The 127,914-nt window shown below is 40.5% G+C and overlaps 1 protein-coding gene across 5 annotated transcripts; it reads left to right on the plus strand.

Moving 5' to 3' along the window:
• The first annotated feature begins 24,948 nt into the window (after nt 1-24,948).
• On the plus strand, nt 24,949-99,973 carry SMAD1 (SMAD family member 1). Of its 5 annotated transcripts, none has more exons than XM_087866482.1 (7): nt 24,949-24,967; nt 55,263-55,844; nt 83,275-83,532; nt 86,193-86,309; nt 89,279-89,500; nt 94,682-94,938; nt 98,610-99,973. In XM_087866482.1, exons 2-7 carry the CDS (start codon nt 55,445-55,447, stop codon nt 98,751-98,753), a joined length of 1,398 nt encoding a protein of 465 aa, XP_087722608.1. In that variant the 5' UTR covers nt 24,949-24,967; nt 55,263-55,444; the 3' UTR covers nt 98,754-99,973. The 5 variants fall into 5 exon arrangements, with proteins under 5 accessions (XP_087722608.1, XP_045654848.1, XP_045654850.1 ...); XM_045798892.2 differs by lacking the exon at nt 24,949-24,967 and adding an exon at nt 24,995-25,260; XM_045798894.2 differs by lacking the exon at nt 24,949-24,967 and adding an exon at nt 25,778-26,437.
• The last annotated feature ends 27,941 nt before the right edge of the window (nt 99,974-127,914 follow it).

A 127,914-nucleotide genomic window follows, 5' to 3' on the forward strand; every position in this document is an offset into this window, starting at 1 on the left:
GTCCAAAGAGAGCAGATTTAAAATCACATAAATGTTTTTGAGGGTTTTTTTTCCCTGAAAATATGATCCTATTGGGTCTTCTTGTTATTGTTACTTTTATTGTTCTTGGTGTGGGCTCACTTGTTCTATTGATGCTGCAACTAATTTTTAAGAGCATACACTTTGTTTCCTCCTTTTTTAGTGAATTTGAGATTAATGTCAAATAAATAGTAGTCTGTAGACTTTGAAAAAAAGAATAGGGATTGAAAATTAATGTATTAAATAACCAACTAATAAGTTATAAACAAAAGTATAATCCTGCAGGATAGAAAGAATAAAGATAAGAGCAGAACTTAACAAATCAGAAAGCCAGTTACAAAAGAGAAAAGCAATAAAACCAAAGTTGGTTCTTGAAAATACTTGTCGAAAAGTCAATCTCTTTCTTGTAAGACTGATCAAGGAAGAGAGAGGGAACGCAAGCGATCAATTCTAGAATTGAAAAGGGAAGTGTAACCTCTATTGTATCCGTGCGTGTAACATCAGAGTTCTATGGACAAACTTACGTCAATATAAACTTGAAAATAAAGACAGAATGCACGAATTCTTAGAAAAATATATCCCGAAACTGACTCAAGAGAAATCTGTATCTATTGTATATATGTAATAGGCAAATTTTACCAACCTTTTTGATATGTATAATTCCCGTCTCATATAAACTTAAACAGAAATGTAAAAAGAGGAAAAACTCAGAAATGCATTTTCTGAGGCATTTTAACTTTGATTCTAAAACTAGAAAAGAATGGTACAGGAAAGAAAATGTAGGCCTATCTGATTTAGGAACATAATGCAAAAATGTTAAATAAAAGCAAACTGAAAGCATGTACAGAAAAACAAAATACACCGTAACTAAGTTGTGTTTATCCCAAAAATGTAAGAGTGGTTTCGTATTAGAAAATCTATATATGTCAGTTATCACGTAAATATATTAAAGGATAAAAATCACGGGGTCATGGCAACAGATGTAGAATTAAAGTCATATAAATGTGTCAACCAGTTTTAATAAAAAAATCCCTATCGAATTTAAAAAATCCCTATCAAATTAGAAACAGAAGAGAATTTTCTCATCCTGATGAAGGATAACTACCAAACACTTATATAAACGATCATTTTAGATGGGGAACATGGAAAATGCTCCCTTTCAAATCAGGAACTACGCCAAAAGTTCCGCAGCTGTTGAACATTGTGCGAGATGCCCTACGCCAGTGTAATAAGTCTAGGGAACTAGATAAGAGATACAAGGGATGGGGAGGAAGGTGGAAAAAAACAGCCATTTTTAACAGGTGATATACATAAATAAAAAACCGAGCGACACTATACACAAGTTATTGCAATTTGTCAGGGTGGTTGATCAAGAGGTCAACACACAAAAATTGGTTGCTTTTATGTGTATCAGCCACAAAGAGCAAATAGACTCTAAAATTTTCATTTGCAATGGCAATGACAACAAAAAGGGACTGAGTAAGAAATCTCACCAAAAAATGCGCCAGACCCTTATGGATGAACTATAAAGTGCTGTTGAAAGACATTAAAATACTGAATAAATTAAAAAGATCCTATTTTCATGAATAGGAACACTCGATACTCTAAATAGGTCAGTAGTCCCCAAGCTGATAGACAGTTTTAATGCAGCACCATTAGAATCCCCACGTGGCTTTTGGTGGAACTTGGCAAAATGATTCTAAAATGCGTATGTGCTGGGAATCACCAATACTCCTGATGAAAAGAAATAAGGTGGGTGTACTTGCTCATCAGCTATTAAAATAACTTGAAACTCCAAAAATTAAGACAGTATCATCTTGGTGCAAGAAGAGACAAGTTAAAAAAAAAAAAAAAGAAGAGACAAGTTGGCAAGTGGAAAGGGGCAGAGGGCTCAGAAGGAAGGAAACTTACGAGTCGTGTGGTGGAGGCTGTACTGGGGCTCGGTGGGGAAAATGTCAGCCCCTCAGTAAGCACATCAGCAGAAGGGGTTATCTTCCACTGGGTCCGTCTGCTAGGCCTGCCCTAACAAATACCACACACTAGGTGGCTTAAGCTACAGAGATTTATCTTCTGCACAGTTCTGGAATTTCAGGACCCAGGTGTTGGCAGAGTGGGTTTCTGTTTTGTTTTGAAAGGTTATTTATTTATTTGAGAGAGAGAGAGAAAGCACAAGCAGGGGAAGAGGGAAGGAGCAAAGGGAGAGGGAGAAGCAGACTCCCTGCTGAGCAGGGAGCCCGATGCGGGGCTCCATCCCAGGACCCTGGGATCACGATCTGAGCTGAAGGCAGACACTTAACCAACTGAGCCACCCAGGTGCCCCGGCAGAGTGGGTTTCTGATGAGACCACCCTCCTTGGCTTGCGGATGGTGCCTTCTCCCTGGGTTCTCACATGGCCTTTCCTCCATGTATGCAGGCTTTCATGTGTCTCTTCTTCTTCTAATAAGGACATTAATCCTACTGGATGAGGGCCCCACCTTAGGACTTCATTTAACGTTAATTACCTTCTTCAAGGCTCTATCTCCAAATACAGTCACATTGGGAGGTTAGGGCTTTAATATATGAATTTGAAGGGAACTGAAGGCAGTCCAGAACACTCACTATATACCATTATTTAAAAAAAAATCTATTCCAGATTGATCAAAGACTTAAATGCAAAGGACAAAACTTTAAAACTTACTAAAAGTGAACATAAGACACAGAGCAAAAGTCTTCAGACATTGGACATCAAGAAACACAGGACAGCAATGACTGAGAGAATGGAACAAAATACTAGAAAGATTGCTACAAAAAGAGGAAAGACCCACTAGAAATTTGCAGAGGTTTCCCTTGAATCTTCAGCTGATTATTGATTCGCTCATGCATGTGCTGAGAGCCAGGAAAAGAATCACCAAAAAGGAACAGTTGGAATAGTCCCCAGAGATCACACAATCTAATGCAGCCGGAGTGGAAAAACCTCACACTGCCCAGAGCAACAGAGTACTCGGAAAGGTATTGCTTCAGGACGGAGGCCAGATTAGCCCTAGACTACAGGCTGCTCCGGTCCCACAGAAATAAGCTTAAAAGCAAGCTGTGAAAAAACCAAACTGTTTCCAAGTAGCTTAGTTGCATCCCAGAACAAAGTTCAAGAATACTTAAAGGAATAAAGACATCCACCATGCACAATATGAAATTCACAATGTCTGGCATGCAGTTGAAATTTCCAGGCACTCAAGGAAGAAAAACAGTATGTCAAAGAAGAAGGAAAATATGATCTATGATGAAGAGAAAAATCAATTAACAAAAACAGACCCAATGAAATGAATTATAGAATTAGTGGATAAGGATGTTAAGATAGCTATCATAAATACACTCCGTATGTTCCAGAAGATAGAGGAAAACATGAGCATGTTAAGAAAAGACATGAAGGAGGTTTTTTTAAAAGACCAAATAAAACTATGAGAGATGAAAAACGCAGTATCTAAGATGAAAAAAACAGAGCTGGGATTAACAGAGTGGACGCTGTTTTAAGAAAAGACTGGTTAAGTTGAAGATATTTGAAGACATAGCAATAGAAACTATCCAAAATGAAACAAAGACAGAAAAGGAAGGAAAAAAGAAGAGAGAGAGAGAGAGAAGGACAGAACATTATGGGTGTGTGACAATGTGTAATTGGAGTCCCTACAGGAGAGGAGAGACAGAAAAGGCAACATAAAAAGGAAGAAATAATGGCTGAAATTTTGGCAGATTTCATGAAATATATTGGAAATTTATTCCAAATTTAATTACAACTACCAGTAATTCAGGACACTCACTAAATATGCATCAGTGGATGAATGGAGAAAATGCAGCATACACACACACACACACACACACACACACACACACACCCGAATATTATTCAGCCGTAAAAAAGAAGGAAACCAGGCCATTTGTGACAACTTGGATGAACCTTAAGGGCGTCGTGCTAAGTGAAATAAGTCAGACAGAGAAAGACAATTACTGTATGATCTCACTTTTATATGAATCTGAACAACAAAACTCGCAAATAAAACCCAAGCTCATAGATACATTGAGCAGATTGGTGGTTGCCAGGGGTTGGCAGAGGGCAGAAGGCACAAAAAGTGCATCAAGAAGTATAAACTTCCAGGGGCGCCTGGTGACTCAGTGGGTTAAGCGTCTGCCTTCGGCTCAGGTTATGATCCCAGGGCCCTGGGATCAAGCCCCAGATTGGCTCCCTGCCCAGCGGGGAGTCTGCTTCTCTCTCTCCCTCTGCCCCTCCCCACTGGCGCTCTCTCTCTCTCAAAAAAATAAAAAATTTTTTAAAAAAAGAAATATAAACTTCCAGTTACAAAATAAATAAGTCCTGGGGATGGAATGAACAGCATGGTGACTATAGTTAATAATACCATATTGTGTATTTGGAAGTTGCTAAGAGACTAAACCTTAAAAGTTCTCCTCAAAAGAAAGAAAATTATAACTATGTGTGCTGGTGCATAGTAACCACACTTACTGTGTGATCATTTTGCAATATATATATATAAGTATTAAATCATATTATATATCTGAAACTAATATAATGTCTCATGTCAAGTATATCTCAATTAAAAAAAAAAAGAAATTCAACAGAGTTTCCACGAGGTTCTTTCTTGAAATCTTTACAGTCATTAGAAACCGCAAACACAGAGAACCTGATTTTTTATGTGCTCACGATAAGACAGCAGCTTGTAGTTGAGAGCGAAAGAGAGAGACATATACAAAATATTGGAAGTGGCAGGTGTTTCCTACTTTCTCAGAATAGACCTAAGGTAACTTGATTCCAAACGACTGATGATTTTAGAACTGGAACGAGTCCCACAGTTCATCTTATCTATTTCCTCTGTTTATAAATGCATGAACTGAGAACCACGAAGTCAGCCAAGTTAAATGACTTGTCCAAGGTGACATAAAATATTAGTTACAGAATTGTCACGAGCACGTCAGTTCCTTGATTCTTCATGTAGAGTGCTTTCCGGTAAATCAGACGAAAGATCCCTTGGGTTTTTTTTTTACTAAAACCCTGTACCCTGGCGAATCATGCAATACTCCCAACAAACAAATTGTTTAATCAAAATACTTATTTCAGAGACTAGCCACGGAAATGTGGCTGTGTTCAGGGGATAAAGAATAGTCTGGTTTAATGGGAATACGAGGGTTGGTTGAGGAGCAGTGAGAGAGAAGCACAAAACAGTGTTTCTCAGTGCACAATCTGGGGACCTGGGACCCTCTCAAACGGTCTGTGAGGTCAAAGCTATTTCCCCATTCTTTTCACTCTCCTAAGTATACAATGGAATTTTCCAGAGGCTACATGACCTGCGATATCACAACAGATTGGCTGCAGAAGCAGAGAGAATCCAGCTGGCTTCTATTAAGTCAGACCTTTGAGAGATTTGCCAAAATGTGAAACAATGCCACTCTCTGATTTTTTCTTTTAAAAAACTAGTTATTTTTCATAAAATGGGATTTATGTTAACCTGTAATGAGCTTCTTATTGTCATTTAAAAATATATAAATATTTTTAAAATTTCATCAGCCTTAATTTCTAATACAGTAAATAGTGATAGATATAGCCCATATAAATGCAAGCTCTTCGGCGTCCTGGATAATTTTTAAGAATGAAAAGAAATCCTAAAACAAAAATGTTTCAGAATCACTGTCATGGAGGATTTCTGAAAGTACTTGAAGAATTTCTTTCCCTCACATGTAGTGGCTTGTCACGGAGGAGGTCTGAGCAAGGAAGCACAAGATTAGAGTCAGGTTTTGGGAAAGACTTAGCCTGGCAACTGGTGGGAAGATAGCGAAGGGGGGAATAAAGATGAAGCGATCAGAAGCTTAGGCAAGGGCAACTGAGAAGCAGTGAGATAGTAGGACCAGAAAGGAGAAGCAAAGTAAAAGATTCAGCAGGAGGGGTGCCTAGGTGGCTCCGTTGGTTGTGTCTGACTCTTGGTTTTGGCTCAGATCAGGATCTTAGGGTCGTGAGAGCAAGCCCAGAGTGGGCTCTGCACTCCACACTGAGGGGAAAGTCTGCCTGAGATTCTTCCTCTGCCCTCCCCCTCCCCTAACCCCTCCCCCTGCTTGCCCTTGTGCATGTGCACGCGCTCTCTCTCTCTCCCTCTCTCTCTCTCCAATAAATAAATCTTAAAAAAAAAAAAAAGATTCAGCAGTAGAATTTGTGAGAGAGGCAATTGAGGGGACTCAAAGGGCAGGGAAGAGAAAATGACCAATATGTTCCCTAGTTGACTAGAGAGTGGTCATAGGTACCATTAAGTGGGAAAGAGGACTTTTTTAAAGCTGGTATGACTTTACGCTCTCACATGCTAACTTCAAGTAAAATTGCATAAGGCCACTGGAGCTGATAAGAAAAAAGTAATTTGAAACTTTCAAAAACAGTGTCAGCAGGTTGTTGGGAACACCCGATTTTAGAAGGAAAGACCAAATGATGATGGAAAGGAGGCATCAAGTGTAGACTACTCGTCTGAGATCACCACAAAAAGCACTTTATAGCGGAGTGGTTAGGGACCTGTGGTCTGGAGCCGGAACGCTTGGGTGTGAGTCTTGGCTCTATCTCTTTCACGCTGCGTAGTCTTAGGCAAATTTCTTAACCTTATATGGGGCTAACTATAGTATTTGCCACGTAAAATTTCATGAGGATTGACGACGGCGACGCACGTTCGGTATGTAACAGGGAGCCAGGTATATTGTTGGCACTTAATGAACATTATTGTTATTATGACTCATCAAGTTACGTTTCTATCTATTATATCATAAAGTATAAATGTAGTAACCTTGGGCCGCTGAGAATTCAATTACCATTTACAGTCTACTCCCAAATATGTATGCTAATGGTAACATAACATGAGTATACAAATTCATCATTAATAAACGTTTATTGAAAACACAATGCCTGCACATGTGCCAGGGAAAGGGGATGAATGGGATATTATCCTTTCTTTGAATGCTAATTTTGGCAAACAAAATACGAAAAACATACTCAGTGATGCAGGTCAGCATATGCCATGTTCTAAATATGTGACCCAGACCAAAGCAGTTCTGGAGTCTGAAGGTTAGGGGAATCACTGGGGACAGAAACAAGTAGGAATGAACAAATTCTCTGGGGGTGAAGGTATTTGGAGAAAGAACAGAAATCCCAGATAAACGCACTGTTAGAGTCAAAAAGAGGACAGGAGTAACTAGTGTCTAGAAAACGAGATTGGCTGGAGTGGGAAAAGAAGAATGGGTAACAGTGTCAAAGACAGAAGTCTAGCAACACCTGGACTGGGTGAGGTCAGGGTCACAGTGTTGGTGTGTCAGGAAACAATTTCCTCAAAAACAAGAGCAAAACACAAAAAGCTTATAAGTTTAGAAACCTTTTCTGGAGGTGTTTATAAACTTTCAAGAGCAGTTTCTTCTGAAAAGTGCGACTTACGGAGGTTTTATTTTTATATTTATTTGGCTGTATAATTGGAAAGTTTTCAATTTTCAAGATCATGAGCCTGTATTTCTTCTATAACTAAAAATATTCATAATTTTTAACAATCTGTGCCATGGTCACAATTTTAAACGATCTGTCCCTGACGGATAGGAAAAAAAAAAAGCAAAGATCTCTCGTCACTCTATATATTTCTACTTTAGAATTTCTTAGTGTGCATAAACTTTTTTATAACTTAAAGAATTTAAGACTTTCAAAATGTTGTCACAAGGAGGAAAAACAAATATTTGGAGTCGTATTCTACGGTGTTCAAAGTTTAGTATTGAGCACGAGGAGACAAAGTCCCTGCCCTTGGAGAGTGAAGAGATAGGACGTAACACAAAATAACTTCTGAGTCCCAAGTCCCAACCTATGTGTTGGGGATAAAGAAGAGTCCAGTTTAATGGGAATATGAGGTTTGGTTGAGGAGCAGTGAGAGAGTGGGGCTTAGCAGTGGTGCTCAATGTGCGATCTGGGGCCCTGGGACCCTCTCGATAGCTATAGTCCTAGAAGCAGACGGTCTTTAGGAAAAGTTAGTGTTGTAATGAGGTGCCCCTTCTGCTGCAGGGCCAGGAACAGTCCCCTGGGGGATATTGCTTCATCGGAACGAATGATTTACAAGACGCTCCAAGTTATGAGCATTGAAGGCAAACAGGCAATCCTGGCCTGTGAAAGTTTGGGTGTAAAAGGCGCGTGTTTTTGTTGTTCAGCACCATCTGTCTTTCCTTTTTATGTGCAACAGGGAGATCTCTTGCTGGGCTGCGCGGCCGTGGTCCCACAGAGGGGAAAGATGCCGCGGCAGACCCAACAAGGCTTCTTGGGGAAGACCTTTCCAGTGTGATGGGCGGCTGAGCCTGGGTTCCCCAGCCACGGCCCACCTGGCGCTGGGCTAAGCAAGCATTAGGGGGAGAAAGCTGAGCGTGCCAGTGTGATCTAAAAGAGACGGGGCCCCAGAGCTGGGGCGGGGCCACTGCTGGGTGATGGGAAGAAAAGAGCTGAATCAGTAGGCATATCGTAGCCACCATGAACAAGTTTCCTGACATCGGAATGTGCAGGACTCACCTGTGACCTCGTGTGGCAGAGACCCAAGCCCCAGCATTAGCAAACGGGTCACACTTCCTGGTTTCCTCCTTCCTGGCTTTTTGCAGCAGGACCCATCTCCTTTGAACTGAGTTAGTCCTTCGTGTTCCCGCCCAAGCAAGGTGGTGGGGGGGAGGCCTTGGGAAACCAATGAACTTCCTGTCCCGAAGGGCAGGTGGGGGCTCCAGCAATAAATTGAATAAATACAAGTGAGGCAGTTGTGTTTGAACTCCAAGCTAGTAAAAAGGATTATTCCAGACACACTACTTGACATGGATTTCTGCAAAATGAGTCATTTCCCTCCTGGTCTTTCTTAAAATTTCTTAAACATATTCCCGCAACACCTGCGGTTAAGCCCAATGTTTCTGGGAATATAAGAAGCAAAGCATGCCACCCGTCTACGAGAAAAATGGACCCACAGGGTAATGGTGAGACCTTTGAGAACAGGAAATCTGCCTGTGCTAGTCTGGTGCTTTATGCCTCTTCCTACATACCAAGCTATTTGAAGCTACCTCCCAGGACATTTGCAGGATCCGCTAGGATGACCGCTCCATGCAACCAGGAGTTCTGTATTGCTATTGACCAGCAAGAGGGCCTGGGAGACGCTCAGCAAATATTCACTGAACAAACAAATGAACGAGTAAGCTGACCCCCATGAAAATATCCACACGCTACAACATAGGGTTGAAGACTGACGAGGGTTAATTTTCGTCCGTTGAAAACACTACTAGGAAGGGAGACATCTTCTGGGAGAGGATTGGAGAGAGGAAGGAACACATTACTAGAAATACACGGGGGAGAAAGCTTGTGTGACGGAGGGCTTCAGCCTAGGTTCCTTTAAGCCAAATTGAGCCAAAGCACATTTGCTTGCTGAACGGTGTCCCTACCTAGAGGAAACAGCTTCAGGGAAGGGGAAGTAAATCTCGATTTTCTGGGCCTGATGCCAGATATTCTAGCACATTAAAGATGACAGTCAAAGGGGACAACACCTTAAGACCTAGTCCAAATTGTGTATTTCCCTCCCTCTGGGGGTTAGCCGTCGTTGAGACATGTGTGTCTGGGAAATAATAGAGGATGTGAAGAAAGAAGTTTCTTTCTCTATAATTTGAGGGGCCACACTGTGAGGGAGGCTTGAGGTCTAAGGCAGACTGCGATGTCCATACTAAGTGAGAAGAACTGAGAAGATGATAAGACATACCTTATCCAAGAATTCTTGTGGCTGAGCACATATTCATAATAGTTGATTTCCCCAAAGAGTAACTAAAAGGGTCAGGGTAGCCTCTACTTCCCGGGAAAGAAGAATATTTGATCTTTGATGAAAATTTGGTTACACTGTCAGAAAACTCTATTGCTGCAATTTTTCTGCGACTTCGTACAATATTTTTTTTCTTTATGCTAATATTGAGAATGACCTAGTAAATCAACTGTATCTTGCTGCTTTTGGTGTGGGAAGAGTTTTTGAAAGGTAAAATCTTGCAAAGACACAGGATCTCTCTGGCCTGAAAAGTTTATACCTCGTTCAAATCTGCAAAATCGGGAATGTCAAAGCATAGGAGTTTGAGACTGGAAGAATGACAGGCTTCAGAAATGTAGAGCAGGGAAAACAAACACATTTAGGGCTTGTGCAGGCCTGGATGCTCACTACTATGAAAGTAGAGGTAAAACTTAGCAGGCAATAACATTTTATCAATTATACACAATTCCTTGCCAGGGAAAGGACGATTTAAATGTGTGAAAGCAATTTTGCTGAAAGACTAAACTGGTAGTGAGATTGTGCTACACAATTAGCATTATTGACATTTAAAAAAAACCTATGCAGAATAAAGGCAAGTAAATTATAACATGCATTTGTCATGCTTTTCAGTTTTGATTCAGTGTACTGCTCTATTAATAAACGTTTCGCTGTAAACAATGTAATGATCACTTAACAACAGAGACCGAAATAGAACCCACGCTTTGAGTCTTCTATCTGAACTGAAATGAACATCGGGGAAATTAACTCATTTACATGTAGTGAGCACCTCTTATGTGGCAGATCCTACGCTAGGTGTTTTGAACACATTGCTGCATAACACCCAGGCACTTGCCCTCAGGCAGTTCATAATCTAGTGAGGAGGTACACACACAACGATAATTCATGGGGTGCCTGGGGGGCTCAGTCGGTTAAGCAGCTGACTCTTGATTTCGCTCAGGTCATGATCTCAGGGTCCTGGGATGGAGCTCCATGTAGGGCTCCACACTAAGTGTGAGGCTGCCTGGGATTCTCTCTCCTTCTCCCTCTGCCCCTCCCCCCCCACTCCCCCATGCTGTCTCTCTCACTCTCTCTCTTTGTCAAAATAAATAAATAAAATCTTCCAAAAAAAAAAAAAAGAATTAAAAGATAATTCACAAAAATAGGTAACATAGAACTCTTACCAAGTACCAGGCAGCACTATAGACAATTCTCACAATCTTAGGATCTAGGGCCTATTAATCCGTTTTATAGAAGAAGACCGTGAGTTTCTTGCCCAAATTCATGCTACTTATCTGGCTCCAGAGCCCTGGACATGTTCTTCTGCTTACATGTGGTCTATACAATGATGGCCATAGATGCAGTATTATAAACACAGACAATAGGGCTTTTGACCTGGTTGGAGTTAACGATGAGGGAAATCTTAGAGGAAGTCAGGCCAGAATTAAGCCCAAAAAGATGAGGGTGTGTTCAGTGATGGTTGAGATGAGGCAGACTGGAGCCAATCATGGAGAGCCCTGTGTACCTCTCCGTGGAGCTTGGACTTTTTCCTGTATTCAGCACAATTCTTCTGAAAGGTTTTAAATGGGAAACAGCATGGCCAGACTTGCATTTAAGCAAATCTCTCTGATGGTTTTGTAGGGCAGTGGATTTTGAATGTTAGCATGTACGTCAGGATCACCCTAAAGGCCTTTAAAACAGATTTCTGGGCCCCACTCCCTGAGTTTCTCACTCAGTAGGCTTGGTCTGATGCATGAGGATTCGCATTCTTAGCGAGTTCCAGGCAATCTTCTGTGGCTACTGGGACCACATTTTGAGAACCATTGTTGTATAGGACGTTCCAGAAGGAGCCTAGGCTGGAGACTACTTAGGAGGCTATACCACTAATTTAGGAAAGAGAAAAGGAATATCTAAAGTAAAATCTAGAACTAAAATACAAACTCTGTGAGAGTGGGGATTTTGTCTGTTTATTTAATTTTATATTTCCAACACCTGGATTAGTGCCTAGCATGTGACAGTGCTTAATAAACACTCCCTGAATAAACAAACAACAGTAATAGACTCAGGAAATACTCAGGAGAGAAAATCAACACTACCTGATGATACGGGAGATAAGACAGAAAACGCAAGACTGACATCCAGGTTTCTAGTTTGGATGAGTATGAGTGATGCCATTGATGGTGGCAGACGCTCCAGAGTAAAGGGCACATCTGGGGTGAGGGGATGATCAGTTTGAGATATGTTGCACGGAAAAGATGTGCGAGGTTTTCTGGGAGAAGGTAAGCATTAGACAGGCGGATGTGAGAACTGGAAGTTCAGAGAGAGCTCTGGGCCAGAGATACCAGTTTGGAAACCCTCTGGTAACTAGGTAGGAGTAGTCAGAGCCATGAGATTTCTGAATGAAATTGCTCAGGGGGAGTAGATAGTGTCAGAAGAGCAATGAGCTAAAAACGAAATACCAAATCTTAGACACAGGCAAAGAAGGAGCATCCGAAAGGAAGAGGAAGGAAATCGTCAGAGAGGTAGAAGACAACAGATGAGTGCAGTGCTTCGGGGAGAGCCATTTGTTTTGCTCTTTATTATACAAAATTTAAAACACAGAGTAGAAAGAATAGTATAATGGTTTCCCATAGAGCCATCAACATAGTGATCGACTCATGGCCAGTCTTATTTTACTTATGTTTTTTCAATCTTATTCTACTTGTATCTCTACCCACTCCCTCTTGCCAACTAAACTGTATTATTTTTGAAACAAAGTAGGTGTCATATTGGTTCATTAGCAAATATTTCAGTAGACATCTCTAAAAGATAAGAGCTCTTTTGAAAAAATATCATAACGCTATGATTATCTCAACAAAAAAAGTTAACAATTCCATAATATCATTAAAATTTTAGTTAATATCCAAATTTTCCTAATTGTCTCATTATTTGGGGGTTTTACAATTTTTTTTTTTTTGGTTGAAGCAGAAGCCAGAGATCTGCCTAACACAATTAGTTGATATGTCTCTTAGATCTCTTTTAACAGACAGCCCCCCAACCTCAGCCTTCTGTTTTTCTTGGCTAGTTATTTATTGAAGAAACTGGGTCCTGTAGAATTTCCCACATTCTGGACTTTGCTGAATGTTTCCATTGTGTCATTTACTATATTCTTGTATCTACTGTATTTCCTGTATATTGGTAGTTTAGATCTAGAGGCAAGGCTTGACCAATTTATGTTCCATTTTTTGGCAAGAATACCTTCACAGGTGGTACTGTGCACTTCTGGTTATCTTTCTTTTGGTGATCTAGCAGCCATTGATGATTATTATCTAGATCCATTATTTGATTGGAAATTACAATATAGTAGTATTATGATTCCATCATTCTTTTTCAAGCATCCCATTTTCATTTGTTAATGGGATTACTTTTATAAAGAGAAACTTTCCCATATCACCTATTTGGTTACCTGGAGGTATAGTCATATAAAAAAGGCAGAATAAATGCATCATTCTTTCTTTTTATTTACCAGTTTTCAGTATAAGTTGGTTCACTAGCATCTAATGTGATCAAATGAGGGATGTTTTCAAGGTATTAAGTCTTTTATTGAAATACTTTTGTGTATTTCAATCTATTGCAAGTATTTTATTGATAGACAAATTGTCCCGTGTTTGGCTTACAGGAGCTTCTTTAAGTCCATTCTTGAGTTTTCTGAAATAACTCCAGGAGCAGTTGCTAGCTTCCTTGCTTTCTGGTACAGCAGGACGATTCAGTCTATCCTATACATTTCTTACTCCAGATCTGGAATCAGTTATTTCTCAAAAAAGTTCTAGTTTCTTTAATGGAGCATGGTAATCAGAGACCACAATTTGGGAGCTGAAGGTGCTCATTGCTATTACATTGGTAATTATTTCCAGGATTTTTTCTGCAAAAGAGCCAAGCAATATGTATTTTTAGACAAAACGCCTCGTAAGTTCATATTGATCTCCCCAATTCAAAAATAAGATTAAAGCATTTGTAGTTAAGTTATTGGAATTTGTACTTGTATTGCTTTTCTCTTATGCTGAAAGTCTTAGTTTGCAACAATGTTAAAATAATTATTTTTATTACAATTTCAGAATAAAAATACCAAATATTATCACTAATAATATGACTTCTGAAAATAGTTTGATTTTTTTTTTTAGTTTTTTTTGTCCTTAGATTAGATCCCACTAAGTATTTACAGTCAGATTACTGTATTTATTGTCATTTGAAATATTTCCTCTCTTTATGCCACAGACTTGATTCACAGTTAGGCTCATCTGTTCATTTTGATTTTAGTTTTTGATTATTTCTTTTTAAAAATTATCTTTGCTTTATAATTCGGCAAAACATTCCCATGGTTCCAAAATTAAATCTAAAAACATGGTATATTCAGTGAAATCTAGTTTGTATCCTCATTTTCTCCACTTTATTCTCTCCCCTATACATAATTTTTTTTTAAAGTTTTGGTTTATCCTTCCATTTTTGTTTTGTTATAAGCAAATATACATATATATTCATATTCCTCCGTTTTCTTAAAACAGGTGATAACATACCTACATGGATGAAAACTAGACATACTTTTCTCCACCTTACTTTGTTCACTTAACAATATATCCTGGAGATACATTCATGCAGCATATAGAAAATAATCCTAATTCCTTATTACAGTTCCAAAGTACTCAGTATGTTAATTCAACTAGTTCTCTAAGAATGGATATTAGCGTGGCCAACTTTCACAAAGTCAAAGTTTCTGAGAGTGAACAAATGATGAGTAGTGTCCAGTGCATCTGAACCATCCAACAGAACACGGACAAACAGTCGTTGGATTTGGCAACATGAAGGTCAAGGAAATCTTAACCAGGGCTAGGTTGTATATACGCAACTTACCCAGCAGTATGCAGCGGCCCTAGCTTAGGAAGAATAGTTTCGATACCCTGGTACAAAGTGAAATTAGGTTATAGCGGGTCACAGGGTGCATGAGATCTAAGAAAACAGAGACGGCAGGAAGTATAAACTGCTCTCAGGAAGAGTGGATGAGGAGGGGCACTGAAGAGATAGAGAAATACATAGAGAAATATTTGGGAACAAGAGGGGTTATATTTTATTTTAAAGATTTTATTCATTTATTTGACAGAGAGAAAGAGGGAGAGAGAGAGCACAAGCAGGGGGAGCAGCAGGCAGAGGGGGAGGGAGAAGCAGGCTCTCCGCTGAGCAGAGAGCCCAGTGTGGGCTCAAACTCAGGACCCTGGGATCACGACCTTAGCCGAAAGGCAGATGCTTAACTGACTGAGCCACCCAGGCGCCGGAGGGGTTTTATTTTAATGGCTCTTTTTTGTATGTTTATGAATGTTTGTGTAGATGAATTTTTAGGATGGAAGATACTAGAGCACTTTAATCGTTTGGGGGAAGGGGCCATAAAGAGGAAAAGTTAACACAGGAAGAAAAACAAAGGTGTTGCTGGTGGAGAAATTCTATAATTCTTTATTTTTGAAGAGAAGACTCGAGGTTGTTTAGAGTGTGGTTGGAAAATATAAATGTGTGACAAACACATATATGTCCCGAAATTTAGAGGATCTCAAGTCATCATGAAAAGATAACTTTCCCTGGCCCAATCTTTGCCCTCTTGAAGCTTATAGTAAAAGAAGTGTCTATCCTTATTACAGTGTTCTCCCCTCTTTGGTCCATCACCATCACTAACCCCTAGTTCAGGCTGCCATTTTCTCATGTGACCACTGTAGCAGCCTCCTCCCTGGACTACCTGATTTCACTTTTGATTCTTCTGTTGTTACCACTTTTCTACAGAGAAGCCAGGAAAATGTAGCCCAAATCTTGTGTCTTCCCTGCTTAAAACTATTCGATGACTTCCTGTCACACTCCGAATAAAATCCAAAGTCTTTGTGAGGGGCTACAAATGACCTATAACTTCTTCAGTTTCCTTCTCGTTGTCCATGTCTCCAAGTGAAAGAATCCTCTAAGAAACTAGCAGAAACCTAAAAGTGAGGGAATGACCTTTTCGATCCACAGCTGTGCAAGTTAATTGCAGCCTGTGGGCTGTTCCACTATGCTAACGCCTGAGACTTTCCAATTTGGAGGTAAAATATTAGCAAGCCAATTTGGCCACAGATCCATGGCTAAATGTTGCAATACACTTTGTAATTAATAAAGATCATATTTTGAGTTCCATCTGTCTGACTTCTGGGTTTGGTTCTGGTTTGTCTCCATACTCAGGATAGGAAGCAGGTGTTCTTTATTGACCATCCTCCAAAAAAATCCTGGACAGAGCTCAAATGTGGTTTGGTTCAGTTGGATACCCGAGCCTTCTAGATTGATCACTATTGATCAGTGTTTTTATTTTCAAATAAGGATTGTCATCTCAACTGCGACAGTTGGATAACATTAGTATGGCAAATCCTACAAAGAAAGATTTTTGAAAGAAATATCTTTTAAGCAAACAAAAAAACTTAATATCTTCAATTATATAATGGACTTTAAAGGTGACAAAACAACACTAAAGATTCTGTCCTAAAATGTAGCATTCAAAGAAATAAAACCTTAAAGGAAAGTTTAATGCAAAATTTCAAAGGCTTCTTCTTGTCCATTTATCACAATAATAGAAAAAGAAAAATCTAAGATACATTTTGCAACTCTAATTCATAGGTGACTTTGTTTCTGGTGCTTATTTCTAAATAACCTAAATTCTATTTTAGAGGCAAGACCCCCTAAGGTAGGGTCATGTTCACAAGCCCTTGAGATTTTCTACTAGTTTTTGGCTCAGCTCCTGAAATCATTCTTCTTATTGCCTCCCTTCAAACCAAAGGGAAGGCAGTCTTTGTCCCTATCAGTGCTGTGTTTTTAAGTGCCAGTTTGTGTTCAAAAGAAAAGCAAAAAGACCAAGCTGGGGAGTCTCCTCCTTAAGCGTGAAAAACTATTGATTCCTTCTCATAACCAGCAGGAGAAAATGTTCCACTTTACTCTTTTCTCAGGAATACATTTTGGAAGAAGAAATCATTTTAAAGGATTTTTTATACCTCAGTGAAGTTATACCTTAGCTTAGAAAAGCTGCGCTGTCTTCGGCAGGGCCTTGCCTCAAATACAGAGAGGCTGTTTCTACACGTGTTTCTGCACAGCTTACCAGAATAGACTATTTTTTATGCAAAACCTTTTCAAGTTCCTGAATAGACATGTACGATATTTTCATGACATCCCTGACTACCAAAGAACAACTTGTATGTTCTCTGAGGAAATATCAAAACACAACATAAGTGCATATGCCTAACATTTCTATGTAATAAAGAGAGGGCGATTATTAATATACCAAGAACTTCAAATGATTGCCTGCCTAAGTGTTCACAAGTCTTAGCCATTCTAGTCAGAAATAAATGACAAATATAATAAGGGAAAATAAAAAATTTTCTGGGACTCCTGGTCACCTATCCAATATGCACTGGTGTGCTGCTAAATGTTTGACAACCGGCTCTTTCTTTTTTTTTTAAAGGCCTTAATTTGTGGTGTTTGCCAATTTTTGTGGTGTAAAGATTCCCACTGTGACCAATTTCAGGCTACTGTGGTGTTTAGCAACCGGCTTGTAAAAAAACCTGAAAATTTGACCATTGGCTCTCATAAGCCAGTACAAACCACGTGGAGCACCTCATTGCATTCATCCTTCTCCTTCTCCATCACTAGCAGAAATACCATCTGCTGTGGCAGTTTTCTAGGATTCACAACAAAAAAATGACATTTCTCAGCCGTCTTTGCAAATAGAGGGGGCTGTATGACAATATTTACTAATGAGAACTAGGCAGATGTCATGCTAGTGGTGACGGTCTACCGCAGATGGTACTGGTAGTGTGTGTTCCTTAAAGGGGCTCCAGACTCCGTTTACCCCTTTTGTCCTGGTCCTTTGCTTTTTCCAGCCTGGACTGCAGACATGATGACTGGAGCTGCAGCAGCCGTTCAAGAACCAACAACGAGGGAGAGGACAAGGAAATCATGGAGATCCCAGCCCCGACGTGTTTGAGTTGCCTCACCACCCCTGATTTCTGATCTTCTTTTTGCAGGAGATAAAGTAAATTTCTTCATTGGTTTAGCCACTGTCATTTAGCTTTTGTGTTAAAGGCAGCCAAATCTAGTCTTTGAACTTGGGCAGACTTGCCAGTGGAAGCAGGCTTAGTGAAGAGGAATTGCTACCGGAAGCAAAACTATTTGAGATTTTTTTTTTTTTTTTGAAATCAGGTAGTCATTCCAACTTCAAAATGGGCCCGTCCACTATCTATTTTGTCAGTGTGAATCTACCTAAAACACTTGATTTCAGAGGCAGAAATTGTGCCCAGCACACAGTAGGCGCTATGAACATTCGGTAAAAAGAAAACTGACTACCTTTGTTGAACACGTGCAATATACCAGATACCATGCACACTGGAGATATTACACGCTGTGTCGCCTTACTCAAGTCGCTTCACGTCTCGGTGCTTTATTTTCTTCATCTATAAAATGGAGATAACACAATAACTATATCATCGGGTTATTTTTTTTTCCAAGGATAAAGGAGTTAATAACGTATATGTCAGGTGCTCGACACAATGCCTGGAAAATTGTAAATGCTAAATAAGTATTAGCTACTACCGTTATCACTATGGTTCCCCACAAACCCTACTCAGGAGGCGCTGATACCACCCGCGGATGAGGACAGTGACATCTATCTCATAGGGAGGCTCTCAGACTGTCAGATGATGCCTCTCGGGTGTTCACATTGTTCCAGATAAATGCCCAGTAAACTCTGGCTATTATGAATTTGATATATAACAGCAGTGGAATGTGGCCCTTTTCATGAGATTTGTGACAAAATATTGTCAGTGAAGAGAAAAAAACTAGCTTTTTTGTGAGAGGAAAGGCTAGTCATTATTCCTCCTTCTCTACAGTGTACTTGTGGGGCCTCATGATGTGTAGTTAATGGGTCGAGGGTTGAGTGACATGTGACATGCGACACATAGTGACCAAGAGCATGGGCCGGGGCACGAGGAAGGGGTGGAGGAGGCTGTAGCTTTGGTGTGGAGAAGACACTATTCTGGATTAGGAGTTCCCGAATTGGACCTGATTCTGTCGTTTACTGGTTTTAGTTTTTTTTCTTTTAAAGATTATTTATTTATTTATTTGACAGAGATAGAGACAGCCAGCGAGAGAGGGAGCACAAGCAGGGGGAGTGGGAGAGGAAGAAGCAGGCTCCCAGCGGAGGAGCCCGATGTGGGGCTCGATCCCAGAACGCCGGGATCACGCCCTGAGCCGAAGGCAGACGCTTAACGACTGTGATACCCAGGCGCCCCCGTTTACTGGTTTTTTGACCTTGGGCAAATTACAGAACTTCTCTAGACTTTACTTCCTTCGTTTGTTAAAATGAGGGTTTTGAGCTCAATAAACCCACCCATCCCAGCTTTGAGACGTATTTTTGTGTTTGTTTAATAGCTAGGAGATGATGTTGGACCTTAAAGAATAGGCAGCATTTTGAAAACTGGAGACGCTGGGATCATGTGGAAGTATGAACAAAAAAATAATATATTTAAGTGCTTTGGAGGAACACCATTGCAAATTTGCCCGTGTTTGTGTGGAAGAATGAAGGGGACCAGGCCGGAAAATGTGGGTCCAGGTCATACTTCAAGAGACCTTGGGTACCAGGCCTCAGAGTTTGAAGTCTATTGGGAGGCACTGCTGGCCCATTGAACTTTTTGGTCAGGGGAATGACATGGACAAACAACTCCTTGTGGGAGATTATTCAGCAATTAGAATGATAGAAGGGTCCCTGGAGGGATGAAGGAGAGTCTGAGGGCCACCGTAGAGGTCTAGGCATGAGATCCAAGTACCTGGGGGCAATGGGAAAGGAAGGATATGAGAGCGCGTGGAGAAAGATGCAAACATCTTAGGAAAGGAATGAACCCATGGAAAGTTCTCCCCATATGATTTAACTGGCAGGAAGTAGATGTGACAAGTCAGCAGTTTCGTGGGGGGGGAGGGGAGGGGGGCACAAACTTGGGTCTGAACATTTGTTAGGTAAATTTAGAAACAACAGTTTGAACAATAGATAGTAAACTCATAAAATTGGTGTCAGTCTTTGTTAATAATGGTTGAATTCATAGACGTCAGAGAAGCAGAAAATGCTGTCGCTCTATTATATTTTAGGAGCTCAGGAGCATTAATATTCACTGGGAGGATCTGGGGAATAACAACATTGAACTTCTGTGTGGCAGGCAAATGGAGGAAGAAATAGTCTTCCAAGGCCTGTGTCTGGATGCTATAAACACTGTTCTTCTGCCTGACCCCTGCCAGGAAATGGGGTCCCAGAGAACAATTCTGCTAAGCAAAGATTACAGCACACCCCACAAACTTCAGAAACTGTGGGAATTCCTGTAAAATTCTGTCATGATGATAATTACCATAAAATGTTCACACAGAACTTGTAGTGTACAGACCGTTAAGAAACTCTTAGAGGGGCGCCTGGGTGGCTCAGTCGGTTAAGTGTCTGCTCTCAGCTCAGGACATAATCCCAGAGTCCCAGGATAGAGCCCCAAATCAGGCTCCCTGCTCAGCGGGAAGCCTGCTTCTCCCTCTACCCCTCACCCCACTCGTGCTCTCTCTCTCTCACTCTCTCTCTCTCAAATAAATAATAAAATCTTTTTTTAAAAAGATTTTTTTAAAAGATTTTATTTATTTATTTGACAGAGACAGCCAGCGAGAGAGGGAACACAAGCAGGGGGAGTGGGAGAGGAAGAAGCAGGCTCCCAGAGGAAGAGCCTGATGTGGGGCTCAATCCCAGAATGCTGGGATCACGCCCTGAGCCAAAGGCAGACGCTTAACGACTGCGCCACCCAGGCGCCCCTAAAAAGATGTTTTTTTAAAAAAAGAAACACTTAGGAAAAAGGCTAACAACTTTTTTGCAAATTCCTAGCATTTACAATTAGAAATTTTAAATTAGAAGTTTAAATACATTTAAATAAATAAGAAATTAGAAATTCAGACTTGAGAGCAAAGGCAATCATGAGGAAGAACCCTTACTGCGAAGTATGCCCTACTTTAAGAAAAACACCAATTGGAATTTTCACCGCAGTTCAATTAGATATTTATTTCTTCAGCAAATATTTGAGCGTCTCCTGTGATAGGTCTGTGTAAACTTTGGGCATGTAGCGGGAAACAACTAGACATAGTTCCCACCCTCGTATTACTTAGAAGGCAGGTAGGGTCTTCCCACGGATATACAAAACAGCGTGCCTAAACACATTCCTAATCACAAGCAGCCAAAAATTCTCTGGAGGAAAAGGTGTGATGAGAGAATAGAGGGATTTCAACATCAAAAACTCATAATTTGCCTTTTTTCCCCAACTATAGTTATCACTGGAACATTCCTGTTTAATGTGTAGAATACCACACCAGTGATCCTTGGTGGGCTCATTCCAGGGAAATTGATGAATTTAAATCCACTTAAGGAGCTGCTACACAAACCCTACATTACATTTATTTTTCTATTGAGTAGAACCATTCCTGAAAATAAATTTCTGGGTTCATATTTGCATATTTCATATTTGCGGCCAAGTTTAAGGGCTCACCTTGTTATAAATGATTAGTGATTGTTTGTTGTTTTTGTTTTTTAAGCAAGCTAGCTCAATAGCATAATTAGTTTGCCTACAGTTCCTTGATACCTCCTTTTCTCTGAGGAGTTTGTCCTTCTCCCCGCCTTAGCCACTCACTTTCTCTGGTCACGCTGCTAGATCTTGGCATTACCCCAAACTGCCCCAGCTCCATAATTTCAAGCATCCCATTCTCAGACTGTTCCCAGCATGTGGGTGTGGGTCCCAACTTCGGCAATTCTCAGACTCCACTGGAAACTTCAATCCATTAGATCCTATCACCTTTGCTTTGTCCTCTACTTCTTTATGTCCTCACCTCCCTCCTTCCCACAGCCCGCCACAGTCACTCCCCTGCCCACACCCTCTGCTCTCTGACCCTCTTTCTTTGCCTCCGTCACACCCACCTGCAAAACCCCAGTTCTGTCCCCTTAGGCCGACGTGGCTGGAGAAAAATCCACAGCCCTGCTGACTGGTCTTGCTTTAAACTCATGACCACTAACCTCAAATGGGCACTTAATAGCACTGCCTGGCAATCCTACCACCTCTGTGTAGTTTATTTGGTCTCAAAGTCTCCCAGAAGATAACTCTTTCGTATCTGCTTCTCTCTTTTCCCACCTGCATAGTCTCTCCCACCCTTACCATTCCTAGGAAGTGGGGTCCGAGGCTATTTCACTAAGATAAGAGAAGTAGTAGAAGAGAACTTCCTTATGTTCCCGCCTCTGCAGCCACCAGCCCAGGTACGCCTGGGCCCACACGCTGTCTTCCCTCCTGCATCTAGCTCCTCCCTGCGACGGTGCACTGGCCTTCTGGCTATTCTAAGAATGGGTGAAGTAGACTCAGGTTCAGGGGCTTTGCACTTGCTCTTCAGTCTGCTTGGGAGTTTGGAGACCCTCGTCCTAGAGCAGTGGCATGCGCTCTTTCTTCCTCCAAGACCTCTTTACCTACCCCTATAGAAATAGCAACCTCCCCTGTTCCCAATCCCTCCTACTTGGCTCACCACCTAGCATATTTGTGTATTTATTCGTTATTTGTCTTCTTTGATGAGAGCAGGGATTTTTATCTGTGTAGTTTGCCACTATATGCCCTGTAATTAGAACAGTGCTCCACTCATTCGTTCATTCATTCATTCATTCATTCATTCATTCAACAGGTGTTTAATAAGCTCCTACGGGGTGCCAGATACTGCTCTAGGCTCTGAGAGAATAGCAATGAACAGAACAGACCAAAAGTCCTGCTCTTTTGGCTAAGTAGGTAGTTAGGTAGTGATAGGGAACGGGAATTATAAAATACATGTGTTTGGGAGGGATGGGTAAAATTTTAGATAGAGTGGCCAGGGTGGGCCTCATTGAGAGGGGAACATTCGGGTGAAGACCTGAGGCGGTGAGGGAGGGGAGGAGACAGCTAGTGTGGAGGCCCTGAGGTGGGACTCTGCCCAGGTTGCTCCAAGACTCGTGAGGAGGCCTGGCTGACATGAGGAAGTAGGAGACCAGGTGAGAGTGGTAAGGGAAGAGTCAGGAGGGCAGATCAGGTAGGGTTTTGTACACATTGTGAGGACTCTTATTTTGAATGAAATGGGGAGCCAAGGGGAGATTTTTTTCATACAATGATATCAATATAACGCCATATTCAAGCTTTGACAATTGTCCTAATAATGTCCTTTTTGAAAAAAGGATCCAAGTTTTTATGACCATTTAAAGAAATAACTTGCACAAAGGGCAAAATCATATTGCAAAGCATGTGTAGTATTAATAATTATCATTTGCGGCTACTAGGAGTACACTAAGAAAGGTCATGTGTAGGTTAAAATGTGATAATTTTATAATTTTTATAACATAAAAAGTAAGTGTTATCATGTCATTTTATAGCTTCCCCCACAATCCTGGATCCAATCAAGGATCACACACTGCGTTTAGTTGTCATGTCTTTTTTAAACAGCTTTATTGAAATAAAATTTGCATACCATATAATTTACCCATTTAAAGCGTACAATTCAATGGCTTTCAGTATATCCACAGAGTTGTGTAACTACCATACAGACTAATTTTAGAACACCTTTTTTTTACCCCCCAAAGAAACTCTGTAACCTTTAGCTGTCACTTCTCCCCAACTTCCCTACTCCCCCAAACATAGGCAACCACCATTCTACTTTCTGCCTCTATAGACAAGCCTATTCTGGAAATTCGTATAAATGGAAGCATCCAATACGTGGTCTTTGTGTCCAGCTTCTTTCATGTGGCATAGTGTTTTCAAGGTTCATTCATGCAGCACGCGTCAGTATTTCATTCTTTTTAATGACTGAATAATGTTCCATTGTGTGCCTAGCACATTCTATTTACCAGGGAAGGGTTTTGAGCAGAGGAATGACCTGATCTCAGTGGCATTTCACAAGGCTCACTCCAGCTGTTGTTCCAAGGAGCAGAGAATGATGAGTGTGTCAAATGTTGCTTTTAGGGAAAATAAGATGAGGCCCCAGGTTTGACCAGTAAGTGCTCAAATACTTTAACAAAGAAATTAGCTGAAATATTCCGATCTATAGTTTATAATTTGTATTTGATGTGTTTTATGGGATTTGTTGCATTTCCTTTGAATAATTAAACATGGAATGTGGAAATAAATTAAGAAATAAGAATTTAAAATAGAATGTGGACACGTAAAGGTCCCTGAACAATTGGAGAGTACTATTAACTTACTCTGGTCTTTGATATTTTCTTTATATTGATGGTAATGATTCTTTGGGTTCATGAGAAATTTATTCCTTAGAGTAATTATTCCTCTCTAAACATGACTTAACATTATGGTAATTATCCAAGATTTCATGCCAGCTTCCAGAGAGCTAGCCAAGGGAAAAATTAATTCTTACAAAGATATCTTACAAACATATCTTACAAAAAGATATGTTCAATGTCTACGCAGATAGGTTAGATGAGAGCCAGTTTGTTTTTATTTTAGGGGGTTGGTGTCATATAAAAGATTGTAGAAATTGGATCCAAAATTGAGTTCCATTGTGGCATCTGTCATTATTTGGAACAACTAGGTCACCTACTCGAATCATTAGATACTGAACTGGCACGAAACACATATATTGATTCAGGGTTTGGTACAAGCACATGCAATAGTACCAGGCTATCCAGTTCTGGGTACTTGCAACTTCTGGGGCTCTCAGAACATCGGAAAGTTGGTGAAGGCCAATGGAAACTAGACACGAAAAGGAGAGCCTCAGAAAATAATTGTCAAAAAATGCACTCCACGTTTACGGTACGGTTCGGAGGGCGCGGTAGACGGGGGATGAGCAGTTCAGAAAATAACTACTGAACACCGAACTTCATTTGAGGATAATGCACCAAGTCCGCTCCACCGGGAGTAAAGGAAGCAGGGGGAGGAAAGTTGTTTTTTTCTCCTCGGAGTAAACGGGGAGTGGTGCAGGAGGTGAGGGGGAGGTGGCCGGGCCCGCGGCCCCGCGCTCGCGCTACCCGGCCGGGAATTTGGAGAGGATCCCTGGTCGCGCGGCGGCGGCGGCGGCGGCGGCGGCGGCGGCGCGCGAGTGTGCGTGTGAGCGAGCGAGCGTGCGGGCGGGCGGCGAGTGCGCTGGGTATTGGCAGCCGAGGAGTGGAGGCTGGGCGACTCCGACTCCCTGACGCCAGCGCGACCAGATCAATCCAGGCTCCGGGAGCGAGCGGGCGGGCGGGAGGAGGAAGGAGAGGCCGAGCGGCTCAGCCCGGGCCGAGGCGCGGGGAGGGACCCTGCGAGCGCAGCGCCCCGCCGGCCGGACCGGGGCCGCGGGACCCCGCTCGCCCGGCCACTCGTGCGCCCGCGCGGACGGGCGCGCCGCCAACCCGGTAAAACGAAACAGACTCGAACCCAACTTTCTCCTTTGCCGCGTCCCCGCCCTCCCTCGGCTCCCAGTGCTTTCCAGCACCGCCGCCGCCCCTCGTGGGGCAAGCGCGGGCCCGCGGGGCTGCCGCGGTTGTGCGGGGCCGGAGACGCGGGCCGCGGCGGGGAGGGGGCTCTTCCCCGCGTGGGGCGGACCGGTGGAACCCCCCCCCCCCCATGATGGCGTCTCCCGGCCGGTCCGAGAAGCGAACCTGCCACCTACGCCTGCTCCGGCGCCCAGCCGCCCAGGCAGGGCTCGGCCGGGGCTCCCCTCGCGTCTTTGTTGGGTCTGCGGTGGGGAAGCCGCGCTCGTCGGTCCCGAGCCTCGCCCCCGGCCCTGGCAGCGGCGGGACCTCCCCTGCCGCCCTCCCCCTCCGCCCGCTCCCCGTTTCTCTTTCCCTTTCCGCAGCCGGGCCGAGGCCCGTGCGCGCTGCCCGCGGGCCCATTGTCCCGCGCCGGCCCGGCCGACCCCTCCGGGAGTCGGAGGGCTGCGGCGGGCGCTGCTCTCTCCGCGGTCGGCGCCTCGCGGAGCGGGTCTGGCATGAGGGGGGCACCCGGTGCCTTGCGCCCCTCCGCATCCCAGGCGGGGTCCTTTCTCAGCCCCAACGAGCCTCTTGGGGGTCGAGGTCAAGGAAAGTTCGCACCGAAATTCCCTCTAATTTATTCAAAGGCTTGGCGGCGGCGCGTAATTTTTTTTTCCCCCTCTTCCGCCTACACCCCGTGCGTCTCCCAAGTGTTGTCTCATTCCTTTCCCTTTACCGGATTCGATTGCCTCACTGCATGTGTATTTGTGAGTTCGCTGTTGAACAACTGTGCCTTTACTCCGCTGTCTTTGTTAGTGTTTCTCGGGGTGGTTGCCGCAGGACGGCGGGGGGAGTGGGTGTGAGAGACAGACGTGGGCTTGTTTTTCTAGTTGCTTAATAGACATGTAGGCTTGTAGGGAGAACGTTTCCTTGAGGTACTTTAGGAAGCGAGGAGGAACAAACGCCGGCCGGATCTTAACAGCTACAGTAGCTGCGGCTTTTGTTTATTTTGGGGCACATACGATTTTTCAATCTACTGTGCAGGATAGCCAGTAGGACGCTTCCCTTCTGGAAATCGAGGCGCGTCTCAGCACCATCTCCTTGAGGAAGCATCGTGTTCGTGAGTGCCGTGGGCAACCGGCCTTTTCCTTTCCCCTCCTGTTCCCTTCTTTCCATTGTATCTGAAGTTTCGGACTAATGACACAGAAGTTGCATGATTTCAGTTTGGCATCCTGTTGCTGAAACTCTTGGCACCTCAATCACAGAACGCCTTTATTTCAGAACATTTCTTGCTCTAATTGCCTGTGGTGGATAGCATGCCTACTTTTAGTAACACAATGAGAAAACTGTTCTCTGCCCATGTTGACTTTTCATCTTGTTTATAATTACCACTTTACGTTTTATGGGAGGTAGCTGAGCCATATTGGAACCACTATTTCAAAAAAAAAAAAAAAAAAATCGAGGCAGGACCCATGTTCAGGGCCCCAGCATTTTCAAGGAGTATAAATATTTTGCATCATTATTATTCTGATGTAGGTGCCAGGCCTATGTAGGCTGAACTGATTAAGGTGTTTGTCCTCCTCTCCCCTCCCTTTCCCATTTGCAGTTATTTGATATTTCTCTGCAGGTGGTGTACATTTGTGTGAAATTGCAGTTCTTAGGAAACTGTAACCAGGGTCATGAGAGAGGATTTTCTAGAGCTGGGTGATGCCAGGGCCTCTGGAGGATCCAGGCAGGATGGGGTTTCTTCTGAGGGTAGGGATTTGTCCTTGATTTAGTTTGACCCCTCCAACCATAGGTATGTAACCAAATACATTTTTCCTTTTTGCAGTATCCATTGGTTTTACATCCTTGAAGAGCTGATGACCTTTGCATTTTAAGAGAAATGACCGTTTTTTAGGCAATTAAGAATGTTAACCTCTTACATCTCTTGGAATTTAAGTTAATTTTTTCCTGAGTTCATTAAAGCATTAAGTAAGTCCCATTTTCCCACATACATTTATTAAAAACTGATTTCAGTTTGTGATTCTGATTTATAATAATTCTGGGTTAAAGATAAAATTAACTGATTTGGTTAGGTAGGAAAAAGAAGAAACTGGGGTGTAATTAGACGACTGTATTTAAGCTGTAGTCGCCTACATAATCAAGGCCAGGCTGTGTGTGTATAAAAGATCTCATTTGTGTAGTCTTACAAGGCTAATGGAGGCATCATTGAGGCTTTATAAATAATGTAAGTTGTGTATAATGTAGAGTCTCCAGAGACAGCAGAGAAAGCATCATTACCAGCCTTTTCAACCTGCTTGAGATCTTAAATTGATTTACAGCACTGAACTGGTGCAAAATGATACATCAGGATGACATGGGGTCAGCCTGTAAAAGTCTATGATGTCAGCCTATTAGTTCAGTCATCATAATTAAACCATATTACAGGGGCAGCTAAGCAGGGGTCTGGCGTTATACTTCAGATATGGGTGGTACATGGATTTTGTTTATAGTGGAAAGGCTGAGCTGCCCAGGAACGCTAGTCGCTAGTGTTTCTGAAAGAGGGAAAGGCTTACAGAACTCTGAATTTCTGAAGAAATTGAAGATAAACGAAAAGATGTTCAATCTGCATTGTCTAAGTAGCTTTCCATTTGGTAGTGGAGAGACATTTGCATTGGGGGTTCTGATAAGGACCTTTGCGGCTCCAATCCTGTGTATTGAATCAGGCTTCATGTGAGCTTGAATTTAACGTGGCCTTAGGGACATTCTAAAATATCAGAGGTCCACATACTTCTTATCTCTGATCCTTTCATTAGCACTGAGTTGCACTGTATTGATGGATCAGCTGGCATGTTATTTCTTTAACTAGTCACGGTTACCAGGTCTCCACTGAAAGCAGATATCTCAATTGAATGTATGCACAATTTAGGAAAAGAAGACTCATTTTTTGCTGAAATTTCTGGCAATCTTTATTCAGTTTATGGGTCGGGAGGTGCTATCTGGGGAGGTGCTATCCAATAAGGTAGCTGTAGCTACATATGGATATTTAAATGTAAGTAAAATTGAAGTTCATCTTCTCAGTAGCACTAGCCACATGTGGCTAGGGGCTACCATATTGGACAATGTATATAGAACATTTCCATTATTACAGAAGGGTCTACTGGACAGTGCTGCTCTAGGACCTTTACTTCTGCTTTTCCTTTCTACTCCTCTTTCAGCAGCTTCTCTGCTTACTACTTCTCATGAGTTTGTGGGGTCAGGAAAAGAAAGGGATGTAATTTTTCCACCTACTAGTTGCTCTTGAGAAAATAAAAAACAGTTTGGAAGTGATAATTCAAGTACTGGATAAAATGAGATTGATTTTTCTCTGGATCATATTTATCATAGACCCTAATTTGAGTTAGCATGTAGTTAATATTTTCAGAGTTTCTAGTGTATGCTTAATTTTAATACTCATACCTTATTTAAGCCCCAAAACTTACCTAAGTACTGTTGTTATCACATTTTACAGGCAAAGAAACTTGAGTTCAGCGTGATTCAGTGTCTTGCCTCAGGCTACATAACTAGTGAGTGATTATGATTTATAATCTTAGCTGGGATAAGAACAGGCAGTCTGACTGTAGAGCCTCACTTTTAACTATATATATATATATTTTTTTTAATTTATATTTATATGTGTATGTTTTCTGTCTAGAATATTCAAGTAATCATTGTTCTGCTGGGTTTTACTATTCCAGTATGGACATGACTTGACTTTTATTTTTAAGGCTTTTAGATACATTTGCCCTCTGTTGTACTTTTCTGGGCTGTCTTCTCCTGCTGTCTTCTTTTGAGTGCTTAAGAAGAAATACAATGTTTACATTATACATATTTAAGCAGAACATAATTGGAAGAATAAATCTGACAAAAAAGTAATGTATTTCAATGCTGAATTATTTTCAACTCTGCTTTTCTGGATAATTCCTGCCACTTTCCGAACCTTGTATTTTTTTGTAATATCACAGGCTGATGGTAGTGAAGAGAAAAGTTCTAGTAGTTCACTTTATCTCCTCAAAATTAATCTTCTCTTAGCTGTTAGATACTGTACTTGGAGATGAAAATACTTCATGGCGAATCCTGGAAATTTTTTCCCACATTTAATGTCTCCTTGTGTGTAGTCTTGCAGTTTTTCTTAACCTCCCCCACCCCCCCTTTTTTTTGGTAGCCTGTTTAAGAATCTGATGAAACCATGGATCCAATATCTGCTCATTCCCATCCTCCAATCCAAAGATCCTCCAATCCAAAAATGTTTATATGCCCTGGTGAGCTTGTATACACAAGTACCCAAATTGCATGATATTTCAGGTGAAGGACATCCATGGGACAACCTTGCCAAGTGCGTTCATAAACATTAAGATGTGTAATTTCCTTTGTAGAGAACAGAGATATTTAGTGTTAAAAGCGGCTTTGAGGATTTTCTAATCCCATCGGTTCATATCAAGCTGAGCAGTCTGCGGCCCAGAGAAGATAGCCAACTTGCCTAGAGTCACCCACCTAAGTGACTGGAAGAGGGAAAGCCAGAACCAGGATCACTCTTACTGTTGTTCAGTTCTCATTTGTTTATCGTTTCCTGCTGCGCTCATTGTGTTCCTAAGGCTTTGGTCTGAGCATGTCCAGTGTAATTTGGGGAGGGGAGGAAAGAATAATTTTTGGCATGGTATCGACTTTTTTGTACCTAACATTGAGCTGAATAGGAATCAAGTCTGACAACCTCAGAGAGATGTTTTTTACAGATTAAAATTGATTTTTTTCATTTTAGAGATGGAAAAGAAAAGCCCTGTGTCTCTTTTAATCAATGGGACCTGCTAGAAAATGGGAGATCCAAGTTTGTACCAAGATCAAATTAAATTAGGCAGTTCTGCTATATGAATTTTCTCTCTTGACTCTCAAAAGCAAATCACATTCTTAACCAAAAGCTAAAGTTTGGAGTATTTAAAGAAGGAGCTAGGGAGTATTAGGGAGAGAATTGGAAAGGTCTGAGGAGAAGAAAGATCATTTACCTACAAAGGGGTAGAGGAATTTGATATTAAGTCATAAAATGAGGCTGATGAAATGTTCTCTGTATTGGTACTTCTGTATGCGGTTTTACTGTTTGTTCTTTCTTTCTCTCCTCCCTTTCTCTCCCAGACTTAGCAGTTTATTATAAAGGATTGAGCTCAAGGACAGCAGAAGGAATAAGTACACAGGGAAGGGACAGAGGAAGGGCTGCGGGGCTTGCATGTCCTCTCCAGGCCTGCCGCTCTCCTAGCACTTCAATGTGTCGAACAACTTGGAAGCTCTGGTTTTACTTTTTGTACCAACATTAGTAGGGGATGCTTTGATAACAAATAGGGGCATCACCTTTTTCCTCCAAATTGAAATCTCTTGGCTCTTTATATTCCTTTTCTGCTATTACCTGGTAGTGCAAATAGTGGTGATCTGTCATCTGATTTACAGCAAAAGTACCTGAAGAATTTTTAACACTTACTCTGGAGTAACTTCCTTAAAAAAAAAAAAAAAAAAAGCAAATCTAAGTAGCATGAATGTAATTACTTAAAATCTAAATTAAAATCTTCATTTTGGTATGCACTACTACGATGGAGTCAATTTTAGAGATACACAACAAGTCCTATTGGGTAAAAAAGTAACATTTGATAGCCATTGCTAGCTGATTTACAGAAATGACCAGGCTCTGTAGCACATTGATTTATGTAAGAGAGGCTGTTTTTCAGACAGAAAAAGCCAAGACTTTCATAAATAGTTCAACTCCAGTGATCACATCAGAATTTTAGGAAAGTACTGGGAACTGTAGTATTTGAGCAGTTTTACATCTTTATAGTTTTTGTTATAAGCTCAAATCAGAACTCAAATCTAGACTCCCTCTTGAAAATAAAGCATCCAGCTTTTGAAGTTTTAAGGGAATCCTTACCGGGCTGTTTCTACCAAATCTCTGCTCAGTTCTAGTATTCAGATAAGGAGCCTTGTTCCCTTGTTAAGAACCCAGATTTATGGTGTGGTGGATTGGTTTCGTAACTAATTTTCTTGAGATAATAATCTTGAATTTAAAGAAAGAACACATAATACACTGCAGTTAATTATGCATCTATATGCTGTTAAGCTTGAATATAAATAAATAGTCACCATGTCATATTTGCAAAGAGGAAGATGGACGGGTCTAGCTATTGATTCAAAAATATATTTATATACATAACTTTTAAATGCTTTATTTGTAGTTTCTCCCTAATTTTAGGGTAGCCGTACTATAGATATTTTTTCCTATAATCTCAGATAGTTAGGGTATATTTACTCAAACTGTTCATTCATTTTCCCTTCCTTGTCTATCTTTTGTGGTTTCTTTGTGGTGTGCTTATGCAAAGTGGAAGTATTTCAGATCTTTAAGGTTTTTTTCTTCCAGTTTCAAACACCACAAGAAAAAAAAGGGGAACTAATTGTCTTTCAAGTATTATAATTAGGCATTAAATTAAGTCGTTTAGTTAGCTAAAAACATGATTTTTTGTTTGTTTAGATTGAAAGAAAACATGTCTTTTTAATGCAAGAGGGATATTACATATACCATTAATTTGATCATTTTGATGCAGTATTATAGTGACTATATGCTCATTTATTCCCTTGAATATTTATTAGTTCTGAGTGGCTCAATAATTAGAAGATACACAAAAATGGAAAATTAAATACAACAACATTGCAAGAGTTATTACAAGATAATACAGGAGGAAGTTGCACAGACAACTCACATGAGGACCACTGTGGTATGGAAGGACATGTGGATTTGCATAGATAGAAGGGAGAAACATTGTAGGCAGAGTAGTGGTATGGAGGACCAGGGAGGTTAAGCCTGAGTGTTGAGATCTCCACAGCAGCACTGTCCCAGCAGAACTTTCTGCAGTGATAGAGATGTTTGCTGTCTACACTGTCCAGTGTAATAGCCACTAGCCCTAGTGGCACTTAAAATGGGGCCAGTGCAACTGAAGGGAGTTGTACTTTTTAATCTTAATTACGTTGTGTTTAAACATAACTGTGTTTATCCTGTGGCTGTCCTGTTGGACAGCCCAGATCTAGAGGCTGGTGAGCAGCCCTGCCTCACCGCAGTGGGTGTTCCTGATGGGCTCAGTGTGGTAAGCCGGAAGACACACAGAAAGGCTAAGCTGGGGTGAGAATTGGCGTACTTGACAGTGCCAGAATAAGGAAGCATGGGGAAGTCGCTGAGGGTGAACATGCAGTGTAGATTGGAGAAGGTAGGGCCTGGATGCCAGGAGACTAGTAGGAAAGCTATTTGAGTTATCTATGTGATATGAGATGGGTTTTATGAGCAAAAAAACAGTTGGTGGTTGTTTGGCTATAGAGTAACGGGAGAGAGGTATCAGAGAGTGTTCTTGTTTCCAACCTAAGTGGCTGGAAAGTTAATAAAGTCTTTTCTCAAGACTAGGGACGAACTGGTTGTGGAAGGGGTAAAGAATGAATTGACGTGTCGAATTAAGGTAGAGTATCTAAGTAGAAGCGTCTTACAGGCAAGTTGGAGATACGTAACCAAAGCTTAGGGAAGGGCTCAGAGCTTCACAAATAGATTCTCAGGAGTCATCTCCTAGAAATGATGGTTGAACTTCCAGGAGTGGATAGGTATTTCCAGAGGACCATGGAAAGGAAAGAGCTGGCGGGTTGAGTCTTCCATTGAAGTCCACAATTGGGAATTAGTAGAAGAAAGAGGCATATTTAAAGTGGATGGCAGAAGAAATTGGAAGAAAGATTCGGGGTCAGAGGAGCAGTGACACCAGAAAGCCTGGGGAAGAGGGATTCCAGAAGTAGGTTCAGAGTGGGAAAATGTTGTATGGTTCATGGTGAAGGAGAAAAGGGCAGGCTAATCGAGTGAGTGCAGGTGTGAAGAGACACAGAGCATATTAAGAAATGAGCAATAGATTCTCAGATGCCCTCGAGTGGCTTGTATTTCAAAATAGATGCTATCTCTTTGATTCCGAGGTTTGAAGGAAAGAAGTTAATGGACAGAGAGCAATAGAAGGTGATGGAGTTAGTGATCTGGAGCACAGGTGACAGAATATTAACCATTGTAAAGGGGGAGAATTGTCCGAGAAAGCAGCAGAATGGGGTCCAAGTTAGAAAAAAGGAGATGGCAGAGCTTGTGGCAGCTTGCGCTGACTTTCCCGGGAGTGTGGGAGACGAGGCCCTTCCTGGGATGGTGAGGTGGGCGACTCGGCAAACGGTATTGGAAGTTTAACAATAACGGAGAAGTTTTGAAAGAACCATTGCAGGTAGTGTGCCAGGGGATCTATGGAAAATTCAAGTGTAAACAGCAAGGGCAAAGCCTGGTGGCAAGTTTGATGTGGCTGTGGACTAGGTAATTGTTACTTTCTGGGATAGCTTGATGGCCTGATAGTAAGATTGGAGAGAAATGTTGGTGAAGATGATTCTGGCCTAGGCAAAGCAAGTCACTTAAGAGACGAGGCTCTAGAATCAGATTGCCTGGGTTGAAGTCTAAGCCTCACCACTTACTTTTTATAACTTTGGGGGAAGCTACCATTCACTTTCGTACCCAGCTTTTCTTTGTTTGAAAAATAGAGATAATAGTATTAGCCTCAGGATTGATAGTAAGATGAAATGAGTTATACTTACATATTTCATCTAATTAAGATGCTGCTAATTATTTCATTGCACTATTTCATGTACTACTCAAGGGAAAAAACCTGTTAATTAGGTATGACTTACCATTGATTGTAAAGTTCTTGGTTTCAGAGGTGTTAAAATGGAGAGGGAAGGTGCATTTTATGTTCAGTATAGGATTTGGTGCATAGTAAGCATTCAGAAAACGTTAGCTGTTTATAAAAATCAATGTGATTTTAGAGTCTAGAATGTTAATGAGAGCGGTATTGAATCCAATCTAGATAAGGGGTCACAGGTTATAAGGAGTCTAATGGACGTAAATGAATTGAGAAGAGTTAAGCAATGGGAATCCTGGTAATGAAATTGTGAAATATCAAGTTTGGGAATTTGTAGATGGAGCATTTCCCTGACTATTGTAGATAAAGGTTTTTGAGAAAAATATAGTAATTGAACTAAGAGAAGAATGCCCTTTAATGATTTAAAGAAGTTACTTAAATTGCCCAGAGCTTTTAAAGATAAGTATTCAAATTTATCTGTGGCTTTTTTTATAGCATTCGTTAGTGTTTGTTTTGTTTTGTTTTTTTTCCAGTGGAGTAATGCACACTCAGTGTAGGAAGATTCTGGCATGGATTCTTGTCGTAATGTCAGAAGGAGAGGGGGAGATTGATTTGTGCCATTTCATCAAGAGATAGGAGAGGGTCATTAACAGCCAGCTGTAGAGCCCTTTTAAACGTGGAAGGGAGAAACCATAAAGGAAAATTGTATAGATTTGACAGCATTTGTGTGGCCAAATACACACTTACAAATAACTAAACATGAACTTACAAATAACAACCTTTTAGGTAACATATTTGCAGCAAGTTACTGTTCTGTTTAAGAAACTTCTGAAATCGATAGGAAAACAGCATCCCTAAAAAACAAGATTGGTAAAGGATGTGAACAATTAAAAAATACATGAAATGCTAGCTTCTAATAAAAAATGTTCTCCTGTGTCTTGGTCAGATTCCTCACTGGAGTAGGGATGACGTTGTTTACTTTATTGTGTTGTTCTTAATGTACCAGGAAGTATCGGCCTGGGAAAACTGGGGTTTTTTCATTAAAGCCAGAATTTCCCAGCTGCCTAAGCAAAGCTGGGGTTACTGGGAGGTACATGGTATATATAAGCCAGAGTTACAAGAGACAGGCCTTCTCCATCTTATTTCCTTGATCATACCTGCTCCTCTCCTTGACATGATTTTGGGGTCAGAGTCTTGGAAGAATGTGGGGGGATTCCTAGCCCATTAGGGGTTCTTAGTTATATGCAGTTTCTCAATCAGCTGATGTGATTGATGAAGCTGAGAGACACCAGTGCTTCACAGAGTCTATGGAAATGGGCCTCTTACTCTCCTACCTGAGTTGCAGCATTAGACTCTGTTTATAGTGGCATTTTCTTATTCGTAGAAGACACGGTGGTAGTCTTGGAATACGGTTTTGATTGTTGAAATGGGTTAGTTTATAAGGCATCAAAGTAAGAAAAGTCCTCTTGTGTAGTAGAGAGAAAATAATTTAAAAAGTTAGGCATCAGCATTTAATTTCCCGTATTTTCTCTCAAGGCTAACAGTGATCATGGGTGTGAAAAAAGGCTTTTCATATGCTGCCCGTGGGTGAGGTCCATACCTGACGGAAGCACACTCAGTCTTACCTCAGTATTAAGGGAGTTCTTAACCGAGCTGCTAGACAGAGTAGAATTATTTGTCAGCATTTTCTGCCTCACCATCTCCTTTCTTTTAGATTTTTTTAAAAAGTAATCTCTACACCCAGTGTGGGGCTTGAACTCACGATCCCAAGGTCAAGTGTCACTTGCTCTATTGACTGAGCCAGCCAGGTGCCCCTTAGGTGATCTGTGAATATCTCAAAGTTGGGGGGGGGGAGACTTTTATCTCACTTATAGACTTCCCACTTGGGTTAGTACCATCCCCTCCTGAGTGAGTGACTGTGAGTAGGAACCCTGAACTGATATGCCTTGGTCAGTCTCAGACTCTTTAAAAGCTGAGTGGGAGACGGAGGATGACCACCTGGAAAAATGGGTCTTAATTTTATCGGAGACTGTAACTTTTCACGAGGGAACAATAAGGCAGCGCATGGTGCGTTAGGTTTAGCCCCTCCTGGAGCCCAGGATGGCAGATTGTATATGGCTTGCCATCTCATCTGTTACAGCTTCCTGTTTTGCTTTTTGCCCATTGCTGGCTTTGCAGTCTGGCATGATTAATAACACCCTCTTTATTTTCCTTGTGTTCGTGTTTGTGAGCTCAGGATTCCCATTGAGTTTGTTCAAGCTTGAGGGAATGTTTGATTGGTTTTAAATGTTTTCCTGTTAACTGTGACCAAAATTAACTTGATTAACATTCAAGTGGTTGGCACACAAACTGTGTTTATAGCATTCGTGTGCATTTAAACACTGAAGAGTTTTGTCTTGTCAAATTGTGCAGGCTGTGAGATGCTGATTTGTATTTCATGAAGGGCTCCTTTAAGAAGGTGCACCCTCACTGTGGGGTTCTGCCTTTTGTTAAGCCCATATTAATGAATTCCGCAAGCGACTTGCACACTCCTGCTGTGTGTCTGCTATATTTAGGGAGGGATAGAGTAATGTACACGTCAGTTTCTGCCTCCAAGAAGCAATCTTATCAGTAAGAGGAGACCACAGTAAGAAAAGTTAAATAACAAGCCATCATTACTAATGTTAGGTATTCTTAGTTTGAAGGTGTTTCTCTTATAATTGGGATAGCCTTTACAATCAAGGGATTGAGAAGGAAGGCTGATGCCGTTGGTAGAGCTTTTGTTTCCTGGCCTTCAGTCTTTGAGCGTCTATACTTCATAAGGTATGTCCTATACAGTTGATAGGGTGGGAATCAGTGGTCATCAATGTTAGACTTGCGCTAAAAATCTTTAACTTTGATGAACAGTACAAACCATCTTGTCTAGTCTAGCTTTTGTTTTAATAGCCTTTATTATGGTTACCTTATTATCCCTTTCGACTGAGTTCTTTGGGGGTAATGGGCAGTGTCTTTATGATCGCAGGATTGATCTCCCCTGGTCTGCCCATTGAAATCACTTGAACCACCACCGCAGAACTCCGTGGACCTGCTGCTAGGGGATTCTACTCAAGGGTTATGGTGGGGAGCTTTTATAAAATTATTACAGGCAAGTTTAATGTCCACCAGCATTAAGAACTTTTGGCCTGACACACATTAGGTACTCGATGAGTGGATTTTTTCATTTTGATTGAAGTTCGTTGTGGGTATGAACTATGTCTTTTATACCCAGCAGTACTTGGCCCTGTATGCTACCCATTGTAGGTGGTCAAGCCATACCAATTAATTCTGACGATTGATTATTTTGTTCTTGCCTTTTAAAAAAAATTTATTTATTTATATTAGAGAGAGAGTGCGCACGCAAGTAGGGACAGGGCAGAGGGAGAGAGAATCTCAAGTAGACTCCCTGCTGAGCACGGGACCCGGCTGAGCACAGGACCCACTGAGCGTGGCTTTATCCCAGGACCCTGAGATAACAATCCAAGCTGAAATCAAGAGTTGGACGTTCCAGGGGCACCTGGGTGGCTCAGTCATTAAGCGTCTGCCTTCGGCTCAGGGCGTGATCCCGGCAATCTGGGATCGAGCCCCACATCAGGCTCTTCCACTGGGAGCCTGCTTCTTCCTCTCCTACTCCCCCTGCTTGTGTTCCCTCTCTCGCTGGCTGTCTCTCTCTCTGTAGAATGAATAAACTCTTAAAAAAAAAAAAAAGAGTTGGACGCTTCACCAACTGAGCAGGACGTTCCTGCTTTTTTTTTGTTGGAGGAGAAAAAGAGAGGAAGAAAGGATGTGTATGTTTGACCTCTTTCTCTTGTCAGTTCTTGAAGAGGTCAGCAATTCCTTATGTCCTAGTATCTAGAAGTGGAGCTAAACAGAGGTGTCGAGGCCTGAGACACTTAGATTACAAGGAGAAAAGGAGAGGCAGAGCGGAGAGGAGTAGAACAGTGGTTTATCTGCCAATGTCTGGAGAAATTTGGAGTTGTCACATGTTGGGGAGGTAGGGCAAGAGTGATTCTACCAGCATCCAGTAGGTAGAGGGCAGGGATGCTGCTTGACATCCCATAATGCTAAGACCGAGAAACGCTGCCATAGAGCATGAAGGAGAGGGGTGAGGAGGCGGATAAGAGTTGAAGTGGTAGTGCCCCCAGCCGATGTTTCCACAATACCGGTACACGGTTTACTTTATTTTCACCTCTGCTGCTCATTCCCTCACCTGCATCCTCCAGAGTTCAGAGTACTAGTTTTTGCCATTATGTATAGATAGCATTGTGACTGTCAGCTGTGTGTTAGCCATTAAAATGAATATTTTACTATTTTGCCTATAAATTTTCTCCATCTCTACATTTGTCTGAGTGGAAAAGTATTACCTTAAGAAAAAAAGCCAGTAATTTTGTTTCGATTTGTTTAGTTTATGTTTTCAGTGAAGAACCCTAAGAATAATCAGTGGGAATGTAAAGAAGATGCATTCTTAAAAGGAGTTTAATTTTGATGTTCCACAGACTTATAAGAAAAGAATATTAAGAGTTGGACACATATATGCCTCTCCTTGGTGTGAAGCCATGGTGCAATTTTCTTACGTCTTGTTGAGTTGTAGCTTACGACTTCTTATCCTTATTTTGGGCTCTTTAGATTAAAATGAACTTAATTTTGTCATTGCTGCCCTGATAAAAATTCTTGGTTTTTCCCATGTTCTAGGAAAGTGGGAAGTTATCAAGAAGGAAAGAACAATGAAAATAAAAATAAGTTGGGAAGGGAAAGATTGGAGGGATTAAAATAAAACTCTAAGCAAATCCCTGCTTACCCGTCCTTCTGCTTTATACATGAGACCCAGGAGGAGGTTATTTAGGAGGGGCAAGGTGGTGGACTGGTGGCCTTGGCAAGCTCCTTAACCGTTCTGTACCTCCGTTTCATCATCTCTAAAGTAGTCCTTATAGGATTCTTGTAAGGAGTACGAGAGTTAATAGGTATAAAGTGTCAGAACAGTGCCTGGTGCTTCATTGTGAGTGGTGGTGGTGAGATGAGGATGGTTTTTGATTCTTTTTGAACACTTGAGCCCTGTTGAAAATGATGGAGACCATGGATGCGCTCCTAAGATGTCATCCAGTGAACCACGTGCATGGCAACTCCCTCCCTTTGAAGTTGGTAGTGATGGTGACAAGAGTTTGTTGAGGCTGAAATTGGTGTGTTTCAGATGTTCTATTGAGGCCGTTTCTTGCCTACAGTCAGAATTTTAAGAGGTGGAGAGATTTCTATGATAAAATATGTTTGCTTCTGTAAGTTTTTGTAATATACTAAAACCATTCTAGTTAACTGACTGCATCATCCACTTAGAGATTTTCCACAGCAGTATTTGAATTTTGAACAGGCATTTCTTTAGAATTTGCTGTGCTCTCAGGGAATATATTAGTATAAACAATGTTAGTATATAATATTAGTGTAAACAAACTGATAAGGAATTAAAATCTTTCCTTGGTAAAGCATAATGCATCCCAAACACAGTAGGTAGTTTTTTTCAATTCATTGCGGTAAAATTGAATACAATATTATATTAGCTTCAGGTGTACAGCATAGTGATTTGACATTTGTATACATTGTGAAATGGTCGCCTGAATAAGTCTAGTTACCATCTGTCACCTTACAAAGAATACAATATTATTGACTGTATCTGTCATGCTGTATATTACATCCTCATGATTTATTTCTTATTTATTTCCACTTATAAGTGGAAGTTTGTACTTCTTAATGCCTTTCACCTATTTTGCCCCATTCCCCCAACCTTCCTCCCTTTTGGCAACTACCAGTCTATTCTCTGTGTCTGTGAGTCTGGGTTTTGTTTTGTTTGTTTTGTTTTTTAGATTGTACACATAAGTGACATCTTGCAGTATTTGTCTTTCTCCATCTGGCTTATTTCGCTTGGGATAATACCCTGAAGGTCTGTCCGTGTTGTCACAAATGGCAAGATTTCATTCTTTTCTTATGGCTGAGTAGTATTTGTTTGTGTGTGTGTGTGTGTGTGCGCGTGTGCGTGTGCGTGCGCACCCCAGATATTTATCCATTCATCCACAGTTGGACACAGGTCGCTTCAGTATCTTGGCTATTATAAATAATGCTGCAATATATGTACGGGTGCATGTATCTTTTTGAATGAGTGTTTCCGTTTTCTTCAGGTAGATACTCAGTAATTGCTGGATGATATGGTTTTTTTATTTTTAATTTTTTTGAGGAACCTTCATACTCTTTTCTATAGTGGCTAGACCAAGGGTTCCTTTTTCTCCCTATCCTCACCAACACTTGTTGTTTCTTGTCTTTTTGACAATTTTTTGATAAAAGCCATTCTAACTGGATAGCTCACTGTGGTTTTGATTTGCATTTCCCTGATACTTAGTGATGTTGAACATCTTTTCATGTGCCCGTTAACCATCTGTTTGTCTTCTTTGGAAAAATGTCTACAATGGTTAATTTTTATTAAGGCTGTTTGGGATTATCCATTTTATTGTTCCTACTGATGTGACCACTTGACAGTCAGTTGAACTCAATTTGTATTTTTATTGCATGGTAGGTAACAAAGCCCAGGATGCATTCGAGATGTAATCGTGGCAAAGAAAACAACATAGATTGTTGGCCATTCGCCCTGTATGTATGTTCCTCCTTAGATAAACGTGTGACTCTTATCACAGTCCTCCTTATAAGATGGTTCTGCCATCCCTCACTGACACACTTCCTAACTGTAAGCTTGGTGGTGGTGGGAACTGTACCATACTCATTTTCTTTCTGCTGCACTTTTATGTTGGTGTTAAGCGCTTAAAGAATTTCTTCAATTAAGTAGTGAATTAGTGAAGACTAAAGTTCTCCTAGTAGTTGAATGGGAGAAGAATTTGGGTTCTGAAGCCTTCTGAGAGCTTCACTAGGTGTTTCCATTCTGACTGGTAAGTAAGTCACTGTGGAAAAGTTCATGGGTAGGACCAGACGGAACATGTGACTGAGGCAGAGAAAGTGTGGGCTTACAGTACAGCTCTCATCTAATTCTGTACATTATGCTTGCTTATATCCAAAGCATTTTTCTCCAACCCACTGGGAGATGTTGCATTTGTTCCTTTTAGCCCTTAGCTGGAGGAAGCTGGTCCTATTCTGGAAGAGGGCTGCTGCTGTTTCGTTGTTTTTTTCTGCGACGCGGCCAAGCAAACCTTTGTAAGTCCAGTTTAGTTTTTGGCAGATCCAAGACAGGCTGTCATTGATTGTCATGTGGAGGAGAGTGAAACCTGGCTAATGTCAATGTTTGTTTCAGTGCTTGTGTAAACTTGGATTTTTAGAAATTATTTCATTCTTCCAAGTAACAGATTTATAAAGTGGAAAAGTGACAGGACCAAATTGCTTTTGAAGATATTTGAATAATACAAAACTTTTTTGGGGTAAGAAATGAATGCATTGAAAAGTTTGAAGGATATTTGAATTGTTAATGGAAAGGGGACTAAGGGACTAGAATGGGAAGAAAAATTGTTTTTTGTTATAATATGCATTTTGTAAAATTGAATTTTTTGATCATGTGGCTGAATTGCTTAATAAAAAAGTACATTCCCACCCATATCCTATTCACCCGGAATTAAGTCATATATTCCAACTCTGAGTACAGGAATAGATTTCTCTTAAAAATCCCAGTGCAATGATAAATTCCACTCTGTGCAGAAATACTTTCAATTATTTTTTCCTTTATAAAAAGATAAATCTTGCCACCTCTTGGTCATAATACTGTCTTATAGAGCAATGTAGAATAAATGTTACCCTCTTCAGTTTTTATTTATTTTTGTTACCGGGGTTTTAAAATTGAAAACAGTAATTGGTTATAAGTAAAAATGTTCTGCACTCCCCTCCTTCCAGCTCACTCCTAAGGGAACCACTTACTTGGTTTTGTGCATTTCCTTCCAGGCCTTTAAAAATATACCTATGTTATTATACCTGTACAGTTTTTGTTTCTATTTGTGTTACTGAAATTGAAATGGACCTACTGTATCTATTGTCCTGCAGCTTTTTTCTAACTTATGGTATGGTTTTCTTTCCCTTTTAGACATGAAAGTCTGTCTTTTTTTTTTTTCCTTTTTTAACAGTTACATCATTGTCGGATGTACCATAATTTATTTAATCATTCCATTATTGTTAGACATCTGGGTTATTTAGAACATGAATATGTTTGTGTGTGTCCATCTGAGGATGTTGCTTCCCTTGCAGCTGTCTCAAGGCGTGGCTGTTCCTTCTCATAACCTTCCTAACATGGTGCCTGCAAGGGGGGCCCTGTTCACTGCCACCACACCATTCTTCCATCCTCCGTAGAAACACCCAGCTTTGAATATCATGTCAGATTACACCTCTCACTTTCCTTCCTCGTTAGTGCTTTACTGCCCGGGTCCCCATCATTCACCCTCATTCCCAAGAGATTTGAACTTCCAGTCGTTACTCCCTCCCTACTGCTCCTGTGGTAATTCTTAGACTTCTTCTCCGGTGACCTTTGACCCCATCTCAGAGACTCCGCCTCATAGTTCCATCATATGGGATTTTGTGTGTCTAAAAATTAAACTGATTTCCCCAACTTTATGGTTAATTATTTTCTTTATTTACTTCAGCAATAAAGTGTATTTGTTCGTGGCCATACCTTCAGAATATATCCAGGATCTGACTGTTCTGCCACACTGATCCAAACCTTTGACCTTCTCAAACCACAATTGCCATAGCTTTCCGAATTGGTCTCCCTTGTTCTTTCTGCTGCCACTACCACAACCGCCACCATTCCTGCTACTTCCTCCTTCATTCTTTCAGGGCGCCAACCCCTGGTCATCCTGTCAAGCTCTGTTCACATCTCCCCTGTGGTCCCCAGCTCCGTTCAGAGTGCAGGCTGGGAAGTCCGTGGGTCGGGTCCCGTTAACTGGCCCACCTCCACTCTCACGCCTGCCCCTTGCCTCGTTCCCCCTGCTGCAGTGTCCTGTCCCACTTGTCCACGTGGCTCAGCCCATTACCTTTCTAGGCCTCTCTACAAATATCACCCTCTTCGTAAGGCCTTCCCTGACCACTGGCATGTAGGTCTCATGAAGGCACAGACTTTTGAAAATATGCTTTTTGTCTCTTTTGTTCAGTGCTGTGTCCCCAGTGCTTTTCCCTCCTTCCCCCCTCCCTCTCTCTCTCGCTCTTTCTTATAAAGTTAGAACTTCACGGGACGGACAAAACTAGGACAGAAACTTCTTTTTTTTTTGTATGTACAAAGTATTCAAATTACGTTCCTTATTTGTGAAACTGTTGTGTTAATAAAATATATTACATTTTTTGGCATGTTGTAATTTTCAGATCAGTTTTGCATGTTCATATTTGAGCCTCATAACAACCCAGCAGGATAGGTGGTGGAATCAAAACTTGGTGGAAAAGCACACTGAAGCTCAGAGAGGTGTTTTGTTCAGAGTACATCTTCTAAGTGGAAGCTTTCACTCCAAGCGAAGGGCTCTTGTTTTCTCATTTAAAAACATTTTACAATGACAGAAAAATTGTAGGGGTTTTATTTGAAAGTGTGGGACATGTGCCCTGATTTCTTATTTTGGACTGAGTCTGCCTTTTGTTTCTATTTTCAAAGTACATAGAATAAATAGTTAACTTTAAAATTCCCGACAGTGACAGATCGACAAGTTTTATTTCTCTCACCTGTGCAGGAAGTGGCCTCCACCCAGTGTTACTGAATTAGGAGGGAAGTGATTTTTTCAAGTGATAAAAAGAAATAAAATTCCATGCTCTTCCCAGAGGAGGAGTTCAACAATTGGGAGAATGGCGTGAGACCATATGTTGGTTTGTAAAAGGATATAACTTGTAAAGATGTTTCCTTTGATGCCTGTGATGAATATGGATGTGTTTCCCTTCTACAGGGTCCTGATTAAATTATTCAATTAAGAGCTGAGCAGAAGGATCTAAATATAGGGAGAGGGTTCAGGCTGTCCTGCCTTGTGTATGTCAGCTCACCCCTACAGATGTGTGTTTGTTGTCATAAACAGCACCTGCGAGATCAGTGGAGAAGGAGAAATATGTTCCAAAAAATGAAATACAGCAGGATTTTTTTTTAAATATAAGGCAGTTTTTTTTCCTCTCTAGCCTACTCCATTTTCATTTGTGAATTTGGCACTTGAGTTACTGATTAATGGACTCTAGCACCTGTTGTGTGTAGTTATCTGTTTAAAATGTAGATCTGCCACTTACTAGAATATGGTCTTGAGAAAGTTACTTGACCTCCTATTCTCAGGTATATTAGTAAAATTGAGGTAATGATATATAGCTTGAAGGATTGCTGTAAGAATCAATAAGATAATGTTTGTAAAAACAACCAGTATAATGCTTACATAAGGTAATAATGCAATTAGAATAATTTTGTTCATTTGTTAGTGATGAATCATTCATAACTGACCACTCGTGGGAATTTACCACATTTAACATTCTTTGCAATCTGTGAAATTGCTATTCTATTTAACAGTGACTCAAAGAGAGTATTGTTCTTTTTTCCAAGAGACTATGGTAGAGTTTTTCTTCTTGTACTCAACAAAATTAAAGTTTAAAATGCCTCTGGTCTTCAATCTCGTGTGTTTAAGGAGTGAGCACTTGCAGGCCAAATGACTCTCTAGTTTTTGAGTTGGGGGTGAATGCAGATGAAATTTATCAGGGTGAGGTAGTTAGGACCTGGATATCTAGAAAGGCTACCACGAACTGAAGAGCAGTCTTCCATTACAAGCATGAATTTGAGAACAGGGATTCAGTGGGATTAAAGAAGCGGCAAGGAGATGTACAAATAAGCCAAACTTGTTTGTTGAAGTTGAGGATAGTAAGAAAACTTCCAAGTGCCTTCAGTCTACTTAACAAGTAATCATCTAATAAAACAGAGCCGACACTTGCTATCCTCTGGGGAGTCTCTGTGACTAAGGAAGATTGACCAGTTGTCCTATAAGCAGCCTAGGTTTGTCAGGGTGGAAGGACTTGTGTATGCAGAACAGAACCAGAAAGCATTCTTGTCTTCAAGAATTTTCTAACGCAGTGGAGATGTATTGAATAGTATACTTGGCACACCTAAATGTGTAAACTAGAGTCCTGTCCTCTTTAGAGTCTCGAGTAATTGTGACATCCATAAATTCCTTGCTTCATTTTCATCAAAGGGATGCTACTTTTGAAATTATCTGGCCAAAATCACAGCCTGCAGTGAACTTACAAGTGGTAAGTGGGAAGCTGCTATTCAAGGTCTATGTGTTACTACTTTCCTTTTTGATTCCAAAGTTTCCCACTCAGTTAACACTGTTGAGAGACCACATTGCAGCCCTTGCTAGCATGTCTCTTAAGTCACACCTGAGAGACTGGGAAACTGGCTGTTAGCACACGTGTTTTTAAGGTGGTAGTACCTGCATAATTGCATTACTACTAAAAATAGGGTTTCAGGAGCTTATCCTCCCTCCCATCTTCACTCCTCCCCCAACACCCCAGATCTGGAAAATTAATCTGTGAAAAAATGGCAAACTATATTGTGTCATTAATTACATGTTTAGAAAGTTGGGAAATGTTTGGAAGCAACAATAACAAGGCTTAATAATAAGAGGCTGAGTAACGTGAAATTTGACTTCTGGGTGTTTGTAATGGCGGGACTTTGCTTTTGCTTTGATCTAAGACCAGCAGAATTCTTCTGGGATCTCCAGTGGATCTTCGTATCACTTTCTTGTGTAGGCGTTTGTTTAAATACGTTTTCATTTTCTGAGGACTCAGTTGAAGTAGAGTTCCTTTTAGCCAAAATTCCTGGCAGTGAAGTAGGTGGTTTAAAAAGTGCTTTCAAATCTGTAAAAATTGGAGAAAGATTTTATTCATCCTCATTTTCTTCTTCTAGGATTTTTCCCTCCTTGTTTTGGTTAGTGGTGAGTTTTATTTAGCTACATTTGACCTGTTGGAAATTGAAAGTCAAGGACTAACTGCTATTTTAAAACAGGAAAAAGAAATGTAGAAGCTCTTCACCTGTTTTTGCCTACCATTCAGATATCTCAAAATGAAGTTAGTTCCTAATTGGAGTAACTGGGGAAATGAAACATTTGAACAGATTATTTGTTGAAACCAAATCACAGAGCATTATAACTTTGGGGAATTTGTCCGAGACCGAAATAGCTAGAGAAAACCCATCTCTGTTCTGATATTCATTGTACTGGCATTACACTTGTATAGCAAATTTAAACATTTTTTTTCCTGTCTGCCTTAAGGGTGCATAAAGACGTATCATTTTCCTTAAGGAAGCATGTGATAGTCTTTCATGCTTTTGTTAGGAACTGTTCAGAGTTGATAACCACTTAATGGCTTACTTGTTCCAGAGTACTATCTCCACCTGTGTTCATTACCGTTTTTCACAGGTACTGTTCGTAGGATTGCTTTTCCACCGGAAATGTGAGTGTATGTGCTGCTGCTGCTTCAGCGCTCCTAAGCCAGTATGTGGATCGTCCGCTGTCCCGCTTTTAAGTAATAAGTAATTTAGTTTTATCAAAAGTTTAGAAGATCCCTATTCTTTTGACTCCATAGCCTAATTTTACTTCAGTCTAATGAATATGGTTATGATCCCCCCCAACTCCCCTCTTCTCCCGCCATTTTGTAAATTCTCCATCTTACTCTTAACCAACAAAGCTCATTGTAATTCTTGGCTTAATGATGGATTGCTCTTTATGTTTTAAAATATTTACTGGCATTGAATCTCTGGAATATTTTTCTTCGCAGCCTTCATCTTTTTAAGCCTTTTTAACCCGAATCTGTAGTGTCTACTCTTCTTCTGTGAGTCTGTGGTTTCAGTGAGTGTCAGGGATTTTTAGGTTATCTGTTTTATTCTTCTTGAGAATCATGATCTGTTTTGGCAGTTCTGCCTGTGGCAAAAGTATACAGTTGATGTGGGTACCCAGATGAAATCACGTAGGCTAAAAAAATAAAATAAAAAATGGAGTAACGAAAAGTTACATTACAGATCCACTGGCATGTTCACTTTTTGGCCCTTTTTGATGTTTTAATTTAGCCGGGCATCTCAGAGGAGGCAAGAGTTCTTATCAGATCTTGAATCCTATTTAAAATTGGATGTTAGGATAGATGACATACCTTTCCATAGTACTAATATTGCCACCAGTTACTTTATACAACACATCTCTGTGGCATTTTACATCTCCATGGCATATGTTGGTATATGTTGAAACATTTTAGATATAAAAACTATTGCACTACAAAAAATCACATAGTTGGCTTACGATTTCTCTGTAGCCCCAGTGTAGCTCTCCTTTGGGAGCTCGAGTCTTACTTTTCCTGCTTATTCACAAGATCATCTGTTTAAGAAGAAAGCTAGTGGTCTAAGTCAGGAAATATGCACAGTTTATTTCATTACCTGAAAATACTTGTTTCCTAAAAAATGGTTCAAACATTTTTATAGGAAGATTAATTTTTGTAAAGTTGTCTTTTTTTCCTAAATAACTTCTCCAACTGTTAAACAGTTCCAAAGTGAAGTTAATCAATACCCTCTGCTTTTAGTTCCTTGATTCTTTGATCTTTATGCCATGCTGTTTTACCATTAGAGTTAAGACAGAGTAATGAACCATAGAACAAGACGTGGAAAAAAAAGTGAGTTGCTTGCTTCATTGACAGTGGACCATTTATCTTCTGTCAGTTACTTTTTTAAGGTACCAGGAATCTTTGATTTTTTTTTTCCCAGTCACTTTTTTGGAGCCTGTGTTTTATATTTATTTTATTGAATAATTTAATTATTCCCTCAATATTTAATGGAGTCATTTATTTTGTCTACTTCATTGAATTCCATGCCAGTCCAAGAATTATAAACCATACTGGTCTGAAGCTATAGAGGGCATTTAATTTGGTCCTGATCTGTCTGCTCTCTCCCTCATCCATTTATAAAGGTACTTGGTTTGTACCACTTGGCAGCTTACCCTCTCTCTGCTCTTTTTTAAAATGTATTTTCAGATACAAATTAGAGTAATTCTTTTAAAACTCTCCGTGGGAATCTGGTATCTGAAAGGTATTGAACACCAGAGAGTGTATTTTGTTTTTATTCACACAGTTGGATAATTACATGTTTCTTTACTAGAGCAGGCCAGGATGAAGAAAATGTCCATTGTTGTGCAATTGGCTAATTAGGTTTCCTTTAAATATAAAGCAAGTTCACACAGCAGTTAAAGGTATTTTAAAATTTTTTGCTTATTTCCTTTTAACATTAAGGAATAGCACATAGGTTGCAAAATTAAATAGCCCAGTCAAAAGGAGTATTATAAGAGTATTTTTCTCGCTTGGCCTCTGGCAATGCTAATAGAAATCCTTCCCATTGGGAAGACTCCATAGGGAAAAGTTCCGAATTTAGAACCCTGCTTTAAACTGTATTTTCGTTACTTCCAAAATCAGATCATGCTATAAGTCTTTAGATTTTAGAAGTAGAGGTTGTATGTAGCTTTACCTCATGAAACTGATTTTTGTTTTTTGTAATTTGCAAATATTTGCATATAGGGGCGTTTTTAAAATTCAGAAGTTAAAGTTTTTCATTAAATGTTTGAAAAGTTTAGAAAAGGAGGAGAGAGAGAGAGAGAGATTACTAACCTTCCAAACGCAGCCACTGTTAGTATTTTGATATATTTTCGTAGTTGTTCATGCTGTATATACCATTTTATGTTGTGCTTAAGGTTTTTTCCAAGTTATTACATAGCTTTTATGAACATAATTTTTTAAGGGCTACATAATACTCTATTGGGTGGATTGCACCATAGCTTACCTGTTTTCCAGTTATTGGATATTACTCTTTTCCCCCTAAAATAGATAATGCTTTGATGAAAATCTTTGTGCAAAAACGTTTTACCTTTCTAGTTCAGAATCTTTCCTTAGAGTAAGTTTCTAAAAGTGAAGTTGTTGGAACAAAAGATAGTATTTTTAAGGCTTCTGAGGGGTTCTTTACTAGATGAATGCTGTGTGTGTGTGTGTGTGTGTGTGTGTGTGTGTGTGTCAGTGTGAAATGTTTGTATTTGGAGAAGAGGGAAGGAAATCTCTGTTTGCTGACTCATGTTTTTATTTTGCACTTTAAACTGATAAGGCCACTTAGCTTTTGACATAAACTAAAGCAGGAAGTACAAAAAGGGGCAGAAAAAAATGAGTTGTCTTGCCAAGGCCATCGTATCATGGACTCATTTGTGTTCCTGATGGGGAGGTAGGTGGCTTGTTTGACTTGTATATAAAAAAAATGCTTAACTTTTTAAAGCATTTTTTAGGCAGAAATTAGTCATCAGCCCACATTTTGTTTCATCTACGCACATTTATACGTAAAGGTTTGTGATCTTGCCACTAATTTTTGTGAGTGGCATCAGGACATGCATCCTCCGGCTGGCTCCTACAGTGTTTAGAGTTTTTTGTTCTCTTTTTGGAGATGGCTTCCTGTATTGAGGATATCACCCTAACTGTCTTTCTGAATCATAAAGCTAATCACAGCAGTGCTCTGATACAACACCTTCCACTTGTCTGCAGGATAAGATGCATCACTGTCCCTTCATAGTCTTGCCCCTGCCCTTCTTCGCAGCCTTGTGTCATCGCCAGCCACCTTGAACCCAGCATTTCTGTTTTGTGTCTGTGAGAACTAGCAATTGAAACAAGTGGTTAAAACATTGAGGCTCTAGAGCCAGACAACATGGGTTTCAGCCCTGACTCTGGCATATGGCTGTGTATGTAAACTTTGGACAGATGATTGAACTTTTCCATATTTTACTTTCCTTACCTGTAGAATGGGGGAAATGATAGTGTTTACTCAGAGTTTATTGCAAAGGTTAAACTCATTAGGAAATAGAAGGTGCTTGGAACAGTGTCTGTCATGTAGTGATATTTCAAAATGTTAGCTCCATTGTTTCATAAAATTCAACTCACCCCGTAAGACCCAATATTTCCTTTTTGGGAAAACTTGCTGAAATCCCTGGAATTCATTGTTCTCTTTTTCTGTTCTTTTATGTAGTATTGTTTATACTTGCTTTAGAGCTTTTGTCATACAGTGTTATAGTTAGTTCATGGTGGGCAAATGCACAACACATGGGCCTCCCCTTCTAGTCCTGTGCTCATGGTCAGCCTTCATACACTCACACATTCCTTCCGGTGGAGGCCCTGGAGATGGCCTCACACTTCTCAGCCCCATCCTGTAGCGTTAGCCTGCAGGGACACCAGCTTGCCCCACTGAGTTAGTTGTTTACTCCCTGGCTCTTCCCTTAGCTTGTGAGCCCCTTCAGGATGGAGCCCTTTTTGCCCTTGTCCCCTGTGAATAGCACAGTGTCAAACACTTAGCAGGCACTCAGTACAGCTTTGTTGAATGAATGTCAATTTGAATAGTAGAAACGAGGGTCAGAAACAGTGGTTCTTAATCTCACCCCCTGCGCCCCCACCACATACTTGCCTGTGTAACCCATCACTGACAGAGTTTGAGATAGGCCCAGGTGATTTTGATAGAAACTCTCTCCCTTCTATTTGAAGATCATTGGCTAAAATATAAAAAAGCAGTTATTGGAGTAGAAGAAAAGGCCATATAGAATAAGAAGAAATGTAATTTCTCTCTAATTTGTTACTGGAGGACTAGAAAGAAGTCGTCCTTTTTGTTCTTCTGCGAAGCTGATCTAAAAGTAAATGATTACTTCAGTGGGTACACTCAGACCAAGTGTGACTTTTGATAGTGGCCCAGCTTTGTTTTCTCTTTCCTTTTCTGTTTAATGAAAATGATGCTGGCTTCAAAAGGACTGGTAAATTTGGGTAAAACTCTTTACCCAAAAGGAAAGACTGGAAACAACGGATTCCTCACAGCCCATTGAATAATATGTATATTTAGTAATATTTATTCATATTTTATAGCATAAAGTTGAAGTTCCACATTTGGCCTTCTGATTTCTTCAGGGAGCTAAATTATTCATTAAATATTTATTGAGGATCTGCTGTGTGCCAGGTACAGTGCTGGGCTCTAAGAACAGGAAGAGCAGGAAGATGGAATTCCTCACTTTCCTGTGGTGGGAAACACAGACGCGCACCACCACAGAGTCGCTGCAGAGATGTGCGGTTTGCCAGGACGGCTACTCGTAATCCTTACCTTTCTAACTTCTGAGGGTCAGTGATGGTTTTCCCCTTTCATTCCCATTGTTGGTAATCTGTGCCTTCTCCTTTATTGACCAGTTATGCTAGAGGTTTAGCCAATTTTATTAGTATTTTCAGAGAAGCAGCTTTGATTTTGTAGGTTCTCTGTTATGTGTGTCCCCCCCCCCCGTTTCTGCTCGCATTTCTTTCTACTTTCTTTGGGTTTAATTTACTGTGTGTGTGTGTGTGTGTGTGTGTGTGTGTGTGTGTGTGTATGTGTATGTGTGTGGTAGATACAGAGAACATTGGTTTTCATCTCTTTTTCTTTTCTAATATATGCATTTAAGACTATAACGTTCCCTCTAAGTGTGGCTTGAGCCACATCCTGCAAATTTTGATGTGTCGTATTTTTATAATCATTAAGTTAAAAATGTTTTTTTTTTTTTAAAGATTTTATTTATTTATTCGACAGAGATAGAGACAGCCAGCGAGAGAGGGAACACAAGCAGGGGGAGTAGGAGAGGAAGAAGCAGGCTCATAGCGGAGGAGCCTGATGTGGGGCTCGATCCCATAACGCCGGGATCATGCCCTGAGCCGAAGGCAGACACCCAACCGCTGTGCCACCCAGGAGCCCCGTTAAAAATGTTTTTAAATTTTCACTGTAGTTTCTTCTTTGACCCATGAGTTAAGTGCAATTATTTTCAAGACTAATATTTTTGTTATTGATTTCTTATACTATGATTAAAGAACATATTTGTATGGTTTTGATATGTGTAGAGATCTGCTTTATGGGTCTTTATATGGTCAGTTTGGGTAGGTATTCTGTATATACTTGAAAGTATTATACAGTCATTGGATGAAGTGATCTGTGTACATGAATTGATCAAGTTTTTAAAATACTTGTTAATTTTCTATATCTATTGATTCTTGTTGACTTGTTATATCAGTTACTATTTTATTTTTTTATTTTTTATTTTTATTTATTTATTTTTTAGAGATTTTATTTATTTATTTGACAGAGATAGAGACAGCCAGCGAGAGAGGGAACACAAGTAGGGGGAGTGGGAGAGGAAGAAGCAGGCTCACAGTGGAGGAGCCTGATGTGGGGCTTGATCCCAGAACGCCAGGATCACGCCCTGAGCCGAAGGCAGACGCTTAACCGCTGTGCCACCCAGGCACCCCTATCAGTTACTATTTTAATCTCCGACTAAGATTGTGGGTGGGTTTGTCTGTCATTTTACTTGTCAGTTTCTGCTTTATATATTTTGACACTGTTGTTATGTGAAAATTTGGAATTATGCCATATTCCTGGTGGATCAACTCTTAACATTATGAAATGTCCCTTCTTTAATCCCTGGTGATGCTTCTTATTTTGAAGTCTGTTTTGTTTGATCAGATAGTTATGGCAGCTTTTTTGGTTAGAGTATGCATAGTATATCTTTTTCCATCCTTTTTCTTTCCACCTTTCTCTGTCCTTTGTATTTAATGTGTGTCTCTTGTAAATACAGTATGGTTAAGTGGTGCTCCCCATCCATCCCTACCTGTCTTTTACTTGCATATTTAATCTGTTTATATTTAAATAATTAATGGTATTTTTGGGATTAGATCTAAATCTTATTGTTTTCTGTTTGTCCCATCTATTTGCTCTTTTTTTCCTCTCTTCTTATATTCTTTGGATTAATCATATTTTTAAAAATAATTCCATATTTTTTAACTTCTCTGTTACCTTTTTATTATTTTTTGAAAGATTTATTTTTTTGGAGTGCACACATGTGAGTGGGGGGAGGGGCAGAGGGAGAAGAAGATGGGGAGAAGCAGACGCCCTGCGGAGCACAGAGCCTGACACAGGGCTCGATCTCATTACCTTGAGATCACAACCTGAGCCAAAATCAAGAGTCACTTAACCGACTGAGCCACCCAGGCGCCCCTTTTTCAGTAGTTTTTTATTTTGACAAGACTTTATCAATAATAATTCAATGCTTTATCACAGCCTGGGTAATACAGGGACCTTAGAATACTAATTTCTTTTGCCCCTTTCTGTTTTTTTTTTTTTTTTTGTCACGCATTTTAATTCTTTTTTTTTAAATAACCACAAGACATTCCTGTTATTGTTTTGTAAAGTCAGTATTCATTTAGATTTACCTTTATTTATCTTTCTTGAGCTCTTCATTCTTTCCTGCCATTCCTTGTTTCTTTCTGGGATCTTTTTCCTTCTGCCTCACAAATTCCTACTGGAAGTCAGTTCTGTCAGATTCCATATGTTGGAAAACACATTTATTTTGCAATCCCTTTTGCATGGTTTTTCCACTAAGTATAGAATTCTGAGTTACCAGTTATTTGTTTACATTTGGCACACTAAAGATTGTCTTATTTCCATTGTTTCTGTTGGAATGTCAGCTGTCAGCCTTATTATACTTACTTGAGAGTAATGTGTCATAGGTTTTCAGCAATTTTAGTGTGATAGGATACATCAAACCTTGTGGATTTCTTTGTATTTATCCTTCTTGGGATTTGTAGAGCTTCATGGATCTGTGTCTAGATGTTTGTTGTTAGTTTTGGAAAATCCTTGGCCAGTATCTACAAATATTGCCTCTGCAGCAGTTTTTTCTCCTCTTCTTCCATCACCTTGATCCAGTCTAGTATTAAGATGCTTTAAAAAAAGATTTCAGGCTGTGTTTCAGAATAAAAACTGGCCCATTTCAATTTTGCACTTACACTAGAGCATACCCCTTCAGGGTTTCAACTGAAAAGTGTACTCACCAGGGCCGCCGCCTCCGCAGGCCCTCCACTACAGTTTGTTTTCTCTCCTCCACCCTGTGAGGCCACTGGAATCTCTGCTTTGTTCTTGAGCCTCCTTCAGCTTGGCTACCAGTCTTCTTGCTACTTACAGCACAGCCATTGGTGAGTGCCTTGAGAAGAAGAGCAGGAAGGAATGTTCAGCTCACTTCATGGCTTTTCTGTTCTCAGCATCTTGGCCTTTCTAGTCCTGAGGCCCTTGGTTGCTCTTTGGTGTCTTTAAAATTACAGTGGGGCTTTTTTGTTTGTTTATACTTCATTAGTTTTTGGTGTGATTTTTAGGAAGAGGTCGGTGTGATGTATGCTCTCCTGTATCTTAGCTGGAGTTTGTGCAGTTATCCTCTTGAAGGTCTCTCATCTTTTCTGTTTTTGTCTGCTGAGGAGTAACTGGAAGGTTTAAATGAGACAACTGGACTAAAGAATTTGGTACAGTATGTGTTCATGTGCTTCTTTCCTTTCATATCAAAAAAACCTCAAATTTCCTACCTTACTTGCCCTATATCCCATAGGCACAGGCTTGTTTCCTGAATAAATACCCTAAAATGTTGTAATGTTTACATAGTAGAACTATAACTACTTTTTCTTTCAAGAGATACTTGAGGAATAAACCAAAAACAGATGTTAAGACTACCATATTTTTTTTCCTGTTGCTTTCAGTTTTTGTTGATTGAGGTGTGTTTTGAAATACATTTTTAGAGCCTATAAATGAATCTGAGTATAAAACATTACAATGTCTGTTGAGAACTTGGACTTCTGTGCACTGAGGTATCTAGTGCTTCGGTCTCAGGACAGTAACATACTACTTTTTAAACTGTGCCTCAGTTTGTTCTTCTGTACAAGGGGAACGATTGTATTACCTCACAGAAAAGACTAAGTAAACTGAATACTGAGTGTTAGTCAGTGTGGGCTACCACAACAAAATACCTCAGACTGGGCAGCTTAAACAACAGAAATTTCTTCTCACGGTTCTGGAGGCTAGAAGTCCAAGATCAAGGTTCCAGCCAGTTTGGTTTCTGGTGAGAGCTCAGTCCCAGGCTTGTTGGCTGCTTTCTCTCTGTGTCCTCACCTAGCCCTTCCTCAGTATGTGTGCATGGTGGGGGGCCCTTCCTCTTATAGCACCCCCAGTCATATCATGGCTCCACTCTCATAACCTCATCTCCAAATACAGTCACATGGGCGGTTATGGCTTCAACATGAATTTTAGGGGGGACATAATTCAGTCCATAGAATATCATAATACAGAAAATTACTTAATAAACAACTGCATAGCAGTTGTTTAATGAATGGTAGTTTTGTGGTAGCAATTATTTTAAACTTTTTTTCTTTTTTCTTTTCTAGGTGCTGACTTTGGATTACTTTTAAAACACTAGGAATGGTAATTTCTACTTTTCAGGACCTCAGAACCAAGAAGCTAAAGAGAATCCTATGTAAATAAAGTGAAATCTCCTCTGTTGTCCTTTTGCATTTGGAGACTTCTTTATTTCACCATACACAAGGAGTCTATAACTAGTGCAGTCATTATGAATGTGACAAGTTTATTTTCCTTCACAAGTCCAGCTGTGAAGAGACTCCTTGGGTGGAAACAGGGTGATGAAGAAGAAAAATGGGCAGAGAAAGCTGTTGATGCTTTGGTGAAAAAACTGAAGAAAAAGAAAGGTGCCATGGAGGAACTGGAAAAGGCCTTGAGCTGCCCGGGGCAGCCAAGTAACTGTGTCACCATTCCCCGCTCTCTGGATGGCAGGCTGCAAGTTTCCCACCGGAAGGGACTGCCTCATGTCATTTACTGCCGTGTGTGGCGCTGGCCGGATCTTCAGAGCCACCATGAACTAAAACCACTGGAATGCTGTGAGTTTCCTTTTGGTTCCAAGCAGAAGGAGGTGTGCATCAATCCCTACCACTATAAGCGAGTAGAAAGCCCTGGTAAGTGTGTCCTTTTTTTTTTTTTTTTTTTTTAATGTTCAATTAGGCAACGTATAGGACATCATTAGTTTTTGATGTAGTGTTCAACAATTCATTAGTTGCATGTAACACCCAGTGCTCATTACAACACGTGCCCTCCTTAATACCCATCACCCGGTTACCTCATCTCCCCACCGCCCTCCCTTCTGTAACCCTCAAGTTGTTTCCTGGAGTCCACAGTCTCTCATGGTTTGTCTCCCTCTCTGATTTCGCCCCCTTCAGCTTTCCCTCCCTTCCCCTGTGGTCCTCCACGCTATTCCTTATGTTCCACATGTGAGTGAGTCCTTTTATATTGATGTGCTTAGCAGATTTGTGTTGTTGAAAATATGAAAATCATCCCTTTCCATATTATTAGTTGTTATTTTCAAGTATTAGGGGAAAATATGTCATCCCTTGAAGGTTTTGTACATTCTAACAACTTAGTCCTCTCTAGTTAATTTTATTTCTCAGGAGCAGGGCAAAATTGTCATAGCAGTACTAATACCTCTAATTATAAATAAATAAATAAATAGTTTTCTTTCTAAATTTATTTTTTTATGTTTCTTATTGGTTCTGTGCATTTCTCTAGGTAAACTTAGCTGTGATTTTATTACAAGGGAAGAAAATTCAGAAAGGAGGGAAACATGGGGTTGCCATCTACATACTTGAGGGAAATATATCTTTAGTGCAATTGCTAGTGACTTGTACCACTTTATTTTTAAGGGGAGATCTTTTTACCTCTGGTGGAATTTTGTTCCCTGTGGAGGGTATGAAGGAATTATGTTCTGCTGTGGAATCTTTAGATGCTATTACCTTATAGGATATTCTTAGTTTTTACATGTACAGCGTTTTTGTGGGGGGTATAGTAAAGGTTATACACTAAAATTTGTATGGTTCTGCCCTCAAATTAGAATCCACATTCTAGACCATTGCATCAGTTGGAAAGTAATTAGGCAATCTTAAGCACTTAAATATCGCATTGTCAGATCAGAACCCATTTTGTTGATGGATGAGTTATTAATAGCTTATGTTACCAAGGGTTCCCAGATGGGGCTGTGCATTAGAATCACATGGCTCCCCTCCCAGAAATTCTGATTCTGGAACAGCCTGGTAGTCCGTGTTTTAACAAATACTTCAGGTGGTGTCGAGTAGCTATTGAACTGGTGTAGGAACTACTTTGCTAGATCATGTACGGATGTGGTTCTCAAATAAAAGGCATTCTGTTCGTTTGTTTTTTTAATGGAATATTTAAGACCTACAAAAAGTTTAAGGTCTAGGGAATAACATAAACATCTTTGTATGCACTCAATTTAAGACATAAAAGATTACAAATAAAACTGAAACTCTAGTTTATGCCTCTCTGGTCTGTTTTTTTCCCTTCAGTAACTGTTCTCAATTTTTTGGTTAGAATTTGATGTCGTTCGCATGCATGTTCATATGCTGTTGTTATGATGTGTATACGTACGTACTGGCTTGTGTGAATCCATGACGATAGGTAATATTGTATGTTTAGAAGTATCATTAATTATACTGAACATCCTTCTACAACTTGTTATAGTCACTCAACATTATGTTTTTGTGACTTCTGTATTATATTCTTTAGGATTACCTTGTCAAATTCTGTGAAAAACCCTCTGGAAATTTTTTTTGGAATTTCATTGGTTTCTTCTGGGAAGGATTGACTTAATTATGTTTTTTCTAAATTTATTTAGGTCTTTTTCTCTAAGTTTCCTCCACAAAGTTCTTGTAGGCCTTTTCTTAGATTTATGTCTAGATAACTGGTTGGTTTTTATTGTAAAAGTTACATTTCGTTAGAGTCGATCTTGGCTCGTATGGCACTTGCTTTTTTCCAACCACTTTGCTGAATTCTCTTTATCCTAATGGAGACATTCTTTTCTGCCTATTATATGTGCTGTGATGTAAATTAAAAAGCAAAAACTCAATGCAGAGTTACATGGTCCTTTAGCCAGAAGTCGAGAGGGAGTTAAGAGTTTGGGAGAAGAAAAAAGTAGTGTGTAAGTAATAGGTACAAACAAGTTTTTTTAGGTTTGTGATTTTTCGATCACCACAGTAACTTTAAGAGATACACAGGAAAGATTATAATCCTACTTCATTAGTGATGAAACTGAAGTCCCTGTAAATTAAGTGACCTCTGTGTCAGACAGCTAAAATTCACTATATTTCCTCCATCCACCCTCCTGCCATTTCCATCCTTGCAATTTTGCATCTTGTGCCTCCTGACCCATCACCCCTTCAGGCCAATATCTGCACTGTAGAGAGAGTCCTTTTAAGATGCACGTTATAATCATGTTATCATCCTGCTTCCCGTTGCTTTTACACAGGGCTCTGCACATTCTGGTCCTGCCTACCCTTCCAGCTTCTTTTCCCACTTTTCCATGTTTTGTGTGTTTGAGTCATATGGGAACACTCCATGTTCTTTTCCTCCATCTGTTACTCGTTTCTCCTCCCTCTTTGCCTGGCTCACTCATTTATTCTTCAGCTCTAAGCTTGGTGGAGGTTAACTTTGCCGAGGAGCCTCTTGATACCTCCTTTCCCACACCCAGGTAGGCTAGTCTCTGTTTCCCATAGCAATCCGAATTACTTCATAATGTTCTTCACATTTTCAGTTATCTTTCTGTTAGTCTTCCTTGCAAGATAGTAAATAAAACTCCATGAAGGCAGGGACCATATATATTATTAGCATTTTTATTTTAATAACTAGCACAGTTTGATTAATTTTTGCTGTTAAATGAAAATACTGGTTTTAATTTCTCTGTATGGTCATTCGTCCATTTTTTTCGGAGATGAGTTTTCAGCTTGCCTGTACCCTTTGAATATCATCTTCCCTTGTTTATTTATTTCATTGCTAACAATGAAATAACACCCAACATTACTACTGACATCTCTGACACACGATAGAAAGTTGGGTTTTTTTTAAGTTAAAAGTTAATACTGAGATGATTTTGTTACTCTTAATAACTTAGATTTAAAGGGTTTGATAGAGGGGTGGTGGAAAACCAGCTAAAATAAGACATTTGAGACTCCACAAATGTCATTTCATCACCCCCCCCCCATCATACACACACATAGCCAAGAATCTTGTGAGGCAAACATAGAACAGTTTTAGAAAACTTTGAGGGTGAGGCCAAGATCTGTTGAATTTGAACATATCAGGATTTTACTTATATTTTTCATATTGTAAAGTGGCTGATATGGGAATAAGAACAAATGGACTTTTTCCAGAGACCACTGTGAAGCAGCCCGTACACCTTTGGGGAGAAGCCCCACCAGAAGTATAAGGGAGCCTAAGTCCCTTACTCTCCCAGAGTTCAGTAGGCATTTTGGGGTACGTCTGCTTATTGTTTCTGTGAACTAGGGAAAAGGGGGTCTGGAATTCTAAGTTGCAGATACACAGCTCAACACTGAATTACTTTGAACTATGTAACTACTTACCTCAGATGAATTATCTCAAAGAGCAATTTAGCAGTTTAAGCATAAGATAGGTCTCCCAAACTTGGTGTTTTCTGCAGAGATCCCTGTTATGACCTCTAGAGAAAAATTCTACAAAAATTGGGTGTCTCTGGGTTTAGAGTAGTGACTTTCAAAGTGTGTGCTCCCCAGACCAGCAGCATCGGCATCACCTGGGATCTTTTGAGAAATGTAAAATTTTAGACCCTTCCACAGACCTATTGAATTGAACTCTGGGGATGGAGCCAGCAATCAGTGTTTGACAAGCTCTTCCGGTGATTCTGACACAGGCTACAGTTTGAGAACACTGTTCAAGGTATCCAGGCAAGTCATCAAGTCCCAATTGACTAGATAAAGTTGTCTCTTATCGAAAAGAGATGCTTATGGGTTTGTCTTTGCAGTCACTCATCATTTTGAACTTCGCATGTTTTGTTACAGATATAAAATTGATCTGCTCTTTAAAGAATTTTCCTTCTCTCTGATATTCATTAAGATCAGCATTCTGGGGGCGCCTGGGTGGCACAGCGGTTAAGCGTCTGCCTTCGGCTCAGGGCGTGATCCCAGCGTTATGGGATCGAGCCCCACATCAGGCTCCTCCGCTATGAGCCTGCTTCTTCCTCTCCCACTCCCCCTGCTTGTTTCCCTCTCTTGCTGGCCGTCTCTATCTCTGTCGAATAAAAAAAAAAAAAGATCAGCACTCATAAAATATCGTAAGGTGTCTTTAAGGTGATGGGGAAGTCCAGGAGAGAGGAATGCTGTGTGATTTGACCCAATGCAGGTTTTATAATTGTTCTTTTGGCTATCTGATACTGTTCGTTTGACCAAAAATACTTTTATGGGTTTAAGGAATTGTGGTTTTTCTTTAACCTGTGTCGTTTATTTTGTTATAAATAAAAGGGTCTAAAAATTGTAGTGGAGGAGGGGACTGGAAGTTACAGAAGCACTTTGCAGCAGCTTGTATTCATCATAATTAACAATGGTAAAGAGGGTAAAAGGGGAACAACCTTCCTTTTGGTGAAAGGTACTACCTTGACCATTACTGAAAAACGTATCTTTGGGAAAGTAAAAAATGTTCAGGATTTTTTTTTCTACAAATGCGTGGACAGTTACAGGAAAGAAAGTTTCGTGCAGCTTCTGACTATGACCCTGTTGATGATGTAACAGGTGACTATTCATTTGGGCTTTTAGTAGCCTTTAGAATCAAGGCTGCTTATTAGTGGTTGAGTTAAATATAGGTTTTCTTTTTCTTTACCAAAGTAAATGCTGACAGTGGTAACGTAAGTCCTCTAACTGTGGTGTGAAGGAGACCATTCAGTTGCTAGCTATTGATAGGAACGTGCCTTTATGGAGACTTCCTGTCATTTCTTATTTATTTTTTATGTTTTTCACATGGCTCTTGAAAACTATCTTCTGTACTTTAAACTTAATCATCTTGAAAGGCTGTATTAAAACTGAGCTTGAAATTCTGAGATTTCAATTTTAATCTTTAAAGTAACACCCTGGAGCTAGCTTCCGGTGCTTTTATTTTCAGCATAATGGCTCCCAGCTGTTAAAATTAAAATGCACCTAAAATCCTCTTCACCTGTTGGCTGAACGATAGTTTTGACTCTTTGGCTGCGTCAGTCACCATGTAATTCGTGGCTTGGAAAATGTTACCTTAGAAAGTCTTAAAATTCTAGAAATGGAGAACAAATATAGTGCTTTCGAGAAGCTGAGGAGGGGATGGACAAGAGGAGAATGGGTGTCACTATAAAAGGGTGAAAACATGAGTGATCCTTGGGTTGATGGAAATTTTCTGTGTCTTGACTGTATCAATGTTGATACTCTGGTTGTGATGTTGTCCTATAGTTTTGCAGGATGTCACCATTGGAGGAAACTAGGTAAAGGGTCGACAGGATTTCTCTGTATTATTTCTTACAGCTGTATGTGAATGAATCTACAGTTACCTTAATTTAAAAAATAGTGATCTGTGCAAAAGCCCTTAGTTCAGCTCATGACTCAGTCATGGTGGTGGTTTTCCTCAAGAAAACCATCGTACTTCGGTGAATGCAGTAGAGGTGCTCCATGCGCGCTTGTTATTTTCCACACAGGTTATTAAAAAGACATATACCTAGGGATTGAGAGTTAATAAAATCAATATTTTAAAAAACCAAAGTGAAAGTCTTTTTTAAAAAATGTTTCTTCATATTGCGAATGTGTTTTCCTATGAGCCAATGATGACAAAAACTTATTTCCAAGTAAAGTAGTTGTTTTTGTTTTTTAGGCTTGTGTTAGTATATTCATTTGGAGGATGGGAGTGGAGAAGTATTGACTTTTCCTTCAAGTTTATCTGAGTGGTGATTCATAAGAGTCTGATAACTGAAGTTGTAAGCCAGATATCAAGATATAATCATTGTAAGTGTTCTGAAGATTGGGATTGATTAGCCAACAATATTAACTATAAAAATTAAAATAAAGCATTATGACTTGTGTATTAGGGTTCTCCAGAGAAACAGAACCAATTGGATATATGTAGAGATATATATAAGACGAGATTTATTATAGGAATTGACTAACTCAAGTATAGAGGTCAAGAAATCCCATGATCTGCTGTCTAAAAGCTAGAGAACCAGGAAGCTGGTGGTGTAAGTCCCAGTCCTAGTCCAAACCCTGAGAACCGGGAACACTGATCTCTGAGGACAGAAGATGGGTGTCCCAGCTCAAGCTTAAAAAAAAAAAAAGGCACATTTGCCCCTCCCCTGCGTCTTTGTTCTTCAGGCACTGAATAGACGGGATGATGTCCACTTTGCATTAGTGAGAGCAGTCATCTTTACTCTGTCTACTGATCGAAGTGCTAATCTCCTCTGGGGACACCCTTACAGACACAGCCAGTGAAAAAAATGTTTTTACCAGCTCTCTGGGAATTCTGTAGCAGGGGCAAGTTGACACATAAAATTCACCATCACACCTTATAATTACCTACATCTAGATTTCTCTTCATTTAAACATTTATGGCATATATACCACTCCTCAGGAACTGTGTCTGCCCAAGAAAGACTGGTATATGATTATAGCACAGGTTGCTAAATTGAATAATAAAAGTCTGGACAGGAGATGCAGTTAACTCTTAAAAGCCTGAGAGTGGCCGCGAAAAAGCTCACATCTGGTCATTGTGTTCCGTTGTGTTCCAGTCTGTGTGGTGGTACAGATATATCTGTATATTTCATTGTACACAGTATTTAAACCCATTTATAAGGAGACACGGAAAGTAGAAAGTATTTCAAATAAAGTAGACCAGGGAAAACAAATTAAAATGGAAGGTCAAGACTAAGAGGAAAATCAGCACATGATGCATTCCAGGAGAGTTACTATGATAGATACACAGCTATATATGGTTACTGTATATTCCTGTTATAGTCTGGGTGGGTCTCTAATCCTTCTGGTATGGGAGAGAGATGTGTACAATATTTAGGTGAAGGAAGAATGCTTTGAAAGCCGTAAGAAGTACGTTTCAAAGCATTTGTACCTATGGAGGCTGGGTGATTGGGGAAAGACCATGAGGCCCTTTGGGGATGTCGACTGCAGTTGGGAAACCCTGGGGCAAGAATGTCCCTCCCTCTGTAATTGCTCTTCCAGAATCTGCTCCGGGCTCCATTCTACTTGATCACTAATCCATCTTCTATTCAAGCTCAACACACATGGAGTTTTAGATGGTGAATTTTTCTCCAAGCTATTATCATTGGCCTTTGGCTTGTGTTTGATAATTTCATCATTGTCATCTACCATATTATTAGAAACAGATGAATATAATTGTGGGTAGGATTTTATACCCAAATCTTTTAGCAGATTCCATGTTCTTAAAGGCAGAATGTGAAGTTTATTCTGATTTTTTTCCTGAGCAACTGTTTTTAGTGCATTTGGAGCATTGGTTTTGTGCTATTTATTCACTGATGAATGTATGAAAAGTTGTAACAATTACTATATGTTACTTCTACAGAAGTTGTAAAAGTACATAAATTGAGGCAGATATCTGGACAATTATGTGATTTGTTTCTGGATGGGAATTTTCCATTGGTAGATAGACTCCAATTTAAAATGTTAAGAATATACAGATTATACAAAGTACCTTTCTCATTTTGCTTTCCTGACCATTATCTTCCATTTCATTTGTTTTCTACCTCTGCAACATTAGGTGCACAAGAGAAGGTATTTTCAGATCTTTCTGATTCATTCAAAATTTGACCCTCTTCCCTCCAGCACACCATTGCTAGTTTACTAGGGCCGAAGGAACACTGGCCAGCTAGCAGTTGTTAAAAACAAAACACAAACAGCCTTGGCTGATGAAGAAAAACAGTTTCAAAAACCATAAAAAAGTTCGTCATAATAAATGAAAGAAGTAGTGTATATAATGATTGCAGTTGTGTGAACATAATTTAAATTAAAAGGAAAAACTTGGCTTCCAAGACTAGCTTTGGGTGAAATAATGAGACTTGTGAGTTGTGCTTTTTGGTTTATTGTCCCCACATGTGGAGCATCCTCAAACAGTGATTTTTTTTTTTTTTTATAGGTTTGGGAATGTTTTATGTGGTTGGGGTAGGGGAGTGACAGGGGATTTGTCCCATGCTGGAGTGCCCTGTACTCTTACTGGATACTTGCGAGAGTGAGAGAAGCAGAAGGGAAGGTTGGCTTGTGTAATGCTCTTAGGCTGAGTGTCTCAGTGTTAACTTCCAGCCTCCTTAGTACTAGTTACAAAAAGGCTCAAAGAAGACTGGAGATTTCTTTCCCCAAAATGTATGTCCCATTCCTTTGTCTTTTTCTACTTCAAAATGCAAATGTTCTGAAAAACTCAGCATCATGCCTAATAATCTTGAATTAGCCAAATGATCAGACCTCTGTCCTGATGGTTGGAAAAATATTTCTTTGGGGAAGAGATAGGGAAGGAAAGAAAGGATGTTTATTTGAAAGAGCAGAGCTGGGGTACTTTGGGCAGCTGTAGGGTGCCATGAGCTCTCCATTAAAAATCTCAGAGGGCCTGAAGAATAAGAGAGCTAAAACAACAACAACAACAATTTTGTTAATTTGCCAGCTTGGCTGGGGATTAGTGTCATTTTTAGATACTGGTGTTAGGACCGGTTTGAAAGGCCGCAGACTTCTGTTTCCCCCTGAGTTTAGTCTGGCCTGGGCTTCCACTGTGTCAACAGTGATTCTTCCCCATGTGTGGGAGGTGGGCAGATAAACACTTAACTTGTCACTCACCCTTTCCACTTTCCTCACTATCAGTGCCCTCAAGAGGATTTCTCCATTCCTGTGCCCTTAGCACCGAAGCTTGTAATACTGTCTTGTGGTCTGCTCTTCATAAATCTGCTGTAAGTGACATGGGTTATATGACTGGAAGTAACTGTGACTTCCCTGAAAAAAGATCTAGAGCCTAGAAACATGGGCCATGTTTAAATAAAAAGATTTAGGGCAACCAAGGACTGTTTGGCAGATTTTCCTCCAGTTCTTTGTAACATCAGTTTTATGCTCTGGAATCTCAGCAGCCCTTACAATGGAAGATGAGGTTTACGTTCTACATCACTACCTCAGTTCTATTTTTCTTTCTTCTTTTTTTTAAGATTTTTATTTATATGACAGAGAGAGACACAGCGAGAGAGGGAACACAAGCAGGGAGAGTGGGAGAGGGAGAAGCAGGCTTCCCGCTAAGCAGGGAGCCCAACCCTGGGCTGGATCCCAGGACGCAGGGATCATGACCTGAGCCAAAGGCAGATGCTTAACGACTGAGCCACCCAGGCGCCCCCACTACCTCAGTTCTAACACCGCTCCCCAAGGTACGCTGCTGTTCTTAGTTCTTAACCCTTTGCACGAAGGAAGCATTTCTTACCCAAGTAGTGGTCTGACTTACAGAGTCACACATCACCTTCCCCTGACCACCTGCTTGCCTGCCTGGAATCTTCAATCACAGTAAGGCAAAAGGGGAGCCCATGATTTCTATAAGTGGTTTTGGGGCAGCTTTTGTAAAGTAAAAGTAAGCATATGTAAGACAACAGAATGGACTTGTCTTGGATGTTCTTTCCTTCGTGTTTCCCTATCATTTCCCTTACAGTTATGTCTCGCTAGCTCTGTAGCAGGTTTAGCAGTATTTTTTCTGTGACAGTATCTTTCCTGGGGTGTCGAAAAAGTTTATCTAGCTTATGGTGGTGTGCCAGACAGATATTTAAGTATGATGGTCAAGGTAGGAAACAATTTTGGGTAAATGCTTTAGAAACAATATAACCTACAACTTTTAAATAGGAAAAGGAAGCGCTAATTTTAAAATGAGCCATGTAGAAAAAAGAAAATTGATGGGAGCATGTCACAAGGACACAGAGGTCAGCCTGAAGGGGGCTGCCTGTGGCGTAATCAGAGACAATTTGATCAACAAAATAATTATGGACAGAAAATAATTATAAATCGTTTAGGGATGAAAACAGGAATCCTGATGATAAATGAGGGAAAGGGGAGGAGCTCTCATTCACAGTAGAATGCCAATTGCTGACTGGTAAATGTAGAGTGGAATTCTTTAGGGTATTCAAGACAAATAACACAATTTAAACCAGATACTTATGTCTCTTTAGTTGTAAGGTTAAAATATAGTAAGGAGGAATCTCGGATCCAAAGGCCTGGACTAAAATTTGGGCACTTGATATCTTCAACCTTGGGCCAGTTACTTGTCCTCTTTGAATTTGTGTTTGCTAACCTGTGAGGTAGGGTGTGATTCTGTCTGCTTTCCAGGGTTGTGGCAAGGATTGAATTAAGTAATGCATGTGAAAAGGCTGTGTAGGCATTCCTGAAATGTAAGATGGCTGAAGTAAGGAACATAACTTCTGTGTACATCTGCAGACTAAAAATGAAATTCATACTGTAAGTAAACTTTCACTAAACAAATTTTTGGAAAACTAATGATAGTAGTTACAATAATAATAGTTAACAGTAAAAATTAAAATAGCTACTTTTTATGCTTGCTGTGTGCCAGGCACTGTGCTTGTCACATCCCCCGTATTCTCATTTAATACTGACCACGCGTGTAAGAGGTAGAGGTCCCAATTGGGCCACGGACATGCACTTTAAGTTGTCACACAACTTACAACGGGCCAGCTGGGATTCAAATTGAAATCTTAACTCCAAAATCCATGCTGTTAACCACCACACTGTCCTGCTTGCCGAAGGACGTCGCTTTCCCCCCCTTTAGGCAGTTTTCTCTCTTTATGAAGGAGAATAGCATCTCCTGCTTTTAGTAGCAGAGCATGTGATCCGAACTGTATACCAGCTGCCCGAAAGCAGGGTCCCTAACAGTAAAGTGAGTCCACGGTGTTTATGGACGCTTTATTTTTCTTTCCCATTGGTCCATAATCTTCATCATTCGGTAACAAGTATCTGTTTCATGGAATATACTTAATGGAATCAAATTTGAACTCTGAATGAGAACTAATTATGTTCAGCTGCAATTACAAATTAAGCCACACTGCCTGGTGTGACCCCTGGGGATGGTCATTTACATATCAATGGTGTCTAATAAATGATTAGGCACACCAGCCCAGCCAGCAGCGCCTGCGTGATGATGGTACCTGCCCCTCACTGAGCGCTTTCATGGCCCAGGAACTTGCCTGAGCAGCACATCATGACACCACAACACAGTGGTTAAGAGCCTGGATTCTGGAGCCAGATGCCTAGGTTGGAATCCTGTCTCCACTGATTACTACTTATATTCTTACAGGCAAGTTAATCTCCATACCTCAGTATCCATTTTTATAAAGTGTAATGAATGACAGTGCCTCGGTCAGAGTTAGGACAATGACAGGAGTTATTTGTACAGCACTTGTCATATAGAAGCACTATATAAATGTTAAATGAAAAGAAAATCTGGGAGAAGTACTATTATTCCCATTTTATTTGTAAGGAAGTGAGGTTCTGATAATCGGCTAGTAAAGAATTGAGCAGGAATTCCAGTTTCGGAAGCTTGAATCTAAAACCGGCCTCTAATTGTTGTTCTACTTCAAATACACCTTATGAAGGATTTTTTTCCTCGTGGTATTTTTAACTTACACTCTGAAGTTCTTCTTCCTTTAACAAACTCTGAAGCTCTAATAACATAGCACCTTCCTTCTGTGGTAGTTAAGCAAATAAACATTCGGCAAAGGAAAGGAACCTGGGCTAAGAGTCGGAAGAGAGGAGTCAGGGAGGGTGGCAGCGTTTGAGAGCCCGCCCTGTGGTGCAGCCCTGGAGCTCGACAGGGCTGTTGGGGGTTGTGTTCTTATCCCTACAGAAACAGGGAGAACTTACACTGCCCAGTTCAGACAGCTGGCAGTCTTGGCAGTCTTGATCCAAAGCCAGCGCATGATACCATGGCACCTGACCAAAAATGTGGACCACTGGATAAATTTTCTTGTCAGCTTCGTGTAAGGCCCTGCTGGTCTTTCTTATATCATTCTCATTTTCATCCGTGTACCTGAGAATTGGAACTGGTACTATATAGAGTTTTAGGAATAAGAGGAATGATGTGTAGAAATTTGACATAAGGTGAGAAAATCGAAGTTCCAGGTTTCACAGCTACTGAGAGACATAGGGTGAGAAAGCTGGTCCTGTATTGCCAGTGCCTACAGTCACCCCTCGTCATCCTGCACCCAGACTCCTGGGCAGTCTGACTTAACGTATCTGGGTTGAGGCACAAGAATCTGCCTTTTTAAACAAGTATCTTGCTAATCCAGATGCAGGTAGTCTGAGGACTTCGAGAAAGATCGCTCTGTATTAGTTGGGTTATAATAAACAGTCCAGGAATAGTAATATAATTCACAAACATATATTAATTGAAAAAAAAAGAATCTATTATATGCTGTACACTGAATGATAAGGGAAAAAAAAAAAACCTCCCATCTACCTTCTAGGGGCTTAGTGTCTGGGTGAGGTAAAGTCAAATTAGCAACAAAATGTTACGGATGCTGTGATGGAGGTCTCTTTAGGCAACAGTGGGCCACAAAGAAAAGAGGAATTCATTTTTCCTGGGGTGGGGTGTGAGTAGAAAAACCAAAAAAGGCACCATAAAGGAGATGACATTTAGAACTGAGACTGGGAAATAGGGTCCAATGAACAAAGGTGCAGAACTATGAAACTAGCAGATGGAAACTGCAAGAAGCCCAGGATGGCTGGGCAGAGAGAGGGCGGGAGGACACTTACCCCAAAGACACGTTGGAACAGGAATCTGGGCTAGGTCATGGAGTCACAGAAGATGTACTGTGGGCACGTAATCTCACAGATGTCTTTCAAGGAAATCAGCTGTGGTATACAAAAAGAATCCCTGGCCTGGAATTATCTAGGAAGTTGAGTTCTCAAAGTTGAGTTCGATGGAGGCTACTTTTTTTTTTTTTTTTTAAAGATTTTATTTTTTATTTATTTATTCGACAGAGATAGAGACAGCCAGCGAGAGAGGGAACACAAGCAGGGGGAGTGGGAGAGGAAGAAGCAGGCTCATAGCGGAGGAACCCGATGTGGGGCTCGATCCCAAAATGCCGGGATCACGCCCTGAGCCGAAGGCAGACGCCCAACCGCTGTGCCACCCAGGCGCCCCGATGGAGGCTACTTTTAAATAAATTTAATGTTTGTTTTTTTTTTTCTTTTTAAGCTTGAAGTTACTGTTATTGAATACAATTCATTCCTCTGCTTATATTCAAACTGTGTTCACATCTTTGTTTTCTGTTAATGTACTGAAGAGTAATTGATACATTCCTAGAAAATAGATACTACGAAGTTACTCCCTTTAGGCAAAACTGTCTTAACTTTTGTAAAGATGTTCTCCCAAAAAACTAAACAGAGGGAGAGAATTTTAACAACGACTTCCAGAATGTCCTTCCAGTTTTACAGGACTGAGCAGTGCAGTGTGGTGGTGAGGAGCAGGCCTTGACTCAAAGCCTGGCCCTCAGCGCAGCGGCTGTACTGACCTTGGAGGTGTTACTGACCTGGGCGGAGCGCGTTTCCTCGTCAGTTGTGAAGATTCAGTGATCTGTTACGAACTCCACGTAGGCAGGGACATGGCTGTCCCATTGACTTCTGCGTTGGCCGTGCCATGCACAAGGCCTTGCCCGCAGTTGGTATTTCATGGGCGCGCGTGTGTGTAGTGCAGTGACCAATAAGATTATTTCAAACCCTCCTTATTGTTGCCTCACCACCACTAAGCAAACAGAGATAACATGCCAGCACTCAGGGATTTGGGGCTATATGTTTTATTAAAATTTAACCTTGATTAAAGGTTCTGAGAATCTTTTCTTCAGTGTGTAGTTTCCCTGACACATCCTGAGGTGAGGAATTGCGTTTCATAAGTGCATATACTGTGAACTTTTCAATGGTCATCCCCTCTCCACCCCTCTCTCCTAGAAGTGTTTCTGTTCAGAAGGTCACTGAGCACACACTATCTAGGGACATCTGTCTAGTACGGATAGTGTACCGGGCACAGCTGCTCTGGCAGCGTCACCGTCCCTTGTTTTCATGGGGGAACAGCAGCCACCGGACTGGCGCTCGGGCCATTCTTTGATTAGCGCTGGGCCACCTTCCTAGTTTCCTGAGTACCCACCTGAGATGGGGTCTGGCGCTGAATTTTATACATGGGAAGCCCCAGATATAAAACAGCACTATCATCAGTAAAAAGGTGTGCGGAATTTAGGGCAAGAAGTCCCTTAGAATTCAAGTGCTTTGCTTTTTTGAGTGAGGAAATTGAGACTCTGAAAAGTTAAGTGATTTGCTCAAAGTCAGAAAAGTAGTTATTATCCTAGCCGGGGCTGAGCTCAGATGTCCTGACTGTTACCTAAATGCCTTTTCCAAGTCTTCAGAACTCAGAAGGTTTATGTACCACTGGGTACCATCTAGCTTGTTAGCCATCGTATGTGTGTGAACAGATGTAGGCAAGGGTCTGGCCATTTTGTTATCAGAACTCTCGTGTGTTTAAAAAAACAAAAAACAAAAAAAAAAACTTGTTCACCAGCGTCTGGTGGGTCACAATTTAGGTAGGAATTTGTCAGCCCTAGTCTCATTACTAGGCTACCACTGACTTGGTGATAGAATTTCAGAGAGGGCTTCAAAATCTTGAAAAAGCTCACAAACCTAGAGGGTGTGCATGAATGCTTTCCAGAGCTCAGCTCCTCTTTCCAATTTTAGCTGTTTCTTTTTCATGCCTTTTCCTTGTGCCTTGGCAACGCAGAAAAGCAGAGTCCAGTAGTGGAATCACAAATGTCTCCTGAAACTCACTTCCTGAAACTTTCTTAGTTTGGTTTCCCTGTTGACTGAGAAAGGGATTTTATTTTATTTTATTTTTTAACTAAAAGAGACTTCTAAAAACTTTGAAAAGCAGAGGTCCGTCTCTGGGAAGAGGCAGCAGTCTGACTTTTCTCCCCCCTTACTTAGGAAGAGAAGGGAAGACAGCATCCTCCTTTTAAAGACATACAGCAATTAGAGATTTTCAAGTGGGTGGAAGGAGGCATTGTGAAATTGCCTAGGAGTCCTCCCCCACCTCCACCCCCCAAACACACTTCAAGAGGTGGTGTGAAGTCAGTCAGGGTTCTTACCAGGGTTGGGACTCTTAGAATATAGGAATGACACAACGCAGTCTGATTTTTAAATGATTGAAATCAAAACGAAATTTGTGTATGTAAAGAAAGGTGTTTTACCATCGGGCTTCTCTTTCCAAAGAGATTCTTGCAATTCAAATTAACCAGGAGCAGCCCTGGAAAGAGAAGCCACAAACTTGAGTCATTGTTCGAAATTGCCAAGTAGGAGTAACCTTTTCGGTGCACCAAAGAAAACTTCGGTTCCCCAGAAGAGTCCGTGCTTCCGTATCTGTTTTCCATAAAATAGAAATAGCCTGAAACATGGAAAGAAATATTAAAAGGAAGACATTTCTCATTCTCTCTGCCTTCCTATTCCTGACCTGAGTCAGGCCTAGAGTTTGCAAATCCTGTTTCTCTCAGCTAGTTCATCCACCTCTCACCTAGGAAATAAGACTTGTACGTAGAAGCTACATTTAAACACGGGTAGTTCATCTGGGTGTTTATTCTTTCCTTTTCTCCCAGGAGAAAACAGCTCTCTTAATCTTGCCTTACCTGAAATATTATTGAATGAAGGGAGCAAGGTCTGGGGGGTGGTAAGGTGAAGAGACGTCTGGGAGGGAGTGGCAGCATTGTCCTTTAGGGCCCACACAGACCAGAGGGGCCTGGGCCCATCACCTCCGAGCAGCTTGTGCGTGTAGGTGCGGCCCTGCCTCACTAGCCTCCGCGTGTCTCTTCCATGCTAACGCTTCTCTCTAGGGCTAGCAGCTGTTCCATATCCCAGACCCAGATCTTTCCACTCCTGAATTTAAATACTGTTTATAGTTTGGATGCCCATGTAATTTTTTGTCCCCACCAGGACACTTCTGAAAGTGACATGGGTCACCTATTAATTCCACTGGATGCCACATACAAATTGGGACTGTCCCAGGCAAGCCAGAACATACGGACATCCTACTTTTAAGTCTTCAAACTACACAAATTAGATTTGATAAACATGGATTATATATCATCAAGGAGATAGAAGTATCTCATAACTGAACTTGTTAAATTGGACTAGAGTTTTTTCCTTTACATTGGCTGACCTTAAGTTTAATTTTCCAGAAACACTTCTGGAATTCATTCTACTTAGCCATCCCTTACGCTGTATAGGACATAATGTAACTTTCTTGGAGACTTAGAGTCACTGAGGCAGGAGAACGTCATGACTGAGAGTGCTCCATGCCTTCCTGATTCTTGACACTTCTTGTGTGACCTTAGGTAAATCACCCTGTAAGCACTCTTCTTTCCAGAGTGATATAACGTGCTCAGCATGGGGCCAGGCTTAGAGCAAACATCTGTGATGACAGTGGTGTGTTAAAGTAAATTTTGTGGATATGGTGATCCCCTAAAATCGATTTGATGAGTGTCTCCTTGCTTCTACACAAATGCTGTTTAGTTCTGAAGTTTGTTCTGTATATTATTTGTCTCCCTTCTTGCTGTTACTGGTCACTTTTTTGCTGTAGCTTTCTGAGAAATGAATAACCTGTTAAGAAATGTGACACTGAGTCAGTAGGAAATCCATACATTCAGACTCTAGGGTACTACCACCGGCCCCAGCACAGTGTGCCATTCCGGGTACTCAGAGCCATAGGTAACGTGGCACATCTTCTTGGAGTATCAGTTTGACTTGATTGTAAGTTACTTAAAAAGTCACCTTTGTGTTTGGTAAGTAATAAGGAGCAGGACATAAAATGTGTATGAATTTGGTAAGGTAAAGAAAAATTTCAGTGTAATTTCGCAATTCCAGTGGAACTGCTGGGCTCCCAGATGAGTTCACTTTCTGTCACTGGTGTTCACTGTGGTAAAAAAAAATATATTGAAAAACACTGCAAAAACGTCTCAGAAAGATTCTGCGGGTATTGTGAGAAGGTCTAAAACACTGGTGACAGCCATTTGTTAAAGGGTTAAATGGAACTTCAGATAAATTTGACAGAAAGTCCTTTTTTTTTTTTTTTTTTTTTTTTTTTTTTTTTTTTTTTAAGAAAAGTCCTCTTTCAAGTGGGGAGGGGGGTACCTGGGTGGCTGTCAGTTAAGCATCTGACTCTTGATCTAAGCTCAGGTCCTGATCTCAGGGTTGTTGAGTTCAAGGCCTATATTGGGCTCTGTGCTGGGTGTGGAGCCTGCGTGGGGGAAAAAAAATGCATAGGATATCCATTTACTTTTTACCTTGCAGTTCTGCTTATTAACTTTTAACAGCCCATACGAGAGAGACATTATATGTCTTAAATGTTATGGCTGCTTTAACATGGAACTTCCTTGCAGCTCTTTACTTTTGATATCTTCAGTTGCTTTTGATATCTTCAGTTGGTTTTCACTATAAGAGCTGGTATGTCTGTGATAACCAACTGGAATTCCTTTCCTGGATGGGTATTCTGCATTAGGGGATACACGTTATATAGTGCCAGAAGTAGAGATAGTAGGATAAAGCTGTTTTAGTTGGGTATTAATATACTATTGAAGAGCTCAGAGTAATGGTTCCAAAACTTTGAAGATGGGATTAGAAAAGGGAATCGATAATAAAACATTTTAGCCATGTTTAAAAATTCATAGAAGCCAGTTTTAAATTGCCTCTTCATATTTACTTTTTGAACAGTTTTATTAAGGAATAATTGACATAGAATGAACTGTACATGTTTAAAATGTACAATGTGATTAGTTTTGACATATTCCTGTGAAAGTATTACCACAGTGAAGATAAGGAACATACACATCACCTCCAAAATTTACTCTCGCACCTTTGCAGTCTCTTCCTCCGGCCCTTATTACCATCTCCAGTCAACTACTGCTCTGCATTCTGTCACCATACATTGGTTTGCATTTTCTAGGTTTTCTATGCATGGAATTACACAGTACACACTCTTTTGTAAAGATTTTATTTATTAGAGCACGAGCATGACCGGAGTTGGGGGAAGGACAGAGGAAGAGGAAGAAACAGGCACTGAGCAGGGACCCTGACATGGGGCTCAATCCCAGGACCCCAGGGTGATAACCTGAGCCAAAGGCAGACGCTTAACTCACTGAGCCAGCCAGGCACCCCTACACTGTTTTTCTGTCTGCCTTCTCTCAGCATATTTTGAGATTCATCCATGTTGTTGTATGAATCAGTATTTCATACCTATTTATTGCTGAGTAGTAGTCTACTGTATTGATATACCATAATTTATTCATTTGCTTCTCAGTGGACATTTGTTTCCAGTTTTTGGCTATCACAGATAAAACACACACATCTGTATGCATATGTTTTCATTTTGCATGGGTAAATACCTAGAAGGAATTCTGGGAAGGAAAATGGCTGGGACATATGGTAGATATGCTTAATTTTGTATGAAACTGCCAAAATGTTATCCAAAGTGGTTGTACCACTTTACATTATAGCCAGCAATATATGAGAATCCCTACTGCCATCACTTGATATGGTTGATCTTAATAATTTAAGAAAATTTATTGTGGCAAAATATATATAACATAGTACTTATTACTTTGACCATTTGTAAATGTACAATTCCGTGGCATTAAATAAATTCACAGTGTTGGATAACTATTATCACTATCCATACCCAAAACTTTCTCATCATCCCAACAAAAATTCTGTACTCATTAAACAATAACTACTTTTTTCTTCTTTCTTCCAGCCCCTGGTAACTAACTTCTATTCTACTTTTTGTATCTATGAATTTGCCTATTCTAAGTCCTTCATATAAATAGAATCAAAATTTTTGTCCATTTGTGTCTGACCTATTTCACTAAGCACAGTGATTTTAAGGTCCATCTTATTTGGTGTAGAGTCTACTCACATCTTTTGCCTAATTTTTAATTGTTTTTTTGTTTTCTGTTAATGAGTTTTGAGGTTCTTTATTCAGTATACAATCCTTTATCATCTATGTGATTTGCAAGTATTTTCTTTGAGTCTTCAACTTGAATGTGTCAGCGTAAGACAACACTTCAAAATAAATATCCTCAAACAAGCGTTTGGGAGAAAAATCACAAATTCAGAAACTACAGAAATGGACAAAAATTGGAAGAAAATCAGTGAGAGTGATAAAACTTAGAAAATAAATTTTAGGACAAAACCACTTCATAAATAGTAAATTACAATGTGCCAATGGGAGGATAGATTCTTATTAAAATGTAAGAAGATTCACTGAAGAAGGCAGGAAAACAACTAATGAATGGGAGATTTGGAAAGAGGTAAAAAGGGTCTGAGAGAATGCAGTTGTAATGGACAACAAAGAAGATCTAAATATGTATAATTGGAGCTCTTGCGTTCTTAGAGACCATGGAACAGAAGTTAGAGAAAACCTAAATCTACATATTGAAAGGACTCACCAGCTACTTGGGAAAATTCACCTAGAATGATAAACTTTGAGACAAACCTTAGTAAAACTATAGTAGACCTTCGAGACAAAGAAAAGTCCTTAGGACCTCCAGGCAAGAAGAGCACATAGCTTGTAAAGGCAAGAACATGCTGAAATCAGACTTCTCAAAGGCATCCTACAGAAATTGGCAACAGTGAAAAAGCATTTCAGGAAGCTTAAGGAAATCAAAGACAAGCCAAGCTCTCTTTCAGTATCAGGACTACAGAAAGTTTTAAATACGTAAGCGTGAATACTGTTAAACTGAGCTCTTCCTGAGAAATCTGATGGGGTAACTTTATTCAACTAAGAGATAACAAGGGAAAATTTGGTGATGAAGTTGTAGAGAGAAGGCAAAAATAAGAATGGTGATATGGGTGGAAAAATAATATGTAAACCACAGATGTTCTGACAAAGTAGAAAGAGTGCAAATTTAAAAATGGAATAGAAGAACAGAAAAAGAGGAAAGCAGATTAAGATCATTGGTTGTATAGATAATAGATGAGAGTCAAAAGACACTACTTAAAACTTAGCAAGTGGAATATACAGTTAAGTAAGGAATAGATAAAGATTGAAGACACTAAAAGTACAAATACAAAAATAATCATGCAACAGAAATAGAAAGCTATCTTAAGAACTTCCTTTAAAAATATAGAAGACAAGGAATCACATCACATAGAGAAATAAATATGTGACAATAACTGTACTATAGAATAACATGACAAGAGTTGAGACCAAGCCCATCGTTCATATCAGTAAATTAAATGGGCTTAACAATTAAAGAGATTTTCAAGTTAGTTAATAAAGCAAAATTCAATGCTGTAGTCAAGAGACCCATCCCTTCAAAAAAGAAAAAGAAAAGTGACTAAAAAGGTTAAAAATAAAGGAATTAGCAAAGTTGTATCTGGCAAATACAAACAAGAAGTAGGGGCTATGAATCAGATATCAGACAAAATAGAATTCAGACCAAAAGTATTGACACAAAAGACACATTATAATGTACATATAATGTACCAAATATCACAGCAAACTCCTGTATAAAGCAGAAACTGTAGGATACGGCAGCAAAAACAAACAACAACAGAGCACCTGGGTGGCTCAGTTGGTTAAGCATCTGCCTTCATCTCAGGTCGTGATGTCCGGGCCCTGGGATCAAGCCCCGCATCGGGCTCCCTGCTCAGCAGCAAGTCTGCTTCTCCCTCTGCCCCTTCCCCTGCTCATGCTTCTCTCGCTCTCTTTCTTGCTGTCTCTCAAATAAATAAAATCTTTAAAAAAAGAAAAAAAGCACACTAATAGGAACGGTAACATACCAATGTAAGTAGAAGACTGGTCATGTGGAAAAAAACATAAATAATGATATCAAAAGAGGTTTGCAGATTATGCCCACAGGCCAAATCTGTTCTGTTCCCTGTTCATGTAAGTGGTTTCCTAACTCAGCCACATCCAATTTTTCATATATATAATCTATGCCTTTCTTGCTACAACAGGGAAGTTGAATAGTTATGACAGGGGCCATACAGACCACAAAACCTAAAATATTTACTCTCTGATCCTTTGCAGAAAAAAGGTTGCCAACCCCTGATACAGGAGACCTAAGCAACATTATTAATAAAGTAGCTCTTACAGATACCTATTAACACTGCACATTGATAATAGAAAATATACATTCTTTTCAGCGTACAAGGAACACTCACAAAACTTTATTGTAGGTTGCAAAGAAAATAGCAAGTTCCATAAATTAGGAATAGTGCAATCAGCATTCTTATCAGAACACCATAAACCTAGAAGTTTAAAGCAAATAAGCTTCTTACACCTGGGAATTTAAAAATTATTCTATTAAATGACCCATAGGTGAATGGGCAAATATAAACAAAAATTACATGTTGTTTGGAAAATAATGATCACAAACACACCTACATATCAGAATCAATGGGATGCATTTAAACCTGTGATCAGAGGAAAATTCTTAGCCTTGAACACCTTTATCAGTAAAAATGTAAGGTAAAAATAGGTTATTTTTAAACTTCCAGTCAAAAAAGCTAGAAAAAGAACAACGTAAATCAAAGAAAGTATGAGGGAAGAGAGAATAAAGATGAAAGCAAAAAATAATAAGAGAATTTAAAAAAATCAACAAATTCTGGTTTCAAAAAAAGACCAAGGATCAGGTAATTAAGGAAAAAAGGATCGGGTGGGGAGAAAGCACAAACATAAAAGGATAAAAGAGGGAAACAGCTATTGATACAGAGAATATAAAAAAACTTCATTATAAGATTAATTTGCATACCTTTATGCAAGTAAATTTGAAAACCTTCATAGAATGGATAATTTTCCAGGAAAAGTATAATTAACCAGAATTAGCCTCAGTAATCATAGAAAGTTTAAATTTATTTCTGTGGAATGAATAAAAATTATTAAGAAACTACTCCACAAGAAAGCACCAAGGCCAAATAGTTTAACAGGGAAGTCTACCTAACATTTAGAGACTAGTTAGCAATATAAGCAGAAATATTTATGAAGCAAGTACAACAATGATATCAAAACCTGATAGAGATCACACACACACACACACACACACACACACACACACAGAAACCTGGATCAGTATCACGTATGAATATGGGTCTAAAATTCCTAAATATGAGTTATTAGACTCTTAACACTTCACATGACCCAAACAGGTTTTATGCCAGGAATGCAAGAATAATTAATCTTATTAATTAGGTGTAAGAAGAAAAATCATAATAACTATCTTCAGAAATGCAGAAAAATTCTCTGACAAAAAACACCTGGGGGTGCCTGGGTGGCTCAGTCGGTTAAGTGCTTGACTCTTGGTTTTCGGCTCAGGTCCTGATCTCAGGGTCATGATATCAAGCCTTGAGTCAGGCTCTCCGCTCAGTGGGGAGTCTGCTGGAGATCCTCTCCCCCTCTCCTTCTGCCCCTCCCCCTACTCACATGTGCTCTCTCTCAAACCTTTAAAAAAAAATTAACACCTGTTCCTGATAACAACACTGAACTATAGGAATGGATGGTTACTTCCCTAGAGTCAACATCTTAAGGGGAAATAATAGAGGCATTCCCACCAAAGTCAAGAATAAGTCAAGTGAGTCCACTGGCTCCAGTACTTTCTTAACCTTACTTTGGCACTATTAGCCAATGCAACTAGACAAGAGAAAGCAATTGGAAAGGAAAGAAGGAAAGCTCTGTTAGTGACATATCATTTACCTGGAGAATTCTATAAGGAATCAATGATAAAACTAACTCAAACAACAAAAGAATTCAGCCAGGTAGCAGTATATAAAAGAAAGAAAAAATAATTACGAGTTAGAAGATATAATGGAAAATTCCATTTAAAGAAGCAACTAGAAAAGATAAAATATGAGTAAACGTAATAAATGTATAAAACCTAATACAATGTTCTAGATTGAATTGTCCCCCCCCCCCCCCCGTTTATATGTGGAAGCCCTAATCATAAGTTTCTCAGAATATGACTGTGTTTGGAAATAGGGCCTTTAAAAAGTTAAAGTGATCTCTACATCTGAAACTAATGATGTAGCATATGTTGGCTAATTGAATTTAAATTTTAAAAAGTTAAAGTGAGGTCATTGGGGTGGGCCCTAATCCAGTCTGAGGACACAAAGGAAGAAAATAGCCATCTGCAAGCCAAGAAGAGAGGCCTCGGGAGAAAGCATCCTGCCAACACCTTGAGCTCAGGCTTCCAGCTACCGGAAGTTGAGTAAATAAATGTCCGTTGTGTGAGCCCCCCAGTTTGCGGTATTTTGTTATGGCAGCCCGAGCAGACACACACAGATAGGAACTATAGAACATTCCTAAAAGGTGCAAAAGTAGACTTGAAGAAACCTTCCTAGGTTTTGAAGAGGACATCTGAGCATCATCAAGATATTCTTACTAAGTTAATTTATAAATATATTTTGACCCCTTACTAGTACCAAAATCTCATTTTTCTGCAGGTAGACAAGGTGATAACTAAAGTTGATATGGAGGAATAAGCATACAAGCGAACTTTGAAAGAGAAGAACTGTAAGGGGGAGACTAGCCCTATCAGCTATTAAAACATATTATAAAGCCTCTATAATTAACACAGTGGTGGTGGAGCACCGACTAGAATAGAATGGAATGGAATGTCTAAACATAGACCCTAACATATATGGAACTTTATGAAAAAGGTGGTATGTCCAATCACTGAGGCAAAGATGGGCTTTTTAATAAATGGTGTTGGGGCAACTGGCCAACCATTTGGGAAAAGATAAAATTAGATCTGTTCCTCATGGTATAAATAAAACTGAGCTACAGATGGATCAGAGATCTAAGTAAAATAGGAAACTTCATATGCACTGGAAGAATGCATGGGTGAGTTCCTCCTTAGAATCTGGGCGTAGGAGAAGCCTTTCTGTGTCTCAAGATCCATATGCAATAAAGGAGAATGTTGATAAATTTGATTACCAAAAAAAAAGAGCTTTTTCACATAAGTAAAGTCAAAAGACAAATGACAGATTGTGATAAAATACTTGTAACATATAAAATAGCAGAGGCTAAGATCTCTAATATGTATTTATATTTTTTAATGAAAAATTAAAAGACCAAAAAATGGCAAAAGGCAAAAGCAGACCATTTGCAAAAGAATATATTAAAATGCCCCTGAAATGCAGATGATCGACTTTCACCATAAGAGAAACGTAAATTAAATTGCACCAAAATACCATTTCTCACCCATCAGGTTGTCCAAAAAATCAAAATCTTGGGGCACCTCGGTGGCTCAGTCGGTTAAGCGTCCAACTCTTGGCTTCGGCTCAGCTCAGAATCTCAGGGTCATGGGCAAAGGCCCTCATCGACTCCACGCTCAGCACGAGTCTGCTGGAGATTGTCTCTCTCTACCCCTGCCCATCCCTCACTCTCTTTCTTGCTTTCTCTCCAAAATAAATAAAATCTCAAAAAAAAAAATCTTTTTAAAAAAATCTTGACAAAATAGTCTGTCCTCGGGGCTGTGGGGGAAAAGTCACTCTCATACATGGCCGGTAGCAATGCGAAATGGCACAACCCCCGTGAAGGGGTACTTGAGGATAACAAAGTTACATGTTCATTTTCACCCAGTATGGCCAGTTCTGAGGATTGACCCGGAAGGTACTCCTTTAACAATATGACAGTATACGTGCATAGGGTTATTCATTACAGTGTTACGTGTAATGGTAGAATATCGTAAACCTCCCAGACATGGGAGATTGGTTGAAGAACCTATGGTGCTGTATTACCTGTAAAAACAAATGAGGAAGATCTCTCTAAACCAGTAAGTTAATTGTAGGATATAAGTGAATAAAGCAAAAGTGCAAAAAAATATAGAGAGTAGGCCACTTTCCTGTTTAGTAGTAAAGACAAAATAAGGAAGCACGGAAGTTAAACACATCAGTTTAACTTTTTCATGAATACAGGAAGGATAAACCAGGGGATAAAAAGAAATTGATTATCTTCTGAGGAGGTTAGATGGCAGGACCGAGTAAACAAATTGTAATGGATGTGTAATAAGATGCCACACACAACATCGGATGAATCCTGTAGACATAGTGTTGAACCGAAGAAACCAGACCCAAGAGTATATATTATTCCATTTATATGAACACTTGTGCATTTTACTATAGATGTGTAATACCTCAATACATTTTTTTTAAGTTTATTAAAAGATACTTGTACCAGGGCGCCTGGCTGGCTCAGCCTGTAGTGTGGGACTCTTGATCTCAGGGTCATGAGTTCAAGCCCCACGTTGGGCATGGAACCTACTTAAAAAAATTAAAGATACTTGTACCTACGTCAGCAGTGGCAAAATTCATCTTATTAATCAGAGGTTAATTAATAAAAAAATTAAAAAGTTAATAAAATAAAAAGTTAATAAATAAAAAAGTGATTTTTCTCAAGTTTATCTGTAGGGTGGTGCTTTGCTGTAGTTGGTGGCGCACTTCCCAGGTCATCTGCAAAAACTGGAGATGTCATCTGCGTTGTGCACTAAGGACGGCGCTGTGCCCTGGAGCCAGACCACCACAGCACACAACAGAGTTACTGCAGGAACACACGTGCCAAACATGAACTTGAGGTGTAAGTTGCCTCCTGCTGCCACTGTTGTGTGTGAGCAATGAGAAGAAGCAAATTCCCAGGTCTAAAATTATAGGCAATAGGAGTCGCTGAAACAGGGGCTCCAATAAATAGAATGTGTGTGTGTAGCGGTGGGGGGGGGGGGTCCTTTGAAGGGTCAGGATAGAGGATGGATTCCAGGTGTTGTCTGCATTTGAGGGGCAGGGTTTAGAGGCCAGTATTTACCCCCTTTTAAAGACGCTAATCAGAATTGAGACTATCGCTGGATTACCGTGAAAGGCAAGTTGGAGAGCAGTAACTCAAGCTGCAGCAGCTAAAAGAAAAAGAATGTTTGATTGCATAGGTAATTCAAAGGTATTGTGCTATTTCGGAGACTTTATTTATTTTGGAGTATAGATTTCTGTTGACATTGGGGGGGCCTTTATGACAATTGGGAATTTTTTTTTTTCAAAATAGTTTATATTTCGGGTGACTACTGAAAGGTAGAAGGAGGAATTATGCTTTTGATGACTTAATTTGTGTAGATTCCATCACTGTGCAGTAAAGGAAATACATTTTTTTATACTAAAAAGATTTGTTTTTAAGGGATCAGTTAGTGGCGAATTTATTTCTACAGATTAGCAATTTAAGATATAGCTTATGAGACCATTTAAGACCTTCAAAAACCTGTTTTTACTTAAAGACAATCTTCAGCTCATGTATAAGTGATAATCTTAAGTGTTCAGGGCACATTTTCCTGCGGAAATGGTATAAGATATAGATAGATTCCCTGGAAAGCCCTCGAAAATCTACTTCATTCCTAATGTCACTAAATATTGTTTCTCTGGGAGAAGGTATTGCGAGATGTAACTCCCAACAGCAATAGCAGATTTTAAATCTCCTCTCTCCTCCATGCAGGTTTCCAAATGGGTGATTTTCTAGCCAAGGCCGGGAGAGTAGTAGGGGTTCCGAGGGCCTTCATCCCTGGGGAGGAGCTATCTGGAGACTGTGGTGGGGAGTTGAGGGTCTAACCCAGCTAGGGCTTGTTATCCAGCCCTTCACTTCCATTAGCATCTTATTTATGGTGGCTTTGCCTCTAGAGGGTTCTGGAGATTGCCCACCCTGCTAATTATTAACTCCTTAGGTTCTTGACAAACAGAGCTTTTAGGGATGGCTTGAGCTGTTTTCTTTCCTTCTCTAATGGTGTGTATGTTTTTGGCCTTTATACCTTGAGTATCCAATTAGCAAAATGTGGATTGTATAACCTGTTTCTTCCTTTGCCTGTCAGGTAGTGCTGAGGACTACTGAGAAGTGGGTTAAATGCATTTAATATCCTCAGAGAAAAGATTTTTTGTGAAGTATGACTACGTGGACACAACGTAAAGTCTGTCCCACAAAACATCCTATTTTGTTTAATGAACTACCTTCATTGGCATTTGGATTTTATGCTGCTCACTGTATTTATCCTCTCAGCGTTATTTACTGTGCCTCCTTTTGTTTTAAAGTGAGTTAATGTGTCAGTTTAAAACATTTGTGGGGAATAACTCATACCATTCGGTAAGTATTAACTCTTTCAACGTAACATCTTATCAACCAGAGCTGTGAACGTGGAATTCTCGATGGTGGTATATGTTCTTAATTGTGTTTCGGTTTTTAGTGAATGAAAACATGAAGAATAGGGGAACCTTAACATTTTTAACTTAAGAGGTGTGTTGCAGACCTTCCTTGGGCAGTTGGGGCTGCGGGTTTCAGGCATCAGTCACCCCCGACCTAAAGAGACTGTTAGGACATGGATTCCTCAGTGAAAAATGGCTTTGTGTTTGAATGATGCTTTTGAGTCGGCAGCAGGGCAGGGTTTATTGTGACGTTATTACAGATTTTCATCATTTTCATGTTTGTCTCTCGCTTCTCTTTCCCTTTTTCCAGTTCTTCCTCCAGTGCTGGTTCCAAGACACAGCGAATATAATCCTCAGCACAGCCTCTTAGCTCAGTTCCGTAACTTAGGCCAAAATGAGCCTCACATGCCACTCAACGCCACTTTTCCGGATTCTTTCCAGCAACCCAACAGCCATCCGTTCCCTCACTCCCCCAGTAGCAGCTACCCCAACTCTCCTGGAAGCAGCAGTGGCACCTACCCGCACTCTCCCACCAGCTCAGACCCAGGAAGCCCTTTCCAGATGCCAGGTGGGTTGGAACGTTCCGGGACGTTCGGGTCAGGTAGACAGTGCAGCTGCAGGAGTCGGGGGGGGAAGCCGGGTGCACCTGCACACAGGGAGCTCTTCAGCTCTGCTCCGTGGCGCTCTGCTCTCAGATGTCCTGTTTTATTTGTCAGGCACAGAAGCTTGAATAAGTTTTATTTTTGATTTTGAAGGGTTTTGAAACAGCTGCATCCTTCTGGGAGTGGCCTAATTGTTACAGTCTCTGCTCTTGATAAAAGAGAGAAAGAGAAAAATAATGTGTTGTACACATTTGCTGTACATGGGAAGGAAAAAACCCTGTTGTAAGTGCAACCTCAGAAAAGATATTTCCTGAGGGATCACAACCCCCTACTTAATTAAATTCATTTAAGTGGTGATGTAATCCCAAGAAACATATACTTTAGCAACAAAGGAAATGCAGCAGAAGTACTGGAGACCATCTGCTTGTTTAACTTAGCAAAGACAAAAACAATTATCCTCGTTTTTTAGATTTAACTGATGGTGTAATGTTTATCAAAATAAATGATCAATTAGAACATTGTATTTTTCAGATTACAGGTTGGTAAGCAAGCATCTCACAAAAAATGATTAGTGCCAGATTTCTTGCCAGTGGACTTCAAGAAGGATGCTCTACACCAAGATGTACTTAACATTGATTAACACTTCTAGAAGGGACAAATGGGCGGGGAGGCCTTTTATTAGGCCACTTGAAATGTTTTAAAGTAAATGTGGTTTTGGCAACAGTGCTGGTATGTCCTCAAAAATTGAAAAGTGGTCCCCACTTGATGATGCTGTCTTTTATTTCTGTATTTATTACTTCTTTTGGTTTTGAGCCTTTTATTTTACATTGTTTTGTCTCTCAATCCACAACTGTCGAGGATGAGGCAGGGCAGCAGGGGTAGAGATGAGTTTACAAATCAAACTAAGAATCATCTGATGATTTCCTATTCACCCCACTCTCTCCCAGACCCATTGGGTTTGATGAACAGGTAAGTGGTGAAGAGAGAGTTTCAGAAGCTTTTGAGCAGTGGCAAAGCCAGGGTGGGCCCAGGAGTGAAAAGCTGGCAGATTATTGCTTGAGTTTACACTTTGTCCCCGGCTGTGCAGGATTAAGGCTACAGGCCAAGTAAAGGAAATGTGGAAAAGAGAAAGCCGCCAGGCGTGGGAGGAGGCACTTGTGGGGATAGTAGAGTGCCCCCCCATCGCTATCTGCTGGTCTCGCCCAGTGGTGCTGATGCCGTAGGTTGCTGAGGAAATTCTCACCAGCTCGTTTGCAGAAATTGATTGGATTGGGTCTCAGAGGATGCCCTTTGTCTTCATTCCTGGCTGGAAGGAAAGCAGAGTCAGTGTTACAGCTGCAGGGAAGAAGCTGAATTAAAAGAAGCTGGAGAAGGGGTGACAAAGGCATCCAGATAAGGTCCCCCTGGTCCCGTCTGTGTGCTGTGAGGCCTTGCTTGTTGGCAGCGAGGCGGTGGGAGTTCTGGGTTGTGATTCAGCTGGAGAGTCTGTCTTGGAAATCTCTAAAAAGCCGCGAAGGAGCGGCAGTATTGGCCATTTGTATTCCACAGTTGCCCTGAGTGACCTCGGCTACTCATCCAGGCTATTCATGGTTCCCTAAGGCAGAGCTTTGTTCCCTGCTGTGTCAGGTGTGCTTAGATGGGGTCCTGATAGCCAGTGAGGAACTTGCTTTTTGATCACAAAGGATTATTTGTGGGCATCCCATAACCCCTTATTTTATTTAGGAAAACACAGGACCCATGTTCATGTTCTTTGTTTCACAAGTCATGCTGTTTGCCTCTTATTGCCATCTGGCTCGGAGCTTTCTAGAAGAACATATGTAAATTCTGAAATAGAAGATAGCTGTGATAACTGATGATTATTCTGCAACTAGGGGTTTTAAAACTAGTGATTATTTAAATAGGTAGAGAGAAGGTAGTCCTAACAGAGCACTTGAAGTCAGGAGAAATGAACAGTTGAAGTTAGTAAATTGGCTGTAATGAAAGTCAGTTGGTAAATTCCCGCGAGCCTATGGGTTTAATGGCAGAAGCTCTTTTTCTTTTCTTTTTTTTTTTTTAAGATTTTATTTATTCATTTGACAGAGATAGAGACAGGCAGCGAAAGAGGGAACACAAGCAGGGGGAGTGGGGGAGGAAGAAGCAGGCTCCCAGCGGAGGAGCCTGATGTGGGGCTTGATCCCGGGACCCCGGGATCACGCCCCGAGCCGAAGGCAGACGCTCAACGACTGAGCCACCCAGGCGCCCCAAGAAGCTCTTTTTCTTAAATCCTATGTAGCGTTCAAAGGCCTTCCATCCACCAGTGAAACTCTGAAATGCAGAGGTCTTCGCAGAGTGGATTGTATGAAAGGGTGTTTATGTGCTCCTCTAATCGTTTTCAGAGAGCCTGAGCCTGGCTAGGCAGACAGCTGCTGGAACTGGCAGCGAGTCCCCCTGGACCCTCACTGCAGTTGTACCAGATGATGCGTGGTAGTCCCTTTCAGAAGGTGTACACCCAGTCCAGTGTCTGTAGCAGCCATTTTCTGACGGGGAGGTTGAAATGGGCAATTCGATCTCAAGAATTTCACAGAATATGTTTTAAGTGTGTGTGTTTATTTAAGGAGAAAGAAATTGTTTTCTTTAAACTTTGTAGCTGATACGCCCCCACCTGCTTACCTGCCTCCCGAGGACCCCATGACCCAGGATGGCTCTCAGCCAATGGACACAAATATGATGGCACCTTCCCTGCCCTCAGAAATCAACAGAGGAGGTAAAATGCTTTGCTGTTTATTCCCTTTTTAGTGTCTAAAGTTTATCTGTCCAAATGCTACTTTCTCTCACAAATGTTTATTAGTCTATAAAAAGATAGCTATTGGAGAAAGAGCCCAATAAGAGAAGCTAGGTAGAATTTTTTGGATTACAAGTAAGTCTTTTCATATGAAGAACAAACACAGTGACTTAACCAAGGAAGGCCTAGGTATAATTGTGCAGTTGTCTGTTGAGAGCCCAATACTTAATAATTTTGAATCGGTGATAAAAGAATATTTTTAAGTGAAGGACAAAGGGGTGGTAAGAAACAATGAGCATAACATTACCGAAGTGGAGTTGTCACTGGAGATCTCCAGAATTAGAAGTTCATATAACAGGGCTTTCCAAAGGTTCTTTTGTTGTTAGGATAGCTATTCATAAATATCATGATTTTCCAGCCCTCATCCATATACAGCTGCAGCTGGAACAAACTAATAACATTTGTTTCTTTCTTGCTATATTTTTTCTAACCTTGTTACAGAAAGGGGCCGAGGCACAGGTTTTTCCTGTTCTCACCTGGAAGAACATGTGCAGAACCTCTAAGCAGGATGGAGCATTTCTTTCCCTTTGTGGTAGAGGGTGGGTGCATTTCCAGCCCTGTCGTACCGCCGGCAGTGACTGAGGGGAGAATGCCATCATTGTGCACTGGCCAGTGGAGTGGGCCCTCCCGAGCAGGGAACTCGGGTCAGTGAGTGCTGGGAGAATCCCTGAGCACCTTGGGAGGTCATGACCACGGTGTTGAAGAAAACTGTTCCCAAACAACCTCTCATGGAAGAAAGTGCTTCCCTGGTGCCACGTGGCATGGACCATTTCAATATGTATACATTTCATGCAAATTGAAGTTACAGTGTAGTGTCATCACTCAGTGTGTCTCATTTCATTCTTACTACTTTTTATTAAAATGGGAGATACCTCAGACTTTGTCAGCGGTGCTTACATTTTTTAAGTTCCTAAATTTTGACGGTAAACTCAAAGAACCTTTCTTAGATATGCAGTGTGATAAATTGGAATGTACACCTTTTTAATCCATAAAATATTTTTACATCTGTTTTATTGGCTCTGTATTTTATGGTTCCTCATAATCTCTTGAACAACCTCCCAAACATAATTATCAACCAAAAAATAAAAATGTTGGTTGGGGGGGGGGAAACAACTCCTGTCTCACATATCTTTGGAGTTTGTATTTCGGGAACAGGACAGCAGGAGTGGATGGGCACAGCACCGCTGTCCGGCAAGGACCTTGTAGCTATTGTGGTTAAGCCTAAAATGTCTGATTTCAGGAAATAGGCCTTTAAAAATTGCTATAAATTTTTTCCTTTAAATAGCTTTTTGAAATTTCCCCATTAGAATAAGTTTACAGTTAATATCTTCATGAGGAAGGAATGTTGGCCGCTCTGTTATTGTTTTACCTTTGGTGGTTTTCCTAAAGCAGGAGTCAGCACACTGCAACCGCAGACCAATTCAGCCTGCTGCCTGTTGTTGTAAATAAATTTTTATGGGAGCACAGCTATGCCCATTACATATTATCTGTGGCAGCTTCGGCACTATGAGGGCGCAGTTGAATAGTTACAGTGGAGACCATAGGGCCCACAAAATCTTTCTGGTCTTTTACAGAGAAAAATGTGTCATCCTCTGACCTAAATGAATAGTATCTTGAACAATCCCGATAGCTTATTAAAGCCTTCTCTAATGATGTCGCAGCCTTCTTTTAATAAAGATTTGGCACTAGGTAAATCAGTAAAATTGTGCTCTTTGAAATACAGCAAATGGACCTGGGATAGTTGCTCAGCAGAGACGATAGCGTATGGAACAGCTAACGTATGCGTGGGTTTTTTAAATGATCGTTTTCTTTGTTTTCTTTACCGAATTCTAACGTTAAGTGCATTGTGATATCTGTGGAGGTTGATGTTAAGACAGAAGTACTGCTTCCTAAGCAGTTACCGCTTATGCCTCTAATGTGGATATTCTTGCTCTTTTTACGACTGTACACTCAGGACCTCATAAACCTCAGATCATTACGTATTGGCATACTGGGCATACATGGTTTGTATTCCTGGAATCTCTAAAGCAGCGGTGTAAGAGGTTTTACTACAGAAGGAACTTATCTTTAGAACCTTTTAGTTGCAAATGTTTAGAAGCATGTTCTGTTTGGAGATTTGTTAGTCTTAAGAGATTTGACTTAACAAGCTGCATCCTGTCAGTAAAGTTGGGTAATTTCCATTGTTGGCCCATTCTGGGAATGGAGAGACAAAACACACCTGCTCTGCATGACTTAAAGCAAATATAAGGAAGTTAGCATGAAATCTGGATGAGAGAGATATGATTCATTCTGTAAAAATGGCCAGCTGGCAAGATTTCTTCCTGCGTTTGAGGACCGGAGCCGAGCTGTGGCTGTGATAGTAGTTATTGGCAGCTGAATGTGAAGCAAGGGAACTTCTTATCAATAATTAGAAACTGATTTTCATTGCTTTGAAAAAGCCTAGGCCTACAAAGGCTTTGTTGAAAGTCACCCTTTTTCTGCCAGCACCTTTGGCACATTTCCTGTCCTCTATTGTGCTCTTCCCATTTGTTTTTCACTTGCCACTTGTATTTCTTTAGATGGGGAGCCAGCGTCTGTGGCAGGGGTGCCTTCCATTCTGGCCTATGACAGAGCAAGCGTACTGTGAGTGTTCAGCAAATGCTCTTGGTATGCTTGCTTCACCAGCGTTTTGCTGATCGTAATTGGAGAAAATTATTTTCCAATTAAAGGGGAATGTCACACTTAGTAAGGAGGGCCTGTTTTAGATGTCGGCGAGAAACCGCGTACAGTATAATGGCACTTGCTTTTCCATATCTTCATTCCATGCTCCTGAGCCAACGTCACAGCAGTTTCAGGTTTTGAGAGCCTGAGGCACTAACGCAGGTTGACTGTAGGCTTTTCTTTCTTAACAGATGTTCAGGCGGTTGCTTATGAGGAACCAAAACACTGGTGCTCTATTGTCTACTATGAGCTCAATAATCGTGTGGGCGAAGCGTTCCATGCCTCCTCCACGAGCGTGTTGGTGGATGGTTTCACCGATCCTTCCAACAATAAGAACCGTTTCTGCCTTGGGCTGCTCTCCAACGTTAACCGGAATTCCACTATTGAAAACACGAGGCGGCACATTGGAAAAGGTGAGTTTGCGCTTGAAGCTCTCTCAGATGTTTGTCCACTGTGTCCCCGTCCCCCTAGACCTGGCTGAGTCGTTCCTGGAGCAGATGCGTGTGGCAAGCACCAGGTAGTCAACACTGGCTCCAGTTCGTCAATATTTTCTGTTTCTATTATCGGGACGTTACTCGCTTTGCAGCCAGCAGCTCTTGTGGTGTGCCGCCTCCACGGAGTTGATGTTAATGAGCTGAAGTGGTGATTTGGGGAGCACTATTCTATGTCACGGGTTGCTGCAGAATTAAAGCAGCTGTTAGAAGGTGGCTTACAACCTAAAACTGAACGCAGGTTAAGACAAGTAAACCTAATGTGTTTCACGTGAGTACCATAACTCGCAGGGAAAAAGAAAGAACGAACCAATCCAGAATAACTTAGGAATGTCGCGTTTGGCTCGCTCTCTTCAGTCTGGGCCCGCTCGGGTAGAGCGCTTGCAAACGAACCCTGAACCTTGTTAGCAGACTTGATTATCGTGTAGCAGTGTAAATGAAACAGTCATGAAACTTTGAGACAGAAGATGAAGCACATGGTCGAGTGTGTGGATGCTGCTGAGCCTGGCTTTTCACTGTGGAATAAGAAACATACAGGTGTGGAGGAGGGCAAAAGAGAAACCCTATGGAGGCCCCAGGGTGAAATGATGATTTAATAAGACGTGTACGTATGTGTGAACGTGGTGATGTGCTTGTGGCTGTGTGTGTGCGGGCATAGGTGGGTGTGCTCAAACGTGCACATAGCTTCTGATCTGTCTGCTGAAAGGGCCAACAGGCCAAGACGCCCGGGAGCGGTAAGCACATCTGGTGCGCGGCTCCCCGTTTCTAACACCCCTCCCCACTGAGCGGATCGGGGCGTCTCGGGGAAAGGGGTGACGCCACGTAGACAACGATGAGCCTGGAACATTTTGTTACACCAGACAGTGAAGAAACGCATAGGAAAATCATGGGGGCACGTCACAGAGCCAACTTGGAGGGGCTTCCCTGGCCAATTCTGGGACGGTTTGAGCGCCAAGATAATTAAGGACAGCTGTGGATTTTAAACCACTGAAAAACCACAGTCATTTGTAAGTCCATGCCGATAATAAATAGATAAAGGAATGAATGGAGAAGGCTCGTTGGGAAATGTAGAGTGAGTGCTAGAGTTGGAAAGTCATCATTTTGCGGCCATCAGTCAGGAATCCTCAGTGGATGCTAAACAGAATTTTTTTCGAGAATCAGGATATTTGCATGGTCTCACAGTGTTTCCTCACAGACGGCCTATGAGTTATAAGGGAGAATAAAAATCCGTATTCTACAGTGGAGACATTGGACAGCATCTTGACTGGGAGATCAGAATTGTCACCACCAGTGAGAGACAGATGGATCTCCTACACCACCAGACGTGGTGCCCCGGGAAGGAAGTAGCATCACTATGCAGAATTCCAGTCGAGAATCTCGTCAGCGGGGAAAGTTCGCACACACTCAAAATTCTATTAAAAAGGGTGAGGAGGAACTGTATTCTTCCAAAATATCAATGTCAGAAGACAAAGGTGTGAAAATGTTCCACATTGAAAGAGATTAAAGAGCTATGACAGCTGTGTAATAAGCTGACCCTGAACATGGTCTGTCCCAGAAAAGGGGAAAAAATACCACAGAGGACCTTACTGGGGTCAGCAAGCAGAGTTAGAACATGAGTGGTAGATTAGATAAGAGTATTATATCAATGTTACATGCACAGGCATTGCTAACTGCACTGTGGCTACATAAGAGAATATCCCTAGTCTTAGGAAATACACGCATACCTGTATATATATAAAGGTATCTAGCCATCTAAAATCCTGTGTCAGAATATACAGAGATACATGTATATATGTGTGGATGCGTATATATGAATGCATGTGAGGGTGTGTATGAAAGCATAGAGGGGAAGGAGGTGCAAATGACCAGACATATGGAATAAATTATCACAATAGATGAATCAGGATAGTGGTTTATATAAGTGTTCTTTATTCTGTTTTACTTGGCTGTTCTATAAGTTTGAAATTATTTCCATAGTAAACCTTTTTTCAAAATGACCTGTAAAATTTAGAACAGTAGACCAAATTAAGTGGTTATTTAATAAATGTTTAAAAGGCATTTGAGATAAAAGTTCAACATGTGATCCTTAAAAAAAAAAAAAAAAACTCCTATGACAGGAATTAATATGATTAAGGGGAAAAAAAACAAACCCTAAACTACACATTTGATGATAAAATGGTAGAACCTAGGTTCATAACATATAGATATATATGATCTGTAAACCCTGAAAATTGTGCATAAACACAATTTTGTGTACATTTGGGTTGGAGGGATATATTCTTCATTAAGTTCTAAAGTTGACCACTACCCCAAAGTACTAAAAAGCCATTGCACTCTGGAACATTTCTATTAAAAATTAGGAAGAGGGGCGCCAGGGTGACTCAGTTTGTTAAGCGTCTGATCTCAGAGGGTCTCGATCTGATCTTAGGGTCGTGAGTTCAAGCCTCATATTGGGCTCCATGCCAAGCGTGGAGCCTACTTAAAAAAAAAAAAAGGAAGAAAATAAGGATTCTGGGAATGCTGTTATTTAAAATTGTTTCAGATGCCTTGACTAGTGTATTCAAATGTGGAGTTACCGATAATGGAAATAAGCCAAAATTATCGTTATTGCAGATGCTGGGATTAACTAATTGATAATATTCTTGGGATAGATTCTTGAAGTGAAATTAGTAGGTCAAAAGCTCTTGACATATTATGCCAAACTACTCTCCAGAAAGCTTTTATTAATTTCTACTTGTACCATAAGTCTGTGTATGAGTGCCTTTCCATGTTAGTATTACTGACGTAAGTAATATTGACCATGGTAATATTTATGGTCATTGTGTTTATTCAAAAGTTTTGGTTGTTTATCTAGAAATTTTCAAAGAATTTATTTTTAGAAATTATATGCCAGTTTTCTTTAATCTGGCAATAATCAGTTAGAAAATATAGTGGAGGGGACTCACATTTCCAATAGCAACAGATAATGTAATTTTTTGGAAATAATCTGAATCAGCAATATATGAGAATTATGTAAAGAAAACCAAATTCTGAGAGAAAGAAAATTGAGATACATAAATAAGCAGTCGGTGTTCCTTAAAGAGAAGGCTTAATATTCTGAGGCTATTTTAAGGATGTCTGTTCTTCCTAATTTCAGTTTATGGTTTAAAACAATCCATTCCAGAATCATAATGTGTTATTTTTTTTTTTGAAAGTTGGAAAATGTGTTCTGATATTACCTGGCAGGATAAACAAGTGAAAATAGCTAAATTTTTTAATGGACAAGTAAAGAAAAAATTCTTGATGTTAGGTTAATTAAATATTATGAAACTACAACTAAATCAGGGTGTAGACAAAATGGTAGAATAAGTTAAACTCAGACTATATTGCATTTCAAAATAAATGTATGTTAAGTGAAGCATAACAAATCAGTAGTCTTCTAGTGGTCCTGTAGTAACAACTTTATTAGCTTTTAGGTGAGGCTGTTGGGAGAAACCCTGACCTCATTTCATATATGCAAATAGATTAATGAATTGAATTTTTTTGTGATGGCAAGCTATTAAGAAACTAGAAGAAAATACATTTGATCAGAGAGGTAGATATTTTCTAAGCAATAGAAAAGATCACTAGAGATTTGACTACTCAAAGCTTTCAAACTTCTGTAGATTAAAAAAAATACAAAGGACTAATGGGGAAACAAGTAGGAAATAAATTATATCTTACACGTAGCTCATAAAAAAAACAATAAAAATAGTAGAACCCCAGTGGAATAAATAGGTAAGAAATAGGAACAGTAAGTTCATAAGAGAAACACAGACGGCTAATAAACATATGAGAGCATATCCAGTCTCACATGCAAATTAAAACAATATTGTTTTTCAGCTATAATGTATTTTAATTTATTTGTTGTTGTCTTAAGCTCAGTCAGTCCTGGCGCAGGCGAAACGAGAAAGGCACTCATACACTGCCGGTAGGGTGTAAATTGATACAAGCATTCTGGAAAGTCGTTTGGCAGAGTGAATCAAGGGCCTTCGATCCAGTGATTTAACTTCCAGGAATCTCTCCTAAGGATATTATCAAAACTTATCCAGAGACATTTATCCTGGCGTTGTTATAACAGAAAATTAGTATCAACACTATGGTCCAGTAATGGGAGAATCGCTCAAGTGAATTGTCGTGTCCATATAATCATGTTTGCAGAGAAAGTTTAATAATACTCAAAACCTGCAGTCCAGCGCGTCCAACTATTAACAGTTATTGCCTCTGTGTCACTAAACGTGATATTTTCTGCTTCTTTATATTTTGTTTTGCTTCCTAAATGTTCAAAAATGAAAATTCCTTGTTTTTATAATCAAGAAAAAAAGTAAACACACACACACACACTCTAAAATTGTTTTCTCTACATCAGGAAGGAAAATGAGCTTCTGTTCCAGCAGCTCTTTAATTGTTACAGAAGTCTTAGCCATTATGTGTACATATAAACACAACACATAATTTTTCGGATTGGATTGGAGACAATAGTTTTAGCATCGGCTGAGGCATGCCGGAGTTACCTGCAAGGTAGATGGTTTAAATCCGCATGGGACGGGACTCCTCTTTGCTGCATGGCCTATAATAAAGTAATCTCCCTTAATAGTGTAGGGCTTTGTCAGAAAGCTCCCCCCCGCACACACACACTTTCCTTTTTTTAAAGGCTGGGTAGGATCAATTTCCTACACTCCTGGCACTCTACGATGTCACAGGAAGAAGTTCGGAGCAGATGGTAGTTCGGGGAGATCAGATTGCACACAGTATGAGATTATTTTTATAATTATTTTCCCCTGGACCATACCTCTTATAGCTCTCAGCACTACTTCCTCCACCTCTGGTTTTCTAGTTCTTTTACTTATCCTGACCTCCTTTCTTTGTTATATTATTTCCTAGAAACCTCTTAGACATACATGTTAACAAAAGAACGTCGTATGAACTAATACGGTTAACTAAGATTTTATCATGTGTGCAAGATTTGGAGAGTATCTAATCAGCCAGTTTAAATCCATGCAAATTTGTATATTGAAGATACACAGATGCTGTTCAGCTATGAAAAATGGTACTGAAGTCATTGCGTGCGTTGTCGTCCTACAGGAGTGCATCTCTACTATGTTGGTGGGGAAGTGTATGCCGAATGCCTCAGCGACAGCAGCATCTTCGTGCAAAGTCGGAACTGCAACTACCATCATGGATTTCACCCCACTACTGTTTGCAAGATCCCTAGTGGGTGTAGTCTGAAAATTTTTAATAACCAAGAATTCGCTCAGTTATTGGCACAGTCTGTGAACCACGGCTTCGAGACCGTCTATGAGCTCACTAAAATGTGCACTATCCGCATGAGCTTTGTAAAGGTGAGTGAGCTCCGATTCCTCTGGTTGGGGTTTGGCACCCTTCCTGCGCTTCCTCTCAATGTATAAATCTCTATCTTCTTGATACGTGTGCATAGAAGCCAACTTATTACCTAGGCATTTTTAACCTTTAGTTAGGATGTCAGTTAGTAGGAGATAATAATTAGAATTAAAGGCGTGTTTGTATTAAATGTCAACAGTGTAGGAGGCTTGAATAACTTTTTCCTGTTCGAATAAGCACTATTTTAACTACTGTAGTACCAGAAGAAAATGTTTTGTTATATATTTAACATATATAACTTAAATGCATGGTTTTCTTAAGAGATCAATTCAGCACACACCCCCCCTTCCTTTTCATTCTGTGTTTTTAGTACCTTTTTGATGGTAACACTTGTTGCTTTTGTTTCAACAATAAACAAATGATCTTTTTGTAAATAAACATTCATCACACGGGGGTTTATTTTTGATTGGTCAGGGTTTTTTTTTTAATGGTTTCAGCAAAACCTCATCGTTGTCTTATAATTCAAAGATTAAGAAGACCCTAGCCCACAGATCAGTAGATGCCTTAGTTCTAAGATTATTGGTACGGTTGAGGATGGAGAAAGCTAAAGACATTGCTCGTGGTAATTGATCTCTTTTCTGACTTCTCTCCTGTCTCTTGAAATAAAAAGTTTTAAGATGTCATTGAAATGTAAAAAAATTAAATACCTGATTAGATTTCATGAGTTGTAACTTATTCTAGTGACTGACTCGTCTCTGAATTCTCAAAGATAAATTTTCATCCTCTGTTACCTTGAGAAACAGAACTAATTATATATTTGGGTGAGGCAATCCCCTTTTATGTCCTCTCTTCAGAAGCTCACCTAACTTGTTGTGGAACCTGTTTTGTAATGTGTGTGTTACAGAGGGTAATTTTGGAACCTGACTTCGTTAATCATCGTTTAGATCAAAGATACCTTTTCCTGAGTATCATTTTTTTCTTATTTCTTTGAATCATATTAGCAGATTTTGACTGTGTTCTCTTAATGTTTTCTCAAAACATTATTCACCAGTTCTTTGTGGCTGAGTCTGGTGCCTTTTTAGTATTAAAGGAGGTTTTTTTAACCTTTTAAAGAGGTTGACCAATATGCTATGAACCTATGAGACTATAAAGATCTTTCTCATCCACAGCTGACATTCACTGTTTAATTTTTGACTTTGCATTTTGGCTAAAATGAGTTTTAAAATGAGGACAGTAACTTGCCAGCAGTGCTTTTTGTTTGTTGTTTTTCTGGGATGGAGGAAAGAATACCTGTTAAGAGTCAAGAGACCCAGGTTCTAGGTTTTTTTTTTTTTTTTTTATGGATTAAAGATTTTTTTTTTCTTTTTAATAATGATTTTTTATTATATTATGTTTGTCACCATACAATACATCCCCAGTTTTCGATGTAAGGCTCGATGATTCATTAGTTGTGTATAACACCCAGTGCACCATGCAATATGTGCCCTCCTTACTACCCATCACTGGTCTATCCCATTCCCCCACCCCCCTCCCCTCTGTAGCCCTCAGTTTGTTTCTCATAGTCCATAGTCTCTCATGTTTCATTCCCCCTTCTGATTACCCCCCCTTTCTTTATCCCTTTCTTCCCCTGCTGATCATTCTAGTTCTTATGTTCCATAGATGAGAGAAATCATATGATAGTTGTCTTTCTCTGCTTGACTTATTTCACTAAGCATTATCTCCTCCAGTGCCGTCCATGTTGTAGCAAATGTTGAGAACTCGTTCTTTCTGATTGCTGAGTAATATTCCATTGTATATATGGACCACAACTTCTTGATCCCAGGTTCTAGTTTTAACTGCTGTTTTTACTGTGCGATTAAGGCATAGGGATCCTTTGCTGTCCTTACGATCGTCATCTTTAAAATGGGTGGATGGAGCTGGGAACTGTGGTAATCGTTACCGACGTCCCTGGAGAGTCTACTATTGGTGAAGGACCACTCGAGAAGAATTTATGATTCTACTGCTCCATCTGGCTTTCTCCTCAAGCTCATTTCATATCGATTACCCAATTTTAATGGTTTTACTTTTATACATTTTTAATTATTTACTTTTACACAAGTAAAAACAAACTTTATGCTAATCAAAAGTGTTTATGATACAAGGATATGCATTAAAAATGTATTAGAGTTCATTCATTCCGCAAATATTTTCAGCACTATTCCAGAGAATTAATGCAAAGATGAAAAAGCACCTAATGTCTCTAGGTTCACAATGCTAATGGCCTAGTATATGTTTGATTATAAAATAATGTGATATGTACTGGAATGGAGGGTAATATAAGATATAATGAACATAGCTGGGAAGCTGGATTTAGAGTTAAGGGTAAACAAATTTTGTTTTAAAACTCCTGCTGACATGATAAAGGGCAGCTGCTTATCATACGTTTGCAACAAAAAAAAATGTGTAGTGTTTGTAGAGTATTGTTCTTTATTATCGTAAGGATTGCGTATCTTGCCCTGTCACACTTAGCATCTTAGAGGAATGATATAGAACATTTTACTAACAATAATAGCCAATCTTGTGCTATTTTTGAAGACGATCATTTTGGACTTTGAAGCACACATTTTATAAATTATTTGCACAGTAAACGCCCCATATATCTGGAAAATCCAAGTCATCTCAGCTGAACAAATATCTTTAGGGTTTCCGCTTTGTGCCAATCACTCTTCTAGGTGTTTGAGATCAAAGATAAGTAAGATCTGGTCCCTGCCTTCAAAGAACCTACTATCTAAAGGAGGAAACATGCACACAAACCTTTGAATTAAAGTTAGCAATGTACTGATGGACAAATGCATGGATGGGTATACTTATGCAGTTCGTGTATCACAACTTTTTCCTGAAAGTTCTGAAATTGATATGTAGTTCTTGAAATTCCTGGAGTAGGTAGGTGTCAGATATAAATAGAACCTAGCCTTCTCTGACGTTCCTCACGAAGCAAGAGTTTATCATCACATCTTTATATTCCATTGCCCACCACACCAGTGAGTTTTTTGATCTTTGCAATTGCACGATTACCTTTCTCTTTAGCAACGTTAGTGTCCCAGTTCAGTAATACTGAAGATGTCCGGCAGACTACCTTCTTGTACAAATGTATAACGGAATCTCTTGATTCAAAGCAATGATTAGGTGTCAGTAATCGCTTTTTGGATATGTATGTGCTTCTGCCAGTTTGCTTCGAGATTGAAAGATCAAGAGCTCTTGTGTTGATAGGAGGACCATCAGTGACTGAGTGGGCAAGAAGCAGAATGTCAGTTTGTCTAACATAACATTTTCCTTCTTTTCTTGGTGATAAAATGAGAATTTAATACCTGTTACAATACTATCAGTAATATAGTGGGCAATGAAAATGAAAATTAAAAAGTGCCTTCGTTAAAACAGCCTTATAATGTATTTTGAAACTTCATTCCCCAAGACCAGAACTTCTGAAGCAGGAATGTGCAGAGGGACTTTAGGGAGCCTTGAACGCACCCACCCCCGAAACTGCCTGCCAGATTGTGTGTGTGTGTGTGTGTGTGTACGCACGCGCACAAGCATCCATGTCTTTAATCAGCATGTCTGGTTATGAGAACTCTTCTTACTTAAAAGTTTAACCTCAGAGTTCAGCAAGTTAAATGACCTGCCGTGTGTCTTCTAGGGTTGGGGAGCAGAATACCACCGCCAGGATGTTACTAGCACCCCCTGCTGGATTGAGATCCACCTGCATGGCCCCCTCCAGTGGCTGGATAAAGTTCTTACTCAGATGGGTTCACCTCACAATCCTATTTCATCTGTGTCTTAAACGGCCTTAGGCTTCTGCCTCTTGAAAACTATTGAGCCTTGCATGTACTTGAAGGATGGATGAGTCAGACATGATCGAGAACTGACAAAGGAGCCTTGATAATACTTGACCTCTGTGACCAACTGTTGGATTCAGAAATAAAAAAACCTTGGTAACATACTGTCGATATCAAGAACCTGTTTAGTTTACATTGTGACGTTCTATGGCAAAATCAACTAAAATGCATACTTTTAGCAGGACTTCATGTATAGTTAAAGGAGAGATGGCCAAGCCAGGGACAAATTATCTATTGGAGAAATGGTCCTAAGAGATTTTTGTGTTTGGCACTTTAAGGTCATCGTTTGGCAAAAGTTAAGCATTAATAGTCTCTCTGAAGTGTGTTTTTATCAGGTTTAGAACCCATGTTGAGTCTTCTTTTCATGGGTTTCCATAATATTTTAAAACTATTTGTTTAGTAACGGTTTTTGTTTGTTTTTTAAGTAAAGTTTAATCCTGATGATATACATAGTAATCTTTCTAAAATTGTATGCTGACCATACTGCTGTCAGAATAATGTTAGGCATATGCTCTTTGCTAAATATATATGTACAGAATATTTGGAAGTTAAGAATTGATTAGACTAGTGGATTTAGGAGTATTTGAGGGGGTTGGGGGAGAGGGAAATGACAACTGCAAATGTAGAATATACTGTAAAGAGTCAGTTTGTTGCTTTCAAGAAACAAACTGATGTCTGAATTTTGCTGTTTCAATTTTTTAGAGATTTTATCCTACTTCTTTTTTTTTTTTCCTCCGTATCTTCTATCCCTTCCTCTCCAAAAAGCAGTTATGCAGCTGGTTAATCCATGTAACTGTGAGAGCAAATGAGTAATTCCTGCCACTCTGAAATCGACTGCCTGTATGTTTCAATACCAGTTGTATGGAGTGCTTGATGTAGTAAGCAGTCTCTGTGGAGTTTACCGAAATAGGCTTTAATTTTCAAGTGAATTGTTTGCCAAACCTAGTAACTGTTAAATATTTGGAGGATTTAAAGAACATCCCTGTTTAAATCCATTTCAAACTTTTTAAATTTTTTTGTACTATGTTTGGTTTTATTTTTCTTCTGCTAATCTTTTATATTCACTTACGCTCTCGTACATTGAGTACTTTTATTCCAAAACTAGTGGGTTTTCTCTACTGGAAATTTTAAATAAACCTGTCATTATTGCTTACTTTGATTAAAACTTTGTTGTTTCCTTCCTGAATTCACACACTAGATTTTAGAAATAATAAGATTCACTACTCTTTTGAGAGATTTTTCTCAAATATTCCTTGCCAAATGTAACAAACTAAATTACTAACACAGAGACAGGGAAACTGAATCGTGAAGAGAGCAGAGTCCCCTTAAGTCACAAAAGAAAGGACACGTGGAGCTTTGGAAATTAAGAAACAACCAGCAGAATTTGGCATTTTAGACCTAAGTGTATGAACTTGTTGATGTGAGGATTTGCCGCACCAGCAGTTATTGACGGACAGCACTCAGCCAGCCAAAGGGCCCAATACCTAAACCTCACCCAAGAACACAGGTGTAGTATGGGAAAGGCGTGAGAACTAAAACCGCCACAAGACGGCCCCCTTGCCCATCTGCTTCCTGCCAGACCTGAGGAGACTTAAGAGTCTTCCCGGCCAAAATAATGCCACCCTTTCTCCTTTTCCCCAAAGGGTGACCACACAGAAACTTCTACTGTATCTTGCTGTCTCCAAAAACACCATGGTGCAAGTGGAGAAAGCCCTAGAGAGAATACCTATATTATAACACATGTTTATGCATGTCTGCTGGGTCACTTAACTTTCCTGAACCTCTGATTCCTTACCTGTAAAAAGGAGATGATGTTGTCTCATCACAAAGTCGAGGTGAAGCTCTGTTGGAAGAGAAAAGTGTGAAAATACCTTGAAAACCGTAGTTGCCAGGCAAGTACAGGCATCACTATTTTCTTAAACCCTCCCCTGTACTCTGTTTTCTCATTTCCCCGCTAGGTCATTCCTCACACGGGTGACCTGGATTGATGATGGTGATTTGTGTGATATCATAAGAGAAGATTAATAAAGCTATTGAGCTTCAACAAGGAAGTATCACTGAAAATTATCTGGCAATAAAGAGCACGGATCCGGATTTCTCAGCCTTTTCCTAGCGGACAGCTATTTTCCGCTTTCCCCAAGTTGCCACAGCTGCCTGCTGGTACATTATGCAAATCGTTAACTGGGGGTAGCACACTGGAGACCGCGTGGAAGGCTGACCAGATCAAACTCCAAAATAATCCAGGAGATTGAAACCTACTGGAATTGGAGGCCCCAGGAATCTGCAGCATGGTATATAAACCAGCCCTTCACACTTGAGTGCAATTATTTGTATTTTTGGTAAAATCTTGGTGAGGGTCATTGTCGTGAGCCATAGGAGGCTAATGAGTCACCTGGGAGTTTCTAATTAAAGGAATGAAAACATCAGAGCAACTATTTGTTTGGATTACTCCAAACTAGTTCAAACAAGAAGAAAGCAATGTGAACTGTTTTATACTAGACATATTTCTGCCACTAAGAAACCATTAACGGGGGTGATTAGAAGTGGAGGCCCTGGCCCTACCACCTCCCTCCATCTTTTAATGGTTTTTGAACTCCAGCAAGTTTCCTAACTTTGCTGCACCTGCTTCATCATCTGTAAAACCGAGGTCACAAAGCCTGTCTCATGGAGTTACCATGGAAATTAGACAAATACATGCAAAGCACTTAGAACTTCTCTAAAGAGATTAATATGACCAATTAACTGTCTGGAAGCTAATCAGAGGGGAGTGCAACAAACATTGGATGAAGACTCCTTACCTTTAAAATAATAAGCACAGTGGGAAATCCTGACTGACCTCAAGGAGTTTATAATCTAGTGAGAGAAACCCAAAGGGAGCACGCTAGCAATCTGTGAGTCCCTTCCACACCGGGCACCTTGCAGGGCGTTTCCACACATTGTATCCTCCTCCTAAGAACGTAAGAGATGATACTCTCCTCAACATCATTTTTCTTACAAATGAGGAAACTAACTCAGAAGTAAGTGACTTGTCTAAAGTCACTTAGCTAGTTAGCATTCAGGTCTGACTTAAAAATGTAGAGTTTGGGTCGCCTGGGTGGCTCAGTCATTAAGCGTCTGCCTTCGGCTCAGGGCGTGATCCTGGCGTTCTCGATCGAGCTCCTCCGCTGGGAGCCTGCTTCTTCCTCTCCCACTCCCCCTGCTTGTGTTCCCTCTCTCGCTGGCTGTCTCTCTGTCAAATAAATAAAATCTTAAAAAAAAAATGTAGAGTTAATTCCTTAAAAAAAAAGTCATGTTCATACTGTATTGCTGAAACCACATATTCTTTTTTTTTTTTAATGTTTTTTTATTATATTATGTTAGTCACCATACAGTACATCCCTGGTGAAACCACATATTCTTGCAGGCTGACAAAAGCTCAAACTCCATGAAGCCAAAGAGGGGATTATACATAAAGATTCTGGTAGAGTTATATCCCTTTCTCTTGTTAGTTTGCAGATCTCTAAACTTACTATAAAATAAGCAGAATGAAAAGCACAGAGGAGCACAAAGGAAAGAAGATACAGTTCAGGCTTGGGTGAGTAGAGATCAATAAAGGCTTTACGGAGGAAGTGGTATTTAGGGTTGAGCTTTGAAGGATGGGAAGCATTTTGATAATTGGAGAAGCTTCTGGGCGAGGAACAATCTAAGTAAAAGTGTGTGTGACAGATACCTGTGGCTTGGGACACTCCAGCATCTGCCCACCAGTTTCCCAAGACATGACTCCAGCCCACAGGGTTTCTGTGGGATTTATCAGACAGTCCCTCTGGCCACTGTTCGATGGTCTAGGTAGGGACCTCTTTCTTTCGGAGTTCTGGGACTGGAAGCTACAGTTCTGGCTGAAGCTACAGTAAACCTTGGGATTGGCCCTATAACGGCTGTAGCTATATGGGCTAGAGATGAAAAAGTAAGGGCATCCAGGTTGCAGGGTAAAGGACTTACCAAGCATTCCCACATTCCTGCTTTTGGTTTGCCTGGGACACCAGAATCTTTATGGATAATCCCCTCTTTGGCTCCATGGAGTTTGAGTTTTTGTCAGCCTGCAAGAGTATGTGGTTTAAGCAATACAGTATGAACATACTTGACTTTTGTAAAAATCATTTCTGCGGCACCTGGCTGGCTCAGTCGGTGAAGCATCTGCCTTCAGCTCAGGTCATGATCCCAGGGTCCAGGGCTCCCTCTGCCTGCTGCTCCCACTGCTTGGGCCTGCTCTCTCTCTCAAATAAATGAAATCTTTAAAAAAAAAAAAAAAAGCATTTCTGTAGATAATTTTCTTTTAACCAAAACAATAGTTGTTCACTAAAGATTTTAAAAGTCTAAGACAAAAAGAAACTCAAAGTCACCTGCACTAACCGTTAGTAATTAAATTAGTTTATCCTTGAACCAGGTGGTTGTGACAAGCTGGCATAGAGATACTCAGCATGCTATAGGAAATTCAGGGCTAAAGGTTAGTCCTATTAGCGCAGAGATGATGATTGGCCCCGTTTGTTAAGCAGTTACTGGCACGAACCCTGTGCCAGCCATTGTGCTGACTGATAAAAGTGAATAAATCCTCAGCCCCGCCTGAGGAGCCTGCACTCTGAAGAGAAAGCGAGACGAGCGAACAGACAATAACACTGTGCTGTGTCAGCAAAGGACACAGAAGGGAACATAAACTGGACCAGAAGAGTCAGGGAGGACTTCTCAGAGGGGATGGTGCCAAATGCCTTGCAAAGTACTGTCCCAGATTTAGATCTCATAACTCTGAGGTTTCACCCAACACAGAAGATGAGCTGCTGGCCTCAATGTTCAGAGATTTCTTCGTTACAAATACATGTCTTCTTTTTCTGGGAGAATTAGGATTGTAGGCAGTTTACTGAGAAGCCAATTTTTTTTTTAAGTCTGTTGACTATGTCATTTTATGATTCTTATAATTCTTAAGTGGTTTTTAAGGCAGTGGTCCCCAAGGATGGTGCTGTAGGCAATTGTCAGGCCTGCAGTTTCCGAGCACTGGAACTGAAAACCTCTCCACAGCAGATTTGGAAGCTCAGTGCTAGCAACTGAGAAACCATCGTACATTCTCGTCAAGATGCAATATGCTATTTCAAAGGCAGGGCCCTGTTACATTTAAAAGCTTGGAAACGACTTCTTTAAGGAAGACTTTGTGAAAAGCTGATAATTTGTAAACCAACCCCCCATCCAAAAACAAGTAAATCAAAGTAACACAGCCTTCTTTGTCCCTAAACACAGAGTAAGTGTGAAAAAGGTTAAAAGAAAAGAAGGAGCGCCTGGGTGGCTCTGCCGATGAGGTGGGCGTCTGACTCTTGATTTCAGCTCAGGTCATGATCTCCGGGTCCCGAGGTGGAGTCCAGAGTCGGGCTCTGCTCAGTGGGGTCTGCTGGAGAGTCTTCCTCTGCCTCTGCCCCTCCCACCGACTCTCTCTTAAGAGAAAAAAAAGAAAAAAAATTTAAATTGAGCTGCTGTATTCTTTAGGACTAGATACCTTGTGAGAACATGAGAGAAATGTTTCTTTCTTCCCTTGGTCTTGGGTCAGATGGAGACTAGAGAATAGCTTCACATCCAGCATGTTTCCATCCCATGGACTTACAGTGATGTTGCAGGTGGGATAAACAGTCTGGGCACATGAGTCATTATTTTTTAATGCTGACTCCGTCACTTTCCAGCTGTGTCATCTCAGGCAAGTGAATTAATGTACGAGCTTCCGTCTCATTATCCGTAAATGGAAAATGAATAGTCACGCTCTCATAGGTCATGTGATGGTGTGATGTGCACTAAATACTTGGCGCAGAGCCAGGCACACAGTGAGCACTTAATAGTGGCTTGAGCGCAGTGGTGATGATGACCTAGAGGGCTTCGTAAATACAAGTCTAACGAACTCTTGAGTGTTCTCAGTATCTTTCAGATATGGTAGATGATTTGAACCCCAGCAAGAATTTTTTAAATCCCCACAACAATAATAAGCATTAGAGTAAAGGGAAAAAAAGTGTATAGCCCAGTGTATAGCACAGCTGATGGTCATAAAACATAAATCTTGTCCACTTTCCCCTGCTGCTTCTGACAAGAATCCCACCTATGGATTCTTGAATGAAGAATCTTGATGTGACATTAGTGCCAGTTTTATTCTATTTACTGAATAACTGTGTTTTCAGAGTACTTATAAATACTGATTTACATGACTCCCGACACCACCCCTAATTTACAGACTAGCTGCTCGTTAGGCCACCTCTTACCCTTGTGTTTGCCAATATTAAAATAGTTTATTTTTTCCCCATTCCGTCCTGGCAGTATTTGCCAAACTTGATCACAGAACCGTACCCGCCCCCACCCGTCCTAGAGTGTCCCTAACCCCAAAGGAGTCAAGTTACTCTTCGGTTCTTACCCAGAGTCGGCTCCGTCTGCTCAAAGACAACCCTGCTGGAAATTCACATCCAGTGGCTGCCTCTCCCACAACCTTAGCCATTCGTTTTCTGTGTTGTTCCAACATTCCAAATTCTTGTTTATCCCTTTGTAGGCAAGGATTTATTTTGGTAGTGAAATCGTGTCTCTTCTGGTCAGGACAGGGAAGGCTTCTAGTCTACTTCTGGAAGTGCGTGATTCCTAACTCGGTGAACAGTCAGCCACTCTGCCCTGGGTGTCTGCCTAAATCCACAGCAGAGTCTACCAGTTACCAGTCCTCAGTCCTAACCCGCTTGCATCTAAAAAAATCCATTAACTCATGTCCCTACCAATTTTTCTACTCCACCCCCTCACTCGCCTACATATATTTAGAAATTGGAATTAGCATAGGGCCTTTTGAGAGGAAGAAGACAAGATAAACCAATTTAACCTTTATAGGATACGTAATTCTACTTAAGCGTAAGGCATTAACTGTAACACCACTAAGAAATGTCTCTAAAGCTAATCCCCCTGTGACAGTAAAATCCTTAAAATTTGAATCGTTGAGACACCAATCCCAATGGGTTGTGACACTGATCTACCTGTAAAACGGGCGGAGGGTCCCTATATACGTTCCAGACTGGAGCTTCTGTCTTCTGGGAGACTGGGAGCGGGAGGAAGTCAGGGAGAGAGAAAAGGTCCGAGTCAGAGGCCTGCATCCACACCCTGCCCCCTGGTGATGTCTGGTGATCTCTGCGAAGTTCTCCAATTCTTTGGGCCTAAATTTCTCTCCGTGAAATGGGAGGCATACCCATCAGGAATGTCGTGAAGAGGAGGGACGGTAATGTAAAGTCAGCTTGTCCTGTTACCTGAGTTTGTGCCCAGAAAACAAGACATGTCTTTGTTATGTTTGGTTAGGCTTCCAGGATGATTTATTTTTTTAACCTACATATGTCTATCTGAAAGTTCACTGTAACTGCCTTCAAATTCAGAAACATTAAGTTGTATGGTATGGGGGGCACCTGGGTGGCTCAGTCTGTTAAGCATCTGCCTTCAGCTCAGGTCATGATTTCAGAGTCGTGAGATCAAGACCCACATCAGGCTCCCTGCGCGGTCAGTGGGGAGTCTGCTTCTCTCTCTCTCTCTCTCCAAAATAAATAAATAAATCTTAAAAAAATAAAGTCGTATGGTAAGAAAGCTGTGAAAAAGAAAGATTTTTTAAATTTAGAAAATAGAATCTATCAAATTCCCTTAGAAAATATAAAAGTAATTTTTAAGCTGAAAAATCTCAGTGCCTATGCTGTAGGGGACCAATAAATATTGATTAATAGACTTCATCTATAGTTTTTCATGAGAACACAAGCACAAGTTCTCCCTTATGTAGACTGCCCTTGATCCAAACATTAATTACTACTTTTGTATTGAAAGATTGTTAGGATAATCATACTCTATGCATTGGGAAATAATTTGAAATTCATGAAGAAGTACATCTTCATGCTTTGATAAATGAGTATAATTAGTTCCAAAATTTTTGTTCATAAGCTAAAACTGGTGTCACTAATCATTAAATATTCCCATTAAAATTAATGTAAAAACTACAGTGTTTCTCTTAATGGAATAATTAATAGAGTAGAGGCCTCATTTAATGGTGTTGGTGGGCCCCAAAGCTCTGTCCTGGCTGTCCTTCTGTCCTTCATACACCCATTCTCCCAAGGTGATCTCCTCTACTCTCCAATCCCTTGGCTTGGGTTGCCTTCTGTATACCATTGACTCACAGATGTGTCTCCAGCCAGGGCATCCCCTGGGAGCTCAGACATCTAACTGCCTGCTCGACATCTCCACATGGTGTCATCTCAAATTTAACATGGCCAAAACTGAACTCATGATCCCATGCCACTCCCCCGTGCTCTTCCCCTTCTTGGTAAAGACCGCCATTATTCATCCAGTTGCTAAAGCCAAAAATCTTTTCTCATCCCACATCTGTTCCATCAGTAGATCCCTTGCCTTTACCCTCGAAACACATCTTTAATCTGTCCATTTCTTTCCACCTCTGCTCCTTCTGTCCTAGCCTAAGGCGCTATCATCTCTTGCCTCAACTACAACTATCACTTTCCAGCTGGTCTCCTTAGCATCAGTCCTTCTCTTGCTACAATTGATTCACCACATGGCATCCAGGGAAATACTTTAAAAATGCAAATCATTTTATGTTACTTCCTAGCACAAAACCTTTCATTGAGTTCCCATAGGTGCGTAGAATTAAATCCAAACTCCCTCCTAGCTCTCATTGCTAGGGAGTGATTAGAGTTTGATGGGAGCATTGGGATTGTCTTAGTGTTTGAGGGGGGTGCTGCAACTGGCATTTAGTGCGCAGGGTGAGGGATGCTAGATACCCTACAGTTGCAGGATGGGCCTTCCTTCTGCCTGTTGATCAGTATCTGAGCCTGGATCCAAACTCGATACTATATGTTAAATGCAAAGTAGAAAAGATGCTGTGTTCTGTTCTAAATTTTCTCCAGAACTGTTCCCCATTTCAGAAAATCACCTCACTGCTGAAGAAGCCACTGGCTGTGTTTGAGTCACTATTGCAACATCCCTTCACATGCACATTGGTTCTGCCCACCTGGGCCCTTATGCGCTTGCGTATGTCTTCTAGCAGAGCCGTGCCTAAGCATTTACATGTTGAAATACAGAGTACTTTACTATAAATCGCTTTTTAAAAAATTACTCCTTTAACAAGAAATAATGGCTGATTGATGATACCAGTCTGGGCTGAGGAGCAAAAATTTTGGACTAATTATATTCATCTGTTGAGAAATGAGATGGGGGAACTTCTATATGAAGCATAAATTATTTCCCAATGCATAGACTATGGTTGTCATAACAATCTTCTAACAAAATAAACAATAATCAACACGGGCCATGTAGGAGACGTCTTACTCTTCTCACGGGAAAAACTGCAGACGAGGTCCATCAATTTATTGGCCACCTACAAATTAGGGGCAGGAATTTATGGTTTGATACCTTTTTTATGTTTCCTAGGGGAGTTAGATAGCTTTTGTCTTCTTAATATGTGGTTAAATTTTAAAACAGTGAAGGTGAAATTAACATATGTGGGAATTTTATTTCGAGCAGTAGGAGGAGCACTACAATTCTTTTTAAAGAGACAGTGGGTCTCTGGTTTGAGATTCAGTGTCCTGTATGCTCTGGTTCTGAAGTACCTTTCCTACCTGGCTTCATCCCAGCCCAATCCAAATTCTCAAACATACCACGTTCATTCCCCCCTGAGCACCTCAGCACCAGCCACTGACTCCCCCTTCCTCCAGGGCTCCTTTCCCTGCTGTTTGCACGATGGCTCCTCCTTGAGTATTACTTCCTTCGGTCCTTGCTGACTTCTCTGGCAGTAGAGGCCCAAGGCACTCTCCATCACATCACCAGTGGTCACCACCTGCTCATGGATCTTCTCTGTCTTATAAAACAGAACACAGAACATTGCCTGAGAATATAGTAGGGGCCCAGTTAATGTGTGTGGAATTAAAGAATGAATAATGTGAGGCAAGGTAAAGCATCTCGGTGGTAACATACAAATAGCCTTCATAGTTCTATAACATACAAAACTGTAAATGCTTGCATTATGGAATAAAATGTTAAGACATTTGAACCAATATGGTGGCATCAATGGCACCCATACTCACCATTTCGGAGACTACAAATTAGAGCTAACTGAACGTGCATTCACAATAGATTTGCAAGCTCTTTTTTCCCAATTAGGTGTGGCATTTCTTCGTTAAAATATATTTGTGGTCACATATGCAGGGTATAAAAGCTCATATAAATGATTCCTTATTCAACCTGGGGTTAAAAACAAAATCAAAATGGATGAATATGAGGTCAAATGTCTTCCAGCAAACCTTGATTACCAATTAAGCAAAGAAAACTATTTATCAAAAACTGGCATATAAGCATAGGGCTTAGGCGAATAAAACTTTTATCAAGAGAGCATACAAAGAGTTATCACTCTACTCTGATGAAAAACCTTCAGTTAGTCCTTATCACCACAGATGACATGTAAAATAATGAGATCGATGACATGCCACCATCTTGCAGAGTATAGTCTGGCTGCTTCCGCCTCTTAGTATGTCCCCATATAAGCCCTGAGTTCCAGTCACTCTGGAAAATTTGTTCTCCTCACCCAAGATGACTATTCGCCTTTACACAGCCTCTGAGAGGTCCTTCTGCTGCCCAGAAAATTCTAATTCATTATCAAGAAGTATTCTGGGGCCTCCCTGCAGCTGTCTCGCGCAGAGTCGGACCCCCTCCATTACGCTACCATAATGCCCTGTACGTACTCCCACCGGAAGCGCTGACCGCTCCTAGTGTTGCTTTCTCCTCCTAGTCCTCCTCTGCACCAGCGGCTGTTTGAACGCAGGACTGTATCTCACTTATCTTAGGCTCTGGGGTGTTACCCGAGGTTCAGAATACAATAGGCACCCAGTGAATGCTTGCCTGAATGAGAAAAATGAATTTACTAGAGGTTTATGATCTTTTACTGGAGTAAACTGACATCCCAGAAACTGCTATTCTAAAAATGATTTTTATCCTTTCACCCCTGAACACGATTTGCTTTTTTCCCTAGGGAAGTCTCACCCTGAGTCTGAATGTGAGATCCGAGCTTCCTTTCCTTGGGCTTATGTTCTTCTTCTTCAGAATAGTGTTCAGTAAAAACACAGGAGATGCGTGAAGGCAGGTGAATATTTACGAAGGTTCAATTCAACGAGATTTCATCAAGGGCATTTGTAACCGGAAGGCTGTGCTGGGGGGTTCCAGGAGTGGAGGACGTGGCCCAGCCTGGCGCACAACTGAGCTGAGGCGGCCAGCAGACAGTCGCAGAAGGAGAGAGCTCGAAGAACCAGGGAGAGCAGGTAGCCTAAAGGCCTGGGATATCCACGTGCGCGGGGTGGGGGGAAGGGAGAGGCGGAGGGGGCGGGGCAGTGATGAGACCTAAAACTGCAGGTAAAATGTTTTGTGCACGTATTGAGGTATATTTTCCCCGCAGGAGGATGGGCCCATAGTTTCCATTAAATTCTCAAAACCATCTGTGACCAATAAAAGGTTAAGATCTCGCCCAATATCGACTTCCCTCCCTCCTTGAAGGAAGCTTCGTCCGGGCCGTTGGGGGAGTTGTCCATGGGCGCGAGGCACCACAGCGTCCTAGCTCTGTCTGGAACCCAGTCTCCAGGGGTCCTTCCACTGCTTGCCCATGTTGCCTTCCCATCAGGGAAGCCTGATGCTTCTGGCAGTTGTCTTAGGAAGGCTTCTTAAACCGATGGCAGTATTCCATTTGTATCACAGGGTACCACTTTAAAGCTGGGGCTAAGGCATCTGCTTACTGCGCTTGATCTCTTCCAGCACATTATGTAACTGTAGTATGGCTAAGTGCTATTTGATACTTTCCTTGCCCCCCCCCCCCACACACTGGAGATACTTTTAAATTTCGTTTAAATGTGTGCTGCAGGTCAGAATGCAAATTCTGTAATAAAATTACTGAGCTGGGTTGGAGCTCTTAAAACTGCGGTTTCATAGGCTCTTAGTTTCTAGAATTGTGATGACTTGCTTTATTCATACGTGGGCCAAGTGACTTAACTTTTTTTAAGGGAACATGCGTTTTGTTCCTTCGTTTTCTCTATAGGGAATGACAACTAGAAGTTCCCTTGAAAATTCGTGTTCCGGCTCCATGTTCATGCTTTTAGAAAGAGAAGCATCCTTTGGTGTGGAATGGTAAAAATGAGGTTCTTTTTTTCTCGTGGAACGCTCCCCTCAAGGAAGTACAGCCTTGGTGCGGTGGCCTGGGGCGTGGCCAGAACGGTCTGTCGCGGTGTAGCCGTTTTCTCAGCTGCGAAGTAACACCAAAGAATAGGAGGTTCTCCCAAGTGGGACAACCGCCTGCGCCGATTCCACCCGCAGCGTGGAACTATCGCTGACAAAGTCTCACTCCGGAGGTGCCCTCGTCGGGGAGAGGGAGGGAGAGGGAGAAAAAGCTCCCAACCCCCACCGCAGAACAGCTCAATGAGGTATGTCGCTATCATGAGACGATCAGCTGGGGGGTGAGGGGTTTTGTGTGGGGAACTGTCCTCGCTCTCTCGGAGTTCCTAGAAAAGACTAGATGGTATGGAGGAAGAAAGGCCAGGAGGGAAAATGATAAGAACATTCTGTGAATGTGGAGAAGCCAAGGGTTAGAATTATGTGCCTAGGAGGGACAACTGCATGCACATTGCAGGTGCAGCATAGAACGGAGGGGTGGCCGGGAAGAGGAGGGAAAGACCAGCTAGGGGCTGAGCAGCACACGGCAGGAGAGAAAGAAGAGCTCAGAGCGGACAGCACAAAGAGGAGAAGACTGAGGGGCCACGCCGGCTTTCCCTGGTCTGCCCTCCCCCCATGCCCCCCAGACGTCTCCTCCTGCCCACCCTGCTCCCGCACCTGCAAAGATAAGGGAGTGCCCACTTGCCGCCCTGCTCGCCTTCAAGCCGGTCTTGGAGGCTTTTTTCCTCCAGCTTCTAATCATTCATTCATGTATGCAAGCATTTATTCAGCAAATGTTTATTGAGAGTGGCTTCTGGGAAGAGTCAAGGTTTCATCTAGCCTTGGAGTACAGCTGCCAGGAAATTGCGATGAGGAAGTCAAACCTGGCACCGTTCCAACGAAAGCCTTCCTCACCTGCCTCATGCAGTGACACTCTAGTAGAACTGGGGTCACTGGCAGAGCGGTCTCCTCTCTCCGGGTTCCTTCCCATGGTGGCCAAGTGGCCGTTTGATCAGAGCTGACCGTGTATGTGAGTGACCAAAAGGCAGATGGCCTGAGATGCGGGGCAGTTGGAGAAATGCCCTGGGATATTGACTAGGGGTCAGATGTTATTACCACGTGATACTTGATTGTCCTCTGGCGTTCTTCCCCAACCCCCAGGCCAGCCGTGTGCCTGAAGCAGAGTGTTGACCCCCCCACACGAATCCCGGGGGGCTTCACTGGGGATGGAGATGGAAGAAGACGGGATTGGATGGTAATGCTGGATTTCCACTGTCAATATGGTGATCACTACAGTGTTCTCGAAGTTTCTTCTTTGACTTCTCTCACACAGGCTTTTGTTTTGTTTGAGATTTTTGTTGACAAACACAAAATGTAAACACATTTTTCATTCAGGTAGCACGCCTGTGATTCATTAGCGAGCAGTACAGAGGGACTTATCCTTGCAAAGCGACCACGCCAGACTCTGCGCTCCCCTTTCTTAATTTTGTTGCCCTGAGGCCACCATTGTCATCTGTTACTGTTTTTCTTTTGCTTGCCATCTTCACAGTTCTAAATAATAAGCTTCTCCTTCCATTTCTTGATTTACCAACTCTAGACCTCATTTATTGATCCCGCTGTGACAGACGATCTCGCCAGCCTCTCTGGCTCCCACATCCCCTTCCTGCCTCCGCCCAGTACAGCACTTTCATGATTCTTGTTTCCTTCACTTTGCCCTCAGCTTCTCCTCCCAACCTTGTAACCTGAACCTCTATTTGCACAATGTCAGGGTTGATGGCATTTACACCGTGTTCCTTAAACAGAGTCAAGTCACCTGTGGTTTGCCCACAGGTTGATTCTAAATGTTCCAAGCCAATAAACAGCATTGACATTATCATAACTTATGTAAATAGTATCCATCTAGAGCCAAGCGGCTCTATGGCTCTAATACCATCCCTCAGAGGGAAATGCTTCTGGAGTCAACTTCAAATGGGTTCTCCTTTTGTGTGTTCTACCATGTAATCAAAATAACTTTTGAGTGCAGTTTGCTTTTTATTTGAACCATAACTTTCTTTTTTTTAAAGATTTTATTTATTTGAGACAGAGAGACAAAGAGAGCGCACGCAGGCAGGGGTGGGGGTGGGGGGAGGGACAGAGGGAGTAAGAGAAACAGACTTCCGCAGGGCAGGGAGCCCTATGCGGCACTCGATTCCAGAACCCTGAGATCACAACCTGAGCCGAAGGCAGATGCTTAACCGACTGAGCCACCTAGTTGCCCCTGGACCATAATTTTCTAATGATGGGATTTTTTTGTGTGTTTCTTAGAGTTACTGATTTTTTCTTTTCTTTTCTTTCACCTGCCTGTCATGAGGTTTTTGGTACTACGATGTGGCTAGGCTAGAGTCCTGTTATTCAAACTCCAACCTAGGTGCTGCCATGAAGGGGTTTTGAAGATGTAATTAAAGCCCACAATCAGTTGATTCTAAGTAGGGGAGATTAAAGTGGTGGGCTGAAGTTTCCCTCAGAGAAGAAGACATGCCTCCTGTGGACACCAGCTTTCAACCTGTACGCGTGGTTTCAACCTGCTGTCATCTTCCCTTCCTGTTAACCTGGCCTGTGGATTTCGGACTTGTAGGGCCAGCCCCCACAATCATGCGAGCCAATCCCTAGTAACAAACCTATTTATCTCTCTGTCTAGCCACCTGCCTCTCATCTACCTATCCCTGCATCTAATCTATTATCTATCAATCTTCTATCATCTCTAACTAGTTCTTTTCTCCTTGAATGCTTCTGATCCTTTATCATACCTTCAAGTTTTACCAAAGTCTTCATCATATTATTCAGTCTACTAAATGCCCCCCCCTTTTTTTTCTGGAGCCCTCCCTCCTGGAACTGTCTCCCTTACCCTCCAGTCTGTGTTAAGTCAGCTCAGGCCTGGATGGCCACTTTCTCAGAACTTCCCTTCACTGCTGTCCCAGGTTGAACTTAGGGTTCCTGGATTCCATATCATCCTCTTGGTTGGCTTACTTCTTCATTTTGTTGGAGTTCAGCTATAAGTTATTTCCTTTAAAAAAAAAAAAATGAAGGCAAACTTGGAGAAAATGTCTTACATTTCACTCTCCCCCTTGATGGATAGTTTGGGTTATAGAATTGCAAGTTGAAAATATTCCCCCAAAGAATTTTGAAGGCACTGATAGAGTTTTTCCTTACTATCTAGGATTGTTGGTGAGAAAATAATGCTAGACTGCTTATCAATCTTTTTTAGAGGATTTCTTTTTATGCTGAAAACTTGTGGGATCTCTTCTTTCTTCGTCATGTTGAAAGTCACAATCATAGTTCTAGGTGTTATTAAATGTCATCAGTTTTGCTAGGGACAGCCTAATGTCTAGAATCTGTGAGCATGTTACCTTGCATCGCAAAAGGAACATTGTAGATATGAGTTGAAGATCTTCAGATGGAGAGATTAGCCAGATGGGCCCAGTGAAATCACAAAGATTCTTTAAAGGAAGGAGGGAGGCTGGAGAGTTAGAATCAAAGAAGGAGCTGGGGCTGGGAAGCAGAGGTGAGAGAGAGGGGTCGGATGGATGGAAGACACTGTGCTGCTGGCTTTCAAAGTGGAGAGATCACAGGAGCCACAAGGAGCCACAAGTTAAGGAATGTGAACAGCCTCTGGAAGCTGAAAAACCCAAGGAACCAATCCTCCTCTAGAACCTTCTGAAGGAACATAGACTGCCCACCCTTTGAGTGTAGCCCAAGAAGATCCATTTTAAACTCCCAACCTCCAGACCTGTAAGGTAATAAATTTGTGTTGTTTTAAGCCACTGAGTTTGTGGGAATTTGTTATAGCAATAATATGAAACCAACACAGATTTCTGAGAAATCTACTCATCTTTGTCATCCAGCCCTTCAACTGAATGCTTTATTTCAGATATCATATTTCGTTTCCAAGACCTATTATTGTTCCTTGATTGTTTCTCTTCTGTAGGATCCAATTCTTATTTTATGGATATACTTTATATTTTATAGACATGTATCTTCTTTCAGATAGAGTATCTCAAAGTGAATCTGAACTATCTTTTATTTTCAAAATTTCCTTTTTTCCGAAAATTTTTGAAATATCTTTTTTTTTCCTTCCTCTGGTACAGATTTTTCTGGGTTGTTGTTATTGTTCATTTTTAATCATGGACTTTCTACATCATGGTTCTTGCTTTTCTCAAATGTCTGTTGAACTGCTGTTCTCCATTCATCCTAAAGAAACAGGCAATCGTAAGGCCAATTAGAAGCCTAAGACCCTCTGATTGTCAGCAAGGGGCTTGTTTCTTCAGAGCCATTATATTAGGGGCGTCCTAAATGCCAAAAGGAGCAGGGTCTTATTCTGGAGTCCAAAACCCATGGTGGCTGCCCAGTTCTTCCCAGACAGTTTACTGAAGGAAGAATCCTCCAATTTCTTTGTCTTGGAGAAATTGCCAGGTTGGAGCAGTTCTGCAAGCAAAAGCTAGAGAGGGAGATGGAGAATGCTTCTAAATATTAGTCTTTCTGTTCTCTCCCTCACTCCTCCTTCTTGTGCTGTGATGTCTGTCATTGTCAGTCCCCTTCCCGCAGTTCTAGCTCTCACCTCTTATATTCTAGTCAGCTGCTGCTTCCTGTCTGCCTCATGGTCAACACTTATCATCCTCTTCACAAATTCCAGAAATGTGTTGAGCTCTCTTACCTGCCCGATGGATCCCTTGCCATTTATTTCTTTATGGCTGAGAGTTGTTTTTTGGGTTTTTTTTTTTAACTGTAAGTTACTTTAGTATAATACTATACTAAAGGGAGAATGGAGTTCCATGTGTGCACTTTGGTCTGCCATCTTGAATAAGGTCTCCTGTGGAATTCTGACACAGCAAAAAAGTGGACCAGAATGTGGGCAAAGGAAAATCCGTGGAGGCCCATCTTGAGGCAGATGGGCTTGCTCCAGTGTCGACATGCATCCTTGTGATGGTTTGTTTTATGATGGTTTGTTTTATGCTAGAGGATGCGCAGAGAGCTGGTAAAATGTTATTTCAGGGTGTGTTTGTGCAGATGTTTCCAGAAGAGATCAGCATTCGAAACCATAGACTGAGTAAAGAAGGTCATCCTCACCAATGTGTGTGGACACCATCCAATATACTGAGGACCGAAATACAACAAAAAAGCAGAGGAAGGGGGGATTTGTTCGTTTTGCTTGAGCTAGGACCTCTGTCTCCTCCTGCCTGACATCAGTGCTCCTAGTTCTCAGACTTTGGGATTTAGACCAAATTAAACCCATGGCTTTCCTGGTTCTCCGTCTTGCATCTCTCTTCTCAACCTCCACAATACATGAGCCAATTCCTATAATAAACCTATATACATATAGATAGATAGATAATTGTGTGTGTGTGTATATATATATATACATTAACTCAGCATTTTTTTTCCAGTCATTAGCACCAGTGATCACCTTTCACTCAATAAATAGTTGATTAAGCATCTGCTTAGGGGCGCCTGGGTGGCTCAGTCGGTTAAGTTTCCAACTTTGATTTCAGCTCAGTCATGATCTCAGGGTCGTGAGAGGGAGCCCCCGAGTCAGGCTCCACGCTCAGCAGGGAGTCTGCTGGGGAGTCTCTCTCTTCTTTCCCTCTGCCCCTCCCCCTGCTCACAATTCTCTCTCTCTCTCAAATAAATAAATAAATCTTAAAAAAAAAAAAAAGCATCTGTTTAGTGCCGGATGCTGTGCTAGATGCTCGGGATATAATAGTGAGCAAAAAATAGATGGGTTTCCTGTCCTCACAGAATTGACAGTCTTGTGATCACACAAGGAAATGTAAAATGATGCCTGGGGTTAGTGCTTTGAACGATTGGGACGTTAGTCTGTGAGAGTGAATGGGGGCTTGCTGACCAAGTCGGAGGGATGGGCAAAGGTTTCTGTAAAGAACTGACTTAGGAGTGGCTTAACTTTCAGTACATGCCAGTGTATATTTTTTCAACATGTATGTATAGTATTATTGCATATATGGATTTCCTCAAACACACACCACGTGAGAAATGGTAGAGTAGGAGTGAAAAGTGTTCAGCCCACGTGTCAGGAGACCTGGGCGTCCTGGAGTCTTTGAGTTTCAGCTTTGCCAACGGATGGCTCCCTGGCCTTAGACAATTCAACTTCACTTCCCGGGGGCAGGAGTCCCTTTTTCTGTAAAATGAAGGAGTTGGGTGAAATGATCTGTTGGGTCGTCTTCTGATCTAAAAGTCTCTCAAAATATGTACATTTCATTAAGAGTTTTGTCTCCCTTAAATGTCTTGACTTAAGAAATAATTCTGCTCGGGTCATGTACATATACTTTGCAATTCTAAGGATCATTTGTTCAAGAAATATCTTTTGAGTGCTTATTATCTAATTGCGTGAGCGTGTGGAGAGAGACAAGAGAACGACTAAGCACAGCGAGTAAGATGAGCCATGTTGAGTGAAAGTAGAAATATAGCTACGTCAGCGAATACGTATTTTCTTTCCCGGAGATGTGTTGACTTGAACGGGGTTTCCATCAAAATTATTTTTTGAGCATTAATTAAGTATTCCTTTGGGACTTTTGGTCCTGGCTTCATTTTAAATTTTAAAAGTTCCCAAACTATTAACATACAGTAGTGTTGACTGCTCACGAAACTAGATGGAAGCTTGTGTCTGTGAGCACGCGTGCATGTGTATGGAGTTTATTTATTGGCAACAAAAGCCTTCCATGGCAGAAACACAAGATCTATTTCCTAAGCCCATAGAAACATCCTTAGAAATGGCCTGAGTGATTTGGCAAATTGAAAGAGAATACTGCTCTGTGATCAATAAACCAAAATAGATGTTAGAATTAGGCTAGTTCTGCTTCTTGAAGTGTGTGATCTTTAATCCTCTATTAGTTTGTGCTTTTTCTTATACTTCATCGGAAATGTTTATGGTTTAGAAACAATGATCCCTAAGTGAATCAACTGCCCATATATTTTTAAAATAAAGATACACATGTCCATCTTTGAAATTAATTTCCAAGTATGCCTGACTGTGTCCCTACTCTTCATTCCTGCTTTGGAGTAAGCCCTCCAGGCTTCAGGAGCTTCAAGTCAGTGACCCACCGGGTGCTCACATTTAAGAGAGTTTATTTCACCAGAGGAGTGGTCCCTCTGCTCACGGTCAGAGGGAGAACTCAGGTGTAGTGTAGTCAAACTCGCAGGAGTACCTTGTTGTACCATGACTCCTATGGGTGGTATTGAGGCGGTGAGAAAGGAGGAGACACAATGACAAGGGCGAGGGAGGGCCCTCCCTGGAGTCCTTGAAAAAGACTATGGCTTTCACCAACCCATCCTTTCCTTCCTGAAAACAGTGGTTCCGCCAGCAGCATGCAGCCCTCCATCCCTTTTGATCTCCGAGGCCCTTTGAAATAGGAACATAATTACACATAAGGTTTTGGGTGGCACATGGAAATACTTAGGGAGCATCATCTTGGGAAAAGATGGTGATTTCTCTACAGATTTCAATTCAAAAGCCAAATTCCTTTCCTGGAAGACGGTTTGCATTTTTCCCATTTTCTCTCTTGAACTTCGCGTTTCTGTTGCTATCCACCATCGGTCGTCCAGAGTGTGCAATGAGATGACAACCAGCGCACAAATAAATGTACGTGAATTGCTAACAGGTGTCTCTTGACATTATAGTCACTTTCAGGATTCATCTAAGAACTAGGTTATAGGCAAATATGTTAGAGGCACACATAACCTTGATCAGCTGTGTCTCTAAATAGTCAAAATGCAGCTGTGGAGGGATTAGGAAACGCTGACCAAATCCTTCCTTAAAAATGGCTTTAAAATGCAACCCAGAAGAGATAAGATGAATGGAGGCATTTATGTATTTCCTGAACCTTCGAAGTCTGCGCCAATGGTTCAGACCTGCATTTTAATATTATACTTACGTATTTACAAATACAGAATTTTTTAGCCATTTAGAAATACTGCAGACAAATACTGGCACAGGAGGAAGTTTGTGGTAGACTGGTAATTCAAACATCAGGTTTCAAAAGTGTTCTGGATGGTCTTCTTGTATATAAATGTGTATATTTATAATAAGAAGAGGGCTGAATAGATACCTAGAAATTGTTAACAGTGATTACCCCCAGATGGTAGGATCATGGGTGTTTTACTCTTTTTGCTGATCTGTGTTTTCCAATTTTTCTTCCATAAGATCGCATTGCTTTTCTAATAAAAAAAAATTCATGTCATTTAAACATACCATATAAGAAAAAGTGTTAAGATCATTTGACAGCAACTGAGCCCCTGATAACCTGCAATGATCACAGAAAACAGGGGTGAAAAGCAAAGAAATGGCAATATAAATGATTCCTTTAATTCTGACACCAATTCCAATGTGTGGGTTTTTTCCCTACCACCAAGCAATTCTCCAGCAGCAGCTGAGGGTTCTAGAATTCAGTTCAATTCAATTCAATGCTGACACTATCTACAGGGAGATCCCCTCAGATCCCATGGGGTCAGGGTTCAGTCCTATGACATCCCCCCGCCCCCACCACACACACACACATCAGATGCCAAACGCAAGTCCACGCTGTCACCTGGGCTTCCGACCCACCAGCTATAGATTGGAGGTTCCCACGACCCCCTCCTTGGGCTCGGTTAATTTGCTAGAGCGGCTCACAGCGCTCAGAGAACCATTCTACTTACTGGATCACAGGTTTATTACAAAAGGACATAACTCAGGACCAGAGGGAAAGAGGCATAGGGCAAGGTGTGGGGGACAGGGCAGAGCTTCCACGCTCTGTGAGCAGGCCTTGCTCCCAGCACCTGCACATGTTCAGCAACCCAGAAACTCTGAACCCCATCTTTTGGGGGTTTTATGGTGGTTTCATTATGATTGATTTAAATCATGGGCCACTGACAATTGAACCTCCAAGCTCCTCTCCGATCTCCGAGGTCAGTGGGATGGAACGGAAAGTTTCAACCCTCTTATCAACTGGTTGATTTCCCTGGCAGCCAGCCCCCAGCCTTAGGTACGTTCCAAAAGTCTCCTCATTAACATCAACTCAGGTGAGGTTGAGAGAGGTTCGTTATGCATATCGACACATTGCTCTTATCACTTAGGAAATTCCAGGGGTGTTAGGAGCTCGGTGCTGGAAATGGGGATGAAGACCACATATGTGTTTCTTATTATAAATCACAATACCACAATTCTGTAGGGCTAGCCTTTCCCAAAGTGTGCTTCCCAGACCACAGGTCCCACAAAATGCAATGTGAAAAATTTAAAAAGCAGATCCATACCCAATACTTGGAATGTTTTGTTTCAACCTCAGAGATGATGGTAAATGGAATCCTACTCCACTTTGATTTCATTTGGCTCTACAAAGTGTTTTTCTAGTTTGGGGAAAGCATTTGGATTTCTTTTATTTTATTTTTGGAGAATATGAAATATAAGGATGTCCCATACTGTCTTGGATTTCCCCCACAAACGAAAAAATCAAGTGTTAAAATCAAACTTGTTGATTAAAAGATTTATACCATAGTTTGGTCTTCTTAAGGAATCCTGATAGTGACAACATTTAAAATGAGAAAATTTACACTCCGACGTGATAGCCTGAGGCTATTAGAAAATCGAATATATCACTGAAATGTGCCACTTGAAAAAACTACTTTTTTTAAAAAAGTTGCCATTACTAGTGTCATGAAGAAATGCTTTTATCTCATCTCCGATTTCAAAAGCTTGTCTAAACACTTTCACCTTGATAAACAGTTTACTTCTGTGTGGAAAAGAAGCCTTGTACTGACTGCCAGTTTCTTCACAAAGCAGGCTTAAAAGGTACACATCAGTGACCACAGTTTGAACACATTAACTATGTTCACCAACTATGTTCTGAGATGAAGCAATGGGTAAAGAGACAATTTATCCAACAGGCAAACACTTCCTTGTTGAAAACACGGCTGGTGCCGTGGGTGTCTTTCCAGCCTGTATCACGGCTCACAAAGTAATTTCCAACTACATGAGATATCTCCGCCAGCTAAACTCACCAGTGAGTCCCTGAGCACCTCCCTTCTCTGCATTTCTGCACATTTCCGCCAAGTGTTGATTGATACTCTGCACATCTGTGATTCTTTCCAAATGTAAGCCAAATGTCTGCTAGCAAGCACTCATGATAGACGTTGCCCTTCTGTGCTATATGCCATGAATATTACATGATGTACAATGGCCCTCTTTGATTATGAAATTCCCAGTAGCTAATTTAAGTTTCTTCCCAGGCATGGTAATTACCATTAGCCTTACAGCTGGATTTATAAACTTTTTAGCAACAGTGTGGCATCCTTATTTGTTTTTTGTCTTTGTTTTTGTTTTGTTGGTTTCGGTTTTCGGTGTACAATTTCGGATAATGTTTCTTTAGGTTGGGTCTCTTCACCTTTAAATGACAAAATTTATCAATTTCATATTAGAAAGCATTATTTTGTGCTTGTTCAGGAAAAACTCAATTGGTTTATCAGAAAGGTCACAGTACTTTGAAAGCAATGCAAAAGCTTCTGTGGCTTCTTGCCATTCCTTAACAAAGTTTTGTAACAGACAATGCAATAGAAACTAGAGGCAAATTGATTGCTGGTCTGATAAAATCCAATTTTCACATATGCATCAAGATCCCCTTGTTCTAGCACACACAGTTTCACGTTCGATACTGGCATTGGACTCTTGTTCACCATTACAGGGCTCTGTTATGTTGACGTTATCATTGCAGCACAACTCTTAACACTTAACTACCTTTAAGTACTTGATTTATTTCTGTGAATTGGCCATCATAACATGCAATAAAACATGTAAAATTAACAGATGTAAATAGCACTTCAATGTATAAAATGCAATAGTCAAGGGAAAGGGCACCATGAACGGAATAGTGGCTGGGATGAAAAACTTTTAGGAACATAACGATTATTAAGTATGCAACTAGATTTCCAGAATAAATTAATCTTAACTTTCAAACTTACAAAATGAACAGGAAATTGCTTCCTTGCTCTTTCCTTCTACAGATAGCCGGGGGAACACCAGTGATCCATGGTTTGACTGTGAGCAGCGCTTCCCTGTGGGGTATGATTTTGGGGTGTTGGGATGGCTACCTGCCAAAATAGCTCATCATCCAACTAGCCTGATATCCCAAATCCCCAAGTCATCTGTTGTTCCTCCTACGACTTCAAGATAGACCAAGCGTTTTTTTTTTTTTTTAAAGATGTTGTTTATTTTTGAGAGAGAGAGCAGGAGTCAGGGTGGGGGGAGTGGAGTGCAGAGGGAGAAGTAGACTCCCCGCTGAGCAAGGAGCCCAATGCCGGACTCAATCCCAGGACCCTGAGATCATGACCTGAGCTGAAGGCAGATGCTTAACCAACTGAGCCAGCCAGGTGCCCAGATCAAGTGATTTTTATTAAATATCATGAAGCCTGTAGCATAAAGGTAGGTGATAGACATAGACTATATATATAAAATAGACAGTCTTTACCTTCTGGAACTTATGATTCATATCTTAAATAAGCAAGCACAAATAAATTGCAAGCTATCAACTGTGGTAAGTGCTGAAGCGAAAAGAAGATGAGAGAGAAAAAGAAAGTCATGGGTGGGGATGGAAAGGTCTAATTTAAATTGATGGGTCAAAGGCAAGTGCTGTGTGAGCTATTCCCTTTGAGATCCTCAAAGACGAATAATCTATGGGTACTTAGGACATGTTCTTTTTTCTAATAACATTTGTGTAATGTAGAAATAACTAAAGACAGTATTTGTTCCTTTGTTCTGTTACCATTATTAGTGTTTACGTTATGGGCCCTGTTCTAGACTCTGGAAGATACTTGTGAATGAGACACACAAGAGTTCTGTTCTCATGCAGCTTCTGTTCAGTGTCGAGATGCTTCTCAGAATATGAAAAGAGAAAAATATGACTAAACGCTGGAGTAAGCCATTAAAAAAGCTTATGAAGCATCATTTCGTCAATAACACAAGCTCACCTTGGGGATAAAGAAAAGTACTTGCCCAACAGCACTCCACTGTCATCTGACTGAATGTTTAGATATACGTAAAAAGGAAAGAAAAGTATATATCAGTCAAAACTAGTCATCAGCAACGTAGGAGATAAAACCCTAAAATGGAGCTGGTGTATCAGGTATTATAGATTAAAGACACTAACTCCTAAAATCATCTTACTTCTCTTCTGATTAAAATTTGGCCTCAAGTGGAAATTGGCCTGTAGAGAGAATTATTGACAAGTACATGTTATATTTTTATAACCGATCAATAAATTAGTGTTCTGGTCACACACATTAGTGTCCATGAGCGTGCGTAAAATGAGTCTTTACCTGAGAGATCATAAATCAAGTGTGAGTCTGCCAGGCTGAAGTTTGGCCCTGGATAGAGCAGAGCAGTCAACCACGGGTGGTGCACCCCAGTAACCATGTTGGGGTGACCAGCAGGCTTTCCCCATGAGACTCCTGACTTGAGGGTAACTTCTTTTTCCAATCAGCAATTTGCATTAATCAAACGTCAGGAGATATTTTGGAGGCACTCCATCAATGATCCCCAGGGAGGAAATAATGATTTAAAATGTGAGGTAAGAAATGGTTATTTCAAGGCTCAGAAGAAATCATTTTCAAAGAAATTGGCCGATACTCCTCAAAACTGTCAGAATAGACTAGAAAATGTGGGAGAAATTGGACCCACAACTTTCGAACCTTTCCTTTTATAAGTATAGTTGCCTTCACTGTCAGTAGGAAGACAGGCTAACACAGCCAATGGAGTTCTTTAAATGAAATAAACAGACATTTCTTATTTATTCTAACAAGCTGAAATACTGTATGAGATTTTTTTTTTTAAATTCAGCAGTTTGGTCTTGTCTCCCTTTTTTGTGAAATTGAAAAGAAACAAAATAAGTACATTTGAATTTCGTGTAAAGGGGACTAAGGATATTTATCATAGACAGTTTAATATTAGTCTTCTGAGACCAAAGCTACTCTTTCCAACTTCAGCAGAAATACACAAACAATTTGATAAATATTGAATTATGCTTCAAGGCAATTCTCATACTTTAATATAATCTGTTTTTTAAAAATTTATTTCCTTCTACTTTGAAATAAAAGTCCATCACCAAATACAATTTAAAAATACATTGAATTGCTTTTTATCTCGGTTCAGGGAAGAGCCCTTGCTTGCTTTTATACCATCACCTTTAGCAATTTTTCTCCCGAATGAGAGGAAAGGAAGCTTGAATGTTTCCAGGGAAATGTAGTAAAAACCAGGCTGCCTGTAAAGTGACGTGGTCATGTCAGATACATTGCATGTCCTACTGTCAAGTTAAGACAATGTATTCAAAGACATTAAATTAGATTATGGTAACTATTTTGGAAATTTGATGTTTTATTTTATAGAATTTTGTGTAAACTGGAGAATATTTAAACATTTGAAAACATTGATCCAGTTTTTCTACACCTTGCACCTTAGGATAACCTGGTTGGGAGAGGGATAGAGGGTGGGGAGGGTTGACTGTAAAAATATCGATGCCTGGTTCCCACGCCTGAGATCCTGGCTCCCCAGTTGATTATAATCTATTATCAAAGTTAAGAACCACTGTCCTAGACTGTTGTAATGTAACCATTGAACTTCTAGAAGTCCAAAATGCATTTATTTTTAGGTGTATGTTGCTAGATAAAATAGAGGATGCTTAGTTAAGTTTATATTTCAGATAAACAATAAAAACATTTTTAGCATTTGGAATATTGCATTAGACCCTGTATTTTTATTTGCTAAATCTGATAACCCTAAGTTTTCTTTGCTTAAAACTTCTTTGGAAAAGCTGTTTATCTGCTATTGGGAGTTCTTTAGAAAATACTTCTCTGGGTCAGATGACAACAACGACAAAACTGGGTAAATGCATTAGATGTTCTCCTGTCCTGGGTTCCTAAATCAGTTCATCTCCTCTCTACACTTTCAGAGCTTCTCTTCCGCTGTGTCCTGCCTCTCATGATACCAGTTCTTTTTGGCTTCCCCAGACACAATTCCAACATGGGTTAGGGGGAACCCCACAGAAAACACTCAGTTCTGACGCTATCTACCTGGAGACAGCATCAGATTCCACAGCTTAAGGGTTTAGTTCTACAGGACCGTGTCCCACGCATGCCCCCCTCCAGATTCCAGTGGCAAGTAAGTCTCAGGCTGGTAATGTGCTTGTGACCCACCGGCTACAGATTGGAGGTTCTGGCAACCTCCCCCCAGGTCCTTTTAATTTGCTAGAGTGGCTCACAGAACTCAGGGAAACACTCAGTTTGCCAGTGTATCAGAAGATAGGATAAAGGATACAAACCAGCCAGATGAGGAGATGCATGGAGCAGAGTATATGGGGAAGGGGCACCGAGCTTCCATGCCTTTTCTCAGCCCCCTAATTCCTCTCCCCACACGCAATCCCCTCCAACTCCTGAAGGTAACCATAATAGTGACTTCTAAAATAATCACTTTTCGTTTTTTTTCCTTTAGTTTCCCCACCCAAGTTTGTATCCATAAACATAATTTGCTCATTTTTGAACTTTAAATGGAATCATGTAGCATAAAGATTTTATGTCTAGATTCTTTCCCTGAATATTTTGTTGTTGTGACTCATTGGCATTCATCCCTGTAGCAGTTTATTTACTTGAAAATATCACTATTTATTCTACTGTTAATGGACTTTTGTTTCTTTCTATTTGAGGGCATAATGCTTCTGTGAACATTCTTTTTTTTTTTTTTTTGAGATGTATTTATTTCTCTTAGAGCAAGAGCACAAGCGAGAGAAGCCAAGGGAGAGGGAGAGAGAATCTCAAGCAGACTCTATGTGGAGTGCAGAGACCAATGCGGAGGCTCAATCTTGTGAGCCTGAGATCATGACCTGAGCCAAAACCAAGAGCTGGACACTTAACTGACTATGTCACTAAGGTGCCCCTGAGCACTCTAATACATTTCTCCAGGGACATGACTGCAAACATTTCTTTGTGGTATATAGCTGGGAGTGCCATTACTGCATCGTAAGACTTGGCATATATACAAGTTCATATTGAAATCATTTTAAACTGTTAGAAATATTGCAAATATGTGGCTCCTGGGTGGCTCAGTCGGTTAAGCTTCCAACTCTTGATTTCAGCTCAGGTCGTGATCTCAGGTTCATGAGATTGAGCCCTGAGTCAAGCTCCTCACTGGGCGTGGAGCCTGCCTAAGATTCTCTCTCTCTCCCTCTCCCTTTGCCCCTTTCCCCTGTTTTCCCCACTCTCAAAAAAAAGAAAAGAAAAGAAAAGAAAAGAGTTGCAAAAATGGTACAGAGAGTTCCCATATACCATTCACTAAGATTTCCCTAATTATAACATTTTACATAATCATAGTACTATTATCAAAACCAGGAAATATATAGTACTATAAACTAACCACACACCTTATTTGAATTTTGCCAATTTTCCTACTTTCAACACTTTTATATCCTTATGTTTTAGATGTGCCCCTTATAAAAAGCATATGGTTTGATTTTTAAAAATCCAGTCTCACAATTTATCTTTTAACTTGAATATTTAATCCATTTACATTAAATGTAATTGCTAATAGATAGCAGCTTATCTGTGTAAATCATTATAAACTACCGTTTTATTTTGTGCTTTGCATTTATTTCTTCTGTTTCTTTTTCTCTACATTTGGGTCTTCTTTTGGGTCGACTGGGTCATTTTTATCACTTCAGTTTCCCCCATTGCTTTTTACATAGAAATTGCAATATGAATACTTAACTTATTGAAACCTGAAGTTAATCAATATATTTATCTACAAGGATCTACAACACTTTTAAGTCCATTTACTTCTTGTGCCCAAATAACATTTCATTATTGTAATAAATCTTAAGTCTGAGCTGTTTTTTATTCCACTAAATATTATTTTTGTTTGAAACATACAATACTTGTTCGTATGTACTCGTACCATTTGACCCTTCCTCTGCCCTTTATTCCCTTTGCCTACCAGACTTTTCCTTTCAGATCACTTTCCTTCAGTCCAAATTATGTCTTTCGCAATTTCTTTTTTGGGATTTTGCAGCAGTGGTAAACTCTCTATTTTTTGTTTAAAAATATTTACTGGATGTAGGATTTTAGATTAGTAGTGATTTTCTTTCAACATATTAAAGCTGTTTCACTATCTACTGGCTTTCATCATTTGCTATCAACCTAACTGAAGATCTTTTGAGTAGAATGTCTTTCTTTTTCTTCTGGCTTCTTTTTAAAAATCTTAAGTTTTTGCTTTCCGCCGTGACACTGTGTTTCCAGGTGGAGATTTATTTTGAGCGTTTTGGATACTTCTGGAAAATTCTCAGCCATTATCTATACCACATCTCTTTTTCTCTCCTCTTTAATTGGAACTCTTATTAGATGGGTGGCAGACTTTATTACTCTAAGCCCCATGGTACATAAACTCTTGTTCATACTTACCACCTCTTTGTATCTCTGCATTCAGAATAATTTCTTCTTACCTGTCTTCAAATGCACTAATTATTTTTTCAACTATTTCTTATATGTTGTTAAATCTCCAGTTGAGTGTTTTAATCATGTTTTATTTCTACAAATTCTGTTTAGCTCTCTCACAAATGTGCTAGCTTATATTTTATAGTTTTCTATTCTCTGAAGATATTTTAAGCTTGTTTTTCATTTTTTAAAACATAGTAAGCATAGTAATTGTATTATCTATCCCTGAAAAATTAGCTAAATTCAACGTACATTTTTTGTTTCTGCAGTTTGTTGTTTCTGCTGGGTTTTGTTCTTGGTGATTTCCCTGTGGCACTCTGTTACTTTTGACTGTGAGCTGCTTTTTGTTTTCCCTTGGAAAATTATTTTTAAGGATTCCTACAGGCCAAAAGTGAAGATATCTTTGTC

This window comes from Ursus americanus, chromosome 13 (genome assembly GCF_024610735.1).
Source record: "Ursus americanus isolate L20-20 chromosome 13, mUrsAme1.1.p, whole genome shotgun sequence".
Lineage (NCBI taxonomy): Eukaryota > Metazoa > Chordata > Mammalia > Carnivora > Ursidae > Ursus > Ursus americanus.

Bases quoted from the DNA above. Each gene is read 5' to 3' on its own strand.
- SMAD1 (XM_087866482.1), top strand. From the start codon at position 55,445: ATGAATGTGACAAGTTTATTTTCCTTCACAAGTCCAGCTGTGAAGAGA. The intron at 55,845-83,274 runs GTAAGTGTGTCC...CCCTTTTTCCAG, and splicing joins TAAGCGAGTAGAAAGCCCTG to TTCTTCCTCCAGTGCTGGTT. The intron at 83,533-86,192 runs GTGGGTTGGAAC...TAAACTTTGTAG, and splicing joins AAGCCCTTTCCAGATGCCAG to CTGATACGCCCCCACCTGCT.